The 144,179-nt window shown below is 38.3% G+C and overlaps 2 long non-coding RNA genes across 2 annotated transcripts; one reads left to right on the forward strand and one right to left on the reverse strand.

Moving 5' to 3' along the window:
• Positions 1–211: 211 nt before the first annotated feature.
• LOC135451073 (uncharacterized) lies at positions 212–5,915 on the reverse strand. Its single transcript, XR_010441208.1, has 4 exons — positions 5,696–5,915; positions 5,398–5,463; positions 2,401–2,499; positions 212–1,391 (listed from the first exon to the last, which is right to left on the reverse strand). It is a non-coding gene; the product is annotated as an uncharacterized LOC135451073 (long non-coding RNA).
• A 1,175-nt stretch (positions 5,916–7,090) lies between these two features.
• On the forward strand, positions 7,091–101,907 carry LOC135451152 (uncharacterized). The gene is made up of 3 exons (XR_010441234.1): positions 7,091–7,137; positions 22,308–22,387; positions 101,788–101,907. It is a non-coding gene; the product is annotated as an uncharacterized LOC135451152 (long non-coding RNA).
• The last annotated feature ends 42,272 nt before the right edge of the window (positions 101,908–144,179 follow it).

Genomic DNA, 144,179 nt, shown 5'->3' on the forward strand with positions numbered 1-144,179 from the left:
AATTAGAACAAGGATCATTAAGGTGGATTTGACAGCAATTTGGTTTGCTTTATTCACCTTATAGAACTTCCTGTAGCAGGTGGAAAATCCTAGTCTGTTTGACTGTAGTGGTATTTTCTATGTTAGGAAAGATGCAAAGTAAATATTTCAAATCAACAAAACTTTCCAACTGCCACCTTCCCTCAAAACAAAATGTGATAAATAGATGTAGAAAACACACTGACACATAAAGAAAACTTGAAATAAGGAGAGCTTAATTTGTAAACTCACACACTGTCTGAAAACTGCTTTAGTGCCTTCTGCTGTGAACTACTTGTTTCCAAACCACGAATGCAATGTTCACTTGATTCCCAGCTGTACAGCACCAACACTGACCGTCCCTCTTTTTGTTGTTGTTCTTGTTGTTGGTGGGTTTTTTGTTTTTTTCTACTTGAACTGAAATTTTAATTAGAATAATCTTGTTGGTAAGAATTGATGCTCACATGTTGAAGCACAAAATTAGTTTTGTAGAAACTATGTAGTGTATTTGACAGTGTTTTCAGAAGAACATTTTATGGAGTGTCCTTCATGAGGCAATTTGGCACACTATGCAGCACATGAAAATTCAGTGGATATTTTATAGTACACAGGACCCAAGTAAGAAAGGAAGCAGAGATTGTGAGATAGATGGAGCTGCAGAAATAAAAGGATTACTAGGAACTGTGGCAAAAGAAGGTCAAAGAACAAAGAAGGTCAGGTTTAGAGCAGAATTAATGGGTGAGAGAGGAGGTGGATCTGAGATCTGACTTACAGTGAAATGTATAACCAGCTGAACAAATTGAAGAAATTTGCAGAGCTCTGTGTGTCAGCAACCTCCTTTTGCAGATCTAAGGGCCATTCTTTTGTAAAAAACTCAGGTTAAATCCTCTGCTAGGCTAAATAGTGCATTTCCATTGATTGCAATGGGACTATTCCAATTCACACACTGATGATCTGACTTGCAGTTTTTCTTGGTGAAGGGATCACAGACCCCTTTATTCTATCCAAAATGCCCACAGCTTGTGTCCTCTCTCTTCCTCTCCATTTTGCCCTATCTTACATATACACAAACGATGATAAAACAGGTTGTTCTAATGAACACTTTTCTATTCAACTAATTTACTCTAAAAGATAAGGAGAATTGTCAGAAATCTGAAGTATGAGAAAAACAGAGCTAGCTAGCTCCTAGCTGGGTCATCTCTGGCTCTTGGAAACAGGGATAGACTCAGAGCAAGGGCAGCCTGGTCCAGCACCTTGTGCTTGTGATGGTGGTGACCATCCTCTTCAGGAGCACAGGGTAGACCAGAGGCCTGAGCAAGCACACTGCAGGGTGTCTTCTGAATGTTCTTCTACTTTCGAGTGATTTCTGAAAGCTAAAATTAAACTGTGTTAGATATGTCCTGAAGCAGACATCTTGGTCTTAGTGGGACTCATGGAATTTATTTTGTCATTTTGTCCATTGCTTTTCAACTCATGTTGTATTTTAGCTTCTGCTGACTTCTTTGGAAAGAAATTTGTAACTTAACTACTACATAGGTTGAATACATACTACATGAAGAAATATCTCCCCATTCTACACTGTGCAAAGATGTTTGATCCGATCCTAGCTCTACAGATTTATTTGATTTCTTCCCCTCTCTCTTCCTTCTTCCTTTGTACTGTGAGCAGCAGTGACCAATTAATGTCTATTCACTGTCTCCTCTCCAGTCATAAGCCTACAGGACTCCCTCTATTCAGCCTTCAGTTGTCTCTTTTTCACACAGAGAAATACCAATCTGCTCCGTTGCTCCTTTCACAGAAGCAGCCCCGTGCATCTGATTCGTGCAGCTTTCCCTGTGCCTTTTCCATCTCCACAGTGTCTCTTGAGAGAAAGCAGCCTCTGATTTATGCACTGCCATAACAGCATTGCTGTTCTAGTCTTCATTACTTTTCAATAATTTCTAACTTTAAGTTTGCTTTCTAGCCATTACTGAGCACTGAGCTGATGTTTTCATAGAGATAGTTGTTGTAACACGAAAATCTCATTCCTGTGTGACTGTCAGTTGAAAGACTATAACTCCATAGTAATATTGGGGTTGTTTTAATCCTGGCAGTATCATCTTCACTTACTTGCACTCAACTTTATCTGTGACTTTGTAACTAAGGAGCTTTCCTGCCCAGGGTCCTCTGCAGTTATTCAGGAGCACTGGCTGGACATCCATCCATTGTTAGACACAGTATGGCAACCTCACTCTAACAGAGGCTTGCACCATCCTCTGGGCATAAAAATTACTTAATGGCAGCTCCATTATGGGAATAAACACTACCTCCTGATTGCTTTTCTATGGAGACTTTTTTTTATTTGACTGAAAACCATTAATTTACAATGCATTGAATGCTTACCTGGATGCTCTGATCCAGAAGTGTGACCTTCATTCCAAAGGCAGTGAGGGAAATGTGCTTCTTCCAGGACTTCTTCCCTATGATTCTCTAGTCTAGTAGCTAAAGCAAGAGATGAGGAATTACAAAACCTGCAGTTGAATTCTGTAGTCCCTTGTTGTCGAGAGTGTGGATAAATAATTCTCTCATCCTCTGCTTTCTTCCTGTTTCTGGACACCTGATCATTTATCTATGACTTACTCTGAGGTCGTTAGAAAATCAAGCTTATCTTTTTTATTTATTTTACTATTTAATGAGTGCATTTTTATTATTCTGAAAATAAGGAGTGCTGCTGAAGCAGAAAAGTGCTTGTTTTATATATATAAATTTTTGTTTAAGAGGTGCATTCTCAACCCCCTTAAGACAGAAAAGATAGAACAAACAAAAAGCAGGATCAATAACTAGATCCCTCAAAAATAATACCAAAATACCTGAATAGTCTCAAATAGTTGCCCAAAACATTGTGGTTTTTTTTTTTTTTTTTATTCCAAGGTAAATTACAAATAGCAGTTAAAATAATGAATGTATTTGAAACCAAATTAAAAAATAAATATTGAGGTTTTTTTAAATAAAGACATTTAACTTGGACCTCACTAGTTCTGCTGTGACATGACTGCAAGTTTTGATTGTTCTATGGTGATTTTAATAGTACCACTTGAATTTGGCCTGATTTCCCAAGGAAATATGTTAGCCATCATCCTGTAAACTAATTTTGAATTTACTGTTAACTTTATATTTTGTAATGGATTAGTAATAATAAATTCTCATAAATTTTGCAAAATATCCTGGCAAATAATCTCTTTAAAGGAACATATGATGTTAAAATTCAATGTATGTTGTGCACCACAGAATTCACATTAAAGAAAAATTGAGGAAAGCCCAAATCTTGGATAGACCTTCATTTATGTTGCTATTTTTAAATTTAAATTTTATTCCCTCTATTGTCTCCACAATATTAAACCCACCCCCATAACATCCAGTAAATATGTTAATTTTTGTGTCATGTCAGGATCTCGTGTTGGTTAATGAGAGAGATCTTCACAAGACTTTCCTTAGTTACAGTCTCCTTATGAATCATAAAGTTAGTCTTATGCTCTGAAAAAATCTTTCTCCATTTGTTCCAATGTTTGTGGAACTGCTTGTTACTTTGTATATTTATTAAATATATAAAGGATGGGATGATTAAGTCAAAGTGAAGCATCTTTTACAAGTGTTTCTTTAGTTAGTCATGAATATGACAAATAAGCTGCTACCATGCTAAAAGGCACTGCAATAAAAATCTCTCCACCAGATATTTTCCAATCACATTCTGCAATAACTTTGGCAGTATTGGTTATCTCTGCCCAAACAGCACAATTCTGGGAAGAGCAAATACTCCCCTTGAGTGTCACCAGTGGCTGGGTTAAATGTGGAATAGAGAGACAGGAACCAAATTCTTCTTTGCCTCAGGAAGAGAGAGGGAGGGCTGCAGAAAATTGAAGATATGGAGGATATTGTTATTAAATACTCCTGAAACAAATTTTCCCTTGGAAGCACAAAAGGTGGCTACATGCTCCAGTGCAGTGGCTCAGATGCTGTGCTGCCTGTGACAACAGAGGAGGAAACATGGAAGCATCAAAATCTTACAGAAAAGACACCAAGATATCACTTGGATTTTCTCATTCAAGTTTTAGTAGTTACAAAGACCATGAGACCCATCAAGGTAACATAAGGAATCAAATGACACAGGTAGAATCAACTTCTCCAGATCTTAAGGTATCTGGAACACCAAAATTTTGTGTCAGATTTCATAAGCAGTGGTGTCATTTTCTAAGTGGTGACTTAGAAATGTGCACTGAGTTTTCTGCTTTTACTTTTTCAGTAGATAAAAATGAAACAAGTTTAGCCTTAACAGTTTGAATGAGGTCCCATGATAAATTTGCTTTGGGATACACAACTGATAGCAACAGTCAGTGATAAAATATCTTCCAGATTTAAAACTTGAAACTAAACAAAACAATCTTTAATGAAAGCTGTGTGACTCCTGTTCTTTTCCAGCTCCTTGCTTTGTTTACCATCCAGTCCCTAAAGGTTTATAGCCCTGATCATTAAGCAAAGGTCATGCTAATCCTCCCTACTCAGCTCCCAGCAAGCACAAGTGCAGTGCTGCAGCATGAGTGGTAGAAACACCCAGTTTGCCTCAGCAGGCTTTTCTTTAGCTTTCAAGATGCTAATCCAAAGTGGCATTCTATTGCCCCCACTGATTATGTCTCTGTTAAAACCAATGCACTCAGGTCTTGAGTCTTTGAAGTGTTTACACCTATCCTTTCTTCTCTCCAGCACTCAGGAGTGAGTGTCACTGTGCCAGTTACTGGGACAGTCAAAAGCAGTAATGAGCTGCAGAATTAAATTAATTCATTATTCTGAACGACATATGCCAGCAAATGTGTTGCATTTTGTGAAACACATGACAAAGACAGAGTTTAGAGAACTTGGTAGAGATGAAACCCATTAAAAATAGCTTAGAGCATTTAAAAAATGAGAACTGTTCACAAGAAAACATGTTTCTACCCTTCAGCCTCCATGGGGATCTCATTGTCCACTCTGCTTTCTTCAACCCAGTTGAAGGTTTTCTACAAACTTATTCTAAGTTTCCCTTTCTAAGCAAAACTTAAAATATTCCTTTGTTCCTGATCACTTGATTTTGTTTTCTTTTAAATAAATATTGACATTAAATAAGTTCCAGTAAATTTAATTTAGAGTGGCTGCCCTTCACAAGCCTCTGACAGCTTGAGTGCATTACTGTCCAGGTGAAGAATGGTCAAGAAGTTACTGGAGCATTTAGACACCACTAGTAAAGATTTTCAGTAAAATATAGACTGTCTGTTTTGACTGGGCATTCTTTTTTTTTTCCCTCCATATAGCAAAAGATGCTTTTCAAGGGTTTGGCAACAAAATACAACAACTGTAAAACCACTTTACCTTCTCATCTCCCATTAGGCAAGTTTGAGGCAGGAGCTCCCTTCAGGGACTTTCCAGCTGGACAACCTGATAGAAAAAACTAATATCACCTAAGAAATGCAGAGTTATGGTCAAGAAAAGGACTTGCTTTCACAAGAAGGGCATCTGAAGGAATTTAACTAGAACTTAAAATGTTTTCAGTTTCCTGCATGCCTTTTTTTTTCTTTGGCTCAGGACCCACAAGAGTTCTGAGTACACAATTTCATTTAAACAAACACCCATGATTAAATATCATGATCCATTGGTACACTGGTTTTACCTCTCAAAGTACTACAGGTATTTTCTTGCAGAAAATATGACTTTTTCACTTGGAAGTCTGCAGATCCTCTGTAGAATGATTATCTGGATGCACTGGCGTGTGCTTCTTACATGTGCTGAGTCTAGGGAGATCCTGACCTCTGAGATTCTGTCAGTGAATTATTTTGAAATCAGGAGCTGCGGATTATTTTAGGCTTTCTTGGCATGGCTAAAGAAAACATAAATTGGTGTCAACAGATGAGGTGAATTAATCCTTAATGTGCTGTCAGGGTGCAGGTGGTTACACACCCTCATAGGCTGGAGGGATCAGGTACTTCCTGATTTTTGTAGGTGGTTTTGTAGATGCTGTGAATTTCATTGCTTGTCTATGCCTTTCTCTAACTCGAGTTGAATTAAATCAGAGGAAGAGTTGATGATGTTTGAAAGTTATGGCCTCCTGCAGAAATCTTATTAATTTTTTTTCTAACTCATATGAGATTTTCCTTTGCACTACTCACTGGTTCCTTCATTCCTTGTGTCTTCTGAATCCAGTGTGCAGAAATATTGTTTTGGTTGTTCCATGACTACAAGATGTAGGTTCTGCCTGTGTACCTGCCATGGTAATTGTTAATAGTATGGTTAAAATGGATTAATGCCCTAGGATTTGACATGGACTGTTTTAAAAGTACTGCCAGCTTTGCACACATTTGAATTATCGTTCATTTAATTTTGAAAGAAAGAATTCCATCATTTTTGACAGAAATTACATATCTTTTTGTTTTGTGCTACTGTTATTACAGACCTGAATTTTTGACTCTTGTTGGGTTAAGAAATTGGCAGTTTCTTTAGCTGCTGAATCAGAACACAGAGTAACACCACCCTCACAAGGTGCCTCACCCTTGACCTGAAGGAATACATCTGGGGTGAAATAATCTGTCTACTCATTCATTTTTTTTGGAACTTCATTTGAAACAGCAGAAAAAGTTGCTAATTGGCACTAAGAGTGACTGTGCTTTTTTTTTGTCCTGGAATCCTCTCCTAATGAGATTTCCTTTCAACTTGCTACAGTGCAGTTGCTGCATTAAAGAGTTCAGTATATACAGCAGCTTTAAGCCTTCATTTTGAAAAGAAACTATTGAAGTGACAGCCCTCCCCCCAACCAAAAACTACAATTTTGAACACTCAGTGAAATATTAATGAGATTTAGCGTGGGCACACAATTGTGGTAATTGGGAGTGGGGCTGTGGTGCCACATCTCAATGGGCTACAGCTGTGCAGGACAGGTGAATGATATTGGGGGTAACGAGCCATGGAGAGCCCAGGGACCAGAGGGACACAGGTGCAGTGCATCAACAGGAGGGGATAAAAGGCTGGGCTGCAGAACAAGTGGGGCAGTTGCTTGCAGCCTTCTGAAGTGGCAGGATGTTACTCTGTGTGGGCAGACAATTGAAGCCTTCTCAAGAGGTAAGGTGTTACTGTGTATGGGCTGAAGCTCTCTGAAATTGTGTTATGATACTCTGTGCGTTGTGGCTGTCTCAACTGCAATATGCTCTGTAGCAAACACTGTGACAATTTAGGGCAAATTAGTTGATACAGTGAGCTTAAGAGCTTAATACCCCACTTACTTTGATGACTTTTATTAGTTTGTAAGGGAGGAGGGGTTGCCCTATTCCTTTTGTATGACAATTTCTGGGGCTTCTCTTTCGTACGTCACATATGTGCTGTTTGCTGTGATATCAATTATATAGGGGTGCTGCTGCCGGACATTTATTATCTGCAAAGGAAAATTGTCCCTAAAGGAGTTTTAGTTTTGTGACTAATGTGTTGCAATGCAGAGCCAACAGTTGAATGCTGGGGTGGAGGGGAGGAGGCAGAGGAGCAGAGAGCAGCCGGCCTGCCAGGATCAGCCCAGCACTCCAGCAGGATGAGCTGTGCATGGAAGGGACTGTGGCCTGTGTTTGTGCTGCTCTCTGCATGCAGTCCATGGTTCTGTGCCTGAGGAAGCCATGGAGGTTTGGGTTTGCAGTTCAGGTTCGCATATTTGTAGCTCTGGGTTACTGAATGGAGCTGGAAATGAAAGCAGAGTTAGAGTTTGTTAAAAGCAGAATCAGTGAGAGAAAACTGATATGATTCTTTCCTTCTAACTTTTCCTAGTTTTTGCAGCTTAGGAACTGACCTTGTCCTGTGTCAGTTTTCCTCAGCATTAAACACTAACATGATTTTGTAGTACTGATATAAAAGAACAAACCTCACCCATTTGGTTCTTTTAATGGAATTAAATTAAATCCTGTACGCTGATATGTTTCACACTTAAAAAGTTTTAATGTTTTTACCCAACCATTATGATCTTCAAAAGTGATGAAATAATTATAAAAACTAATAATGATATTGTAATTAAGGATATTAACTGGTTGTAGAACAGAACCTGAACTAGTGACCAGAATAAGAACTTCTTTAAAAATGAAATTGAATATATGCTTGTGTCTTGTGAAATGCATGTTCAAGGGGAGACAGATTTCAACAAGTATCCAAAAACGTGGTGAAAGTTGATAATAGGCCATTATGAAAGTAGTACTGTGTTTGAAATATGAACAGATTAAGAATATTGTTTATTGTTTCCTAATTTAAGAAATGTTTTTGTGGGTTTGTTGGAATTTTCATGTTAGATGTTTCAAATCTTCTTTTCAGTTGTTTGAAAAACAGTTCAACCATGAAAAGAGGCACAAAAGGGCATGACATATTGACATAGAAAGCTGTGGATCACTGAGTCCCATAAATTTCCACACCTTATGTCAGAAAATTCTCTTGAAAATAGTTTTTTCTCCAAATATCAGGACTTCAAACTCAGCTTAGATCCTTGCATTCAGACTGGGTTCTGTCTGTTGCATACAGCTCACCCCAAACAAGTACTAAATGATGGTCTCAGCTGCACCTGCACAACTTCACTTGGTACAGCTGGTGTCTGTAGTGACACCTGTGCATTTCCTGTAGCCTTTCAGTGCCACAGGTCACTGTCTCCAGGAGCAGCAGCTGAAGTGAATGTGGTGGATTTCTCTGCTGCACTGTAGAATGAAAGTTGCATGACAACATTTCTGAAGCTGGTAATTATGTGTTAGTTGGTAAGGGCTCATCTTAGTTGTCAGAGTCTGGTTACTTCTGTGGTACTCAAAGCTGAATGAAAACGTTGTTTATAAACAGCCAGATTCTGAAAGGTACACCCAATCTGGGCAGTATTTGTCTTACCTGAGTGAGGTGAGGTTCTGCTCAATGAAATAAAGTATTGGAAGGCAGCCCAAAGTGGATAGCAGTGATAGAAACCAGAGCTATGCAGTGCATGTGTCATTTCAAGAGTATTTGCTTCCAACAGACTACAGTTAGATGACATAAAGTCCTGTTAAAGTAATTTACCTGTGCTGCTATAACATACCTCCTTTTGGACACTTCCAACACAGAAAAGTAAAAGTTGTTAATGGAACAGTTTATTTCATGTAATGAACACAGCTAGAGAACAAGCTGTTCCTTGTTTTCATAACAAAGGAAACAAAACTATTGAAAGGAATGACACCCCTTCACAATAGCTGCAGACTTTATTTCCTGCTATGGGGGGAAAAGTAGGAATTACAGGAGCTGTATTCTCAAAAGGCAATTTCTCTGCAATTCAAGGCGAGGAGAGGATGCTTACTGCTGAGAAAATCAGGCCTTAAATGTAAAATTTGGAAAGCTTTGAGTCAGGAAAAGAAAGTTGAGGCTTATTCAAGCACTGCTTGCATCACAGTCTGGCTGTATTTGTGGATGAGCCTGTGGTAGTGCTGAGCTGAGTAGGCAATTTAGCATTCACTGACACAGCCCTGAAGGCTGTCATTGCTTTGACCTTCTCAACAGCCTCAACCTGATATGGATGCACCAGGCAATCATTTAAGAAGCCAGGAGAAAGGCAAATCAAGCATGATTTTGTGCTGCTGCAAAAAGGATAATCATATATACTAAAAATAAGCATTAAAGAGAAAAGATGAATGCAATGCCTAAAAAAGCAAATCTCTGAAAGGACAGAAACTGGGGTCATCACCCTTACATATCCATGGAACTGAAATCATGCTCTGTGGAACAGACAAATCATTTTTGTGGAGTGAGTGACAGTGATGGGAATCTCTGGCTGCTGGGATGAGCAAACTTCAACCACTCAGTTCAATCATTTTATGATTAAATAGTTGTGTGGAGAGCCCCTGTTTTAATTATATTTTATATTTGGAGAAATGCACACTGTGAGGTGTTTCTATGCACATAAAGCCTATCCTATACATGTTTCTATGTACATATAGCCTACACAAACCCCTGAGTCAGACATTAGCTGGGAGTGATGTGCCCAGGGAAACATATGTGTGTATCCTACATGCAGGAGGAAAATGAGAAATGTTCCCTTTTTAACTCCTTTACTGATCAAAAGTACACATTGGGAAGTAAAGACAATCCGAGACAGCAAGAGGAAAAAAGTGTGAATAGAAACATTTGTACTTTGCCAGTTTGGGACTGAATACTCCCAGTCTGGGCTGCAGAGTAGCTTTGTCTTCACAGCTTCCTCAGGAGGTAGTATTTGATATTCTTTGTGGAAAATCAGTCTTCTGACAGAATTTTTCAGGAGAATTTGCACCAGGGAAAAAGTCACAAGTACTCTGTTAATTTATACTCCAATAGTATATAGGTTATTGCATAAACATGAATGAAATTTATGCTAGAAAACACAGTATGTAAAACATAAAACAGAATATTGGCTCACATGTTTGACAGATTATCCCTAATGGTGGAAACAATCTGTCAAACCCTGGATTTAGACTCTGGAATTCTTTACCTTTTCTGTCAAGCCCTGGATTTAGACTCTGGAATTCTTTACCTTTGCTGTCAGCCTTTTTGGATAAATCAAATATCTTCACTTTGTCTTTCATTTTGCCCTGGAAAATAAAGGTAATTACACTGATTTATCAATGAGGAATGCTATAAAATGATAGTTATTTTAGCCAGCAGTGTTTTCATTCATTCATTGTAGTGGGATTTGGATCTCATTTGTTGCCAGAAGGAACAGAATAATAGCATTGAGTTAAACCAGAGCCCAAAAGAAACCAATCCAACAAATACAGGCAGAGTATTGCTGCAGGATAAGCTTCTGGTACTTCCTGTGTTATGAGATATATCTTATTTTCCAGCTGAGAAGGTCTTAGCCAAACCCATGGAAGTATAGATAATTCTTTTCTCTGTTTTCACTGAGCACTGGATCCAAAGTCACATTAAATAAGATGAATAGAAGGTTCCTGTTAGTGATGACTACTGGGGACTGATAATGGGAAAACCAGGCAACTGTATGGTCCTTGTGTGACAAGGGAGACAGAGGCCAACAATTTATTTGTGGCTGCAGTTTCTCTCCATGGAATATTGGAACATCCTTTCTAACACGCAGTCCTGAGGCTGTTTGTTACACACGCATGAGATCCTTTGCATTGCCTCCCATCCTGGGAACCTGAGGAGCACTCTGGCAATGGAGGGGAGTTCCCCTGGGGATTCTAACCCAGGCTCCAGTGCTGACAGAGCTGTTCCTGGGCAGGGGTCACTGCACTGCTCTGCTCCACAGCACAATTACACTTACAGCAGCAAGCAAACTGCAAGGCAGAGGAGAAACACTGAAAAGTTCAAAATTCTGAAGGAGCTGAGGAATGTAGATCAGTGTAAAACTCTGGAAGAGTCTCAAGGGTCACTGAAGGACTGACTTTGCACATCTTTGCAACTTAAGTAGATAAATCTGTTTGTGCAAACTAGGTAGAAAATTGATAATAGGAGCTGCCTGACTTGCAAACTTCCATGTCAAAAAATTAAGGAGCATAAAGGCAAAGTCAAAACCAACTGTATCAATACAACACTGAAGAAAAAGGAAAAAAATTTCACCAAATTAATTAATTAAACTTATTAAACAATTGGATAGTAAAAGAAATTTCATCATATTCTTTGCCAACTTGTGTGCTGATTTAAAAAGAAAACTGAACAATTCCACTCTCAATATTACAAAAATCATGGAAAGACATAGAAAACTTTCTTGCTGTCCCCCATTATTAAGCTGTAGAAATGTTGGGAAAAAAGCTGAAACCTTCAGCCTCCAAGGAGAAACACCTGGAATATAAATCAAGCCATCTCCTCTGAGCTAGTGTGACCCCAGCAACATCCGTAAAAATAAGTAGAACTTTATTGCTTTCCTTTTTTTTAATGTATGTTTAGTTATACACAGTCATATCTATAACCTTTTTTCTCTCATTTTTCATTGTTTGCCTTCTACTCACCCTGTAACCTACTGGTAACAGTTTTTTGGAGTGGTTTTTTAACATAGAAAATAGCATTTTTGTATGGGTGGCAGGAACTATATCTTATTATCCTGCTTTTTTAAAACAGGTGTCCTTCTGCCATTCTGTTCAAAAAAATTTAGAACAATTTATGAGCAGCTGATTCACGAAACCAGTGAGAATTAAGTGCCTCAGCAAGATTAAACCTCTGGAAAACATCCTCTGAAGTGCATCTGCTTTCTAATTTGCTCAATTCTGCCAGCTTCACGTGTGGCTCTTGTTATCCATGCGCTGTGCACAGTTCCAGTCAGGTTCAAAAAAGGCATTTTCCAGTTGTGCAGGTCCTGCAATTTATGGGGAAAAATAGGGTGACAAAAGGAGAGTTTTTCTGCCTCCAACAAAAAAAAAAAAAAGGAGGAGGAACAAGCACAGTGTTCTTGTCTGAGTGAGCACATAGCAACAATTAATGATCATCAGCTGTGCTGCTTACACAAATTAGCTGATTTACACCATGGGTGATCTAGCTCTGCCTGAGTAGGCACACACTCCACATATCTTTATTCATAATCTTTTATTGCATGTTCAAAATCTCAAGGATGCTGGCTGACATGACATCTTTAAGGACATTATTAACTTTTCTGGGTATCTTTTTGATTGCTGTATTGCTTTGATAGTACATCTAAGGAAAAAAAAAGCTTGACTGTCTTTAATTCAAAAGGTAGAAGGGAGGAACTGAAAACGTCTGGATTTACTCCTGGGCTTTTCAGCACTTTGAAGATCCTAGATTCTCCTTCATGATAGTATCAAGGTAAAAGAGAAGTTTTGAAAAAATGGATTCTCCTGGGTCTGTACCACATAGGTACTCTAAAGTACAGCTCAAGAATTTCTGAAGAGGAATTAGAGGACAATCTTTAAGTTCTGCATTTAAATAGAAAGAGGTAAACTATTTAAAAAGAACTGAACAAGTTTTAAACTGAGTGATCAAAAGAGGGAAATGCACATGGCACTAGTGCTGGGTCTGATAGTGTCAGATTGCTCATGCAGTGCTCATATTCATTCACTGCTTTTTCAATTGCTCCCAAAATCCCAAGCAATGTCTCTGAATAATTTAAAACATTTCTCTTTTCAGTCATCAGTCCTTTTGTTCTTGTGTATATCTATAACCTCACACCAGTCATTTTAATTTATCTATGGTTGTGATATAACTGCCTCAATGTCTAAAGCAGTGGGAGAGCAAAATGGAAAGGAAGTATTTATAACATTTTAAGGAAAAGGAAAAAAGAAGGCAGAAATCCTCTAGTCTGTCTAGAAAGTTACAAAGAACTCTGTGATGCAATGATTTCCTTTAAAATAAATCTATTCATTTGCCAGTCAGTGCCAACTAAAGAGGTCACCTAAAAAGGAATAAAAGTGAATATCTCTTTATTTAAGATGAACATATTTATGAGGCTTGAGTTTTTTGCCCTCATTTGATTTATATCAGACTTCTAAAATGCCCCATTTCCAGAGACTCACCCAATATGATTAGCATCATTATTTGTATTACAAAGTACCTCAGAAGCCAGGAGGGAAATCAGGAGGCTTTTGTACTAGACATTGCATGAACTGTCCTTACCTTGAAGAGCTTACCTAATAAAAAAGAAACTAAAAAGCAACTAAAGACAGCAGAAAAGAAATAATTCTGTAATAGGATGAGCAACAGAAAGGCTATTTTATAGTGCCCTGAAAAAGCCTTAAATGCACAGAGAAATTGAGCCACTTTCTGGGATCCAATTCTTTGCTTTGACCAGAAGATTCTTATTACTGAGGTAATTTATCAGTCAATTTACAGCCTGCAGTAATTTTAAAAAAACTTATTCTTTATTTTAAAACTGCTCTGTCATCCATCTCATAGTAATCACTTTTGTAAATTCAGAGCAAAAGATTTGGTGCCAGAAAAGTGAGAGACTGGAGGCACTACTGGAAGAAATCCTGTTTTGAGGCAGGTAGTCTCATAACCCAAGAAAGGCCAGGTCTCCTGGGTTCTAATCCTGACTATAAATATATTAAACACCAGGAAACCCTTTGCAGGAAATATTCCATGGTTTGTTTCCTTAATTCCATGTGAGTTATAACAGAGCCCTTCTCAGCTTCACACGCATCAGCTGAGGCACAGAGCCTCCTGCCTCTCATTTCAGCCTGTTTCAGAAGCCAGGACTCTGAGGAAATATGCAGGAATTTTCATGCATTGAAGTTGGGCATATGTTGAATTAGACCAGAAAATAGGAGAAGTGACGAAAGGGTAAGAGAAAATGATTGTGAATTTAGTCAAGTTAAGCTGAGATTTCAGAACAGACAGAAAGAATGAAGATCAAGGGAGGTGGTAATAAGTAAGAGAAGATGTTTCAATAAAAGCAGAAGGTTGTGTCTATCAGGCTGCTCAGGATGATCCACAGGAAGTTGCAAGGTTTACATCTGTGTAGTTTGGAAAGGATCTGGAATTTTGTATTTTGGGATCATGATGATATTTCTGATGCTGTTTACACATCTTTGATTTTACATACTGCATCTGAACACACAGAGAGGGCCAGGCATAATCTGCTCTTTGCAGGATGATTGTCCATGCAGAACATTACCCTCGGACACATTGAGGATCAAACAAGGAAATGATAGGGTAATTTTTGCATATATCTGTATTTTTATGTCTACCTTGATAGAGGAACTCTTTCTTTTAAGAAAGTGAAGGAGGATCTATTTTAATTTTTTTGGAAGCTTACTGCAGAACAGATGTATCTTGGAGACTGTCATCAACCCCCTGAGTAGCAATGATTTGAAACAGTTTGTCAGATGTACTTGATCCTGATTAAAATAAGAAATTAACAAGTTTCACCTCTCTTGATGGAGAACAGATAACTGTCATTCAGTGGCTCTTCCATCATGCAATAATTCTTTCCTTTATTTTATTTCCAAATAGGATTTTTATAAGTTTATTGATATTCTGCAGTAGGGTAAATGCAACCCCCTCGTCTGACACTTTGAGCTCTGTCTTGGCCACAGGGAGGGCCCAGGTGCTGCCCCAGAGTGCAGCTCCGATTAAACTCAAGGTGTGAGGGCTCCTCCTCTGCCCAAGGGCTGCCTGTGCCCCCTGCTCCTGCTGCTGGCTCTGAGCTGTGCCAGAGCTGCTGCTGCTCCTGGGGATGTCCTGCCCCACAGGAGCTCCCCCTGCCCTGATGGCCCTGGCCCTGTGGCTGAGTAATACACAGCTTTTGTTTGTCCCCTAAGGAAACCTCCCTCCTTCTGGTCAGATAGAATGAAATGAAAAGCTTCAAGGCTGTATATTTCTAAAGTGTCTGCATAGGAAGAAAGGCAGAGTCTTACATGATTTGTTGTCCAGGTAACAACACGGAACTTGTTTCTGGTTGATAGCTGGAACCCTCACAGGGTTGTTATTTTTAAAGGGTGGATTATTTGTTTAAGAATGGAACAAATATGTGTCGTGGCAAAAAGGGCAAGGGATGAGCCCTCCAGAGCAGTGGAGGTGTGTCCTCAGGGAATGAGGGCCAAGCTAAAGCTCCACCTGCAATGGTAGCTCACAAAGTCAGCCTCTGTTTGCCCCTCACACCCAGATACCAGTGAAAGTATTGTTTGGTTCCAGCATGCAATTACTGTGTGCTATGAAATGGGAAAATCTCTTTTTAAACATTTATGCTATTAATTAATTGCAACAGGAAGGCATAAATGTTTCTTTCTCACTTAGCCACCCACAAGATGGATTATGGCCTGTGTGGAGCCTGAAAGAGACTGAATAGAAATAGACTCATTTAAATATATGTTTTTTGTGAGAAATATGAAATTACACGTTTGCTAGAAGTAGAAGGTTTTTCTTCGTCCATCCTCCCTTTGGTAGTAGGTTCTCATCAGAAAAAATGTGACTTGGTGATGTGTAGTAGGAAAACACCTAGTTCTTGGTTTCTGCCAAGCTAATTTAGGCTTCAGATCATTAAAGAAACTATTTTGTATTAGAGGATATTTGTAGCCAATTGGATGACTTGGGTTAAAATAAGTGAATATTATAACTCTGGTAATATGAACTGAGTAAATGAACATAATGAAAATGCGGCTGCTCTTACTTTGTTCCCCAAGAAGTCTTGTTTAAGGTATCTTATTTTTAGGTATTGTCACACGTCTCTTAGTGGATGAGAAAAGGAACTTTCTGGAGATCAGAAGATGAGAAAGCAGTCTGTAAAATGCTTGAGTGTTAAATATACTCAGTCTTGTGGCTGCCTAGCTCTGCAAGAGGTTACTTATTTCCTGTGCTAAATTTGGATGACTGTTTTAAAAGACTATTCTCAAAAAAAAAAAACCAACCTATGAGAGGACTTATTGTGCAAGCACAGATATGAGAAGGAAAATATCCCAGGACGTTTCAAAGCATTTCTTTACTAGCACAAGCTACTGCAAACTGAAAAAAAATCAGGGCCCAATAATTTGTTATGAGATTTCATGATCTGTTGACCTTTCTAGCTTTCTCTCCAAAATCCAAACATGCTGTCAGTAAGTGTAAAATCCCTCTTTGTGCTGTTTTTGTATCCTAGGGACCCTGTTTCTAATATAGCTTGACTTTCTCTAAGGCCAGTAAAAATGCTTCCTGATCCCAGCATTTCCATTCATGTACAGGAGAGTTCTGTGAATGGGGAAGCCTGTGGCATTCTCTCATCTCCTTGAGCACATCAGTGTTGGGATGCTTTCAATTAAAAGCACTGTGGGGTTTGGGTTTTTTATTAGAAAAAAGATTGCTCCAGCAAGTATTAATCTTCCATATTTACCTCTTACGGCTACATGTGAGTTAAAATGTGTCTGGAATAATTACTTAAGGTGTGCTTGATAAGCGTAATCTAAAAGCACCATTGTGCAGTAACATTAATAAAATTTAGTAGCTGAAGGGGGGAAATATTTCTTTGTTGAAGTCTGGAAATTTAGAAGCTGAAAATGCTTAATGCACTTTAAGGAGAGGGAGTAAAAAAGCTACTTATTTATTTTAATATTAAGCAGTTGCATTTTCCTAGCAGCTAAGTTTAACACTGCTATAGTTAATCTCTTACCCCATCTGTGTATAACCAATTCACACTTGGGACAATATTTACCGACTTTTCTGGATGGATCACATTTGAGTAATAGCAAATCTATTGCAAAGGTAAGTCACAAAGCCTCTTACCACAGCCTCAGGAATCACCAGCATTTTCTGGACCACAATGCAGCACTCAGCAGTTTAGGTGTTTCAGGAAAAAAATTCCATGTGTGGTTTGTTGAATCCTACTCAGGAAGTGGTGCAAGCTGTTTATTCCTGACTTGTATTTCAGACTGTAGTGTGAAAATGGGACCAACCTTCCCCTGTCTCTCTCCACAAAGTTGGCCTTCCTTTGGCTGTGCATGTGCACTTTCATATTGAAAGATGTACTCTGTGTTGTTGAGATTTGTGCCATTAGACTTCTCCAAATTCCGATCTGGGTGTGTCCTGTGGGGTCCCAGAGGTGATGAGGGGTTTTCAACCTCCAGTGCCTCCATTCCAAACCCAGGGAGGAGCAGCCCTTGAGAGCAGCACAGCTCTGAGGGGACAGGAGAAGCAGTCACCCTCCTGTTTCCAAAAGCAAAGTAACCAGCTGTGACCCAGGGTGCTGCTCTGACTCTGAGCCCTGCAGGCTCCCTGGTTCACCTTACAACTCTTTTTTCTACTATTGTGAATTTAGGTTTTCACTTCTAGATCAATTGAACAGATTTGAAAGATTGGCTTTTTTATCCATAAATGTGTAAATCTCAGTGACATCTAATCTTAATCCTAATCTTTCCTTGAAAGCATTTAGAGAAATAAATAGTAAGTTTTCATATTTTTGGAATTTAAGTGATGCGTGAAGTAGACAAACATCCTATCTTCCCATGTGTAGAAAAAAAAATAGGGGCAATGGGTGGTTTGATTGCAATCACCATCCTATTTCTGAGTAACTGCATAATAAGATTTTGTTTGCCTTGTAGCCTTCTCTAATCCCAGGATGACTTTGGGTTTTTTTAACTTAGATAGAAATGAAATTTTAAGATATAGTTCCTCTTGGGTGGCATTTGCAATGCACTCTGATCTCCCTTCCCTGCACATGTCAATTCATATTTTATGGGGTCTTATCATAAAACTAGAGCTGGTGTTACTCTGAAGCGACCATCACACTCTTTTCAGCTATGGATAATTAAATCTGTTCAAAAACTTCCTTTTCCCCCCCTGCACAAGTAATTTAGGTGGTTTAATTATTAGTGTGATAGTTATAATACCAAGCCCTGATATTATTAAACCCTTGCATTAAGATGTTAAACAAAACCCAGCATCTTCCATAAGAAACCTGATCTTCAGCAAGGAATCTCATTAGTAATACAAAGCAGAATTGCTGTTTACTCACTGATAGACACCTCTCTTTAGCAGACTTGTTGGGAAAATTTAACTCTTCTGTAGCGTCCAGGACTTGAATTGATTTTGAAGACATTTTTTTCCTAAGCCTTTTCTCTTGCTTTGCAAGGTTTTGTAGTACTGGGAAGAAATATGAGAGATTTAAAAGCCATATATATGACACTTTTAGATTGAATTACGTCTGAGCTTCTTAGAGTGGAAAAGGCAAATGGAAAAGGAATAGGTTTTTTCCTTCCATATTTCTTTCTCTCTGCAATCTAACAGCTCACATTAGCCAGGTCTCTTTAATACAAATGCACTTTTAAGAAACTGATCTGTGACGGGATGTTAGTCAGGCAATGGCACTGCAAGACACACAGCTGAATTATAAAGCTGAATTATAAAGCTGGCTTTCAGGAGGGAAACTTCTGGTCTTATCTGGGGATCGTAGCAGGGTCTCAGGACTGCAGGACTTGAGGGGGTCTAGGAGAGCTGACTAATCAAGAACAGTTTCCTTGGAGGGCAGCAATGATCCATTACAATGTCCAGAAGGTTGATGAACAAACAGGGCATTCCTGAATCAGCTCAAATGTGAAAAAAGGGGCACAGAAGGAGGAAGCAGTGACAGGCTTCTTGGAGGAGCTTGGACATGATCCCTGAGTGGACAGAGATGGAGTCACTGAAGTAAAAGCTTACCTTGAGCTAAAACTATCAAGCGTTATGAAGAACCACAAGAAAACTTTATTTCACATTTGTTGACAGACAAAATCTGGGTCCCCCAGCATATGTATGCAGGAGACGTAGAGTCAAAAGACACGCTCAGAGTGGCAGATTGAAATTTGGTAAAAATTAAAAAAAAAAACCCATTGTTTTGTTGTTTTCAAGACTCATTTTCTTCATTGTCAAACTGATAAAGGAATATTTAATTTCAGATTGTCTTAGCCCAGAATTTTTTAACTGACTCAAAGCATTCAGGTCCATTCAAAATGGCACTATTGTTCTCTGGGTTGCCTTGCTCTCCTTGTTGCCCACTTATTCAAATCCTTCCCTGACTCCTCTGAATTGGTGACAGTGTTTTAGCAGAACCACTTCCACCTGTGTGCACCAGCAGATCACAAGGAATGCTGTCATACTAAAATTTTTATTATTTTTCTCATGAGATATTTAAGCCTGCATGTGTTGCAGTTGTGAATATACCTGCACAGATCCATTTCCCATTACCAGTAATGGGATTCCAATGCCAGCAACAGCTCCTACAAAAAATTAATTCCCTACCTTCACAATATTTTTTTTTAAATCTCCCTGTATGTTTCAAAAATCACAGAGTTCTGGAAAAGTGCTATTCTTCAAGAAGTTGCTGCATTGATAAATTTATGATGTTACCTCCCAGCAGTGCCATTGTTGAACTGCAAACCAGCAGCTTATATGCGTCTAATCAGAAAATGTCCATTTTGAGCTCTAGATTAGCAAATAATGTACAGAGCAGGTTTCTTCACTTTTCTCCTTAGGGACTCTCACAGAAGAACAAGGACTCTTGCCTTCTATTTTCAGTGAAGTCAGATCTCATTGCATTCCTTTGGGTCATGCAAGGAACTGCTGTGTCAATTCTTTTGAGACAACACTGGGAAATAATACAGTAGGATGACCTGACTAAAAATGGTAGTTTGCAGTAAGTGCTTCCAACACTGACTAAAGAAATGAATTAATCCTTTCTGCTCCCATTTGGTAACATGGGTCAGCTGCTCTGTTTAATTCATGCCCTACAAAGGCAGCTGTTTTGCTTTGATGGGCCAGGCTCTGGGGGGCTATAAAAGGCAGGGGGTTTCACCTCAGCAGTGCAGATGTGTTCCAATGGAGCTGGTGCTCACCTTATGGACTTGAGAGAGAGGTTTTTTCCAGCTGATCTCTCTTCCTGATATAAGTGACGCAAAAGGACTGCATTGGGTGTGCTGTGCAGCATGGTTTCAGTCAAATACTCTCTAGCTGCACCTGAAGGTTGCAGGTGTAGGGTACTGCTCACTGTCCCCAAAGCGTGGCTATTGCAGAGCTGGAGCACATCTTAGTGTCAGTGGGCAGAGCCTCTGTGTCCAGTTCAGCACCTTAGTCTGTCTGTGTAACACTGCAGAATTGGATAAAGCATGGTAGCTTTATCACAAAACAGCTCCTCTGCATTCCCTCTGTAATTCAGAGCAGGCTTCAGGGAGGTTTTTTAATTATGAAAGTACCTTTATGGTGTTTGGCTGTCTAGGCTGGAGGGGGTTGAATTATGGCACATGCTCCCTTTCTCACTTGCTCGACAGGTGTAGTGTGGATACTCATGGCTGGGATTCTGATCCTGAAATAAGGTTTTTAATCAAGTTAGTGTGAAATTCAAAGTTAGTCTCAAATGTGTATTTCTATGGCATAAGGTTAAGGAATAGAGTGATAATTTTGCATGGTAACAACTTCAAAATCACCTTTGAAGTAGAATGGGACACATGCTGAGTCTCATAGCTTTGCATATGGAAAGGGTAAAAACAGTTTTTATCACTTTTTACCTAAAATTTTAAAGATAGATTAGAATTTAAATGTGTTAGCACAAAACCTGTAGGTTGTTCTGGTGTGAAGAGGTTAAACTCCATGAATTTAAAAAAAGATTCATCTTCTTTAACAAGCAATCTTCAAATGTAGGCACTGTGGAGTAGTAGGTAGGAGCTTAGTACAGAGAAAATGGTGAGGGAAAAAAAAGTCCTCTTCAATTCCATCCACTTATCACTCCTCCCAGCTGTTGCTGTGATTTCCTATAGTCAAGTGACACTTTAAAAATATCCTTTGTCTTCATGATTGCTAACAAATTAGAAAATTCATGAAGTAGTGCAGGAAAAGAGATTTTTTCAGAGCCCAGAATCTGCCACTCTGTGTTCCAGTGAGATAGTGCCAGTCTGAAATGTTTAAAAGCTGCTTAGAGAGGGATATTTACTGGGCTGTGAGGCAGTGGGACAGATTGTCCAGAGAAGCTGTGGATGCTCCATCCCTGGGAGTGTTCAAGCCAGCCTGGATGGGGCTCTGAACAAGATGGGAGAGTAGAAGGGGGGTGGAATGAGATGAGCTATCAGGTCCCTTCCAACCCACATGATTCTGTCATTCCATGATATTCCTGCTTCACTGCTACAGTCCTCTGATGGAAAGGATTGAGGGAGGAGAGGGAAAGATGAGCTGCACCCCTCCTGGAGCAGGACATGGGTTACTGCAGGCACACAGTGTGTGGTGATTGTGAGTGGGCTGGCCCAGCCTCATCCCCAGTGGGTGCAGCTGTGAGCAGCAGGTGAGCAGCACTGACAGCAACGAGCCATGGAGTGCCCAGGGGCACTGAGCAGCCACCAAAGGGAACAGAGGGCACACAGGGGCAGGGCACCAACAGGAGGGGATAAAAGGCTGGGCTGGAGAACAAGAAGGGTGGATGCTCGCAGCCTTCTGAAGCGACAGGGTGTTACTCTGTGTGGGCTGAAGCTTTCTGAAATGGTGTGATAACTCTGTGCAGTGTGGCCATCTCAACTGCAACATGTGCTGTGACAGTTACCTTCCAATTGTACAACCACAATTATCAGTGGTTGTGCAATTCACTTTCATTATGGATGGTACTAGTCAGTCACATGGCACGGGACAGCCAACAGGTGATTGATATTGATTTCAGAACTGAAGAAAATGTGAACATTTTATAGCTTTTTTGAGCTCTAGGTACAATCATTGCAGTAATACTGGAGGAGCTTAAACAGAGAATTTTACCAGTGTTTGCAAATATGGGAAGATATACTGGTTTTTATTGAATGCTACTCTGTAACTCAAACTTATTTTAAAGGTTGAAAAGGCTTTTAAGTTTATTACTAGCTATGTGGGTTTTTAAAAGAATACTTTTTTTTTCCTAGGGCAAATGGATATCTGGTAACTGCTGAAACAGAAGGAAGAAATTGCAGAGGTGTCTGCTCTGTCTGGAAGGCTTCAAAAGGTGAGTAATTTTCTGTGTACGGTTTAATTTTTCTAAGCCTCTAGATTATATATTGCTCTGAAGAATGTCATTGTGAAAACTCCTTGTGACGTAAGAACATTTTAATGTGTGCTGTCTTTTTATGAAATGTATTTGAATGATGCACTTACTGAAGTAGTGCTGTGAAGCTGATTAAAGATACATTCTGGAAAGTTGTCACATGAAAATCGCGGAAGAGGATGAGGAAAAAGATCATGCTTTTTAAGGAGTGGTGATCAAGATTCATCTGAATCAAGAAATATTTGATGAAGGGTGAAATTTAAGCTCTCATCATCTGGGAAAATAGCTAAGTTGTTTTTGTGAATCTGGTTAAGTTCCAAAGTCCTAATGGTGATAGGAATAAGTAGGGGAACAAACTTTGTAAGGTACATGTGTGTCTTCTCACCTGTGGGTCTTTTTATGATCTCTTCATAAGCCCTGTATTTGAAGATGTTTTGGGAAATACTATCATCTTTGAGAACACATTCCTGTCTCTGATTTCAGCCTGAGTGTGAACTCATACCTCGTACATCTTCAGGCTCTAATTCCAACAGAATCTGTAGTCCCTTGCTCATATAATGAATAAATCACAGCCCTCCTTTCAAGTCCATGGAGATTTTTCCTAAGTCTTGTACTCCACAAGCTAATTTGTTGGCTTCCTCAGTTCTCTCACCTGAGTTGTGCTCCTTGAAAGACTTTTCTAACTTCCTATGACTGTGTCTGTTCTCACTTGCTTTCATGTGCTCTCAGCTGCATTCTACATGGAAATAAATCCTTTATATCATGCCCAGTAAAGTGCTTTTAAACACTCAAATAGGACTTTTTTTTATGACTGATTTTTACTGGTTTAGTCATATTGATTTGATTTGTGCCATTAGGACAGATGTGTAAATTTTGCACTGGCTCACGTAATGCAGGAGTTACAGACAAGAACATGTTCTGTACTCCATCAGGTAAATGTGTTGGCCATACCTTTGGCTGCTTGGCAGTTGCTGCTCTAGTGTGAAATTCTCTACAGATAATTTGGAGTTTAGCATCCTTTGCCTTGTGACTCACCATTAGAGGAAGTTTTGGAGAGTAAGGATGGGGGAAGTAATGTTGGTTAAGCAACTGCTTTGCCGTATAAGTGTCAATTTAAAAGTTTACCATAGAAGTCATATAGTGCATGACAGCCTGATGGGTAAACTTTTCAGAAGCTGTCATATGTTAGTGGATGGAAGAAACCCATATATTGACTCAAGAGGTATGTTCTTTATGATGTGTTCTGTGCTACTTGATGATTTTTCCCACTGCCCCTTAGCATGTTTTCCTAAGCAATGGAAAACCAGAAAGTTTCTGTTGTTACTGCTTTCTACCCTAACAACCAGCTCACAGGACTATGTGCCCTGATTGGAGAGGCAATTCAGTTCTGTCAGGTTATCTCTGCTGTTTATCTAATTTGTTATTGACACTGGATATCTGTCACTGCAGCCTTCTCCTGAGGTTTCTTTTTCTAGTGGTCTGTTGTGTTCTACACCTGCTGTCAATCTTCCCAGCAGTTTGCTAATGCCATTGGTTTTTACTTCCTTTAGGTTTATAGTTGACATACAGGTTCGTTATGTGCATCCTTACACACTGGGAAAAGTTACAGTTCTTTAAATGTTTAAATTCTTTGTTGCTAGGAGGACACTAGCAGGAAATAATACTCTTTGTGCTTCCAGTTATTTGCTAATTATTGTTAAAAGAAGCTGGGAAGATACAAAGCTTTGGGAATTTCTGCTATTAATTTCATTTTATTTGAATGCAGTTTGATCTGTGTTATTTGGTTCAGAATGCATTTATAGCATTAATTTTCTTAGAGATTCACTGGTTACTTGGAGCTCTGAGGTTAATTGAGTAATCATTAGTAGCATGTATTGTCTGGTAAAAATGAATTAAAATTGATTGGAATCCAAAAGAAAAGCACATTCTCTTTTCATCATATGAAAGGAACAGTGTGGTTCCTCTAGTAAAGGCATCTATCAAGTGACCATCTGGTTAGCCTGTATCAAGGAGCATGCAGCAATATTTCTCTGCATTTTGAAAAAAAGCTACACGTTGCATCTAACTATAATTTATTCAAACCTCTGCCTTATGGAGCCAATTTAGATTTTTGTCTGTTTGATGTCCATTTGAAGTCCATTGATCCTAATTTTCCTGCTAGTGTTTTTGTATGTTCTGGAAGATTTTGTATATATCACTAGGTATAATACAAAAATTTAATTACTGTAGAGCAGGTGGTAACATTTTTATCCAAGTTTGCTTTGGTAATACTATTAATTTTTTTTTAATGGCTGTTTTGTGAATGTTAATTGCACTGAAAACAGTAAGAAAACGATGAAACTTCATCACAACAAGAAAACATTTCTAATGTAGGTGGCCTATAGTATCACAGAATGGATAAGGTTGGAAGAGACCACTGGAGGCAGTGCAGTCCAACTCCCTGCTCCAAGCAGGATTCTCTGAGGTGGATTATTCAAGATTGTGCTTAGACAGTTTTCACATATCTCCACAACCTCTCTATATAGTTGTACTCCATGAAAATGTAATTACAATTTGAAAAATTATAAAGGTTATCCCTGCTGGATGCAATCAGAAATAATTTTTTAATTAGAATGGACCGGTCTAGGTTTGAAAGGGAATTAGTCAGAAAGTCAGCCTGGGTAGTGAATAATATCAGTTCTTAGGGTAGTTTTAAAAAAAATGTGAAAATCTTTGTAATAGAGGGGTAGGAAACAGGCAGTGCGCGCTGTCTGTCAATCATGACCATGGAACTGGGTGCAGAAGAGTCATTGCTTGGACACAAACCTCTGCACAGAAGCCTGTTTGCTCTTTCTGCTCTATTTTTCCTGAGAGATTTGATAGCTGAAATTTTAAGACAATCATATTTAATATTCTCACAGAAACTAACATGCCTTTTGTAGCAACTAACCAGGCAGCAACCTTTTAGCCATCACAGTGGCTAGCTAGAGAAAAATTGTTGTTAAATTTTGCATATGGCAAGAATGGAGAGAAACTGCTTTCTTCCAGAAAAAGAGAATGTTTAAACTAGACAATATAGAAACCAGGAGGAATGTCTTTCTTCAACCATGCTGTATTTATTACAATACATATTTTTATTGTGACCATTTTCTGGTCTTTGGTATAAACATACCTGAACAGTGTATGTGTCTACACATATATTCAAATGTAGTGCAAATACATGTTATTCCATTTTAATGTAAGTATTTTTCTATATATATGGACACAAATATAGTCTGCTATTCCTCCTTTTCCTTTCACTTTTATTAATGGAGAGTTATTTTGCATTAAAACCACTAGGTTAGATAGATGCTTGATGGGCTTCCATGAAATGTGGTTTTCTTTTCCTGTTAAAAATATTATTTATGGGCAAATGTAAGCTATAAATAGCTCTTGCTAAACCAGGTATGATTTGAATGAATAATCATAAAAGAGCACAGAATGGCTGCTTTAATTTGGAATGGTGGAAATGATGCAAATGCTACTGTGGTGTGCAAGTTGCTGATTTAAATCTGGGAGACAGCTTGATTTACTCTTGTCTGCAGGCTAGGAATAGCAGTGAGCTTATTTTGACTATAAATGGAAGAAGTACGACATAAAACTCACACAGTAAAACATTTTGCTTATATCCATTGGAACTTGTTTAGCTGCGTAACTCTGGCAGTTTCTTTGAATATATCGTTCCGTGTGTTTGCCATCTCTGCCCGGGTTCTGTGCCACTACATTTCATCTGCACACTTCTCTCATTTATCTTTTCCTTCTTCCCTTGACTAAACCAGAGCTCTCAATCTATCCTGACACTGTGTGGATGTAAAATTACAAGAAATGACCCACACTAGACAAGTTTATCACAGCTCTTTCTGACTGAGTCATGAGGAAGGTTCTTATTTTGATTCATCTGCTAGACCCTGTGTCTATTCATTGATCTATGTGTAGCAGGAATGTTAAGTTCCCCACAATGAAGTGTCTGATGCTTAGGTTTAAGTAAGGGAAAAGAGGAATACATTTTCCCGTTCTCTAGCTATAAGTTGTGTACTACTTCATTCTAGAACTCTCAAATGCATATTACAATTTTATGCTTTAGCAATCCTTGAGTAATTGCATTATGTAAAACAATTTATAAGATCCTGAATGAGGGGAAAATCTTGAGTCTCAACAGTGAGAAACAAAGCAGTTAAAGGTTGGGATAAGATTAAATGACCTGCATTAAAATTGCATTTAGCTACTAAAAAAGATGGGAAATTAAGGCATGCTTCCTAAAGTGGGACCTCAACTAATCACAGAAGCTTTTCCTCTGTCCTTTTGTTATATTTACAGAGGAGTAATTGTTAACTGCATTGTCAGGGACATCAATGAAAATAGTTTTTGACCTGAAGTTTGTCTTGTTTGCTATAGCCACAGTCAGTTTTTTCACCAGTTTGTTCAGGTGTTTTTCCACCAGTTTGTTACCTAAACCAGATAACTAGCTCTGGCTGGTGTGGTCTGCCATTCTGTAGGAAGAATCTGTTAGGATTCAGTCTTCTCCTGATTTCCACTGACTAGTTTGGAGATCATATAAGAGCTTCAGAGTATAATGTATGTAACATTCTAACATGGAGAGGTGCAGAGAGCTCCAAACTAGCCAGAGCTGGTGTTTGTTCCCAAACCTGACCTAGTAACCACAGCTAGAGCACACAGAATGTGTCCTGTGCCACGCTGGTGTTCCAGGTCACATGGGAAACTCTGCCAAGCACCTTCAATCCAGAGCCAAATGAAGCCAGGGAGGCATGTTCCTTTCTCAAGGCATTGACTCAGGTATAGACTTTGCCATGGCTCCCTCCTGGGAGGTGCTGGATTCCACTAAGAGCAATGAAAACCTCAATGGAGAGTTTTCATCTTCAGGATTTATACACTTGGAAGCAGCTTGAGCCCACAGGGCAACAGATTTAATGGAATATGTGTTTTACATGAGTACCTCTGTACAGAGGTGGCTTTCTTGTTCTGCCTTCTCACAGTGTGTGGGCTGCACTTATGCAGTCTGAATTGTATTATTGCAAAAAATTGTCATCCAGAGTGCTGTGTTGAAAATTGTCTTGTGCACTCCAGGACTAGGAAGATGGAGAATCATTTCCCTTGACCTGCTGGCCACAGGAACCTTTTGAGGTTTCTTTTATCCTGAGCTTTCCTGTGACCTCTTGATCACAGGATGTGTTTGTTGAAAATGAAAGTGCATCAGTGCGTGTGTGTAAGCTCAAGCTGGCATGTCCATGGTGACTTTATGGTAGATATTGCAGGTACCAATAGTAGTACCATTACCTTTAACAGCACCTGGCAATAAGGCAGTCTTGAAAGTATCTGTCCCTCATGAAGCCTTCAGTTTGGGCTAAAAATGTATTCTTTTTGTGTGCTACAGTTTCATTTTCATGTCCATAAGGTAGATGCTTTTCAGGTTTTGAAAATCCTGTCTTAACTTCTTGTCAGTACTTACATGAAAAACGATGTGATGTAATGTAACTTGTTCCAGGCTGTGCTCAGCACAGACAAGTGAATTCTAAAGCAGCACTCATTTTCCTAATGTAGTCTGGTATGCTGGAATAACAGTGGTCATGGTTTCTCGGTCGAAATAATTCCTGTGATTATGAATTGGTTTGAAGTTGACATCACATAATTAGTCTTTCAGGGGAGTGACAATCCCTTCAGGTGGATGGTACAGCATGAGTGTGGGTTTTATACATTGCTGCTGTTTCTGAGTTTTCTGCATTGCTGCTGCTTCTGCTGTTTACCTGGATGAAGCTTTTTGAGAAAATGGCACAGAAATATTACAGAGCACAGTGTGCTGGATTCAGCTGAGACAGGGCTAAGAGGCTCCCAGGGACTGAGCCTGTGAGTGCCTCCAGTGAAGAGCAGCACTTAGGGCTGGGAGCAGCCCAATTGATTGCTGTGAAGCAATGGAAATCGATGTGGTACTGCCAGCTGTAAAGCACTTCAGGCTGCATTCTGGGCTGTCTCCAACCACACACACCCACTTCCAGTTCGGGCAAAACCTTAGTAATGAGTGTTGGTGTGCAATGCACTTTCAAAAATCAACATTTTTGAAAGACTGATTTAATTTTTTAATTTATTTTGATATAGCATTTGTGGTTTAGAGGTTTTTTTTAACCACCTGCATTTTGTCCCATGGGTTTTCCACGACAAGCTGGAGCACATCATTGAAATCTCCTATGCAAAGGGCAAGATTCATGAAAAACTCCTAGAATTTTAGCAAATACTTCATTAGCATGCAGACATGATGTTCAAATTGCAAGCAAACTTCTATTTTTTATTCTTTGTTTCCTGAAGCCCATCAAAAGCCTTGTTTCTGAAGAATAACTAAACAATATTTCACATCAGCTTTCCAAACAAATTAACCTTTAAGTGGAGACCAGGCTTGGAAATACCCACCCCCAGAGGAGAGTTTTGTGCAGGTAATGAGCTCATGTGAAATTGGGTAAGCTGCAGTACTGATCAGTAATCTCGGCCAATGCACTCAGATGTAATAGCACTCTAAATCTTTTCATCCATGCCTGTCCACAAAATGCAGAGTGATTGTTTTACAAGAGACAACAGATAGGTGCATGTGTTCAGGACCATGTTATCACTGCCTCCTGTTCAGACACTTTGGCAGAAGCACAATTACAGCTATGCTTATCTCTTAAAAACCCCCAAAGTTTTACCAATTGCAATATGTTTCTCTAAAATTCAGATAGTGAGATTCTTTAAAATTGGAGAGCACTTCATAAATTTGACTTCAGTGAATGAGATAGTGATACATGCAGGAGTATATCAGATATGAGAGGCCTGCAGTTTGCTAACAGTCAGCCCCAGACTGTCTAATTCCCTGTATGCAGCACGGAGTGCACACAGGTTCATAACAGCCTCCCGGGAAATGTAATAACTGCAGCTCTAATGTGCTTTAACAGATCTGGTTTTTCATTTTCATGCGAGAAGGGGTGAAAGCACAGGCTGGAGGTTTGCTGGAGACTTTGCACTTAGAATAAAAATATCAGTTTCAGGAGTGAAGCATGAGGTTATTGATTGTAGAGCTAAAGGTTAAACCTGTAGCAATGACATGCTTGAATTAATGACATGTTGAAGAAAGCCACTTCTCAATTAGGGTATTTCATATATTTCCCACAAGAAATTCTTATAATGACACACAGAAGATCAGTGGTGGAATTTGTATTATCTTCTGATATTTCGTGTTGAACAAATATATGTTTGTTTTGTAAACTGCAAACCACACAGCTTGTTGGTGTCATATTCCAACTGGCAAATATAACTTTACATAGTCACAAGTGGTGACTTGTGAGCAATAATTGTGAATATTTTCAGAAATGAGAACCAATAGCAGCATTTAATTTGGATGGAAAACTGTCCAAATAGTTAAAAAAATAAGTTATAAAAAAATTGAAGATCAGTATAAAAGTTATATTTTTAAAATTTTTGTAAAACTTACATTCAACTTTTAACATAGGAAATTACGTGTTTGTGAGAGTTGTTAAATGCAAACGTTCTCAGTTTTAGGAGGCTGAAGGTAATTGCTCAATACAGATGTCAGCTTTTTGGAGTTGATGAGTTCTAGGTTTATGAATTGCGGTGAAAAGCAATACTTTCAAACCTGGAGGTGCAGTGTTTTTCATGGATATTAATCATGGATAGCTGTGATTCTACTTATGTTTATCTTGTTTCACAATGTCTTATTAAATGATAAACAATAAAAACTAAGCATGAGAGTTCTACCCTCGAATAACATAATTATTATCTATGGTAGATTTGAAGCACCAGTTTTGCTCTTTACCTCACATATTTAATTTTCCAGCTTTTGCTGTGGATTCACAGATACTGCTGTTAACTTGAGCTCCAGCTCCAGGATGTTGGAGCCAAGGAAAAACATCCGAAGACCAAAAAGAACTTGTGTCCAATAGTCATATTAAGGCCAAAGTCCACATTTTTATCTTTGTGTCAGGGCCTCTTGATGCACAAGTCTGGGGACTCTGGCTGGCTGGAGTGAGATCTGCTCCCCACAGCACAGGGTCTAAAAATTCCCCCCTGGCGATGTGGGGCAGGGAATGGAACACACAGCCCTCCAAACCTGTCGGACAATCTCTACACCATAACTAACAGCACAAGGGTTTATATTTAACAAGTTCTGCAAGAAATATTTTCTATTAAAAGTTAAGAAGATGGCGAACTGCTAAAAAAGCAAATGCAGAAATATTTTATATGGTGAACCTGTCACTAGGAAGACATTCATTTATGCTTCATGCGCATGCATTTATTGAAGGGAAAATAATATGCTTGCCACACTTGTCTTACAGAAAATAATGCGCTATATTGTTCATTAAAATCCAGTGTAGGTTTCTAGAAGCAGAGCTTTTATTAATAAAAATAAAAGACCCAAGCTTGAATGTTGCTTGAATTTAAGCAAGATTTAGTCACAATTGCTGTATGAATTTCCTTCCTGCTGTACTAAAGCAGAGAGTTAGAAAGAAATTCAGAAAGTTGTGCAAATGTACTTATCAGGACAGTTTTGTGATTGATCCAGCTATGACCTGTCATGTAATCATTGAAAGAAACTAATCCAAAATGGCATGAATCTGAAATTTCCCAAAGGGACTGAAATGTTGAATGAAGGGCTTCAAACAAAGGGTTTGTTTAAAATGGAACATTTCAGTGCTGGCGGCTGTTTTAAGTGAGTTTGGCTGGTTACTCAGATGAAGCAGAAAGTGCTGAAGAAAAGCTGTCATATAGAAATAGCGACTAGAATAAGAAATATCTCTCTTGCATTGAATGATCAACTTTTACCAAGAAAACAGAAAATATGTCAGGAAAAGAATTCTAAGCACCACAGTAGCTTCATGCTGCTAGTTTATGTCTTACAGCAACAACAACAAAAGTACATACTATTGAGATGAACAAAAATATTTGTATTTGTCTTTGTTTAGTGTTTTCTCAAGTACTTTCCACATTTCATAACAGTATTGAATAAACCGAACAACAGACAACAGTTGTGGGAGGAATAGAATTGATGTGTTATTTTGCAGGGAAATGTTGCAAAACAAAGGCAGGAAATGTTGTTGAATATAGCTCAGGTAAGGTTTGAGGTAGGAAGATTTATTTAGATGTAGGGAATAAATGCTGTTGAAGTAGTTGATGCAGTGACAATTTCAGACCACTAAAACCTGTTAAATTCAGAGCTGGCTGCTACAGGAAAACAAACACAGAGCTCAGTGAATGTGTGTTTGGCTTTCAGCCATCATGAGGGCAATCTTGCTCTGAGCTCCCTCCAAATTTGGCGTGGTCAGTTGATGATCACTGAAATAACACTAACACATCAAGCCAGTGTGTCCTTTCCTAATAAAAAAGCACCCAAATTGTGATCTTGTCACAACGTTACACTGAAAGTGTTGTTTTTGATTACCAGCAGAGAATGTACATATTAGTTTTCTATGCTGAACAAATCTGGGCTTTTGAACGGTTTCTAACAGATAAAATAGGAAATCACCTTGAAATTACAGTGCAGAAATTACAGTTCTAAATCAAAGCTGATGATGTGAGTAGGGCATTGGTTTAAATCCTTTTGCTTGAAAATATTGCCTTGACAAAATCCTCTCAGCAGACATTCAGAAGCACATTTGTGAATGTTTGCTGGACACTTGATTTAATACAAGTTGTGCACTCTATAGATTTCTGAGTTTATTTCTGCAGCAGTTACTGCTTTCAAAGGGCTATGATGTTGGAACAAATTGTTTTCAATTCTCAGCTAAATTTGAATCTTTTGCAAAGCAAATAAGCTCTGTTTTGATATTTCTGAGGGGTGTAATAGTACAAGGAATTTGTACATTTTCCTAACAGTCACACTGACATGATCTTTCCTGGAAAATCAGCACGGTGAGTCTGCAGCAACAAAAATCTGGTAATCTTTCTCAAGAAAGATTGAATTAGCTGATGGTCTAAATAATTAAGTGCTGCTGCTTGCAAAATGAAGATTAGAAACAAAGAAAAACCTGTCGCAGCTTTGCTCTGTGTTTTTGAATTTGAAAGAGTGGATGTTTTTAACACATCCTACATACTAACTGGGTGATACCACAAGCAGAGTGTGTATCCATTTAATTATTAATTTTCTTAATTTACACTTTCTGTTATTTTAATTAATTAACATTTGGGTGTCCATTTTTGTTGGGCTCAATATCTAAGGTCTTTTTTGAACCAGAAGAAATCCTTTAAATCCTGTTTCTAAGCTTCTAAAAATATTTTCCCTCTCCCACAGGTCTTGTTTTCTTTCTAAATTCTAGCAGCTACTTCATAGGCCATTTTAGACCGCAGATGTCCTTTGTTTACCTAATTCTCTTCTAGAGGTTTTATGTGTAGATCTATGGCAAATACAGTATTTTTCCCCGGCCTGCCAACTTTGGGTAAAAGTGAGTGCATCTGTCATCTCCCAGGCAGCTGGCACCAGCTTTTGACATTGTCATCCACACTGGCAATTTTCCTTTATTGCTCCTACTGCATTGCCTTTCAGCTCTTGACTTCTGCACCTACCACTGTGCCAGACATTCCACGTGCTTTATACTGCTGTGGGTGCTCTACCCAGGGCAGGAGCAGCCCTTATCCAGCAGCCCTTCTCTCCTGTTGGGCTGAGGCTCTCTGGGGGCAGCTCTCTCTCATGCCCTGCAGGAACCCATTTTGTTCTGGCACAAAGCACAAACAAAGGCTCCTAAAGATGGCATGTGAATCATACCTGCTTGATGAGGGTTTATCTTACAGGTCACTTGAGTTCCTCTGCTGCTGGAGAGTATCCTTGATGTTGGTTACTTGTCTTAAAATGAAACTGGTTTGTGAAAATTAGCTTTAGAATATGTTTTCCAGTTCCAGCAAGTGCAGGTCACTGGCAGGGCCACTCTTGAAATTATTCAGCTGCACTCTCCTGTCAAAAGCTGGTAGTAAATAAGAGCATCTGTTTAGGAACTGGTAGTGCTGCAAACACGTGGTATCTTCAAATAAATGATGGAGAATGATGCTCTGGATTTGAGCTGCTGGTTGGTGCTGAGTGCTTCCTCCATGTTGGTGCAGTGATTGGTTAAAATTACTTCATAGCCTTTGGGCAGCCTTCAGTACAGAAACTGTATCCACTGCTCTGGTCTGGAAATTAGAGAAAACTGCTTTTGAAAGAATCTGTTAACTGAGCAGAGCACAAGTGACTTGCAGAGGTTAAAAGGTCAGTTTTAAAATGAGCAGCTTTCCCTCTTGTATTTTACATTGTTGATTCTTAAGTCCTGCTAGGGTAAAATTTTGAAAATAATCTGGGATTGACTGAAATGAACTAATTTTCCCAGTCTAATGTAGGACTGTTTTCAAACAAATTGTACCCACATGTGAAACCAGCTTTCCCAAATTATATACTTCATATTCAATAAACTGGGAGTCTTGTGTAGTGCTGAACTGTAAATGCCTGGCATCCAGGGGCAGACACTGCATATCTTCCTACCCTGAGTTTTGATTAAAATGTCAGACAATGCTTTTAAGGTTGAGTTTCGGATCCAAATCTCATAAGTGGGTGTCTTTAGTGATCCAGAGTTGTCCTTTGTTTTATATAGCAATTTCATCTGACATTTACCCACCTGATAAGCAGATTTTCCTCCTCAGTGTTTACTTTGCTGGCCTAAATAAACAAAGCCCTCCAGCTCTTCTTATGAGATAGCTACTTCTCTGACCTGGTCCACGGTCCAGTCTGGATTCCTGGTCTTCTTTGAGATGTGTGATAGCCTGGATGAGCCTTTACCTGTGTTTTGCAAAGAAGTATTTTTATTTCTTCATGTCTGTGCTGTTTGCTGGAAAGGCTGTAAAAGGGTAAGGGTTGCAATTATTTTTCCATGCTCCGTTTTTTTGGGACTCTTTTGTGTATTGTGGCTGATATGTTTTTGTCTCACTCTTCCTCAACAATTCCTCTGAAATTGCTCAATGCTAACATTCTGGTTATTGGTCCTCAAGGGTATGACTTTGCAGTTTAATTTAGTTCCAGTTCTAATGCTGCTTTCCTTGAAGTCATGGGGATAGTCTGCCATCATCTTGTGATCCTTCTCTTCATTAGTCCCTCCCAAATCTGAGTCATCAAGAAATCTTCCACAAATTTTTGTAATGCTTTAATGACTGAATAAAAATTTTAGAAATTGAGTAAAACTGGGAAAGTCCCTCTAGTTAATCACATTGCCATGCCCCTTTAGAAAATTCCTTAATGAGGTCTTCTCCAGTGTATTATTTATGCTGCTTTATAAAGCCAGATTAGACTGGGTTGTATTTGTCTTTACACCTGGACTAGGCACAAATCTGCCCTGCCAAACTAATTTACTATCATTGGTAAGTGATTTCCCATAGATTTAATTATTCATTCAGCTAATATGGCTAATTATCCTTCAACATTTTATTTCAGTGAGAGTCTGTTGGACCTAAAGATCCCATTCTTGAAGAGTTGTGGCTGTTTTTCACCAATATGATACTGGTATTGACAAATTTGGTAAATCCTGAAACCATTCTCACTCGGTGTGTGACTGGGTACACAACACTATTTTACTGTACTTTCCACTTTGTCAGCCTTGGGTGCTATTTTTGTCTTACACTTAACCAATCTCTTCTACTGAAAACAGAAAAACAGAGATCCATTTGATTTGCTTCCAGATCAAACCTAGATTATCTTTCATCTCCAGTACACCCTCTTAGCAGCAAGCTGCAGCTTTCCCAGTTTTCAATTTTATTTTTTTTTTTTACATGTTGTGATTCATCTAGATTTTTTTCAGCTTTCAATTTATCCTATTTCTGGACTTAAGCATGAAGTTTTTTCTTTTTGTTGGTAAATATGTGTTGAAAGTTTATTTTTTTTTGTTTATACTGTTCATTCACTTAGGTCCCACTTTACTATTTGCTTAGTCTTTCCAGGCTAGATCCCATGGTTGAAAGAATACTTCGCTGTATTTTCCTATATCCCTAGACAGAAAAAGCCATGATTTTTTGCTAATTATTTGTAGCTGTTTTCCCATAGGGAACATCTTCTAGGTTGTTATTCCACTGACACTGAATCTTTTTTAAACCATTGATGAGGTTTCTTCCCGTGCTTTAGTCTATCATACAATGCCAAAGATAAAATTTCTCATTTAATCTTATTACTGGTGCCAGGGGATTAATGTCAGGTGGCACTTGTGGTGACAGTGAAAAGATTAAAAAATAATTCCATTAAACTTGTCTCCTGTATTTGATATTTGAACCATTAATATGAGGGATTACCTTCTTTATAGGCTGGGCAAAAATAAGCTCAGCATAATTGTCTTCCTAACCAAAGGCCTCCTTACTCCTAATGCAGGAAAGATTATATTTCATAAAGATCTCTGATTAAGACATTCACTGTGAGTTTAGTGATATTATGCTAACGGGAAAGATCACATAATAGTTCCTTCATTTTCTGATGTTGATCATTTTAGGTTTCCTGAAAGTGCATAAACATACTTAAAGCATACTGTCTTTTCAAATTCCTTGTTTCCTTATGGTTTGGAATATTTGATTTCTTCAGCACAATTTATCAGAAGGGAGAAGACAAAAAGATAACTGGATACAATAAGAAAAAATATTTACAGAAAGATTCCTATTTAATGTTTTCTTTAGTAATTAACCTATTTCCATTGCAAGGAAAAGTAGAGTTTTAAAGATCGTCCAGAAGCTCTCAGATATTAATACAGGTTGCCAGCAGGGAGTAATTTATTATCACTTTTGTATCTTGAAAATGAAGGAGGCCCCAGTATGTGTTTTCCTGACATCTATGCTTCTAAGAGAGAAGTAGAAAATTCTTTCTTTTTTGAAAGGTATGAGCAGTACAATAATATTCTGTATGTGCCCAGTTTCGATTACTTTGGCCCCTATTTTGCTGCATAACTCCATCAGACTTGTTTTGCTGGGTTTCCTTGAGTTGACAGAAGCCCAAGTGAGTAAAGGAGTTCTTGCACTTTTCTATTCTTATAATTAATCATAATCTGTGTATTCCAAAATAGATACTCTGGGCTACTATAGCAATGACCAGTAATAGTAAATACTATTTTTGAAAGTGTCTACATTTTTAAAAATCTTTTCTGTGATAGAATTTAGAAATGATTAACAAATGCTGAATTACAATTCTAAATATTTAGTGTCATATTGTATTTTTCCTGAAAATTCAAGCCATGATAGTTTTTCAATTCATCATTTGGATTTTGTTTTGAACCCTCATTGCCTGAGGAAGACTTAAATTCATAACAGTCAGCACAAGGTTAGCTGCCAGCCTTCTTCCTTTTTTGTTGCAAAGAAAATGTTATTTCATCGCTGCTTAGGAGACACTAATGAACTGGCACAGATATTAATTTTACATCTTTTCTAAAACTTTTATTGAGGAATGAGTAAGGAAAAAATTGGGGTTTTTTTAATGCAGTATAACACAGTAAAACTTCCAGCAAGTAACTTGAGACTATTTTTTTTTAATCCATTAGATTCTAGGCAGAGTTTCTAGATAAGCATTTCAGTTACATTTTATCTCTCCTTTACCAGAACATCTGTTTCTCAGTTCTCAGGTGTTTTGTTTACCATGCATTCTGGCCTAGGCAAGAGTCCCCTTCCCAAGGATTTACGTGCCTGAAACTTAGACTGATGTGGGAGTGAGAACAAATATCACAAACCTTTTACTGTTGGAGATTATTTGTTCCTGTTTTAAAACCAATGTGATTAATTTGCATTTGTAGCTGTCTTCCTGAGATAGGCAATATGTGAGTTTATTGGAAAGAATGTGTGAGGAAATATCAGAGAAGGGGGTAGAAACGCCTACCAGAAATTGAAACACTGAAGGCTGGGGGAGGATGTCAAGGAAGGCAATGGGAGCCATCCTTGTCTAGATAAAGGCAATGGATCCATGAGAGGCTGAAAAACCTGAATAGAGCAGGAAGGGCTCCTGAATACAGGATAAGAAGGGCCAAAATTATTTGCTCTCTGTTGGAAAATACTTTGCATTAGTAAATACTATTGGAAATGCAGTTCTAAAGTGTTTGCCTCTGTGAGCAGCAATACACCGGGTAGTTATTATGTTCAACTTTGTTATTTGAGATTTCATGGGCTTTCTAAAGCTAACAGCTTGTGCCTTTAGAAATTCAATAAGAGGGAATGCATAATGGATAAATTACTGGCTAATTCTGACTAGGGAAATGTGAAGGAAATCTGTTGTGCTGTACCTTACTTCGTGTTTGTGCTTCTAGTATTATGTGAAGGCAAGGGCAGGAACAAATTGTATGGGTTTGGTTGAAAACAACCTATGTAGAAAGAAAATAAAGTGAAAAAATTATCATTCTCTGTTTTTCTAATAAGTTGAAAATCTTGTCTTTGAGGAAGGATGCTGATGATCTTTCTGGTCATTGTTCATATAAACCTTTTCAGAAATTCAAACAGCTCTTACTTAAACTATTATTACTCTTAGAAAACTGTTCCAAAATTTTATACCTTCTTTAATTTTCCATGTCAGTGTTTCAATGACTGGTTTCTTATCCTTTGGTGGGGACACTGGCATTTACTTGTTCTAGCTGTTATTCCCTCCTTAGATTCATCCTTCTTGCTCACTTATTTTTATGGGTAATTTTAAATTGTCACAACATTAGTCTTGGTTTTGCCAGGCTCTGCAAGCCAAACTACTTTGATATAGTTTGTGAAGTAGATAATGCACTCCTATGCTCATAGCAATTGCTTTTCTTGGTATGTATTCCAACTTGAAACCATATTTTTGAGCACAGGAGACCCAAGCAATATTTCTGACATCCAGATGTGCTGTTTGAATGATGTCTCACCTCTGACTTATACAAGAGTATTGATCTTCTTTACCTCTTCTAGAAATATTTTGTCTGATAAACTCAATATCCTTTCCTAAAGCAGATTTAGACTGATGATTCATAGTCACACAGAAAAATATCAGTGATTTGCTGCAGATGGAAGCTGGCTTTTTTTTACAGCAACTTTCTCAGTCCTGAAATTCATAATAGTGTACTCTATATTAATGCTCTTTTAGTCCATTTTCTATATATTAGATAAAATTTTTCAATTCCAGTTGATTTTCAGATTCTCTGTATTGATAGCCCATTATCAAAACCAATTTTATTAGCACCCTTATCTTTGGGGCATTATTAATGCCCATTTTTAACACAGTTATATTCGCAATGACCCCTGAATAACCTGTTCAACAAGAACAAGCCAAGAAGCAGCTGTAAAGGGAAAAGTAGAAAAAGTAAGGAAGCAGCATGATGTTTTGCCCAAATATTCCACCATCAGACTAATTTTCCCTAATCCAACAGCAATCAATTTGTAGCCTTTTTTTGTTTTTTAGCTAAATTGAGGCTGTAGCCTCCCTTGAAACATTCTGACAGCATAAGCTTCTTACTTTCTCCTGTGACAACAACTGCTCTTGCAATTCAGGAATTGACATCAAATCTAAACAAGCTCATCTGTAAGGTATGGCAAAACTAAAAACAGCTGCAAGAGAAATTCAGCCTTGGCTCACATAATCCTGTTTGTATGGAGTTTCTTCAAGGTCTGATGTGGATCACCGCTGAGTGTTTTGTTGGGGAAGATCTACAGGGGATAAAAATCAAGGGAAGGCATGATGGAAATCTCATGCAGTGCAGGAAAATAGTTTTCCAAACTATTCATAAACTCCAGTAATTTCATGTTGTGAGGTCAAAACTAAGTGAAGATGGCAGCTGAGGTTTTACATATTGCCTTGATTCAAGCTCTCAGATCTTCAAATTAAAGACACGACAGCAATTCCTTCCCACTATTCCTGCCAAGAGTCTGAAACAGATTAATTTTCTTTTAATGTAAATGCTTTTCTATTTAGGAATAAGGATCTACAACACTGTGGCTAAAATTCTAAAAAGACAAATAATTTTAACTTAAGGAGCTAAATTCCTAGTGAACCACATAGCGTTTTAACCTTTGAAAGAAAGAGCTGGCTGATTTTTTGCAGTGCCCCAGCTTTGATATTATTTCTTTAAGGCCATCTGTATCCAAATGTTTTACTACTATTACTAATCATCATCATTATAACAACAATAATAAAAACATTTATTTGACATAATAATTTAGAATTTTTATTTAAAAGATACTTTTGAAATTATTGTTGTTTGACTCAGGTCAAATGCCAGGTACCCAAGACAGTCACTCACTTATCTTGTGCTAAAGCTGAGCAGAGGGGAGGGGGAAAAATTAACAAAGGGCTCATGAGTTAAGAATTGGGAGAAAACATTCCAAGGGCAAAACAGGTTCAAATTGAAAGGTATAAAGTAAGTTTATTCTGAACAGAGTCAGAGGAGGATAATGAGAAGTAAAATAAGCTTTAAAAACACCTTTTTTCTCCCCAGCCCTTCTTTGTTTCTCAGTGACAGTGCAGGGAGACATGGTGTGTGAGTTTTGGGCAGTTTGTCAGTCGAGATTTCCTTCTGTTCCCTCAGGGAAATGAGTATTTTCTTCTGCTATGCCGTGGGGTCCCTCCCACAGGCAAACAGGATTTCCCCATGTGCTGGAAACCATGACCAAGATCAATGTGGCTTTTCTGCATCTAAATTTATTGCCTTTCCATTCAGGGATTAGAAAAGGTTTTCTGCCTTGAAGTTGACTCATATTTAAAAATTAGAAAAATGTTCATGCCATAGGAACTCTAATTTCAGGCAGACAGGTGAAAGAGTTACATGACATGTCAGCCAACCCAGCTTCTTTTCCAAAGCCACATCCTAGGCAAAGATGAATATATTTTCTGCAACAGATTGAATAGAAGATGTTAGTTTTGGTTAACAAAATTCAGTGGTCTTGTTTTACTTAAATTTCTTAATGACCTACTCTTGACTTGAGAAAAAAAAAATCTGTACTGATTTAATCTTTGTGAAGACTGCCACATTGTTAAAGCTCAAATGCAGATCCTGTCACCCTCTTTTCAATAAAAGTCATGTTACAACCCCTAATTTAAAATATTTTAATTGCCAATATTAAAACCTGCCTATTTCTAAGTGATTTGGGCGATTTTTATATTTTTTCTTTTACTAAGAGCTGTTAAGATGATCCAGTGAGTACAGTGAAGAAATTAAAGAACACAGTGAAATTAAGCCTATGCAGAGAACAATTTATTTCTTGGTTTTGGTAAGAGCAAAATGAATTTTCAAACTAATCAAGGCTATGGGATCTGGGACTAGAAAAATGAGAGAAGGGATTTTCTTAAGCAATATACTTAGCAAAAGGTTAGGGATGAAGTAGTACTAGAAGGAAATTCCAGAGCTGAACAGCAATGACTTTTATGGTAGACCAACAAAAATTACTGTTAATTAAGAAGAGGAGAACTCCATGAAAACAACATTACTTTAATCTGTTTTCATATTCAGAGCTATTGTAGTGTATTATAAATTTTCATTACAGTTTTATTGCCTTGCCATTATACCTGTTCTTCAATTATCATTCCTTGCTGCTGTTTAGACATCCAACTTGGGCACTGCTGTGCTGCCTAGCTGCTGATCATGCTTCTGTTTTCCCATGTAGAAGAGAATTCTTTCTAATTAAAAATAAGGTTCTGAAATTGCTGTAAAAGTTAAACCATTCTTCTTTCACTGCCAGCGGTGCCTATACCTGAGGTCATGTGCATTTTAAACTGAGAGACCATGAATGGCACAATGAGTATTGCAGGAAGAAAAGTCCTTCAGATTTTCTGTCTTTAGATGATGTGTGTCCTGTGGAAGAGATGGCATTTGTGGTGTGCTCTTTGGCTGCCCTTTTCACGGTGAGGGTGAGAAAGGGGCCCTGGGAGTGTTTAAATAAGCTGTTGTGGTTTTATTGCACCATTTCCGAGCCAGAGGTGGCTGCAGCTGCCTCTCTCTTTGGATGGCTCCCTGGGACATTGCCTTCATTACCTGGGGAAGGGGGAACAAAAGGTGTGTTGAACTTTCTTTTTATTATTAGTGAGTGTGCTCAAACAGGGCTAGCTCAGCTAAAGAAGCCATCAAGGAGGTTGAGAGCAGTTTTATTTCTGGTCAAAGGCAGGGGAAGCAGAAAGTGAGGCTGTGGGCCCAGGGTGCAGTGTGGTGACAAGGGAAGATGGAGAACACCTCTGTGAGGGGTGAGCCAGCCCTATGCTCCTGCAGGTCTGCACCTTTCCTCCAGTGCAGCCCCAAGTGCCTCTTGCCTGCTTGGTCATTTCCCTCTCCCTTTTATTTTTTTTTCTATAATCCATGTTATGTTTTGATAACTTCCCATGGAAAACAAAACAAAAAGCACAAAATACTTCTCCATCCCATAACAAGTTGAATTTTTGTGTCTGAGTTGTTGTCAGGATAATTCAGCATTTTCTGTTACTGCTGCTCCCATCTGTTCTTTTATCTTCTTCAGCAAACTTCCAAAGGAAGCTGGATGCTTACATTCCTCAGAAAATGCTGATATTTGTGATCATCAAAAATATAGTTGTAACCTTATAAGAAGGGTTTAAAGTAGCTATAGTTTAGTGTTTAAAGTAGGTTTAATTTGTTGTAAATATTTGGACCTTACAAAAGTTAAGAAGTGTAAAAATATTTACTTGGTCATATTTAACAGGTAATTTATATTTTAATTCATTAAGTCTCAATTCTTGTGTTATTCATTATGATTATACAAATAAAATGAATGCTCAGGAAAATCTCTAGGCAGGTTTCTGCAGCTTGCTCAGTAATCGTGAGGCTACTTGGTTTGAAACACCCATGGCAGAGTCAAAAGCAGCTTTAACCTACCTGCAGGGTTAATTCCCTTAGGGAGACACCTGAGGCAGCTCCAGAACTGGGATGGTGCTCACCCTGCCCTGTGGAAGCCAGGGCTCTCTCCCTCTTCCACAACAAGGTTTTTAGAGAAACAGCTTTATGAGTATAAAGAGACCAGGGTTTCTTACTGATAATTACATTATGCTCACCAGTGCTAATTTTCTCTCTTGAGAATGTTATGCTCTATTCTAGTCGAGCTGAAATCAAATGAAGGAATGGTCCATTGGGGTACTTTGCCTGTTTTTATTCCAAAGAGCAAAGAGGGCAGTGCCATTCGCAGGGCTTTAATCTGGGACCTTGTCCATGGTTGTGCAGGCTTGGACTAGACTCTGATGTTATTTTACCTCAGCTGAGGTAACGTCTGTGGCACTCCAAGAGGGGAGGGGAAATGTGCAAGTCTGTCATCCATGGGACCTTGGAAGGATATATTTGATTCCTCTATAATTTTGAAAGTTTCCTTTCCACATGCACCCCTCCACTCTCCCCATTCCTGTGGTCTTTGTGTCTATCAAGCTTGGCTTTATTTTCCATGTCCCGTTTTTTTTTTCCCCTTTGTCCTGGGTATATTTGTTATACTGATGATTCTCACGTTTAATCTTGGCTAATTTTTTCTTTCAGAAAGCAGAAACCTGTCCTGTTCGTTAATTAATTACTTTAGTGTTATTTTTGTGGTCATGCAGAGATCTTGAGCTTCTGATGTACTGCGTTCTGCTGGAAGCTCAGCTGCAATATATTTTTCTGCTCCCCCACGTCTTGAACTGTGCTATGGTCATGCTGGCCTCAATGTCTGAGGGGCTGAGCAGCTGAAAATATTTCCTGAACAGTCGGGTTGTCAGCATCCCTGGGGAACTCCTTTCTGCATATTAGATTGGCAGGGACAGAAGTGTGTATTTCCTCCTGCCTAGTGAAATATTTGCAAATGAGATTTGCTGCCTTTTTTTTTTTTTCTTTCTTTAAGGGAGTCTGATTTTAGTCTCTAAATCTAATCCTGTGGGGTTTTTTAACCTGGAGTCAATATAAGCTTGCTTGTCCTCTTTCTTGCAAGACTATTTAAAGCTAAAGAAGGTCAATAATGTGGCTTGGGATGTGAGAATAGGTGTTTTAGTCTAAAAAAAAGGCAGCTCTCTAATTCAAATAGTGCCTGGGGATAGACTTCTCACAATGCATGTTACTCCAAAGAGAATGTACACCATTAGTGGTTTTAGTGGTTGAATTAGTAGACTGACTGTATTTCCTATGCAGGAGCTCAATAATGTGCTGGAATGGGCATCATGCTTTGAAAGCTAATTTGGTTCTACAGTAAAATAGTGGAAGACAGATATTTTTTGCATGCATCGGTTCTTTTTGTGTACTGCCAAGTTTCCTTTATTTTCTATTTTTGTTACCTAACCTGCATAATTTAGTCTATATAGTAAGTCTTTTCAAATAATGTGGAGATCATCTATGTGTTTTGAAGGAGGACTGAGGTTTTATCTTCAAAATACTCAGACATTTAACATCTATTTTCCCGTTTACTCTGTGGAGTTTAAGCTCCTGTTTATTGCCTTTTCTCAGGTAACTTGCCCTGGAGTATCTTTAGCAGGACAATGACATCTGTATCCATATATGATGATGTATATCTGTCACCTTTCTACTGCTTTTTCAGCAGAACTCCTAGGTGGAAACATGTTTCTACAAAACAATTAAGAAGTGTTATAAAGGACACAGCTCATCTATGTAGAGGTTGAATCCTGAATTTGTACTTGCATTTCATAGACTAATGGTTTCACTTTAAAGATTCGTGTTTTAGAAAGAAATTACATAGAAGTCTAAAAACCTGAGTCCCTCCAAAACTGCAAATGAATTAGGAAAGAGTTCAAGTGCATGTAACCATTTGCTGCGCAGATAGATATTCAGATCTAATCATGAAATATTAGCTTAATCCTGTGCAGATCAAATTTGGCAGTTAATTTCCCTAGTACAACATTAGAAAAAAATTACCCAGCAAATCCATACAAATCAGTTTTGTTTTAAGTAAAAAAAAAAAAAATCACTACTTGAGGTAAAATTCTATTAAATCCATTCTGAAATTTCATGTACCAGTGAGGCTAAGGGTATTTCACCTCTAAAGTTTGAATAGATTTGGTATCATTGGCCTTCACCTGGACCATGTAGGTGTGCAGCAATGTTCAAGGATTTTCCTTACTCTAGAGTCTCCCGTATTTTGGTGTAAAGGCTGCTTCTGGAAGTGCTGCATTGACCTGGCAGTGCCAAGTGTATGTATGGACTCAATAAACTTAGAGCTCCTTTCCAACCCAAACATTTTTATGATTCTATGATAAAAAGTATTGAAATATATAACATATTTTAATAGCTATTGTAGTGGTAGAAGGCAAAGCAGCCTAATTTTTTCATCCATGCCTGCTTTTCTTTTCTCCCAAATGAAAAAAGCAAGTCTGTGGAACTTTTCTTCTGGAAAAACAGCGACAGATTCTATAATACAGATAAAATGTTTACACAATATGACTTGCTTATCAAAAGCACAGGCATTTATGAAAAGCAAGAGTCTTAAGATCTGTGTTGCCTCTGGGTCTAAACCTTCTTAGTAATTTTCTTCAAGTTTTTCTCTTTTAGAAGCATGCCCTATGGCTATAAAGAACTATTTTCTTTTCTTGATTCTTAAGGAATATTCATCATGCCTTGCATATTTCTGTTTACTGCCATGCCAGACATTTTTCTCTTTTAGAGGATAGCCATATGTTTCTTATTTATGTAGCTCCTATGTAAATATCAGAAAAATGGTTAAAATGTTGCCTTCCATATTCTTACACCTTTGAATTAAGGTTTACATTAGCTCACTAAAAAATAAAGAGCTTAAGACATATTTTTTTTTTCCATGGATCTTCCCAGTATTATTTTGTTTTTTCTTCTGTGGTACAGGCTTAGTACAGTGGATATGGCTGACATCAGATTCCTGGTAAAACCTCTACATCAGGACATTCTTTATCATGATGGCAAGCAGAATTCTTAGTGATAGTCCCAGTGAGACGAGTATTAGTGAGTCACAGAAAAAAGTATTCATTTATAAAGAGGTCAGAATGTAACCTTTGCCAGAAAGATCCTTTTCTCAGTTAATTCCTGATGTAAAAGTCTGAGTTCTGTGAGGGACTTGCTTCCTGCAAGCAGCTGCTGCATCATCTGTTGCCCCAAAAATTAATGGGAGTTGTGTCCACTGTAGAAGGTCTATTAGAGTCTTCTATGTCAGGTGGAAGCCTGGTTACTTTGGATGAAGTTTTATAATTTAAAAAAAAATATTTTGAGACATATTTTATACACAAATTAGTTTCCTACAATGATTTGTATAAAATTCTGTTTACTTACTTCCTCTTCTTTCAAGTACTTTTGGAGAATTCCTCCCTGGCACCAGTGCTTTCCTGGTCAAGAGGAGTAAAAATATACTTGCATTCAAACACAAGGACTATTGCTTATTTTGTTGGAAATGTTCCAATCTGTACTCTGCTTTTCCCAAGCAGATGACAAAGGCCAATCTTTACAGGCCAAAGGGCTTTTCTTGCAAAGTTTAGTAGCTGCTGCAGTTGTGGGCATTTCCATGTGAGGATCATTTCCTGAAGAAGCCAGAATGAAGTGTCTGCACTGGAGGTAGAATTCCCCTTGTGCCACATGGTTGATCTCAGAGTCAGCAACGTTGGCTCTACAATAAAGAACAAATAGCTGCTGCATGCATTATTGCTGTCAAGGTCATCATTCTGGGAAAAACTGGAGACTTTTAAAAATAAACTACATCTATATCCCTACTGTCTATTTGGTTTTCAATTTCATTACAAGTATCCAATTTGTCAGTTTGGCATTTTGCTCAGAAAAGAGGCACAAAGAAGTACTTTATGTGCTTCCATTCTTTCCTTCCCCTCAGCCTCACTCTTCCATTGGTGGGGGTGGAATTATCCAACATGGAAGTTGGATCTTCCCCCAAAATATTATACTGAGTTTCGTGACCATCACACGAGGTCAAGTTTAGAAGTTCTTTTAAAACTTTGTTTGGCTTTTTTTTATTTTGAAAGGAATTACGTGCTCAGGTCCAGATAATCTAATTTACTGTGCACTAAAAATACTTCTGCAACTACATGAATCCAAAGACTGGGGCTGTGTGGGTGTAATGATTCCCAAATTATGATCAGGTCTTGCTTTCATGAGAACCTCACTTGGCAGTGGTTTTTGGTTTGTTTTGTTTCTAAAGATAGTTAATCCTGTAGTCTAATAAATAATTTACTGTGTGAAGCAGGAAAAATTCTGCTGAAGATTATTGGATTTTTACAGTAAAAGGTATTAAAGGAATTGAGTCCTGAAAGGTTGTTGCCCACAAATATTGCATACTGAAGCCATTCCAGCCCATCTGGCTGAGGATACAAAATGGTTTTGATTCTGAAATAAGTGATAGCACAAAAGGAAGCTAAAGCAAAATATACCAGCCAAGAAATCACTATAAAGAATAACACCTGAAGTTCATCTACATTCTTTTTTTTTTTTTTTCTTTCAGGTTTTTTTCTTTAATGAGTCAATCTCTGACTGCTTTTAATTTAGCAGACAAGTATGCTGGAGGAGAATATTTCAGAATGTAGCCTGTGGTCAGGCTTTTTAATTTTTCCTGTACCTTACAATATTTACCCTGTTTCAGCAGACATCAGAAAAGAGAAATTTCACCTTCTGACTGTACAACCTGACTTTTCTGCTGGTCATTAAAAGTTTCTTCTAATGTTGTTTGTTTGTCTTTATCTCTCTAAAGTCTTTATCTCTCCTACTTGCATGAGTCAACCATCACAAATTTTAACCAGAAATATTTCCACTAGCACTATCCAAGCTAATAGAACAACCCCTCTCCCTGCATTTATAGAGAAATTATTGATGATTTTTCCCTTCTAGGCAGATTTTTCCCTTCTAGGTCTTGGCAGGTAGGTAAATAAGTAGTCTGGTTGCATTAAAGATCCTTAGCAGTAGATTTTGTGCAAGTTTGTACTCTGTAAGCAAAGAACATGACTAAAAAGTTAGGTCGTGCCTTAGAATAGCTAAATAGAAGCAGCTGAGCTTCTTGGGCAGTTCCTTAAAATGTCATGTAATGTGTAGTTGAATGTTTTTTTCATGGAGGTACTGTCCTCTTCATAGATTCAAAGTGGCTTTGCAATCTCCCATGGCTGTTCTTGCGTGTTAGTGAGGTCAGGATTTCTAACATCTAGATGGGTAGTAGCTTTTGCTTTTTTTTGAATCAGAAATCTGCTTCTTTCTGTTATTCTTTTTACATTGTTCCATTAATTTAAGTGCTCACTTTAATCTGTGTGTAACTGTCTCACTTCCAACCTCAGCTGTTATTTTTACATGAGATCCAAAGAATGGAAGAGCGTTACTGATACCTCACCTGATTGTCACTGTAGATTTCATTTATGTTACTTTGTCAAAAAGAGTCTGAATTATTTCACAGGTATCCTCTAAAAAGCTTTAATTGGTGGCAGTGTCTGTTAAAATAGTTGAAGTCAGAACAGCACAGTGTTCCCTGCTCTATGACTTTATAAGACAGCAAGACTTACAGGAGCTATTTTTGTGACAATCATATACTTGCTGTCAACTCTTCACACATTTATCAGTGAGATGCTTTCAGCGAGGGATGGAATTTATCTATTGCAACTGATTGTACCTTTAAGAATAATTAGCAGATAAAATTTTCGCTGGTTTTCAGTAAGAATATTTATGTCCAGCTCTTGTGAGGTTTTGCATCTCTTACTGACCTAGAGTGATAGTGTGCAGGCTACTCCCTACAGAGATATGCTTATATTTCACAACTGTACTACTGATTTCTTATTTATGTGAAAATATAACTCTTGATGTCCTTGATCTGGGCATCAACCTCCTGTTCTGCTAAACAAGGACGTGCAGTCCAGCTCTTCTGATTTCTCAGAGTTTGCCTTAATTTCTGTGTTACTGTGAAGGAGGAACTATTGTTCCTGAAATAAGAAATAGAATGGGAAATAAGGTTACAGCCCCTTATGCTGCTCCAAATGCTGAATTTGTAAAATTCCTACCTCTCTGGGAGAGAATATAAACCCAAGATTTTAAGGGAAGTGCAGAGGGAAAAAAATATCTGTACCTGTAATTTTAGAATGTTCTGCTTACTTTAAACAATTTTTTATGTCTTCTACTGCTAATTACCTTGTCTGGTTCTCTCTGCCTGCTACGGCAAAGAAGATCAACATTTTCTGTCCACAGCTCTGAAGAATAGGAGGCAAACTCTTGAGTTTTGGTGTTTAGTTATTTTGCAATGAGTGGTACCGAGTGTGGACAGAAGTGGTAGTAGAATTTACCAGCACTTATAAGAGGAAGGGAATCTTGTACAGAAAGTACAGTACAATAAATATTTAATTTTTTTGTAAATAAGTTAGATTGCATGCGTTGTCTAATAGTAAGTACTTTCTGGTCAAGCAAAATTGAAAATTGTCCAGTCAAAAAACCCAAAAAATAGTCAAGCTTTTAAAAAATTCCCTAAGTTACAGAATTTGGTCAGGTCAAAAGGTAAAAGATTCAGGACTTTTCTTTAGGAATTACTTTATCATAGTGTCTTTAAAAAAACCTACCCAATCTGTGATTATTTTAAAACTATTCCCATACAAATAACATTACTCAGATCCACCTTTAAAATTAGGTTTTGTGTTAAACCGAGCTTTTACTTTATATATGTACATTATAGAATTTTTTCTATTGCAATAGGCTTTAGGATGTCAATATCCTACCCTCCAAAAATCAAGTTTGAATTGCTAGAATTTCCTTAAGGGCAGAAATACTGAGGTTTTAAGCAAGGTTTTCATATCACTATGTACATTTTTTCATGTAATATGTGATGGAGTAAAATGACAAAAATTGTAGGAAATTGTAGCTTTTGAGAAGAATCCTTCTAAAAGTCAGTTTTAAACATAAACATTTTGACTGTTGTGTTTTTTTCTGCATCTCTGGTTCAAATGTAAGTTATGATATTTCATAAACACATTTACAGCCCCTTATGACACACCTGACTTATTAGACCTTCATTGTTGTGTTTGTCAAACTGTTTCATTTTAACATTTCACTCTCAACATTCGCTAATTTAAAAATACTTAGATATGAAAATGCAAACGTCCCAGATGACTTTAAAATGCATTAGGAAAACCTTTAGCAGAAAATGTTTCATGATTTGTCTAGAAAATGACACTACTGTGGTAATAACACAACTTAATATACCTTTGGAAGCAGTCAGTCCTGTTGCTGGAGAGAGAACAAAAAACCCAGCAAATGTGAGCTGGTTTTGAAGAAAAAAGTCTTTTGATGAAAAATTCTGGTGGGTGCAGGATGATAAATGATTTCAGTCTCTCTCCTGATATGTGCTTATCTCAAGCTCTACAGAAAAATCTTGACTCTGGGAAGAAGCAGGGAGAGCTGAGTGTTTGAAGCCTGGGGAGGGACAGGAGCAGCTGAATGTTGATTTGCAGTGCTTGTTAAACCCTCCTGATACGCCTGCCCTAAGGCTAAAGCAAACTTGCACTGACACTAATGGTATTTGGTCAGCAGCAGGCTACAAGATAAAAGGTGCCAAGTACAGGACGTTGTTTGCTGTTATTTAAATTGGTTCCTGGTGTTGGACAGAGCTGGGACTTTAACGGGGCTCTTGTGCAAACACCATAATTACAGCCATTAACATCTCTCAGAGGTGGAAGGAACTAATTTTTCAGAAAATGTCAAATTGTAGTGGATGTATTTCACAACAAATGAGTTCTTTTTTCTTTAAATTGGATCTACAGCTTACGAGAGAGTGAGATGAAATTTCAGGAATACATTGTAAAATACAAAAAGAAAGAAAGAATCCTTGAGTTTTCCCTACATGGGAATAATTTGGATTTTTACAAATGTGTATCTCTGCATGCTCAGTGTTCAGTGTGTTTGACTCTAAGTGTGTTATAGACAGAATTGGTGTCTTTTCTTGCAGGAGAATTTTTTTCTTAAACTTGGTGCCATCCAGCTCAGGAACTTATTTCAGTGACAGCCAGTTGTTTTGCTCTTCTTGACTTTTCTTTTTTAATAAATGAATTTCATATTATCAGATATCTTCAAATGCAATTGATGGTACTTCAAGAATGTAGCCTTGTTACTTTTTGTCATAAATTTGGCTAGATCAAAAACTGTCTTTTGGGATTACTAGAGTATGAAACAACATTGAAATGTGAAGAGCAGAAAGATTGTCTCCTGTGCCAAGGAACAATATTGTTGTTGTTTTCTGATATGTATACAACTCCTGCAGCATTTTATTCTGTCAAGGCTTTTGAAAAGTACAACATTTTGAAAATACTTGTTCCCCAACAAATGAAAACATTTAGAATATTTGTTTATATAAACCCTGGAGGAAATGTTTGTTCCAAAGCAGCCCTGCTCCTTCTTGTTCTCTTCTGTGAAAAGAGCTGAGATACTCTTGAGATTTCTCTCTGGGAAACTAAAACCATCTTTCAAAAGCCCAGATGTATAATTGATATGCTTGAATAAGTAACTATCAATGTCCTCTTTGACAATAGAGTGATTGACAAAATGGTCACTGCTCCTTTAACTTGAAGTAAGCCAAGGAAGATGCCCAAGGGACTTTCAGAATTGCTGGTGACATGGGACAGAACCTCAGTAAACCTAATGAAAAGCATTTTCTGGAAGTAAGAGGCTGCTACCTGCTCAGATTTTTAGCAAGAGTTTTGAAGCATTGTTAACACTTTCATGTTTCCTTCCCATGCCTGTGGAGAATGACACTTGTGATTTGCATCCTTTTGTTTCAGTGCTGCTCACAGCTGCACCCTGAGCAGTCACCTTTGGGAGGTGTTCAAACTGCAGAGCTGCAGCCCCAGCCTGGCACTCAGACAGGAGGGAAGGGGGGTTGAGAATTGAACCCCAGCACATCAAGAGCACCTTCTTAAAGAGACTGATCTGAGTTAAAGGAGAAACCTCTGACATTTTGTCCTTGTTCATGGAGCTGCTCCTTTGCTGAGGAGTGCAACTGAATCTAACTTCCATTCCACAGTCTGTTAGATCCTCTTAATCCCTCCAAGTGTTATCTGGAGAATCACAGGGAAAGGCAGTGGTTTGGAAAGAGTACAGCTGTCAGTCAGAATCCTGTTCTCTGTTCAGTTCCATGATTAAGGGCTGAGCATGAGGGAGGGAAATGCAGCCAGTGCAGGGCTGGTGCTGAGCACTGGGAGCAGAATCCTGCTGCTGGGCAATCCCTTGGCACAAGGTCTGGAAGTCCACCCTGTGCAGTAGCCCACAAATCCTTAGAGGAGTCAAAGCAGGTTTCCAAAAACTTCTGCTTGGGCTGTAGCTAGTCCTACACAAAACATTTTGGCTTTGACAGAACTGCCTTTCCTGCAGGCAGCAGTATTGGTTCTGCACTTGGTCACCACTGACCAGCCCATGTAGTGCTCCAGGCTGGGCAGAGTGGCTGGAAAGCTGCCCAGTGGGAAAGGGCCTGGCAGGGCTGCTCAGCAGCAGCTGAACAAGGGCCAGTGGGCAAGCAGGCCAGGGAGGGTGTAGCCAGGTGGGGCTCAGCATCTCAGCCCAAGTATGAAATGTCAGGGTGAGAGGAAATCACAGTCTCAGGATGTGCCAGGGAGGTTTGCCATGGATATTGGGGGAAATTCCTTCACTGAAGGGGTTGCTGAGCACTGCAACAAGCTGTGCAGTGAAGTAGGTGGTTTGCCACCCTTGGAGGTATTTAAAGACATGTAGGTATGATGGTGAAGGACATGGTTTAGTGATGGATTTGGCAGTGTCAGGTCTATCCTTGGACTCGATGCACAACAAAGTCTTTTCTGACCTAAATTAATTCAATGATTCTGTCTGAGTTCTGAGTTCATGTTATCATTGGGTCAGATGAGAGTATTTTGGTTATTTCCAGTCCAGTAGCTGCTTTCATGGAAGACTTACTTTTGATTGTGCTAAAGAAACCTTCAGCAAACATTTGGGGAAGAGTTTTGCCAAACTTTAGTAGCATCTGGACACAGTAATTGCCATCTACAAAGTCTGTTTTTTTCTGTTCGCCAACTGGATTTTGTTCTTCTCTCCCGTTTTCTTTCTGTACACAGATTGTTCCACTTGTTTTGACCATTCTTTATTACTATTTCTCTCCCTCTCTGCCCAAACACTTCTTTTTCATAGCAGGCCAATATTTCCTGCTGCCTTTGCTTCTGCTTAGTGGAGGAATTCCCAGAGTGCTGCCCTGACATGAGATATTCCATCAATGAGCCTCTGAACCTAAAATATTCAAGTGTTTACAGCACTGTCTTCCCAGGCATGACACTAAGTATTTCCAGGTGAAAACTGAGTATACACAACCATGCTTCATCTCAGCTGGTGCAAGACAAGCACTCCAAATCAACCACCACTTCCCAAGCGTAAAAATATACAAAAGAAAAAAAGTGCACAGTCCAGCTCTCTTCTGTGATGGTGCACAGAGCATTGACACATCACTCTGCCTTTGGCTTTTCACTATCCACAGCAGATCCTTTCTTCTTCAAAGATTTTCAAGGGAAGAAAAATCTTTTAAACAGAGAAGATGTGTATTTCCTTTCCTTTCATATTCACTTCTCTAGGCACAGGCACTCTCCAGTTGTGTTGTGCAGCTCTGCCCCTGTGTCTACTTAATGCCACCAAACCTGTCTATTTCAGAACACCCTTAGAGCTGCTGTCCCTAAAAGCACTTGAATTAAAGCTCATCCTCTTTCTTCCTTCTGCTGTGTTCTGCTACCTCACTAGGTTTCATGAGCACTTACTACTGCTCACTACTGCTTTAAGTGGTGTTTTTGAATTTCGTTGTTTTCCTTCTCTGTGCCTTTGTGTTGTTTTTGTTGTCTTTCATGCTGAAGTGCTGCAGGATGGCATTGCCCTGTGAGTCAAGGTACAGAAAAGACTTGTTCTTTGATGTGAGGAAAATATTCTGTCCCATGCACTTGACTGGAATTACAGGACATATTGCTGATAGATGTTGATGCTGGAGCCGCCTGGGCAGTTGTATATTCTCAATATGGAAGCAAATATGGTTCTGTCTTAATAAGGTGGCTGGAATTTTCAGTACAGTCTTTCAGAACCCCCTGGAAACTTCTCAAGTAATTTAGCAATGGGAGCTTGGGGTTGAAAAAGAGAAGAGAGTTAAGAGAGTTACATTTTCTTGCTCTCCTGGGGATAGTGTCAAGTAGATGGTGTTAAAACAATTATCTGGTAATAAAAGGAAACATTACTAAAAAATAGAGGCCAATGAGTGCGCTTCCTGCACATTGAGGAAGTCTGTGCTACTCATCTTAGAAATTCTGCTTGATGAAGGCAAGGCTGTGTGGTGAGTAGTTACTCACTAGTTGCAATCAGTTTGTTTGTCAGATTTGAAATCTCTCTTTGTGGCTAAAAGTCTGTCCACATTTGTATTATAAATAATTTCCATTACTCAGCTGATTAGTGGCCTCTTTTTCTTTCAAAAATAAGGGTACAGATTTTCTCCCAGCATCTAAAGGACAGAGTTGATTTAAAGATGCTCATAGTGTTCAGTTGCTTTGACTGTGGGCCAAATTTTACAATACTCTTTTCCATCACTAATATTAGTTCTTAGCCATAAAACACTAGTTTGATTCATTTTATTTTTGTTTTGGTTTTGTTTGTTTTGTTATAAATGTTAAGAAAAGAAATTAAAACCTCTTTAATATTAGAAGCTTTTAATAAAAGTCTATCTTTACACATATAAAGACGTAAACCAGAAGCACTACTTCTGGTAAGTACATTATTTTTGTAGACTTTCTCCTGAGCTGCTTGGTGTTAACTGAAGTAACCCACTGAGGTTATATAAATTATCTATCACACCCTCATTTAAGCTGGTTCTTACCTGTGGGCTTCACATATCTATCCACAGCCTCCTGCTGTTTATTCTACTGCTTCTAACCCCAGAAGATGTTGTTCTTTCAGTTTAACTCTGCCTCCAAAATATGATTGAGCTTGAAACCCGAACAAATTCAGACATTCAGTTTTGAAAGTCTTTCTTAAAGGAAGCAAAACCTCTGCAAATTATTTCAGATTTCTATTGGGAGTTAAACTGTCTAGACTTGTGTATCTGAAGAATGTTACTATTCTGTAAAGCCCCAAATGCTTCTAGAAATTGGGAAGGTTTTCACCTTGAACTCTCCCTCTTCCCTCAAAAACGAAAGTTCTCTCCAGTTTTGTACATTCCTAATTCTGAGGTTAGGACTTGAGGAAGATTGGAAAAAAATATGGAGGTTACTCCTGGTTTTGATACAAGCAGACATTGACTGTGACTTCTGATGTCTTCAATGAATATATTTTTTTACTGCTGCCCATTTTGCAGGGTAAGGTCTCGGGGCTGGTTTCCAAATTCTACACTGGGATATGAATGAGACAGGCAGTGGGTAGGCAGCTAAGGAAAATCTGGTTTTGGTATTAAATAAGTTGTCAGCTGAAAAATAGAGTCATGTGGGCTGCTGGATTGTGCTCAGTGCACAGCTGCCAGGTTTGTTTGGCAGTCTTACTCATCCACAGCAGAATAGGTGTCACCTTAATCAGATGAGCACAGGATTCTGTCTGCCACAAAGGGGAAGCCTGCTGAGTTTCCTCCTTCATCAGGTTTAAAGCCCAGAGATAAAGAAAATCTAAGAGAGAAATCCAAGCAAGATTGTCAAGTCTATGTTCTCCAGCAGTAAAACCTGCTGCTGTGCCAGAAGAGAAATGATGTTTACTTCAGCAGTCTACAATATTCAAGAGTGGAGAAAGGGAAGACATCAAAGTTGCATGTAGCTGGCTGTTTCACATGCTGCTTTCTCAGTATTTCTCACTGAAATTATTTGTGTGTGCTGCTGGTTTAGACAGAATGTAAAAGAAGTGAGTTTTGAGGGCTTCATATTGTCAGATGTGCTTTTCAGGTTACTGACTGGAGGAAACAAATTTTTGGCTAACCGTGTATGAGTTTCTTATCCTTTTGGAATACTATTTTTTTATACCTACTGTGCTATCCCCCTCTGACAACATGATTTAACTTTGCAGAAGGCAAAATAAATATTGGTTAATCCCTTTTTACCTCTTAGCTAACATAGAACCAGTTTTTTTGTCTACTGTACAGGTAGGGGAAGGAGACGCCTTCTTTAACAATTCAAGGCACTTGGGCAAAGCCTTGTGCTGCCTTGGCAGCAGTTTCCAGAGCAGAATCAGGACACCCCCTCTGCAGCTGGAGGCTTGCCCAGGGCTGGTGAGGGCAGCATGGCTTACCCTCTGCCTCTGCTGCTTTCTCCCAAAAACCTGAGGGTTAGTCCCAGCTGGATGCAAGCCTTGGCCAAAGCCAGGAGTGGAACAAAGGCTGTGTGCTGAGCAAGGCTGGAGTGGGAGCAGGAGGCAGCAGGGCTCACTTTGCTATTGAGGGAAAGGATTTCTGGGTCTCACATGAAGAAGGGACTCAAGACTCTTGAGCTAAGGTGAAACAGGACTTGCAGCTTCTGTGGGAGTGAGGGAAAGGTGCCTTGCAGGCAGATTGTAGCATGTGGGTCATGAACCATCTGCGTGTTAAATAACTAATTCACCCAGGCTGAGTCACCAGCTCTGCTTCCATTCCTGACTCTTCTGCACTGCTTAGATTGCCTTTGTCCTGCTTTATTTCTCTTGTCAATAGGGGGGAAAACACTCTTCTGTTTCCTAAGCTTGGGGATTCCGCTCTGTTGAATGAAAATGATAGTTTTGTAAGGATTTAATTGTCCCAGTAAAAAAATGCTGCTGGACAATTTACCGGACTAACACCAAGAACAGGAGCATTCACGTGTTCACAGCTCCTGCCTTGCACGACTCATGCTTTTTAAAGCTTTTGCATTTTTGGGACTCCTTTGGTCCTTTTATCCCGTTGACCATCAATGTGAGTAAAGGAAAAATTCTAGTTATTACCAATTGTGTTGATTTAAGCTGGCAGCCTGGCCAGTAAGGCTCTGTTTGGTGTCTTGATAATAAATATGACATTCTGTCCTAAGTAGTGCTAAAGGTTTTCTGTTTGCTTTGACTTTTATAGAAAACAGGGACCTTCAGAGAAAATACAGAATGTTATATGGTTTTTTAAATTAGCTCCATTCTGAATGAAATTTATTTACAGTGTAGTCTTCATTTCCAGGTATTAATGGAATATGTGCCCAATACATGGCATATCCCGTTTTCACTTTAGTGAAAGAATTTGACACAAAATAAACAGTTTTTTGTTTCAGTCAGAGAGCCTGGCTAACAGAAATAAGGGCAGCTAAAATGCAGAAAAATTATCATGTCTGTAAGAGAAAGTTTTACAGAGGAAAAGAAATTGGTATCAAACTTGTGAGAGTCTCTGATTGAAAATGGAGATAGTTTATTACTAAATAGCTAATAAATAGTTATGTTAACATACTTCATATAAGAAATGCTTTCGAAATTTAAGACTAATTTCTAATAGTGATAGTGCAAAAGCAATATCAAAGTTACAATACTTAACATGAAACATAAAATCCTTTCTGAACTACTTTTATTTGAGCTTTTCACTTCAGCAACTATTAAAGAGGTATGGAAGTAACTTGGTCAGCTGCTGACCCACCATAGACAAGGGGAATTTTCATGCAGTATTAATAGAGACAAAATTTGTAATAGGACTCTGCTTCTTCATGTGCAGTATATTTTCCTCTGTAAAGTGATAGGACTGGTCAAAATTCTGAGCTATGGCTCTCAGGAGGAATGCTGCTGTCACTGGAGGACAAATGTATATTGAAAAGTGACAGATGTCAGCTGGTAATAATTATGGAAGCTTAAATAGTTATAAATTTTTGTTATTGTAAAAATGTGTTTTTTCATATTGAAGATTGTGATATTAGGAATTATATTCCTAATTAATTGCAGACTTTTTTTTATTGCTTAAGGCTGTGTGTTGTAACTTACAGATTTGGATTTAGTAAAAGTTTAGATTTAGAATTTGGATTTAGAAAAGTTGTGGTTTTGCTGTCTCGATTAATTTCAAGGATTACAAAACTATAGGAAGTTAAAATCTTATTTGAGGTTCAGGAACACACATGAAATATTTCCTCTACAAATGTACATTTATATTTTTTTGTTCTCAGTCTTTTACAACTTTCTTTGCAATAACTTTACAACATTAAAGTGGGAAAGCAATGTATAGTTTTGCAGTGACTTACAGCTGCAGTTTTTCCTCCATTATTTGGCTCTTTAACTTCTTTTTGACTTATATTCAATGCTCTGAGTGTATGGGGAAGGAGCAGCCCTATGGAAAATATTGTCAAATCCAGCAAGAGAGGGCTGAGACTGAGGGTGTGCCAGTGTGGAACAACACAGGGAAGGGTTTACCTTGAGTCCTGCTCACACCCAGCACTGCCTGGTTAAAAGTGGGACAAAATCTGGTGTGCAGAAGGCACCCCAGCCTTCAGTAAGATGCCAGAGGGCTGCAGCCTCCTCCTCCTCGTTCTTGCTGAGGAACAATGGGAGCTAAATAATTGAGTGTAGTTCCAGCAGCAGCCGGGGGCACAGCCCCTGCCAAGCGCTGCCTGCGTGGTTTGGGGAGGTGATTCCATCGGTGCTGGGGAGGTGACAGGGATGGCAGGGGCTGCAAGATGAATCCCTCCCTCTGCTGGGGTGAACGCTGCTGGTGAGGATCTTCCAGCTTCAGGTGTGAACTCCCAAATAGAGGATGGCTTGTGTTAAATGCTGCTTATTAGGCTAAAAGGCCCCTTAAAAAGAACTGGGATGTAGCTGTTTAAATTTGGTACAGCCTGGCACTAAAAAAATCACTTGTCACCAAAGATAGCTTAGTTCAAACCCAGTGTTTGTATTTCTTCCCACAAATAAATCTAAAAACCTTGATTCAAAACATTGGAGTTTTTTACTGTCTCCTTCAATTCTGATGTTGGGTCCTTAATTTCAGGCAGCTAAAATAACTCTATGATGCTGTGTACTCAGAGTGCATTAGAGACATGAATACATGAAAGATAAATCTTAGTAATATTCTCAAAATAGAAGACTAAACTGATTTTACTGTTTTCATTTAAAATTTTTAACTTTTTTAAAAATTTGAAAGAGGGGAGGTAGCAGAAAATGAAGCTATGTAAAAAGTTTGTGGAGAGCATACAGTTATGGGTTTCTGGATTTTGCACAGTGATGGACAGCTGCTTTTATTTCTATCATGTGGGCAGAGATCAATGAGTGAGCTTGGAAATATTTCCTCTCTGGAAAAGATTTCCTCTATTTCACATGTAATAACAAATTTTCTCATAGTTAATATGAGAACAAGGAAATTAAGACTCTGTGTTAGGGAGATTTTAACAAAATAAGGGAGTTTACCAAAGTTATTTTAAAATATTTTAGTTGAGTTGTGATTTTCTCCAGACATCCTTATGTCTCCTAAGCTAAATAATTGCCCCCTCAGAGATGTGGGGGATTTTTGCTTCCTACCTCAGTCTGTTACCCAAATAAAATGAGTATAAAATAACCCACACCAATAAATGTTACTGTACTGCTCTGTAGTACTGCAGCACCTTGTCAGTGCCACAGAGATCAAAACTTGTTGAGCTTGGTCCTTTGTGAACAAACAACATGAGGCTGCCCCAGTACAGCTTTAAAATAAAATCTTGCAGGATAGACTGGGGAAAACAGCTGCATTGATTTGCTGCAGGTAAAGGTCATGGCAAGAATTAGAAGACAGAGTTACAGGAATACCTGAAATGAGATTTCCTGCCTGCAAGCTCATTGTGCTTTAGTGGACCACGGCGCTCTTGAGCAGCTGTTTTATCTTTCCAATTATCCCTCAAGGCAAAAAACAACATGGGAATTGTATTTATGAATAAGGCAGTTATTCCCATGTACTGCCATAAATTGCCATCTTAATGTTATTTCATGTTTAACATCATTACATTCTTTTCCAGCTGTTTCATTTTTTGTTCATTTTCTGAAAAAAGAGATGCGGAGTAAAGACAAGTGAGTGTGGGTAAAATAATTAGTGATCTGAAGAATGAATCTAGTGAATGTAAGAGGGAAATGTAAATCTAAATCAGAGTTTTACAGGTAAACAGTTTTGTGATATATTTCATGTCACAGCCTTAGGCTTCAGCAGTAAACTCTTGTTCTTTTAATTCTTTGGGATTTTTTTTCTTTCCCCTCTGGCTCCCAAACTAATTTTCCACAGAACAGGAGTTGTTCAGCCTTGCTCAGATGATAGAAATCACAACTAACACAGGGGAGAAATTCTCCCAGGTTTCATAATTCTGGATTTTAAACACTTAAAAATAATTAGCATTCCAAAATGAAGTTGATATTTTTCCAAGCCTGATGTACCTTGTCCTTATCTCTGAGACAACACTGGTGAATACCTTGTGTTTTTTACTCCAAAGCCTATGTCTGGATACTTTTCTTCTATGTTTTTTGTGTCCTTTGTAAACATTTGATGAAGCAGTTATCTTCTCTCCTAGGAGACTTTTAAAATATAAATAAATGGAATCCACAGATGCCCCTACTCCCCACCACCACCCCTCTATTATGTTGAGCATGGACAAATTCTGCTTGCAGGGGAGTCTTTAATGAAGTCTATCTAAGCTATTCCTGCTAGTGAAGGGTAAAGGGCAGAATTATGTCACACTTCTGGCTTGTCTCCACCTTCTAGGGCAAAGCAGAAATTAGGCTGTGTATGGTTAATAACATTTGGAATGTTATGAGGAGGATAATTCAGAAGTTATTAAATAAGAACTTTGTAGTTGCCAATTCATGCCTACAGTTCCAAACAAGGAAATATTTTGGTCTACCAAAAAATCTTAAATAGAGGTACTGCACTAATTGTATAATTAATTTAATTCTTTTCACTGAAGAAAGTTTTCCTGTTTTGTGTGGAAATCTTTATTTCTTGTAAATGAATATTTTAGATATGTCTGTTGAAAATACTCATACTAAATCCACCCTGAAGCTGTTTGGGGTTTTTTAATTCTCACCCTTACCGCATCTCCAAAATATGAGGAATTAGGAAATGCTTCTTTTCCTCTATCAAAGCCTTTTTTGTAACACTAGAACGAATTCTGTAATAAGATCTGAGTACCAGGAGAATCCTACTGTAGAACAAATTTAAAGTCTATTTCAGGTCAAAATCTGAGCAAATTTTTTTTATGTACTCATTCTAGTTTTGATGTAAGAGGTGATCCTGTAGATGTTTATGCACTGCAGTCCATTAGCTTCCCTCCTTCGTTGTCACTGATAATTTGACAGCAGAAAATCCCTGGCCGTGGCACACTAAAGGATATAAATGCCTGTTGTGTCAGCAGCATGGCAATCCTCAGGCCACACACACCTCCCTCTGCCCTCAGCTGCTAAGACCTCATTTTCTGCCTGTTCATGGAGGTGTTAAATTTGTTCCTCCTTAAACATACAGAAAAATGAGATTGTGACACATTTATGTGGTGGGGAATGAACAGGTCAGACAAGCTCAAGAGCTGATGGAGTGCAAATAGAGGCAGTCAGGGAAGCAGCTCTGAATTTGTTTTGGGGAGGTGAAGAAGAATATGTCACTAAAAAACCCATTCTGTAGCTGGAAATGTTTAGCATGAAAAATATGCTGCTCTAAAAGTGGAGAACTCAAAGAATGAGGGTGAGCACTTCTTGAGCCTTTTTCTGAGATACTGATAATACTTGAGGTGATGTGAAAGGCTGTAACTGCAATTTTTGTTTGCTTCTCAATTAAGGAAGCACATTTTGCTTGCAGCAGCTTGAATGGACAGTTAATCATATACCTTTTTAGTAGAATGCAGAAGACTACTCAGCAGTCTTTTTAACTAGAACATGTTGTAAAAGTTTATGTCAAAACCTCTTGGTTTTTGTTGGTATGGTTACAAATTGGGGTGCCAATTTTGTTGGGATATTTTCATTGGAATTACAGCTGCACTGATGAAATCCCTCCAGTCCAGTAAAGTTATGTAAAATCTATGCCCTTAAACATATGGAAAATCCAATCCACAGTATATTTTCTGTTTTGATACAAATTCTGTATCAAGAATTTGTATGGCAAAGTTATTACTCTGGCTTATTCCTGTCCCCCCCACCCTGGGACAGCGGTAAGAAAATGGAGAAAAGGAAAAAAAACCCAAAATAGGCAATCATGACACTGAGATTTAGTATCAGCCCTTCTGCTTCTGCAATAATAATCCAGTGTCTTTAGCATTATTCCAGTGCAATACCAGCCCAAAGTAAATTTTCAAGTGTTCTGTTTTATGGTAAGGCAAATTAGATCTAACCCTGAGAATTTCAATCCATCAGCCTACCAAGGCAAAACAGACACTCAGACAAATATCCCAACCCCCCAAAATTCATGGCACTTGTATTTATTACTTAAACTCAATTTTAGCTGAAGGGAAGATGTAAGTGATGCTCACTGATGAATGTTACTGCACTATAGGAAGCTACAGAATTATCAACTCTAGTATTTATAGCTATTTAAAGAACATGCAGCTCTAAATGCTTTAGCATATGCTGTGTGTACACATGAGTGTATACATACAGTTATCAGGAATTTGTTTAGGAAAAATATAACCGATCAACAATTTGGTAATGCTCCATGTCTGTCTTCCTCTTTAATAAGTTTTTCTTATTTTTAATGTGTGTTCTCTTTCTTTTTTTTTTTCTTTTTTTTTTCCCTCTAAGTTTTTTGGTATGCACAGCCTTTCCTAATTTCTAGATCTTAAAGGAAAAATTCTTCTGGTGCCTCACAACATCTTATTCAGTAAAATTATTTTGCAGTGTATGACAACAGCTTCCATAAATAAGTTGATAAATAGGAAAATGAAGCACAAGCCATCTGATCCAACACAGCAATTACAAGGATAATGCTTGTCTTGATGTGGAGTAGCAGAATACTGAATCATTTAATAAAATGAAATTTGGAATTTATTAGTTAGCTATATTCAAGTTGCTATAAACATGTTAAACTTATGTCATACCAGATTTTTTTTCAGCGATATCTCAGTAAGAAGGATTGCTGCTGCCTGTGTGTAAGCAGAATTCCTTTTCTTTTGATCTGATCCTGATTTGCTTTTGATACATTTTACTGTTAAATATCATCGTTTTTATGTTAAAAAAGTTCATGTTTCTTGAGATCCAATGGGCACAACCTGCTGCGTTGTTCTCCAACACAGTCTCCTCCAAAGGAGGAGTAAGAGGAACCAATCTGGGCATTTTCTATAGGATAAAAAAGGAATTGTTTGCTCAGAAACAGTAATAGAAACTTCTATCCATTGTTGCTCAAGTATCCTCAAAAGTATTTATCAAAAAAAAAAAAGACAATTGTTTTCTTGTTTGCTTTGCTCAGGTCAAGCTACCCACAGCAGTTCTAGCAGAAGTAGTGAATCAATGTCTGTCTGCCCTGTCACTCACAGCCAGGTAAATACTGCTGTGTTTGTCTTCCCTCATCATGAACTGCTGTGAGAACTCACTTGATGTGGCACATTGAGCAGAACTGAAACCCCCTTATGGTATTGGGCAGCTCCTGAGGTGGAGGCTGCGCACAACCTTTTGGAGTCGGTTTAGCTGCCTGCTGTACTCCTCTCCTGAGCTCTGCAGACCCTGCCATGTGATGTAAGCACATGACAGGCAAGTCTGCCTCTGTGTGTGACACACAGCTCTGCCTCCAGGTGAGCAACCAGATCCTCGCAGGCTGCCCTGTGCAGCCATCCCAGGCAGGCAGCACTGCCCTCCCCGTGCCAGGCAGGCAGCATTTGTGTGTGTGAGCACTCTCTGCACCTCCCAGGCATCCATCACAGCCCTTAACACTGCTCACACACCTGATGGGCAACTGCAGGGAGCAGGGACCACACATCCAGGGCAGATCCTGGGAAATCAGGGTTCCTGTAGGCAGAACTCACTGCTTATGGCTTAAACCAAACCTGTTTAAAAGCCAAAATGGGGAACCTGACTCAATCCACTGAAGGGCTCCAACATAATTGATTTGACTGGGATTTAAGAAAAATCCAAATTGGCATCAATTATTCAAAGTTTGTGTTGCCGCTGTCATCTTCTACATAATACAAAGGGAGAAGATGAAATTCTATATGTATGGATTTGGTTCTTCTGCTCATATCTTACATTTAAAAAGGTGTGTATCTAATATAACCATAATCATATATACTATACAATATAACAGGTTTATCCTATAATCCAATAAAAGTTTCTTATTTCGGATACACTTCTCTGGCAGTATCAATATAGTGGGCTTCGTCCTGGGGTGTGTTTTTCTGATGATTCTGGATAGCACTGGATAAAAGGGGAGAATGAGGGAGACTTCCCTATGTGATACCCATGTATTTTTAATTTTTTTCATAAAGGATAATTCATAAAATTATCTTTTATTTCATAAAGGATAATTCATGAATTATCCAGAAATGTAGCTAGCTTTAAGGAAAAGGCATCAGGAAAGAAATTATTACTTTGATATTCCTGAACATCCTCTATCAATAGTATTTTTCTCATTTTTATACGAGCTCTCAGAACCTATGTTCTTTAAAGAGAAATGTGGATGCCAGTTTTTAGTGGCACCAAATTATTTCAGCCAGCAGCTGTATGTAAGGAAGCCACTGTTTGGAGAATTACAGCTCTGACAAAGCAGCACTGGGTTGTGCTCTGCCTGTGGAATTGGCAGAATTTTGAGGTCCAGGCATGATAAGCAGAACTTTGGTACAATCAGCTGGTTTCCTTTGGTGGCTGTGATTGCTGGGAGTGTGTTATCATATGGCCAGATATAGATATGATAGATATTCTATATATCATATGGCCAGGGAGGCTGGGAGCTTCTGGCTCATCAGGCAAGAATGCAAGCATTTCGTGGAGCTTTGCATTGTTGCTTGTGAGCTGTTACCTTTGTGTGCAACCAAGGTATGAGGATGTAAAACCTCTTCTGGTTTTCTATATATTGAGTAGGCACAATGAGCAGATAATGTATGGCATATATAGGATTGAGAGGACCCTGATGTTGTGGCTATCATTTATTTAATCACTTGGATCAATCACTTCAGTCTGTCCAAAAAAAAAAAAAAAGCTTTTCTTGAACAGAATCTGTTGAATGTAATTTTCATTGTGGGTTCTCAGTTACGAGATTTTTTTCTCATACATTTACCCCTATGGGGTTTTTTCAACATGTATGAGGAGATGGCATTTTCTCTTATAGGAAGTTTTATGCCAAGTCTTTATAAAGACTCACATTTTTATGTGAAAAATAGCTCTGGATAAAAATCTGTTGTTGATTTATTCCCATGTTTTGGTTTTTGGCTCCTACCTCTGACTAGAGCAATAGGCTTGTTCAGTGCAGTTTTCTAAAACATACAGACAACTAGTGCTGGTATTCTCTGATTTTAATTCTGCTTTGTAATTTTGGGTTGATTATGACCAAGATATAAATTGGTCATAATTGTTTTGACTCAATTAAGCTTTTATTTCAATTTTTTTAAAAACTCATGGAAAGAAGTCATAATAACTGAATTTTAAACTCTGTAGGGAGTTTAATTAGTTTGGTTGTTTCCTGTAATTTATTCACCAGTTGGAGTCTTTTCTGTCAAGAATCTTAATTGAAATACTGCCTAGTTTCCTAACTGGAATTCAGAAAATGAAATATATACCAGGGAAGAGCAAGAACAACAAAAAAGATTGATTTTAGGAAAACACTTTCCAAGTAATGTGATCAAAGGACACCTACTGGAATTTTGATTCTTCCATCAGCCTTAGTTTTATGTGTGGCAGGATACAGAGGAATGAGAGGGCAAACAGAGCTTCCCAGATTTGCTGGATATATTTAAGCAGCTTCCCTCACTTGTTTTGCTCCGTAGGTGTCACCTGCAAGCCTCAGGGGGTGCCGTGTTGTAGCCATGCCTTTCTCCAGGTTACAGGGGAAGAGATAAAGGTATAAAATGGGAGAAACCTGAGCCCAGTGGTCCTGCTCTTGTTACCACCATCCAGGTGGAGCAGGAGCCACTGAATCTCCCTCCCTCTAAACCCAATTTCCTGCCAGCTTTGTAGCTGTGTGGCTGCCCAGCCAGGCTCATTTAAACACAGGGGTGCTGGGGCAGTAGCACTGAAAGCCTCACTACATTTGGGATAAATGATGCTCACTGCTCTCTGCAGCTACAAAAATTCACTCATTTCAGCATAAAAGGAAACCAGATTGGTCAGGCATGACTTTCCGTTTTCAGGTCCACTCCAGTCCCCAGTCATCACACTGGCTGTGGGCCCAGGGGGACAGAAATCAAACTTGTTAACAGTTCTGGCTTGACTTTCATAAATGGTTCCCAAATCTCAGGTAACTCAGTCCTCAGTAACTGAAAGTGAAACATATCAACAAATACACCTATTGATGTTTTGGTGTTAATAAGGGGATATTAAAAAGATCTCTTGATGCAATCTTTTTTACCATCTCCTTCATAAAATGATGCTGTTTTAAATACACTGTACAGGATAATATAGAATAATCTTGAGGGTGATTGGAAATTCTCTCTCCATTACATTTGCCTGTGGGACCAGGTGCTTTTATTTGGAGAGGCATTCATTATAAACATACACAATACTTTTGTATTTATTCATTCTGCTGTGCTTTTCCTTCGTTCATTAGCCTGGCAAATAATAACTTTCATGTAATATCCTGATCTCAGAGGAAGGTGTCAGCTCTGCAGTAGCTGTTCCTCAAGCAATTGGATTTGTTAGAATTTTCAGAAGCAAATACTTTTAATGAGAAAAGTGAATTGATTCTGTGTCCTGTTTCTGATACACGTATTTTCTTAACTTTTATTGCTGTAGCTGTATTCTCACTGAAATATTTTCAGTCAGTGATTGAACCAAGGTCTTTAAAAGGTAATCTGGCGAAGGTTTAATTTATTTCTCAGCAGTTTTAATGAATTTATGCAAATCTGAGTTAAAATAAAAGGCTTTTACATATCAGTGTTTGCTTACAAAAAGCTTCCTTCTGGTATTTAAAATGCAATCAATTTCTTGTTGCTGACAGAAGTTCAAGCTCTGTATCAAGGGGATGACAAATGGACTGAGACATGTTCTTAGCATTCATTTCTGCCATGTTGGTCAAGCTGTGAACCAGTTTCTGAGGAGTTGAGGGATGTCTCAGCATTTTCTATTTCAAGTATCTCGTTTTCTACATCCAAGCATTGTGTTTATGACTTGAGATAATGATGAGGAAGGTGGCAAACTTTAAAAATAAATGAATGTCTTTAACATCTCATCCTGGAAGCTGCTCTGGTTGTACGGATGCAGCGTGATCTAAATAAGAGCACAGGTTCTTTTGTCTGAGCTTTATTACCTCGGTGTCCTTGGGAGGAGTGAGCCTTAGGCTGTAGGATGCTCACAGTAGATGATCCAGTTCAGTCCAGTAATCTAAGGAGTTATTTGTGCTCTCACAAACAGCACTTTGTGACAGTCTGAATTCCTACAGATCTGTTGCAGAAAAGCTACAACCTTACACTCCATATTTCAAGTAGCAAATAACTTTATTTCAACTCTTCTTAGGTCAGTGAGTCTTATGATCTGCTTTTTAAACAATTCTTCCTGAGTTTTCAGTGCCATATGGTGCAGTAATGTTTTTTGACCTGATCTTACCAGAAATCAGCCTGAATATGTCAGTGATGGTGAAAAAATTCAGGAAGGGAATGCTAGGGCTTAAATGCTTCTGATTTTTAATGTCTTGAGCAGAAGCTCAAGACATTAAAAATTCTCAAGAATTTAACTCCCTTGTGCAAAATTAATTAAAACTGTTATTTCTGATTTATCTTAAAGAATAAATCTCTGTTATAGCAGAGTAATGAATATTTGTGTGGCTGGTATAGGGCACAAGATATTGTGATCTGAAACATTTCAAGGCAAAAACCCAGTGTGTCATGATAATGCTTTTGTGAGGATTTTGTGTCAAACTCTGGGTCCTGTTGCCAAAACTGTCTCAGGCATGAATGATCAAATTTCAGTAAAGTTATGTTGCTATAAATTAGTATCAATTCTTTAATGCAACCCGGTATACAAATATTATTCATCTAGAATGCTACTTGGGCAGCAAATTCAATGCTTTGTCCTTCATATTCTCTTCATGTTTGGATAAGGGGGAAATCTAGAAACACATTTGCTAAAGGTCACAATCTGACCTCAGTTATTTTGGTGTAAAACTGGGATAGATCTTGTTTGTACAAATGGAATTACTGGAAGTTGAATTTTACCCTGTCTCTGAACAATTCTTGCTAAAGATTGAAAAGCATTAAATAAGTAGGTCACACAAGTGAGATGATACTGCCCCTTATCTTTAAACAATATTCTAATTTGACTCTAGTGCAATGAAAAGAAATGAATACTATATGTGCTCCCATGCGAGCTGTCAGAAAGATAAAACTGAATATTCTCTAAATCAGCTTTTCCATGGACAACTGCTTCATCATCATTAGTATGTATATTCTTATTAATATCTAGGCCACCCAGTTATGGGATCCTAGACTGCAGCTTTTCATAATTTACAGCTACAGTGATTTTCAGCAGGATTGTATGCATGACCTATCACAGAATGAACACTTGATATATCTCTGTGTCTTCTCAAAGTGCTATTTTGAAATAAGGGCTAAGAATAAATGCATGCATCTGTTGAGGAAGTTGCATTTGTGCACAGTGTGCTGATCCTCGCCAACTGCTCTGCTGTGTGTGAGAGGACTGGTCACTGGAGGTGTCTGACAATTTGCAATTAAGACAGTTTGGCAGATGAGGGCAGACACAGGAGCCTTCTACAGCGATATCTAAGAGTTGGAATTGGAGTATAAATAAATAAAAATTTCTGTAATTCCCCAGGGGTATGAATGAGAGATGGAGCTGGACTAGAGACGGCTGTAGCCAGGCTTGCAGGCTGAGCCTGGGGAACCACTAAGTAGGTGGCCTGGTGTAAAAACCAGGGACTTAGGAAAAGAAAAATATAGAAATACATAAAATACAGAGTGGGCCCTGCTGGTCTGAGTGATCGACTGCAGTGGCAACCACTGTGAATGGGGTAAGCTCATTGTTCAATGACAGATGGAGTTTGAGATGGAAATTGGTGAAATAAGAGGAATCACTTGGCATTTTGAACATAATGAAAATTGCAACAGTCAATCCCATCCCAGAAATTTCTATCATGCATTTTCCAGAGTAATAAGGATTGCTATTTGTTGGCCTTAATAATTCCATTATTATCTGTTACTGTCAAGGAAAGCAGCAGGTAGGGTGGGGGTAGATGAAAACCAGCCAAGCAGTAACAGTAAATGCGGCTTGTTAAGAAACACTTTCTCCAGTGGCATCTCTGGAGACATCTTCATGAAGTTTTGCGGTGAGAGAACTCTTCTGTAAGTGAAATAAAACCAAATTATGCTGTTGGCCAAAGCAGCAGCATATCCCACGTGTGTGTAACTGGGCTTGCTTGTTGATAAAGCTGTGTAATGTAGCTAAGAAAAGGTGAAACCTCCTTTCAGTATTGTTGGCTGGCATAAAATGTATGATTAAAAAAAAATAGATTATCCTAACCAGGTTTTTGGAAAAAAATTATAAAGTTATTTTCTGGAATGTCAGGTGAGTCAAGCCACTAGTCTGGAGAAAGGCATGTCAAATTTGAAACTGAAATGAAATCTTCCAGCTCTCTGTTTTTCACCATTTAGCCAATTTTTACTTTCTAGGCTAAACTGTTGAAAACATGATGGGAATATTTTATGGGTTATTAAAGTTGTAAAAGGCTTTTTAAAAAGTCAGGTTGCATGCAGATGATTATTTCAAACTCTTACATTCCTCAAATTTCTTGATACAACCTGCTTGAAGGTCTCTTGATGCCTTTTCTGGTTAGGTGCCATCATCCTGCGCTAAACAGCTTGTTCTAAAGCACAACCATCCTTAAATAAACATATTGAGTTTCATGTGATGAGTCAAATACACCCTTGAGACAGAATGTTCTGTTACTGAATCACAGCTGAGGAGGGCATGAGGATGGTTAATACAAAAATCTTAATTGTTAGAATTCCACAAAAAATGAAATAAAGAAGCTGTGATGTTGATTTGAGAAATAATTCTGTTTTTACCACAGCCTCAACTGCAAATGCTGTCCAGGTTGTGGGATGGGGATGTTCCTTTGGAGCCATCACTTTTATTTAGGACACAAAACTCCTTGTTTCAATCTGAAAGTGACCAGGATCTGTCAGTTCTATAATTTTTACGGTATTTTGCTCTATAATGATTTTTTTTCATTGATGGATATGTTTATGTAATTACTTTACAGATCTTCAGCCTCAGTATTCCACTTCTGTGCACTTTTCCACTGATTTGGTCTCTCCTGGCTGCTGCTGGTTTTAATATTTACACAAAAGTGAATCCATAATTTTTTCTCTCTTTTTTTGTTTGTTTGTTTTGTTTGCTTTTTTTTGTGGTGGCTGTAATTCTCTCATCTGCAGGTGGTGTTTGCAATGTTCCCACAAGTCAGGAATACTTTTCTTGGCTGCAGTAAGGTGTGTGCATGCAGCTTGTGAACCAAACACCAAACAAAACTCTTAGTGTAAGAGCTACAGCAATGCTGGATGTTGTTCTAGGTGTGTTCCACAATTTAACAGCTTTGTCAGGAGTGTGAGCCAGATCTGGCTGGCCTGGGATTCCTGGTACCTTGGCAGCTGATCTCAGAAAGGTTATAGGAAGAGCTATGGGGAAACAGAATATTTTACAGCAAGGACAACAGCTATGCTGTTCCTAGCAAGCTCTTCCACCTTCCATAGCATCCTGAGCAATTTCAAAATCATTGCAATCTCTTGAAAAGCCATAATTTTCTTCCTGTGTAAACATTTAGCAATAAAAGACTGACGGGTTATTTTTAAAGATACCATCATGATTTTAATTATATGTATTGTATCTTAGATAGTCAGACACTACAGCCTCTGAGTTTTCAATCTATTTACAAACTCTGATTTTCTGTGACATATTTTCCCCTGCAAGATTTGTCTGCTGCAGTAATTTCTTTCCCTAATCATTAAACTAATTGTATTTTCACAGAAAGCAATTGCAGAATGTGTCAGAAAGAAAATAAAGAGCAAAATTGTTACAGAAACATCTACCAAGTAAACCAAGCTCAAATGCATTGAATCATCAGTAATATCAAACCAAAATAGTTATGAGACATGGAACTAACATAATTATTGGGTTTGCACCTTAATGAAGTGCAGTCTGCCTAATTCCCTATGTTTTTCCCAAGAAATGAGCATTTCCTTAGGAGTGCACAAGGTAAATAGTGTTCATTACTGGCTAGAGCTGAGCCACATCAGCACTGGCAGGTGCTTTTCTAGCACTAGGAGGCATTTCCTGCACCAGGAGCCTGTTCCATTTCCGTAGGAGCTTTATCTGCTTGCTACCTTGCAAGATGCATTTAAAAGATGGTTTCCATCTGGGAGACGGAAGTGTTCATGAACTGTGTGTGACTCCTCAGTCAGTGTGTACAGAGCTGGCAGGAGCTGAGAGAGGAAAATAGCCTCTCTGCATGGAGATAACTGAGGGCTGGAAAGTGTGGGTGTGCAGGGATGGGATTTGTCCTCCCAGTTCTGCTCCCTTCTAGGGAAATGCAGGGAGGGTGGAAGGGTGTGGGAAATCAATGTGCTGGTGAAGAGTGGATTCATCCTCTTGCTGGGAACTCACTGCTATGATACCTTTTTTAAAAGGCTGATACCTTCAGCTGAGACTGAAACTGCAAACAGGCTCTTTTCAATTATGCCCCTGAGGCAGGGGAGGGCTGAATCTCAATTCAATTACTGCTTCTTCAGCCAGGAGCCCTTTCTTATTCTGAGCAGTCCCTCTGGCTTCAGAGAAGTTATTGGTGTTGTGATACAGTAGAAAGGTTTGGTTTGTTTTGCATGAGCTTAACATCACAATGAAAGATTTAGCAGCAGCAGAACTATAGAATTTAGTGCAAAATATAGCTATTTAGTGTAAAATACCTATTTTGTGACTGCTTTGTCCAGTGACATCTGAGAGTTTTAGAACTGTTACTTTCACTCAAATTTTCCTCTTCATAGTTCATGTAATGGTAAATGTAGTGAACATAAAGACTTTATATGTGATTATTATGTTTTGAGTTATGAAATTTACTCCTACTACATTTTAAAGGCATTTTACAATGTAATATTGTCTAACTTTTACAGAAGCTAACCAAAGGGAAGTGAGTTCTCACAAAATCAATGGTGCTCCTTTCTCTGATCTGCTTTTTTGGGATTACAAATGTTATGGGTGGTTTTCTTTTTAAAGAAAATGGACATCTATTACCTACATGAGTTTTGTTTTAACTTAAAAGTTTGTTTGCAAAGACAATCATCTATTCTACAAATCAACAGCATGAACATCTTGCAGTGAAGGAGCAGTGAGACTGTGCTGTTGGGAAGCTGGAGCTGCAATTTGCATTTGCAAGACCATTTAAACTAGGAAATGGTATCACAGCTCTCTTTGCATTATCCAAATGATTTTGCAGAGTACCCCACACATTTCCTGGTGGATTTTTGAAGCTCTCAGGATTCCTTCAGGACCATTCAAACCTTTTAACCTGCCTTTCTCTTTCGCTGATGTTGATTAAAACTTACCTGTCACTCAACAGCTTTTAAAGTTCCCATTAGATAGAGTTTAAATGCCTGTAACTCAGGGTTTACAACCCCCAGTAATCTCAGGATCAGGTGGGAAGGAAGAAATATGACTTGACCAAGCAAAAGTGAAAGAGTTTGCCAAGAACACAACATCAGCACAAATGCATGCAGCTTTACTGAAGCTGTTTTCAGAGCAGCAAGCTGTGTCCTTCTCTTTTATCCTGATGATCTCCCTGTATGCAGATTCTGTTCTGCAAAACTCCAGAACTTAAACATTAAGGATAGTTTTTTGGAAGCAACAATTAAGTATGACTGTTAGGATTTAGATTTTTTTTTTCAAGGAACATAAAATTTGGGTTGTTTTTTGTCTACTTACCCGTCTAGTTAGGGCATGCAGTGCATGTGAGAACAGAAAAATGCTGGCATTTATTTGCTATTTCTCCATCACACTGAATTTCCTAGCAGTGGTACGGATTAATGTTTTCAGGGTCTGTAGAGATATGTTAGAATACCTGAATTACTTGCAACCACTGAAAATTTGATGTGGACTCAAGACCAAGAGTTAAGCTGGTCCTTAGCCCTCAAAGCAGATATAAAAACATTAGGAAATCATGCATGGAGATGGTGCCTTGGTTGTAGCCAAAAGGAATATACTATTAAAAAATAGAAAAGCTAGTAAAGTTACAGTCAAATAATGTGCAGAGATGACTGCTTTCAATTAAAACTTAATGCAGCCTAGAATATTAACTTAATGCAGAAAAGCTACTGAAAGAGCTTAAAAAGCACCCAAACCTCCTTATAACTTGGGGCTAGAGACTTGAAATGACCAATGGCTTTGGGTTTTGAAATGTTATGAGATACAGTTTCCTCTTACAGATGGAGACAGTAAATTTGGGATCTTATTGCAAAAAATTGAGGCTGTTTGCTTCAAAGATATGCAAAATTTAGTTTTCACAGTGGAAAACGACTTTTAGGAAGGTAATACAATAATATTACCATTTTAATATAAACTCCAAATTTTTTGGAAATATTTCCTGCACCTCAAAGTCCTCCTCTAAGCAGATCTGTATTGTGGAGCTGTGCAGACCTTTGCTAAGAGAGTGCATTTGGTTTATGGATCCCACTGTCCAGGCATGGAACCATGTATAGCATTGAGATAACACCTCGAATTTAAATTAGCATCTCCAGCAAAATCAGGGCAGAGCTTTGGCCACCTGTAGGCAGACAGCAAATCTGATTACCTGTCCTAGAAGAAAATAAAATTTGTTCTGCTTGAAATCATGATAAACCACTGCTGTCTCAGACCTGCTACGAGGTAAAACTGTTGCTGTTGCTTTGGTTAATTTAATACTATTGTTTAAATGATCATGTCTCTAAATTACCACCACCTTTTGAAAGCACAGTCAGGATTTCCTTTTTAATAGTTTGAAAATATCTTGTGTTCCTTTGATCGAAAATAGGGATAGCAGAATTCATTGAGCAAAACCACTGAATTTACATGAGAATGTAAATAATTTTTCATTTTCCAGCATGATAATCTGATTCTTACATGAATAATTATCTGTCCTTTGCCTTTATCATTTAGCACAGCTAGGGAACTGGATTATTGATGAGGAAAGATAAGATAATGTAGTTGCCCTTAAAACACAATCAAATCCTTTAGGACATATTCAGTAAGTGAGACTACATAATGAGTAGTTTTGAGAATGGAATTTGAGACTTTTTGCATTAAATTTACTATGTAGCAGCACATCTTGTGTGGTAGAGCATATTATTAACAAAAACTCCTAGATGGATTGCATTTAACAATTTCATTAGTAGTGTGATATATTCTGAATGGCCTACGGTCTTTTCTTTGCAATGAGCAGTGATGATTAGAATGGATTTTGCATAATTTTCAGCTAGTCCCTAATGGTTTCACTTGATATCCTTTTACAATCAAAAAATCAAATTTATATGGCTGAACAAATGTCCTATTAGTTTTTATAGACTTACAAGGGCTTGTGGAGAGACTCAGACAATAGGCGTCCAAGTGTTAATTGCTAACAAACTTTCAACATAGGAGATCCTCAGCTCTTCATGTAAGTTTTTTAATAATAAAATGTTGCTGAGGGAAGCAAATACTTGAGATTCAAGGTGTTTATGTAAAGATTACAGAGGTAACTCTGATTTTGAGAGTATGTCTTAACTAGTGTGACAGCAGAGTATTCTCTGTAGAGGAAAGCTCACCAGGTAATCAGTTATAGTGGTCTAATAAAAATCACCTTGTACTGTTAAACTATACCATTAATCCTTACAATTTCCTCACAAATCAAATGTAACCAGGAATTATAGAAACCCTGTCAGACCAACGACAGCCCTAGCAAGGCTGGAGCAGCCCTGGCTTGGCAGCATCTGCAGAGAGCCAAGCAGGAAAAGTCATTTTCCAAAGCAGGATGTCCCTCTCGGTGTCACAGGGTGCACATGTACAACGTGCTGTGCACAGTTTGTGTGAGGGAATCAAAATAAATTGTCTGGTGAGAACCCTGCATCCCTCATTGATCCATATGAACTGAACCAAGTCTCTTAAGCCACTTCAATCAGTTGGGTGAGTTAGAGAAAAGGGAGAGAGATTTCAGCCCTGGGAAAAATTTAAGGGCTTGTTTTTCATTGTTCCTCTTCTTGCTAAGCTCTCATTTCATATTTTTCTTGGTTTATATTCATTCTTTTAAAGTTTTTTACATTCATTTTTGATATCATTTTTGTCTCGCAATCAGTCACCCATAATTCCCAGTAAATGATCCTCTGTTCTCTGCTGACTGCCATGTTTTGCTGCTGATTTGTGGGCAGAAGGTACACCTTGATAATTTGTAATTCACACAAGTTAATGATATTTGGTTTAGTCTTATTTTCTTTATCTTATTTCTAAAATCATGGAACTGATTTTTTTCTACTGTTTTAAATATGCATTTTAATTTTCTCCAAATGTTTAAATTAAAAAAAAAGGTTTTATAGAATGTTCTATAGAAAATTAAGATTCCCTCATACACAGAACCCAAGTACATTTTGTTTTTCCAAGGCATAAAATTAAATGAGAATTTTATATGGAAGTAAATTGACATATCAAACCTGCTAATTTACTGCTGCTTTGATACAAATTAAAAACATGTTTGGATATTTATTTTAGGGGGATTGGAAAAATCTCTGAATAACCAATCTGTCTTGACAAAGAATCTCAAAGAGTAGGTTTGTTATAAATTAAAGAAAACCTCCATTTACCTTGCAAAATTCTCTAACTCATGTTTTGGGACTCAGCCTAATGTTTTCACAAATTGAAATGATGGATTTTATTGAGGGGAAGTAAAAAGGTTAATTGTAATGTGCATTCCTGTTTCTTCTTTTATAACCAATTTATTAGAGGGGTACGTCTGTCAGAACTGATTCTTGAATGTCTTGATATTAGTCTTTGAAAAACTGCAGTCATTGATAAGTCCTACTGTTCATTACAAAAATGAAGAGTTTTTAATTTGAAAAATTGCAAAGCGACTTCCTAGCAGTTCTGAAATTAATCTTAAAGCTCTAATTGTGGGAATCAGCAGCATTGCTTTTGATGCATCTCATTAATAACAAAAAGCCTCATTCTGGTTATTAAAATACCTTGCACATTCTGTACTGATCATTTTTTAACTTTTTACAGTTTGTTGCTTGCATTACTCCCCAGTGACATTATATGTGTAGATTTTTCTCCAACTATGTACAACTGAATAATAATATTAAAAACTAATAGCTTCCTTTGAGTGCACTGCAGAATTAAGAAAGGAAAACAGTTTTAAGCCTTTAATATAATGAAAAATTATAGTGGGGATTTCATGTTGTTTTGCTTATGCTTCAGTTATTGCTTTCATTAAAGTTTTAATTTCCAGAGATATTGCTTAGATAAAATTACATCTTTGGTTAGTATCTGTGTTCAGCTGAAAATTATGGGCCTTTTCTTTCATTTATTGCCATCTATTTTTCTGGTTTAATTACTTTTCCTAATGCATACAAATAATAGCGCAAAATTGAATTAAAACACTTCATCTATATAATCAATGAAAAATTTGTGAGAGCTGAGATTATAATCTTCAAACTGAAGCACTACAGTAAAAGAAGATCTGGTAAGGTCTTGATTTTTTCATAATAGTGCTCTGTTTTTCCATTATATAATGAGAGCAAATATCAAAATACTTTTGATGGGGAGAATACTATTAGAGTTTTTACTGTACTTATAAAGAAGCATCTAATTTATCAATTACAATGGTTCTGTAAGATAGTTGTGGATTATTATTTTAAGTGATGCAGATGAGATCCCTGAAACCAGGGGAGAATAGAACAAAACCTCAATTTGGTGAAGTACTGGAGACACAGAATAATTGAAACAAAAGGTGGTGCTGACCATTACATGTGTCATGAATGAGATGGGAAGAGTTCAGCCCATCTCAAACCTCAGTGAAAGATTTCTTTGAATTGTGTGGTGTTACTTAAAAAGAATCATGCATTGGACATCCTGTTTTTGAAGGTACAAGGATACAGCATGTGGGGAAAAATGTAATTGGCTCTTTTGGTCAGTTGTTACAAGCATGATTGATTTAGTTGATCATTTTTTGACATAAACCTCCTGCTATAATATTTCTCCTGAGAAATGAAACAGCATTTCTGCAGGCACCTGTATGAACTTCTCTTCAGGGCATGTTGAGTTGCAGGAACCCTCAATGCTGGGCTGTTTCTGTGCCTGTTTTTATGTGAGTGCACTTATGGCATTGACCAATCCTATATTTGAGCTGGCTGATGTTTACAGCAGTGTACCTTACAGAAATCTTACCATCCCTCAATTGCTTCTTAATGAGCATTAACACTGCATCAGATACCTGCAAGTACAGGTGAAGGAGTGAAATAGAGAAGGCACTTGGTGTTTGTGAAGGATGAGTAGAGAAAACTTAATCTGGTAAACTTGTTGCAAAACAGATATGATTTTTTTTTTCACCACTTGTGTTCCCAGTAAATTATGGTGTATTAAAACTTAGCACTTACTCTAGTTTTCTTTTTTAAATTCTCACTTTAAGTTTCATGAGCACACCTGTTCTTTTTTGCACAAAGTAGGGCTGGCTTTAATGAGCTGGAAAAAAAGACTAATTCTGGGAAGGAAAGAAAGTGAATTGATCCTTACTGGTTTTGTGGCTTAAAGACAAAGATTTCATTGCAGTCACAAAAGTGAGGGGAATATTATCTTGTATGGATTCCCATACTTCATGACTTTGGATAGCAGCAGCTAAATGAAAGTGAAACAGGCAGATTTAAGCTGGTTATCATGCACGAAGTGCATAGTCAGAGTGTTTGTGAGAGGAGTGCTTTGGGAAATCTCTTGCAATCAGGGCTGAATATGCCAATGTCACTGAAAATTCCAATTCTGTCTGTTGTGATGGTGCTGACCCTTGCTGCTGTTTCTAACTTAGGTGAGACCAGATGTGCCCTGCTGAGGTTCCCTGCAGCACTCAGGCTCTGTCTGCCCATAGCAGCTGCACTGGTGCCATGAGCAGCAGAAGCTGATCTTCCTCTGAGCGTGTTTAATCTAAAATCTCCATCTCTTTGTCTTCATTAGCAACATCCACTTGATCCTGTAGTTATGGTAACAGTGTTGTATTAAATGTAGGAAGTAATTTGATTTGGAAAAACATTCACACCAGTTTATATCACGTTGAAAGATCCAGTACATGATAAATCACCCTATATTAAAAATTTCTCCTCTTATCAAAAAGAGAAAAACAGCACAAGCTGTATGGAAGAGTGCTTTCAAAAAAATGATTTCAAGGGGGATGATATTCAAGAGAAATTGAATGTTTGAGTGCTGTGCCTTTGGGATGAATAGAAACTGCTTCATGTGTTGGCTGCTTTATAGAGGAAAGACTCAGATTTCCAAAGGATTCCAAGAGATCAGGACTCTATCTTCCATTTCTAGCTTTTATACTTTTGAAAATTAGGTCAAAGTGCTTACTGCTATTACTGCATTTAAAAGGGATTTGCTTCAATATTCATCCCAGTGATCTTTGGAGGAATTTCATCCTGTTCATTGCAGCAGGGATTCAGATTTAGGACTTGCTGTTTTTACATCACTGACTGTAAAAACTGAGGATGGTGGTAGGTGATGATTCCATCCAACATGCAGAGCACTACAAAAGGGAGTCTCAGTCCAGTTGTGAGGTTTGTTGAGCCATTGACATTGGGGATAGTTTGCAGGGAAACAACACATGGAATATTTAGCAATATCCTGTTAAAGCAATGCAATTTCTGCAGTCCACATTACCTGGTTGAGGCTATGAACAAAGGTGGTTTTATACTGTTCTTGCCTGTATTTACTGTCCTTTAGAAGTCTAGGAGAGCTGCTGGAGGAAAATGTACAGATTTCCCTTACTGTATCTGAGATCATGGGGTTGGGAGGGTGTTACCTCAGCCAGGAGCAGAAGTCAGTGTCAAATGGAGCAGAGAAAGCTCCAATTTGTGGGTGTAGAAGAAGGGATTGCAAGTGACCTCACCCCTGAGAGGTCACAGCTGTACTAATTACCAAACAGGAACTGCCTTGCCCTTAATGGGTCACAGCTGTGACTGATAAAGGTGTGATAAAAGGGGTGGGCTGGCTGCTCAGGGAGAGCCCTGAGGAAGAGGACCTAGAAGAAGAAGAAGACCTTGAGGAGGTAGAGGAGTCCTGAGGCAGAAGCAATGATCCAGAGAGACCCATAAAAGAATGAATCAAGGAAGAGAGTTGGAAGATCTGCCCTGAGGTCAGTCTGGGTGTGATGGAGTTAGAGCTGCTGTTGGAGCCTGCAGTCGCTGCTGAGGCAGGTAAAATCCTGTGCTCAGAGGCAGCAGGGAAATCCTTGCAGTGATATTCCAGCAGCAATAACCAGCAGTCAGAGTCTCCCAGAGAAGCCAGCAGCAGGAGCTTGCTGCAGCCGGAGTCAGGATTGCTAAGGTGCAAAGGAGCATAAACTGGGACCCTTTTCATGTTGGTAAATGAGGGTTTGTGTCTGGGCTCATTTCTAGCCCTAATGAGAGCTCTGCTGCAGCACCTGAGACTGAGAGAGGACATCTGAAGGCAGCCCATAAAGAAGGAATAACCTACCTGTTATCTGGGCTGCAGCACAGGGGAGAAGGAGAGCAAAGGCCACCTCCTGCCTACAAACTGGAGAGGTAATGAGCACTCCCTTACCTGCATCTAATGGTTTACAGGCACCAGAGTAATTCATGATATAGCCCACCTTGAACTGGGAATTGATGGGATAATGATCTGCTTGATCATCTTCTTGAAAGAACCATAAATGAAGCTGATCAAGGAGGAAGATCCTTCTTTGGTGAAGAGGGTGAAGCACTTGACCAGGAAGCTGGCACTGGTGACCACAAGAATGAGATGCTGGCAGCCTGACCAGAGGCAGAACTCCAGGTAGCCAAAATCATTGTCCCTGCAACGCCAATTATTGTCCCAAATGGAGCTAAAGAGGTATTTAATTAAAATTTTACACTGTTACCTGTTCAGGTTAAGCCTTTGAACATGTAGATGTTGAAATAACATCTAACAATTATATACACATTTCTGAGGAGGAGCCATTTGCTAAACAGGCCTCAGGGGTCTTTGGAAATCTCTGTTTTAACATAGAAGCTCTGCAAACAGATTTTTTGTCCTCTGGGGTGATCTTATGATGTTCTTGCAGATGCAATGGTAAATCTGTTTCAAATCTGAGGGCGTTATTCATGGCCATGTCAAGTATTTTGTAAGTTTTAGAGTAGGGTCAAGTTTTATTTCTCTGTATTATAGGACTTTGTATTAAATTTTCTGACTGATAAACACAATTTTCCATTTTGTGCAACAAGTAGTAATGGTTTTAATATTGCATCAACTAGTTGAGCTTCACATGATGTTTTTTATTGTAAACAACTGGCTATAGCATGAGACAGTTTATTTCAGCTATATTAGCAACATCCTCTGGATATTTTCAAATACTTTTGCTATGGATAAAACAGAGTTAATTTTGTTTAGTACCTGTTCAGTACAAAAAATGGATAGAATTCTTAATTTCTTGGTGTTTAAAAATTTTGGCAAAAAGAAAGGATAACTTCAGTGTAAAAGCATGAAACTTCAGCTGGTTGCTCAGCACTTTGTGCATCTGTTGCATTTGTTTAATCTAAGGGAAATGATACTGCATGGTGCTGGTAATCTAATCTGATTGATTAGAATCTAATTGATTCTGCAGTAAGAAAAGAGCGGAGTGATGTTCTTATCAATGTAAATGGATACTTGTAGGGAGAATGCAAGGAAGATGGACTGGGGCTGTTTGTTTTGGTGCCCAGTGACAGTTTTTGTTCCCCTAATACAGCGAAATCAAGGAGAAATGAAGTGAGCTGAGGAGTTCAGCAGAGCCACTGAAGTTTTCAGGGCAGGAGCTGTGAGCCTGTGGTGAGGAATTGAGGGAACAGCAGGTCTTACCTGGGGAAGGGATCTCTTCCCCTGAGGGCAGCCCCTCTGTTTCTGCAGGTTTACCAGCAATGCAGCCTTACAGGGCTTATTCTGCGCTAGCAGACAAATTTTCAGACATCTCAGTACGGTTCAAGAGTTAAATTTAGTGCTCTCTAATTGTCTTTTATTTCGAAGCAGCAGCTGAGAGAAGTTTTTGGCAGAGCCAACCATTACTTCCTATTTGAGCCCTATTTTTAAAAGGTGCTCAAATGTTCTATTGAAGAGAAGAGTGAAAGTAAACAATAAGTTTCAAACAGAACCTTCTGTGTGGTCTGGTTAAGCACCTCTTATTCCCTGATGTCTCGTTTGTTTACAAAATAGCTTGGATGAAAATGGCATTCCAAAAGCAAGGGTTTATTATGAATGGAAGGGTAGAATTGTGCTTTTGTCCTGTAACTAAGGGTGCTTCTGGTACACGGTCAACATATGCTCCTGAAGACTATTTTTTTATGGTAAATAATCTCCATGTGTGCCCCAGGTTTTATCTTTATGGACTCGCTGCTCACAGAGACCTTGTGAGACAGGAACACAAGGCCAACAGATGGACAGGAAAAGGATAAGTTGTGTCTTCTGACTATTGCATTAATCAGTCATTTTCACAGATGATTTTTTTTTCTATTTGAAAGACACTTCAATCAGTAATTAACTTCAGAGTATTCTTAAAAGATGGTAAGATTTTGATACAATTTCTCTAGTACCCTATTTTTAAAAGTATATAATCTCCTCTCTATGTAGTGACAGAATTCTGTACTCAGTAAACAAGAATAATTAGCTGAGCCCTTCAAACTTTTGAGATATGAAATCTTGATTTCATTACCTTCTGTTTTGTATAGGTCAAATGGACTTTTGGATAGAACAAGGGAATAAGTTTAAAGGCATAAGAAATTAAAATTTTATGAGTGTCTTCCCACCAGGGTTGATGAATCAGACTGACTTCAAAGGGAAATGAGGTTTTCATGTCATCTGCTGTTTTGAGCTTTTCTAATGTTTAAAGGGGAGGGAGCTTTCATCTATCTCTCACTCTCTCTCTCTCATAGGCCAGATCTGATTCAGAGTCCATCAAAGTCTCTTAGTTAATTTCAGCAGGTCTTCGGTAGATGCTAAAATCAGTTTTACTAATTGCCAGGAGGGAAAATAGGAGCTGAGAAGAGTAATTTCTGTCAAGGTCTTATGGAGATCAACACTGAGCTGTGCAGTTGTGCCTCACTTCCACAATAGCCAGCAGAGTGAGTGGCTGGTGAAGGGAGACAGATGCAGAATGGGTAAATGAGTTACACACTGCTGTTACCTGGGTTGTCTAAGGCCACTTTCTGACAGAATCTGTAGCTGTACAACTGAAGAGTGGCTCAGTTTTCTTGGCAAAAAAAAAAAAAAATAATCTAGTTTTACATCTTTTAACAATGTATGAAACCCCTTTCTCCTGTACTAAGTATGCCATTTGGTTTCTTTGCTGTTTGAGTCCACACACCACATGAATTTTAGGTTAGCTCATGACAAATGTGACTGTATGAACTACAGAAAGCAGAGAGGTCAAGATATAGAGTTCAGGTTTATAAAAGCTTGTCATCATGGCAGGAATGAAGTCTTGCAGTTGAAAATGCAGTTGTGACTCCCTTCAGCAGGAGTGACCCCTGCAGCCTGGCTCTGCTTGTTGGAGGAGCAGTCTCTGTTTTGCCCAGGGGACAGGCATGGTGTGTGTGTTCTAACAGCTGATCCGATGAACAACACAAGGCATTGCAAGAAGAGGAAAGAATTTTCTTTGTAGTGATGGATTAAAAAGTTGATCTAGAAAAAAATCAGTTATTAAAAAATATTTTGATGGACATTGGTATAAAAGGAAGAAGAATACATCCATGTACTGTGTTTTCAGCCATTTGACTGTTACTTTCAAATACTACTGAATTTACAGCATAACTCATTATGTCCTTTAACTGTGACTAAGAGGAAATCATGTTTATTCAGGACCTCTGTGGCCTCTGTCCAAAGGGATAATAAATGTACCACCTGTGAGAGTAATTGGTATGATGTATACACATATGTCCAGGGAACTGTAAGTATAATAATAAGCATGGTTTTTGCATAGATTTGAGAATATGCCTTTGATGGCAGGGTGACTCTTAGCTGCTGTCAAGTTGAAGTGGAGACAAGCCCGATGTCTGGATGACTCTGGGCTGTTAACACTTCCCTGAGGTACTGGAACCTGTTCTGGTCTGGAATTTGGAGCAGTTCACAGATGGCTCTATTAGTTTGATGTTAATAATTTCCAGACCCAGGTCTGAATAGGGAGATTTAGATAGATTTGAGATGGTTGTGATTTGAAACAGGTGGAAGGAAGTGCTCCTGAATGACACCTACAGAGTGTTTTTCATGGTTTTGAGTTACTTGTGTCTGTTTCATTGGATAGCAATTTTTTTCTCTAATAAAAGATGAGTATAGCTCCTTCCACTTGAAAATATCACACTGTCACACCTTTAAAAAAATGATGTGTAAATATGCAGTATATCAATGTTTCAGAGCACAGGTGAAATATCAAAGTAGAATACAAAAGAAAGTGTGCAGTAGGGATATAGAAATGGAAAATAATATATTTAAGGAAATTATTTTTGTTGTTTGGGGTTTGGCTTTTTTATTGGGTTGCTTTTAGAGAAAGGACTGTTACTATTAAACACACAGTCAATGTGAAAGTCTGTGGGGTAATAAGCCCAAGTTACCTGAGGGTTTCTTTGCTTTTAGAACAATAAGGTTTGTTGTATATATGAAAAAATGAGTCAGAAATTACCAAAGCAATACTGATGTCAACAGTGTGTTCATAAAATCAGGTTATTTCCTTACTGTTCATCTTAGAGCAAGACTAGAGATGGAGAAGTATGGGCATTTTTAACAGTTTGAAACATGTGATTTGGATTCTCTTGCTTGATTGCAAGTTCTGTGCTTCTAACTGAACAAATCTAAAAATATCTGCATCTTCTTTCCAGGCAGATTTCTGTCTTCTGCCACAGCCTGACTGTCAATGTCTTTAGTGAGGATCTGAGACTCAGCAGAATTCCTGTGCTGCCAATGCCCAGTTCCAGGGCACTCTGGGGCAGTGGGAGCCCCTGCTTCCAGCAGCACCCACAGCCCCCCTCCATGGGCTCGCCACCCCCACGTCGTTCCTCACATTTTTGTGGTTGTTTTTCTGCCACATTTATGGGTGGTCTGTGTGATCCGTGTGACTTTTCTTGTCCTAGTAGCATAGAACAAAAGTTTTGGTGTAATCTTGGTTTATAAAACTGAGCAAGACAAAAAACCTCTTACCTATCCAGCCTGTAGAACTACTGTACTACTCACTGCTGAGCAATTGCTGGCCTTGCTTCAGCCCAGGGGGAGCTGGCAGGAGAACCCCTGAGATGCCTGAGAAATTCAGGTCTGGCCCTCTCAGAAGCTTCCCTTTTTCCACAGGAAAGTGTTGTTTAAGATTAACTATACCACTTCAGCGGCTGATTTTCTAGCACCAAAAAATAAAATAGGTGTTTTTATAATGAGTTGTCCAAATTTGGATTAGGCTGGAAACATTTACAGCCAGTGTTATTGATGCTGATAAAAATGCAGCTGCTCAGTACCTGAAAAACCTGGATTATGGTATGTAGTGCCTTGCTGTTTGTGCCTGAGCATGGAAACAGGACATTATGGGATCACATTCCATGAAACTTTACCAAGTTATAGAGAGAATCAGGGTCAGTCCCAGAGTCCCCAAAGTCATTTCTCTGGTTTGTGTACTCCTGCTTTTCACATGACTGATGGTCCACTCGTGGCTGGAAGTCTGAGTGCTACAGAGTAGCTGAGGACTCTCTCTGGAAATGGTTACTGGGGGTGCCACACATGAGACCCCAGAAAACCCTCCCCACCCTCCTCAACAACACCACCCCAAAACTGAACCCAAGAGACGATTCAAAAATCACTGCATTTAGGGTGGTAATTCTTGTGCATTTTAGTGAGACAGAAATAGTGTCTCACACATTGAAATAGTGACAGGCTTATCCATTCACAAAGATTCTTAAAAAAAAAAAACAGTGAAAGAAATTTTCTAGAGGAAAAATTTTGCTTCCTTTTCAGGCCAAATAGCAATGTTTTTCCTGTGATGTTTTGTTGCATGCTGAGCAAACAGCATTTGATTATATTGTCTAAGCAGAGAGATGAAAACATTGCTAGTCTTAAAAAAAATAATCCATCTGAAATCCTCCTTTAGGCTAATGCTGCTACTCACATGCAGAATTCCTAATCTACATAGTTGTAATTAGAGAGATTATTGTTTTGGTGAGAATAGACAGGCACAGAAGACCCAGTGTTTACACAGGGAATATTTGCCACATGAGCCACTCAGCGTTGCACAATGGCTTGGTGGGACAGTAATATTAAAAGAAAATGCATCCTCAGTGACATTTTAGAAGTACCATATGATTTTTCATACATGCATCCCAATTCATTCTACTAAATCCAATTTTTATCCCTCAGTTTCTGATGACAGTGGTCTCCTGTTTTGAAAATTACAACTGCAAGGAATGCTTTTGTGTCTTCTGCTGAATGGGAAATAAGTCACTGAACAGAAATCAGGGTTTTGTTACAGTCGTGCTGAGGGCTGCTCTGTGCATCCCAGCCAGTGTGGCAGTGCCCAGCTGTGCTCACTGCCAGTGCTCCTCAGGCTGATATTCTCCCTTCACTAATCAGCTGCAGCAGGAACTCAGCTTTGGTGTTGAGATTGTGTTCAGACCGGTTTGTCTTCAGGGTCCTTTCCAACCTCAATGATTCTGTGATTCTGAGAGCCCAGCTGGTGTCATCCACCCCACTCCCTTTCCTGAACATCACCTTCACACACATGCAAGTCTTCTGAGGTGTCTTGATGTCACTTAAGTGGTTTCATCAAGTACCAGAGCAAGCATGAGAGTCCTCCCTTAGGAAATGTGACAGTTTGGATTTGTGGCACTCTGTGATAAAATGTGATAGCTGCTTTTCCAGTGGTCTGTTGTTTGTTCATAAGTAATATACTTATAAATGATGTAAAGAAAACTTGAGGCTAACTTAAAGCTTTTGGAGCTGACGGGGGGCTGACCCCAACCAGCGTGGAGCTGAGATTGCTAAAGAAACATTTGTTTAGAATTCTCTAAGTGCTGATGGCTTTGAAATACACAATCAAAGTCAGCCCAGCTCTTGCCCAGCTCTTTTGTCTTGTTAGGCTGAAATGATACAAGAACACTTTCGAAAAAAAACATTCAGAAAGGTATTTTATATGTTTCTTGTTGAGTAGGTGTCTTTAGTTATCTACATCAAAACAGTTGATAGACAGCAACTTTAGAAGAAAATAAATAAAAGTCTTTTTTATTCACTTTTCTCTAATTATATATGAACTGAATTACGATGTATCAACCATATGACATTCTTACTTGATCATCAAAATGTTTTATCTTTGTCATAATTAGTTTTAAAATCTGTGCTCCTTGTTCTAAAGAAATATTTTAAGTGCCAAAGCTACTTCTCTGAAACTATCAGGATTGCTCCTTCACATCTGTGACCTTGTCCTCTTGAGATTTTTCTTAATAATTTTCCTCTTCCATCAGGCAGTCAAATGCGTAAGTATCTGATTTTGTGTATTTCATCAATACATCGTTCTCCCAAGTGCTTGCTGTCTTTCAGAATAGATGGAAAAGTACTAAAATCTAAATACCAGAGAGATAGGCACTAGGCACTGTTTGTTCTTTGCTTACCCCAAACACTGTAGTGGAATTTTTGCAAACAATTTTCATTTGATTTTTGTGTGAATTGAATCTTTGCAATTTTACCATGTTGAATATTAATCTGTGTTAGAGCATCTTGTTAGCACTGTTGTAGTTACAGACAGGTTTTACTTTAATTTTTGAGTTTGGTGTCTCATGTTTTCTAGAAAATTTACTTTGCAGATGGAATTTCTTTCTCTAAATATTCAGGGCTGAAATGAAATTGGTTTTATGTTTCTTTTTATTTACTGTGCTGTCCTTAAGGAGCAAAGTTTTGGAGACAGTAGACCTGACCTTGTCTTTGTACTCTGATAATCAGGAAACCTTATTTAAAACTGGTCATGAACTTTGGTCTCTGGCTATTAGAATCTTCCACATTTGTGAAGTTCGTTTTAGAGCAATTAAATTCATAAGGAGTTTTCTGAACATATGATGGAATTGCAGCTTTACTTTTTGGGTTGTACTTTGAATATGAACCCTTCTTAGCTCCAGGTTTACATCAGGGAGATTGGAATGGTGTTGTTGCCTGTGGTACCTTAACTCACTGTAATGGGGTCAGTAGACAGGCAGGGAAGGGGGACAGCATGAGGCAGGGGAGGAATTCAACAGGAAAGGGGAGGGAGAAGAAGCAAAAGAGCAAAGAGACTTGGTGGAGAACTGCACTGAAGGTGATAATAAAAATGGCAATTTGTTCTCTCCCTCATGCCTCCAACTCACTCTTTACACACAAAATTACAGAATCAACTAGGCTAGAAAAGACCTTGGAGATCAGCAAGTCCAATCTACAACCCACAACCATGTTATCAACCAAACCATGGCACTGAGTGCCACATCTAGTCTTTTTTAAAACACTTCCAGGCATGGTGATTCCCCTGCCTCCCTGAGCTCCCCATTCCAATGCCCAACCACTCTTTCTGTAAAGAATTTTTCCCTGATGTCCAGCCTAAACTTCCCCAGGCGCAGCTCAAGGCTGTGTCCTCTTGTGCTGTTGCTGCTTGCCTGGGTGGAGACCGATCCGGCAGTCTGGGCAGGGGCAGGACCTGGTGCCCATCACTGCCCTGCCTTGCTGGGCTCCTGCAGGGTCACCCCTTTGTGTTGAGTGCACAACCCTCCTGCTTGTTGTGACCCTGGCTCCTGCCTCACTTTCCCTTACAACCCAGCCTGCCTTTAGAGCTCCTTGAGATTGTTTTCCTTTTTGTAGGTGTCTGTATCTAAGGTGCAAAACCAGCAAACCAAACCCCACATCAAATGCATGTACTGCAAAGTGTATTTTTTCTTTCTCTGTTTAGTTATTACCTTTTGTTGTGATGCAGAGGATTCTAAATTTCAGTTCTCTTTGTTTTTGCCTTCTTGCATTGTTTTGCTTCCCCTGCTTTTTTTTTTTTTTGAGATAGATGTTGTCTCTGTGTCTGTCTCTTCACTGCCAGCCTGCAAAGCTTTTGAGCAGTCTGAAAAACAGACTGAGATTTTAAAGTTCTATGAATGGTTTACTCCTTTATCATTTTTTGGTCCTGCTAATTTAACAACATTGAGGAATGTAATTGGCAATCAACAGATCATTAAACCAGATCAGATGTGGGTTAGATTTCATTTGTGTGCCTGTGGTTTATGCTCCCTATGTTATGGAAACAGAGGTTGGAGTGAAAAAGGAGTGTATGATTTTGTAGTATCAGATGAACTTAGTAATCTTACATTCAGTTCCTAAAGAAAATCCTTTTAAAATCTTGTTTGAATTTTGGATTCTGTGTTAGTGAGAAAAGCAGCATCTCATATGGAAAAAAGAAAAGGTGGCTGAAGACAGCTTCCTCTGCAAAGAAACTGGGGCACTCTAATATGCATGCACTAGTTTTCCTACATGAGGAATGTATAAAGGATTTTCCACTTTGTGAACTGTCAGATCCACACTGAAACATTTTGGCAGTCGCTTCCTGTGCTCTTCGTCAGATGTCTCCTTGATGATTTCTCACTCTGTGGAGGAAGGGGGTGTGTGAGGAGGAACTAACAAATGATAATCTAAAAAAAAGGTCTGTGTATGTAATTTAGAAATGTCACATACACCTTGCAAAGAGTATGAGATCTTTTAAGTAAAGATCCTGCAAGGCAGTGTAGGTGGCAGTGGAGATTCTGCCACTGCTATCTAAGTGTACTTGCCAGGCAGGATATGTATTGATTGTAATCATTCTCAGAAAAGGAAAAAAAAAAAAAAAAGCTTTTGAGACTGAATATGATTAACAGGAATGCCAGTCTGTTGATGCTTAAGTCATACCCCTGAAGGATAAAATAAATAGAAAGCTGCCAGGAAAGGACATCACTGAAGTGGCTGCAGTTGGCAAAGCTGCTCTTCCCCTGTGAAACTCTGTCAGGGACACCAGCACGTATTTGCAGAGTGGTTCCTGTCAGTGTTACTGTGTGCCCCGAATCAAGTTACTTACTGATTGACTAATTTGTAGAGAAAACTTAAGTTCCCTAGAAGATCTCATCGTTATTTCCATTTTTTATAGACTAATGCACTTATCAAGTGATGGTCACAGAATAGGTCAGAACCACTTAAAACTTGTGGCTTCTTGTGTTAATAAATACAAATCTAATACATTAGTTGGGCTATTATTTTTTATACTACTGCAGAGAATTTGCAATGAGTATGAAGCTGACACAGCAAATAACTGGTTCAAGATGCATCAAAACTTTTTATTTTTGATAAGTGCGTATGCTGGAGAAAAAAGGTGCCACAGCACAACTGAAGGGCTTCTCTCTGCAAAGAGTCTTCAGAGATCACATAAATATCTTTTAAAAATGAAGAGTGTCTAGATTTCATAGTAATGCTTCCAATCTGCTAATTTTAAACTGCTTCTAAAATGAGGGTGGTTTTTTCCCCTTGAGGGATATCAGAACTTCAGAGCTCACTATTACACTATTGAACAAAATTTTATTGTGCTCAGACTGAAATGCTGGAAGACTGAGACCAAAAAGTGTCAAAACCTAGTATGAAAGTTTTAGAACAAAGTGAGGAAAGGGCAGCTTCAGTCCTGCTTTTGTCTTACTGGTGGTTAGTCAAAAGAATAACTCTGAGCTGCAGTTTTATAATGTCAGCGGCTTAACAAATACCTCCCTTTGTCATGCATCCTGTCGAGATAATAAAGATTTAAACTCCAGGAACGCTCACTCAGTGTATGAGAAACAAATTTAACAGAGCTACAATTTCCGTTCTTTCAAGCCATTCTGTCTGCAGTTCAGTATGGATCTTTAGGGATTATATTATTTCAAGTGTAGTTTTACTCAGCACCTCTGAGACCAACTGCTGTGAAATCAAGTACCTGTATGAAGAAATCGGTCTCCTAATAACGTTTTTCTTGCCTCTGTTATCTTTGCAGTTCCTTCCTCGAAGAAGGATCTTCATCTGCTGTGAAGCCACGTCCTGCAGCTCCCACAGCCCTCCCTGTTGAGTTGTGTTATTTTAGCAGTGCCCTGGTACCTCCAAAGGCCCATTGAAATCTATTGCCTGTTGGGCTGTGCTCGGCAGCAAGGCTCAGAACAGGAAGGTGACAGAGAGGCCTTGGACATCCCTCCCACATTCTGAAGGAATTGCAATATTTTAAGATGAAGGTTTGTGCAGCCAAAAGTGAAGGATGGCAGAAAGCTTGCATCCAACTTATCCTGTGAGCTTTAATGCATATATATGTATATCTATATTCTCAGCAGAATGTCTCAAAACTAAATAGTGTTTCAGTATTTTTTTCTCTTAAATGGACATTGTGGACTTATCCCCATTTTGAGATAAATCTTGGGCTAAACATGCTGGTAGTGAAAACTTCTTTCTGACTTAACTTCCTCTTGAAATTTTGCAATTTCTCACATGACTTTCCACAAAAGTAGGTTTTGTGATTTGTAACCTGCCATGTTAATTCTGCATTTTATCTTTGTCTTCTCAGCATTACTCTTCAGGTGAATATATCTTTCAGTAGCAGGGAGAACAAATTACATAGTACTTTTGAAGAAAATCAAATGTTCTAATTCTCTCAGGTAGAATTGAGATATTTTGTAGCTCATAAATTGTAGGCTTGCATCCTATGTCTAAAATTCATGGGATTCTTTTTATTACTTTTGTTATTTTTAATTCAAACAGAATTGAAATTTTATAATTCTGGTAAACTCCAAGGACAGATTTTTGTGTGGTTGTTTCAATATTAGACATTTTCAGAGAATCACAGAATATTCTGAGCTGGAAGGGACCCCCGAGGACCATCAAGTCCATCTCTTAAATGAATGGCCCATACAGAGATGCTGCCAGCACCGTGCTCAAAAAACCAACACTGAAAACACTGTTTTGCCCAGATTTTCTGTTCTTCTGATTCTCAGGAACATAAACAAAAAATTGCACACAAAAACTGCAAAAGAAAGTTGTTTCAACTGACAAAATCCATATTCAAGGTTTTTGGATTTTTAATAGAAATAGCACCATTTCAAACTTAACAGATTTCTAGTGTTGTTTGGCTAGTTGTGTGAATGTCCATAAGCAGCATGTGAACAGTAATATAAACTTTCACAGAAGTAACTTTTTAAATTTAAGAAGTGGGAGCATTTCTTATTATCCATGTTGAGACCCTGAGCTTGCTCTTTTAAGCTAACTTGTTGCATATTTCTTATTTTAATTTATTTTTTTCTTTGTGTGTGCTTCATTGTTGCAGCAGTGTTAATTAGAAGTGAATCAACCATGGTGGGCAGGCAGTTGATCCCGATTTAATTATATTGTCTTTAAGGAACAGAAATAGGCAGATGTCCTGCAGGATTCTGTGAGATCTCCATGAGGGGCACACACCCAGAGCACTCAGTGTTATTTTGAAGTGATCCTCACTAAGTTAGTGTCTAGTAAAACCTTTTGTGGGGTGAGGTATTTGTTCCCTCACTTTTCCTTCCCTCAGTGATAATTACAATGAGAGTTTTAAGGCTGTTAGTTTTCATTCATAATTACTTTATTTCACAGTGAATTTGGTCCAATGCCCAAGGTGTAACTTGTGTGAAAGTCACTTTAATTTCCTGCCTGCCCTGTGTTACTCATGGGGGGCTTACCTTGCTTCTCATTGCTAAAGATGAGATGCCCTCAGATTCAGCAAGGGTGACCCTTGATATTTTTCCCAGACTGGAAATCAGAATTGTATGCATGTTCTGGATGCAGGCTCAGACATTAATGTTAATGAGATGGCACTGGATTTTTAACATTCCAGGGTGTTTGCTGCTGTTTTCAGGTGTCCAAAGGAGATGACCTGGGCTTTAGGACTGAAGCATTTCTCTGTGATCAGACACAGAGTTCACAGAGCAATTCAAACCAGAGAACTGGCAGGCAGCTAGCATGAATGCCAGCTCTCACATTCCTGGTTTTTACTGCTTTATCCCAACCAAAAAAGTTTGAATGACTTTCATGTTACTACATTAGAAATGAATAATTAATTTTTTGTATTGAAAGGAACTTTGTTTAATAATGCCTTTTCATTTGTGTGATTAATTCTTCCAAACCCGGAATATTTTGATGTACAATAATGAGGCCTTGGAGAGTTGGGAAGGTTTTCCTTTTGTTGGCAGGTGATATTTCAAGAGGAATTTAATTTCAGATGAACCAGTAGCCGAATGTTTTGCATTAACTTGAACACATGTGGCAATTAATTGGTACCAGTTGAGGCTCCTGTGCCTTATGGCTGCCCAGCTGCTCTGGGCAGGGTGAGGTTAGGAAACAGAACTTCCTCTTCTAGGGTTTGAGCAAGCACAGCTGCCCAAGCAAGCTGCTGAGAGAAACAAAAAGGGGATCTGATTCAATGGAAACACTTAAAGGCAGGTTAAGTCCTGCTGTCCTGACCAAAGCTGTCAGGTGTTCCCTTTGTAGAGCTGCTTTAGCCTTGTGTTTATTTCTGTGGGGCAGGAAGAGCAGTGCATGGTTTTGAACAAGCAATTTCTATTTGTAACTGTCAGTACATTAGCCATCAGGAGAATGAGCACCTTCTGTGATATTCTTGAGAAAGGTCGAGATTTTGGTGTTAATGATGGGCATGGTTATACTGTTCCTTTTTGGTAACAATTTTATAGCTCAGTGTCCTTGACAGCTTTTAAAATTGTAGTTTAAGTGCAAGAGCCCTTTGTCTTGAAAGAGTGTCAAGGCAGTATCAAGGATACATTTGTTTTTTTGATTGCATAATTTCTTACTGCACTAGTCCATGACATTAATCCAATTTAGCTGTGTACTTTGTCAGGATTTTCATTATCTCTCCTGCTTTTTGGATAAAGCTGATATATCCATGAAATAAAACCCCAGAGTTAGAAAACTCCTGTGTATTTATGATCACCTCACAGCTTTTACCCCAGGAGAATAAAGAATGTTTTTAGCAGAGTTAAATGGATTTAGGCGAGTGTATATCCTGCTTCCAAAAGGATTGCCAGAAAGATTTAAACCAGGAAGAGTGCTTAGGATGCTGATAATATTTGTGCTTTACTACAGAGTCATTGTTCAACAAGACATTTGGCTCTATCTGTGTGCTGGTCCTCAAATAATTGCAGGAATTATCCCAGAAAAAGAAGCATTGAATATTTAAACTAGGAACATGATCATATTAAAGGCCTCTAATAGTCCATTTTAAGTAGACTTGATCAGGATTAATTTGGGATCTCTCCTAATGTTCTCATCTGTTCTTTGCTGATTCCTCCAGTCCCCTGTACCATGTATTTCTGTATGGTGATTTTTCAGTGCTTGGTTTTTGAATGTCCTGTGGTAAGAAAATGCTGGGGCACAGGTGAGCAGGACTCACTTGCACTCACAAATTCTGAGTGTTGGTATCAGCTCTGGTGGGACTGCAGCCTGAAATGCAGAGCTGCTGGCTTCCAGAAACAATTCCACAACAGCTCTGTGTGTATCTGTGCATTATGCATAAATACAACTCATGAGATGGGGGTGGGCTGCATTTATAACAGTGTAGAAAGATCAGAGGTTTTAGCACTTCAGCTGATTTTTGTTTTAATTAATGAAAGCATTAATTAATTAATGTTTCTCTTTACAGAGTTTTAGGGCTCTTTTTCTAGTTCAGCTTCTTTCTGTGATGTTTTATATATGCTCAGATTTTGGAGTGTCTAATTATTATTTCAGGTTCTTTTGTGTCCTTTAGAAAAATTTTGGTTTGTTTTGGCTTCTAACCACTAAGCACTTTGCCATCCAAGTGCTTTAATGCTTTACAGATTCTTACTTTCACTTCTGTTTTGATGTTCTGCAAGTCCTACAAAAAAGTTGTAGAATAAATACTTACCTGAATCAATTTGATAATAATTTGTTTCTGCACTTTAAAATAGCAACACATATATAATAAGAGTTTGTCAGTATTCTAAGAATATTAACCAAAGTTCTCACTTTCTTTGAGAATACTCCCCTTTACCCTGAAGTGTTTTATTCTGATAAAACCATAACCAGAACCTCATCCATGAACTCATTTGGAAACCCTTCATGAGAATAAACCAGACAAAGCCAAACTGCTTTGTGACTTTGGGGAGATTCTCCTCAGATCTCTGTGGCGGAACACAATTCAAGATGTATGAAGGGCTGGATACAGAAGAAATCTAAACACATGCCTTAAATGCAGCTCCTCACAGCAGCTCACCAACCAAGAAAGAAATTTTTGACTTGCTTATGGTAGATTATTAATAATTTGCTCAAGCTTTTAAGGTTAACTATATAATTAGCAATTAAAGGAACAGAAGCTATTTCTCAACATATATAAGCTTATGTTGATTATTTTGAGTGTTTTCTCACTGAAGAGGGGGAACAGACATTTACTTTTAAGATACTCAGCTCCCTTGCAGTTTCTGATGTACTAATTACTGTGTTTTATACTTACCATTTATGACCTCCTTATCATTTTCTATTAGTCATCATTTGAATGTTACATTCGGGTTTTAATTATGTTGTGTGGTTTGATTTATCCAAGCTGCACACTTCCTGCCATATCATAAAAGAAATACGATATATTAGCATATTTTTAATTTGCTTCTCTTTCATGTGCTGCTCCTCAGCATATTCATAACTTTCAAAGAGAGAAAGGTAGGCAATAAAAGTTTTCTCTTTGATTTTTAAACTTGTTGATGTTCTTGTCACCTGGCAAAAGCTGATTTGCCTTTCCAAGATTGGATGAACCTCATTCAAGTAGAAATTGAAATGAAAATGATTCCTTTAAAGAAAATAGTATGAAAGTTTCAGATTAGGCAATGCTTGACATAAGCACAATTTGACAAAAGCTTTGCCTTTAAGTTTTGTTTAAAAAATCCAGCACAACCCACATCCACACACAGTGATCACCTTCAAAGATTTGTGCTTTTCACATCTGTCACGACTCCTACCCTGTGGAAAACACGGGAGAGCATTTGTGACTCTGTGTCTTTCACCTGTCCTAACTCTGATTTTACCCTCATTGCACTTCTCCCCTGCAGCAAGAGCAAGGAAATCCCTTCTTTCTGCTACATGAGGTTTTGTATAGAGAGCTTGGAAAGACAGTTTGTACTGCATGGAAACCTCCCCCAAAAATTTTTTAGAAGTTGGGGTTGTTCAACCTGGAGAAAAAAAAGGTGAGAACTGAAACCCCTTCTAGTACTGAAATGAGCTGCATGAGAGCTGAAAAGGGTCTTCTGACAAAGGCTTGAAGCAGAAGGGCTTTCCAATGACAAAAGGGAGGTTTAGAGCAGATGTTATAACTAAATTGTTCCCTGAGAGGGTGGTGATGCCCTGGCACAGGGTGCCCAGAGCAGCTGGGGCTGCCCCTGGATCCCTGAAGAGTCCAAGGCCAGGTTGGATGGGCTTGGAGCACCCTGGGACAGTGGAAGGTGTCCCTGCCAAGGCAGGGGTTTGGAGCTGGATGAGCTTTAAGGTCCCTTCCAACCCAAACCATTCTCTGGTTCCCTGCAAATGAGATGTGGAACCCACACCTTCACCTGGATAACACATACATTCCCATGTATATAAAAAATATTTTTGTCTGGAAAATTTTTTTAAAAGTTGCCATTTTTTAATGGGGAAATGAATTTGGGAGATCTTTGGGGATCTCCCAAATCTCTCAGATCTTCTGAGACTTTCCTGAAGTTTCATTAATATTACCAGGCTAATTTATACAATTTAATAGCTATGTTGCCCATGGTGATTTCATTAATGGGATTGTTTTGTATGTTAGTAAGAATATAGGGACTGGAAATATTTCACACGTACCATGTGAATTGATTTTGCATGAGGGGAAAAACTGAAGCTCGATTGTCTTGAATAAAGCAATGAGTAATGGTACTTAAAATTTTGAAGTTTATATCAATCAAATATATAAACTTGAAGTTTCGTCTGATTTGCTACTTAGATGCAGGACTTAATATCTCACATGATTTTATGTTTTAACAAACAAGAACTATTATTTTTAAAATAGTTTTTACACTTTTCAGACTGTCAAAATCTTTTATTGTAAAATTTTATTAAGTATGATACTGCATGCTTTGGACAGGTACAAGTTTAGCCTACCTAAGGAATAGAAACAAATTCTTATTATTTCCATGCTATTAATTCTTTGACTGCAATTACAGCTTCTTTAATGTAAAACAAAAGTATGAAATTATGAGCTTTAGTTATTGTCTTTCATATATCCATATCTTCAAGGTCCATCATTCCAAAATTAATTTTGTGTTGAAGATATGCACTGTGAATCTGGGGACAGCTTTAGGCAAAAGTCCTTCTTGGGGCCCTGGTGATGCTCTCTCATGTGTGGTAGCTGTAAGACAATATTTCTCCTTCTGCCATTAGTTTAATCCCTGCCTGAGGACTCAAGGAATTTTCAGCTAAAACTTGCTGACTTTTAAAATGGGGAATACCTTCTGACTCACTGGGAGATAGAAGGCTCTGATTTGTTTGAAAAGACTCTTCTGTTTCTCTGCAATCCCTTGAGAAGGCCAAATAGGCCTGCAGACCCAAGTGAAACACCTTGCAGTATCTGTAGCTCTGTTTGCTCAGGAGGGCTGTGTGCTCTGAGCCAGAACTGTTCACCCAACAGCTCAGCACTCACAGGTTTCTCTCTGTCACATAACCTGGTGGCAGATCAGAACCCAAACAGGTCACCATCTCTCTCAGTAAACTGCTGAGGGGTGACAAAAGAAGAGGAAAGGTCTTTTTCTCCATAAATCTCTCAGTGACTTAGAATAACTCTGTAGACAGATATAAAAGGAGTTGTGTTTGGTGTAACAGTCTTCCACAGCTGCTGAGGGCTGACCACAATGTGCAGCAGGAATTGCCCAGTTTTACCCAGTTTCAGCAGCTGCTGGGCTCCCTGCTCTTGAGGCTGGGTGACAGAACACAGCTGAGGAAGGCAATTAGAACACAGAGGTGTCTGAGGTGCAGGTACCTAGTGCAAGTGTTTGGGTCATGAGAGTAAAATCACGGGACAGACAAATGAGAGATCACTGCTGTGTAAGTTGCATCATTTGGGGTTTAATTTGAAATGAAGGATGCCATACTTTGCCTAGAAAGATGTAATTTGTTTCATTCTCTTGAAATTAAAATGTGCTGACTCTTGTGAAGTAAGGCAGTTCCTGGCCTTCCTAAGTCATTGATGGCTTTTCCAAGTCCATGATTCTCTTCAACTTTTTATTATACTGACCGTGTACAAAAGGAAGGAGTAAAGCAAACAGAAAAGAAGTTGTGTAACAAAGGAGAAGATTATAGACAGACAGAATACACTTAGATCTTGTGATAGAATACACTACCAAAGAGACTATTTTCCAGTGATAGGGTATATTAGGACTCTTAAATGGCTAAATGTTTATTATCCATTAAAAATTATAAAGATTTAATGGGCTTAATTACAAAGCACACAGGAAAGGATTTACCTACAGAAAGAAAATCATAATTCTAAGCCCAAGATGCTTTCTGAACTGTGGTAACCCAAAATGATTTGTCGCTCTTTCCTTTCACTGGACACTTGCAGTTCCGTTTCATCTTGTTCTTGGGAGTAGCAATTTAAAGAAGATACTAGAGATGAAATCCTCCTTGTTTCTTGCCCATGTTCTCTCTCCTAGGTGGTCTTTTGTGCATTTTGGGGTTGCAAGAAAACAGTTTTTGTATCTATAGATTTAAATATGCAGTCGGTATCTAAGAGGTTGCAGTCTCCCAGCCCACCTCAGCCAGGCATGGAGGGTCTGAGGTTACTCTGAATTCCCTGCTGGAGGCTGTGAGGTGAGGAGAACTTGCCTTCAAGGAGTTCTGTTCCACTGTGGGGACAGGGAGCCACAGGAGACTGAGGCTGCCACAGACTGGAAAACCTACACACTGCTCTGGGCACTGATTATCCCACTGAGCTCAGACTGGAGGGAAAAATGCTTTGTGGTAATAGCAGAGTAAACATTTACAATATAGTTGGTAATCTAGTTTTACAGCCAAGAAATTGATGTGGTATTAGTTTGTTATATCCCTGTGCTAGATTTCTGGGGGTTTAGTCACTGGTTTTCTATTTTTTAATCTCTTTATTTTAGGACTTCCTCTTTTTTAAGTGAATTGATTATTTTTGACCCTTTTAAAAATTGTAAACCAATTAATACTAAGATTGTGTTGTAATATGAATCCAGATAATGACTAGTCTTTGAGATATTTATTCCTGATAATTTTCATAAGAAGTAAGTAGTAGAAGGTAACACTCTGTTTAGCACAAGCATTTTTATACTTGAAAGGAGAAATGAATTTTTCAGATCCTACCGTTTACCAAAATAAACATCTCTTGATTATTAATTCTTTGGAGGTGTCCAAGAAGGGAAAGACTGATAATATGCATGCCAGTATTCTAATATCAAGTGGTTTAGATTTTTTCTTCATTTTTGACTTGATAAGGCACTGATAAGGTACCTTATGCTAAAATCACCATATGGTGAGATAGTTTTGATCTCTCTCTGTATACATGCACAGATCTTCATCAATTATGCTATAAAGACAGGAGAAAATAATCCCCTCATGTGTTCCTCTGGAGTGTGCCAACACAGCCATTACACGTATTAGTTTCACCAGCAGTGGTGTGGGCTGGATAAGCAGTAGCAGCTTTTAAATTATGCAAGCAGCTTATGAATCAGAGAGATGTTTTGTCAAATGACTCACTCCCTTGGATAGTTAGGCTGGGACAGATCTTGGGGTTTTAAAAGTCTCAATGGATTTTGGAAACTTAAGGCTTTTGGGGAAAAAAGGGTTCATCAGCTGCATACCAGGTTTTATTTATTTATGTCAGACTCTTGAGTTTACTACAGAGACCCAGGTAAACTGCTGAGCTTCATTATAATCATTTGAATGAGCAGCCCAGCAACACTTGGTTGAGCTGATTTTACAGAATGTTATGCTTCAAAACCTATTCTGACATTCAGCTCTTGCTTGAAAAAGAAATCTGGTTGCATATTATTTTACAATTCACTAGTTGTTCAGCTCTTTGGATCTGTTGTGACAGAATACTTTCTCTTCAAGTGGTAAGGAACTTAATGAAGTATCCAGTTACTGAATTGTTTTCATCTGCTCTCCATGGGCCCCACACTCATCTTTGGTTATCCCAGGGGACCAGTGTTCACTGTCATACTCAGGAATGAGCAAAAATCACCGGCAGTAGTATTTACACAATATTACAGAGAGTAACTTTGCAAAAATAAAGCTCTTCAGTGTGTCATCAGTCATGCAAGAAGTTCCAGACACATGCAAATGAATGCAAAATCTCTTGCTAACTTTTGCTAGTAAAACAATTTGGAACAGTATTCTCTGTGTGGGAAGATGCCAGTCTGTGAAATACTGTGAGGAACTAGAATTGATCGAGTTATTCCATAAGGAACCCAACAATAGAGAAAATGATTCAAGATGTGATAAATAATGTTGAAGTTTAATTACTTCCTTAGGATATGTCACTCTCAGTACTTCCAAACTGCTATTTTTCTCTTTTAAACTCAGTCTATTAGATACTTTTAATTGTATATGATATGGCTTAGAAATCAGATGGAACTTGGAGGCACAGAGTTAAAAGTTCTTCATCTCCTTCCCAAAGGTTTCAGGAGAAGCCCCTCACTGCTGTGCTCTGTGGCTGCAGCATCTGCAGCTCAAGGGCTTCTCTTTCCAGACAGCAATCAAGGACAAGCTGCTTCCATTTCCCAGGCACTTTCCAAGGGTCCAGATTTATTTCTATTTTCTCTCCTTTAAAAAGCACATTGATATTTTAGTTACATTGCCCTTCTTTTAGTGGCTTTTAACAGGTACTTCAGTGAATCCTATCTGCTGTTGCTCTTGCAATTCTCTCTGCCAGTCTTCCTATTAATTTATGGATTAATGGGAATATGGATAATCAGTGGTGTGACAATGCTTAGACCTTTGAAACAGAGTAGTGATTGTTTTTTCTTGCTGCCTTTTGTTTTGCTTGACACCTCTAGTTCTGTTGCTTTCCCTGCCTCTTTTGTTTTTAATAGTATATTTTGTGTGGGTGGGAGTTTGGGTTTTGTTTTGGTAAGTACAGGGTTTATTCCTACACCTTTTCCATTATGTCAGATAGATCTTTGGAGGAGTATTGCTTTCACTGATGTATTTTTGCCTGAAAATAAGAAACAGCTTGCCTCTTTGCTATCTAAAAAGGAGGCCCTCTAAGTACCTTCATTCTTTTGAATAATTACCTCTTTACTTTCCAGAAGGCAACCTTTTAAATTGGACTCCTTGTTTGAGGGACTTTCTGAATTCAGGCCAGTGACAGCAGTTGAATTGCAAGACACTGAAAAATGAGTCTGATAATCTGGACTCTTCAAACTTATACCATCAAAAATTCTTAATTTTAGTTGTGATATACCCATAAATATTAAAGGATCTCTGCACGTTTGTAGAGAAATAGTTTTTCGATACTCCTGGAATAATGTGGAAGACTCTTTGTAATTAAAGTAATAAATTCTCAGATGTGAAGAACTTATTCAAGCAGTGATAAAACAATAAGGCTTTTTTTGCCTCTAAATGAGCTGCTGAAGTGGTGATATTAGCAGTACTGGAAATGTTTTATTCCCAACAGCATTATAACTATTGATGAGTTGACACAGTGAGGATGGCAATGGTTTCAGGGGTGGATTGCTGATTTAACATTGGGATATGCTTTTAAGGCAGTATTTTCCTTCAAACACCAGAAATGTCTTATCTGATTAAGAATTTTATTGTTGTGCTTTATAAGCTCATACATAAAATATTATGCAAAACTGATGCTACAACAATCCTTTATTAACATGATTTGAAAGGAAGATTTTCTGATAGGAATTCAATTGGCTTCAGTACTGTACAATGCAACAGCCTTATTTTATTGCCTTGCCATTTCAATTGAGGCAACTAAAATCCATATGGTGTATGTGGATGGACAGTGATTTTTGTTTATTGACTCATTTATTTTAGAGAACTGAACTTTGTTTATTTTTCTGTTTTGTCTGTGTTTTGAAGTGGTGGAACATTATGACCTTAAAATACAACATTAAAACAAAGGTGTGAGCTGTGGATCTGCACCCAGCACTCTGGAGGTGGCAGAAATGCATGTTTTGGTGATGCCAGTTTGGGTGAAAGATGCTGTAAAGCCAGTTCCCTCCAATGGCAGCTTTTCCCCCTGGGCAGTTCCTGACACTGTTTTTGGTCTCCTCTGTCTTTAGGGCACATGGGGGAGTTTCATGTTTCCTTCCTTTGTCCCATGGGAGCCAGGAGGAGCTGTGGGCACACTCCAGGAGGGCAGCTTTCCCTACATTTTACTTTATCTCTGCTGCAGTACTGTCAGTGACCCTTACTGGCACCAGAAATGCCATTTCTGGGGCTCCATCATCATCAGAAATATGTGCAGGTGAAATGGTAATTGCTACACCGTGATGTTTCTCAGAATACCATATACATAAAAAATGGAGGAGTCATTGCTGTGTTTCTAAACTGGAATTCATAACTAGTGTGTGGGGTATTTGGTGATCTTTGGATCTCTGCTTTAATCACCTCAGTGTGGCAGGAACTCTGGTACATCTGGTCATTTCTTGGTGTTGCTCAGTGACCTATTAAGAAAATCTTTCAGCATCAGGAAAAAGTTTTGACCTGTTACCCAGGAACCACGTGCTGCTCAGAAAAATGGTGGGAAGTTTCCAGTTACAACTTTTCCCCCAGTTTAAAGACATGCCAAGTCATTTACTTATCAAAGGGACCAAAATTTGGAGTCTCTTTCAGGAGCATACTTAACCCTGAATATCAGCCTGAGAGAAGTGGAGAAGAAGAATAAATGGCATTTGTCAGTTTTTTTAGAGATTTCCCATAGTGTATAGATAAGAGGGAAGTTTATAACTTATTGTCACATGGAAGAAGAATGAGACTTTGAAGAATAACTGTAGCAGTTGTGGGTAAAAATATTTCAATCTTATCAAAGAGTCTCCTTTTGTTCACAGCCTTTATACATGGTAAATGTAGGAATGTCAGTGTGCAGCAGTCAAACAGTCACATTAAAAAAACCCCATCTTTTCCTGTGCATAAATATTCATTTTTATTGTGTTTTATGTTTTCTTAAAGGTTATTTTGATGAACTTACTGCTTTCCAGAGCAGTGCTTTTCCAAGCAAGCACCAGTTCTGGAGTCATGGCCTTTGAATAATTCTCCCATTCCTGCAACAGCCACTCCTGAAGTTGCTCTAGGAGGGGACAGATCAAGAGAATTAGATGTGCTTCCTAACAAGTGCTCCAGTAGGTAAGTTAAGTCCATTTTGTTCTATAGGTGTAATATTTCCATAACTCCTTCAAAAATTAAGTGCTTATTGCCCAATAAGTTTTGCTGTGAGTTGTAACGCCTAGTTAAAACCCATTTTTCCTAATTCTTATGGATAGAGTGAAAATCAGAACTCCTCATGGAAACACTAGGGGAAAAAATGTCTGTCACACGGAACTTATTCCTGGCAAAGATTTCTAAATCCTCTGCAAGTATTTTTTGTGTTTTAGAACAATTACTTTCTGTTCAAGTGGTTGGAAGTGTTGGTGACGTTGTCTTGTTTTACTGGTCAGGTTGGGCAAATAGAACATTTAAAAAAGGAAAGTTTGGGCTCAGGTATGTCTGGATTAGGTCCCAAAAGCCTTTTCAGTGTTCACCTCACCTGGAATCCCCAGCTGGCTCCTCTAAGTACCTGTCCTTGCAGCAGGCAATTCCCTTGGAATTCTGTTGCTATTTATACAAATGCATGAGGAGTTTAAGTGGTACATAGTGTCTGAGTTTTAGCTCTTACAGTTAAATTTAGAAATTGGAGTTATCTTTTTATTCTGTAAATTCTGTCATTTTCCATCCTTCCTGTCATTTGCACACTGAAGGTAGTGATTTTTTTAAAAGGCCCCAATTTAATGTGTGTGTGCTAGCTGTCTGTGAATATTTGTAGAAATCCAGAGGAGGATGCCTTATGTAGAATGTGCTTTTATGTTATGCAAAGCCACCACAAAATGTCAGTGTATTCACTCAACAGCAAAATTTGTTACCTTACATCTGCCATTAGAATATGCTACCCAAGTGCAAGTACCTTAATCTATTTATTAGTAATTTCTACAAGTACAAAATGATATTTTAATATCTAAACCAAGTGGACATAAATTTTAGGCTATATTTCTGGGAAAATTGTGTTTTGATCCTCTACTGAAGTAATCTTTTATGAGACATGTGGGACAAAAAAAGCTAAGTTTAAACTATTCATGAATTTTTGAGTGGTTTACAGACCTGTCTTTCCCCTTGATCTATTTTAAGAATCAGATGTTTCTTAGGTAGGCACATCCTATCTACTCACTAAATGTCTATATTTCTAAATGATGATGAATAAACTCATGAGTATCCATGGCTATGGTAGGCTGAGAAGAATCAGCAGTTTCTTGCAATTGTAAAGTTTGTCTCATTCCTTTTAATCTTTGTATATTTTACGAAAAGAGAGCTGGAGAGTTAGAAGTATAAGTTAGAAGTATAATCTGGATAGCTTGGATCAATTCAGACAACAGATTTTTTTCTTGTTCTGAAATGTTGGTCACTGGCTGAGTTTTGCAAGTGTTATAGGAGTTCATTTTCCACCTTTAAATATGTGGTTATTATGTTTGATTGCATGTTAGACCTGCTTTATTGTGCCTTTATTGCACTCTGAAAAGATTTGATTTGTATTTTAAAGATACTTAAATGTACTTTAGAAGATATTAAAAGAGGAAAGATTGTTTGTAAGGTATTGAATTAGCTGAAAATAACGTGGGTGGTAACTCAAGTAGTGTATTCAGTACATACATAAAGACTAAATTAGAGCTCTGTGTATCCCATTTATCCAGAGCCAAATGTACTTGAAAATGATATTAGCAAAGGCTCCAAGCCCTGAATGCACATGACATTTTTTTCAGGCTGCATTTCCACAGCTCAGTTCCTAAGCAGAGGAAGCCAGAATTCTCCTGCCTCTCCCCTTCTCTGTGTTTTCCATTAGGAGTCTTATTTACCTAAGTGTAAAAGTACCCACATATGCACAGCCAGCCTTTGTAACACAATCTGATACACTCACTTAATCTGCTTTGCCAGAGCAGGACAGAAAAGCAGCAGGTTTTGTACCTTCCCCTCCTGCCCCGGGGCAGTCCTTGCTGCTCCAGTGGGGAACAGCTGTGTGCCTCCCTGAGAGATGGGAGCAGAAGCCAGCTCAGATGTGTTTTCTAGGATACTTTCTATATGGCAAATGATGGAATGTGTTGATGTCTTTCTTGTGCTTTCAGTTAGACTTAGAAAGTGGAAGAGGAGTACAGCCCAACCCAGAGAACCCCATGAGCTTTGTCCTTCACTCCTTTAGCGGGCATTTGGTCTCACTTGAGTCCATCTGCAGCCTCAGAGCTCTTGGAGGATCTGCTTCAAGGATTTATCTGCCCTTTCTAGGTCTTCTGTACCTTAATGGCTAACCAGAAACCTTTAGGTTTCCTCAAGATGGCCATACATCTCTCTCTGAACTGTTAATCATGAACATCTGTGTGCAGGTATTTAGGTGGATAATTGTGGTTGATGAGATCCATTTATTAAGCACTATGAGGGGTTTAACTACTCTCTCCATGTTAATGTGCTGTTCTCCAAGCAAAAATAGAACATTCATGCTTGATTGATGGTTAAATAATTTCATTATCAAGGAGAACAATAGGATGGACATTGACAGCTTGAGAGAAAGCCAATGCTGATTAGAATTACAAATTTGTTAAAAGGAATTATTACACTCTTTGTAATCTACATAACATGCCTCACTGAAACAGCTTGAATAACTGCAACATTGCCCTTTAAATTCTGTGTTTATAAGGAGAGGGAAATAATCTGTCCTTTTTAGAATTGAGTTAAATAGGAATATTATCCTAAACCAACCTTTTTTCTAATAGGGTTCTTGTAATGTGTGTAAGAATTTTAAGTGGAGAAAATTCTATTTTAAAAAGCTGTTTTACTTTCTTTGTTAAGGAATTTACTATTTTATTACTTATCTGTTTCTAAGTTAAAATGAAGTAGGAGTAGCACAGACTTACAGCTCTATCTATACTTCCCAGAATTGCCCCTAAAACTCTGGTATTAAGTGCTTACACAGTTCCTTCAAAATCTCTCCTAGCTAAATTCTATAATTGAGTGGAAAGGAAGATACCACTAGTCTTTAGCATTTGCTCTCTAGGGAGCTGTTTGGAATGTTCTTAAACTCTTCTTTAATGCTTCTAGTCCTAAAAGGAACTGAGAAAGGATGAGTGCCTGAAACTTCCTCTTCCCATCTGAAGACAGCATCAGAAAATGGAACACTTTGCAATAAAATTGTTCAACTTCAACATGTGCATCTTTAGGGGAATGCACAATGACACTGATTTCAGTGTGACTGCTGAGCTGTGTCAGAATGTGCAAAGCAGACAAAAAAGGGCTGATTCTTAAAGACTTGTAAAAATTTGTGTGCTTGTGGAGGAAGTAAGTGTATGGCAAAGAAATCCAGACCAGTTCGTGTATCAACAAATACTACTTTGCTTTTGTAGGGATGATTAATGGTAGGGGCAAGGTTCAGGTATGCTGACAGTGGTCAAAATGAGTTGCAGCTCTTCCTCCTACACCCAAATTTTGAATTTTAAATAGACAACCCTGTCACATCCAAAAATTTAGTTAAGTCTACTCTAGAGACACAGGCCCTGATTCAGTTCTGCCATGAATATCTCCTGGTATTCTGTATCTGGATGAGGATGCAATGTTCAGCAGTGAAAATTACTAAGTTTCAAATTAGCAAGGAGTGAAAAGTGGCATTCCATGATTCCAGGATTCTCCTGGACAAATCTGGCATTGTTTCAACAAGGGTCTGGCCAAGAGTCCAGCTGAGTCCAAACCAGTAACGCAGCTCTTGCATGGCCTGGTCACAGAAATCCTCTGCACTTTGCAGCCAGGGCTGAGCTTTATCCTTTTCTGCCTTTCCATAGTGCATTGCTGTATGGGACAACACATATATTCCATTTTCCTTACTCCCATTTCGTCTGAGTTTCTGCTTCAGCCCCTATTGCCCAGATTTGGTGGCTCCAAGAATGGAGTAGCTTTGTGTTCTGTCATCACCCCTGCAAATCATGAACATCAGTAGAGGGCTGACTTGTGCACCATCACTGTGTCTGTGACATACCCAGACTCTGCTCTTGATGACTGGATTCATGTTTTCAAATGGATATTTTTTTTTTTGTCCCCTGTGAATTTAAAATTCTGATTGCAGTAAGGAGGACAGTAAAAGACAATGAGAGGGAAGAAGCAAACACAGAATACTCTACTGGAGTGTATCTTGATCAAAGGCTTCTGAATAGATACAAAGCAATATTCATTATTTATAGTAAAAGAAGCCAATTTCACATTAGTTTCATTTTCCTAACCATTCCAATGTAAACAAGATTTTTACTGATCTACTGCTCCAGAAGAGACATGAGAGGGCTGATGTTACCTTAAAGTTTCATTATTTCTTTGGTGAATAATTTGAATTAACTGTTTGTGTAATTTTCCCTTTGCCTTTACCACTAAGCCTATCTTCTGCCATGACTGAGAGGATGTTTTACAGTAGCCACAAAAACAGGAGTTGAGCTAATGACTCCCCCTATAAGAGTGCAAGGCAACACAGCAATTAATTTTTTTGAGAGTCAATCAGATACTTTGGGAACCTCCTGATGTTTCACAAGGATGATCTTTCAGCTGGGAGTATTGATAGTTTTTGCAGAAATGCCAAAGAATTCCTGCAAAGAATTTAAATCTGTAGCCTCGCTCTTCTAAAACAAAATCAGCTGAAGGGAACAATCAAGCAGCATTTGTAAGTAAAAAGAACTCTGTACTAAGTCTTACACTGCCAGCTCTTCACAGAATACTTGGGAAATAAATGATTCTACTGCATCCTTGAATTCCTGATGCAGTTAAATTTATCATTATTCCTCTTTACTAAATTTTTCTATCCTTTTACAAAACAAGGGATATATTCTTTCCTCAGCTCCAGAAGCTTCAGTGAAGCTTAAAATTGGTTCAGCTCCATTTATCCCAATAAAATTACACCTATTTACCTTAGCAGGCTTCAACGAGTATGGCTGAGACACACTTTTACCCAGCATAGATCAGTGCTTTCCTTCATTTTTTGTCATTAATGTATTTAAAAGAAAATAAATATCTGGAGAGGAATGGGATTTCAATAACACAAAGTAGTTAAATATTTTGCTTAACACTGTTTATTCTTGAATATGTACACAAAGGAAATGGCACAGAGGATAGTTGTCAGAAGCAATAGTCAGTGTCATGCACAAACTTCATTACTTGCAGTGAAGGTATTTTTCCTGTGAACTGCACATTTACCTCTTTTTTTATTCCCTCCTAAACTAAGCCATTATTTTGCCTTGTGTCTTTGCTCACGCTTAGGGTGAAACACACCTTCTCTTAGTGCTAGCTATGTGTCAAAAATGCACGTGAAGTTACTCTACCAGAGTTGGTAATGCTGCCTCTCCAATTTCATTTTTTTCCCTGTTGCTAAATAACCCATCTGCATTCTGCAAATCATCAGCTCAAACAGCTGCCACAGTGATATAGTCAATTAGCTGTTTTTCAAATGAGAAATCACTCAAAGAAAGTTTATGCTATAATGAGGATTTTATTTATTATGTCTTTACTGCTTCTGTTTTATAAATGCAGCAAAATATTCAGGTCAGCATTCTATCTTTAATGGAAAGTATTTGCTTATGTCATAGAAAGGGAAAGAGAAGCATCTGTTCCACCACCTTGTAAATTATCTGTTAAAGGACCACCTAGAAAGCTGTGCCAGCCAGGGGTACAGAAGAATGTCAAGGGTAAAGAGTGATGGGTGAGATGTTAATTGGTGTTTGAGCATCCACAGAATGTACAGGGGTGGTAACTGGGGGAGAGCCTGAGCTTGGTGGGAGCTGTGACCTGAAACATTGTGGTGCAGACACAGCCCTTTATTTCCCTCTCTTCTCACACTCATTTAGTCCTTGTTCTGACATCCCTTCCTTTAATAATTGTATTGATGTGTGCATTTTATCCTTCACTTATAAGTCTTAGATATCTTCCACTGTAAGTAAGTTAATCTCTACACATAAAAAAAATCATTTTATAACTCACCAGAAATCATTTGCAAGACTAATATAAAAAAAGAGTAAATGAGGATGCACACATGCACAAAGTGTTCCACAAAAAATAATTTGTTTCTCCACTTCCAAGCCTATAAAATCCTCTTTGACTTTGCAGCCAGTTTTTGTGGGTTGCAGGCAAAACACTTAAGCAAAATATAAGTAGATTTTGGTTTTGTGCTTTACAATTTGTGTTTGCTGGGAAAAACAGGGGAAGCGATTCAAACGGTTCAGCTCCTTAACTGAAAAGAAGATTATTTTCTTTTCCCAGCAAAAAGGCTTGAGAAGTGAAAACCTTTGCTCCAGTTGGTGGAGAACAAGCAGTTAACCCTGTTGGGAGGGAACAGGGACAGAGACTGAGCCCTTTGTAGAGGAAAGAAAATTTCCCCAGTATGGAGAAAGGGATTTTGGGGACCAAATGTTATAATACTGATCCTGCTCAGCCACAGAAGAGAAATTGTTTGTTTTGCTAAAAAGTTTTGTAATTTAGTTCATTATTAATATATTGTATTAATATATTCTCTGAGCGTCAGGGTATAGAATAAAGGTAATTCTGTCATGGTTGTAAAGGTTGAAGGTTTAAATCACCTTCATTTATCACTGATCACATTCACAAAAATGCGTTTTTGAGGATGCTGTTAAAACTCTGTTTTATTCCTCTATCATTTTGGACCACCAAATAGTACTGAAAGTTCTCGTTTGGAAAGATAATAGGCAAGGAGAAGGAGCTATGCATATGGTAGGATCTGGCAGAATCACGTCTCTTTCTATGCAAGACTTGTCTACATGGATTGGTTTATTTTTTTTTTTTTGTACACTAATACTCTTTTTTGGAGATTTTTTTAATTTAAAGATCTGTTAAATGCAGATTCTTTCAGATTAATATTCTGCAGTGACTGCAAATGAAAGGATTTTGAGCCTGGTCTTGAATAAACTGCAGTGAAGTCAGACGAACCCACTAAATGTTTCTGACATAAAATACCCTTGGATTCCGATACCAGTTTTTGAAGAAAACTTCTTAGCCTTGTCTTTCATCAAAGGCTCAGTAAAAAAGGCTGAGATTTGCTGTATAAATATCAGGGGTTTTGAGATCTGATCAATTTAAGGTGTTCATCTTTTGAAAAGTTCAGCATGCTGTCTCGTAGGGAGAGAGAGAGCAACACCTGGGAAGCTTCTTGTAGCTGAAGAATCACAATTATTTCTCCTTAAGTGGAAATTTAGTCAACATGCAACGTCAGCTTGAAATATGTGATGTATAATCAATTATCATTTCACTGATAGGGTGACTTGTACTGTGTAAGCTACAACGCAGAGTCTTTGTCCTGGAAAGTGGATAAAGTCTGTCCTACAATTTGTGTATTTAATTGTAACAATAGCTTTAATTATGCACATCTCCAATATCTATCTGTACATTGCCTTTAACTAACCTGCTTGCAGTCTTTAGTTTGACAGAGTATTGTGTTCCTCTCCACCCCTCCATTTCCACTGATTTTCTGTGAAGATCTGGTTCTGCTCAAAATTCAGCACTGATATAAGACAATGCCACTGTACCTAAAACCATGGTGATACCTCAGACACAGTACTGTCCCCACAGCTTTGTGGCTGCCAGGGCTCCCCTACTGGAGGAACACTTTGCACACCCTTTATTTTAGTGCAGGGCAAGGCAGGAATCTCCAGCCACTGAGACAAGCCCTGGGATGTAAATCACACCTCACCAGAGCCTCTGGCTGGAAAAGAGAGAATTCACATGTACTATTACAGCAGGGGGTTTCTAATTATGCTTTAGCAAATTATTGGTTTTTATGAAATGATGGTATTTCTCTCAAAAAGTAAATAGTTTCTCAGAGAAAATAATTATGCTGTTGAAAGTATAATTTTCTTTTAAGATACTTAGAATAACTTGTAAGTGAAAATGTTTTCAAGCAGCCATTAAGAGTCATTAGAGTAAAGATGGGTGTGATGTTGTATCCCAGCAGCTGAATTCAGTGGTAACACCTTCTATTGCTGACAATAAGTTACAAGACAATTACATAATTGATATTCTCAAAATCACCAGCAAAGTGCTAGGAAGAACAGAGCTGTTTCTATGGTTCCAAAACAAAGGGTAAGATTTCACAGAAATTTATGCTTATCCTGCTCAGTCTCATGTATAATATTTATTACCATAAAAATAGACTATAGTGACTTATGGTTATTGAGGATACAATCACACAGATATCAACAAAATACCTGTGATCCTCACGGAATTACTTTAATTTAATAGCAAGTTGTAAACATCACAAGGTATTTATAGTGACAAACAGACACTTATCATTGTTCACTCCCTGCTTGCTCTTTCTAGAAAAGAATATTTCTGAGGATGCTAAGGAGTAATTTAGCACATTTCCCTTGGAATACCTGATGCAGCATATGGGAATGTTGTAAAGGAATTATCAGTGGTAAATTTTATTTGAGATCTCTTGGGTGAGTGGAATGACCTTTCAGCTAGAGGAAATAACATACTGTAAAAGAACACATTTTTCTTATTATTCTAAAAAAATCACTGTTGCTTATTTGACAGTCCTACTTACAGCACCCAGTTCCAGCTTCTAAACTTCTGAATTCTTAATGACTAAAAGTCCAGAAAATCTCTATGGAATTCCCTCAGATTTCTATAAATTAACTTTATATATTTTGGGTCCAGTCCACAAGTATGAATCAGCCATTCATACTTGGCTGATAATAAGAATTATTGAAGAAATAATTGGGAAAACTTCAGTGAAAGACTGAATTTGGACCCCAGCAGCAGCTATATTAGCACTTTATTTTACCAAATATAGTTGTTTTTGAAACAAAACCAGTCAAATCTTTGTTACACATTTAGACAATTTCATATTCTCTTTTCCTGTTGAAAGATTGTTTACAAACATTTATTAAATACAAGTAGCAAAAAAATGTGGATGTGGTACATTGCTGCTGAGAGTGGGAACTTAACCCAAGAGAATATTCCAGCACCAAGCAATAACACTTAAGAACATTGAGGATACCATTAAATAGAACCAGGCAGCACCTGCTAATTTGTGTTAAGGGAAAGAAAGCAGGGCCCTGGGCTGCATGTCATTTTCTTCACTCTTTAGAGTTACTATCTTTATTATCAAAGCATCCTGTGGTTCACCTAAGGGCAGTATAGAACTAGAAGCATCACTTCCTAATAATTTTTTTTAATGTAACAAAGCACTAAGATAAAAATACTTTCCCATGCAAAAGGCTAGCATTATACTGCCTTTCTGTGGGACAATTTTTTAAAGGGCATTTTGTACCTTGGGCAAATAATTTTGCTTATTCAGCCATCATTTATATTTTCAAATTCTTACAGCCTGATGTGTTATGAAAACAACCTAAGGCAGTGAATGTTCCCCCTTTATGCTTGCATGGTAGTGGGTGCAATGTGATATCCCATGGCCCTGGGGGACTGAAATGCAATTGAAATTGTAATAAACTCCCCCCCACCTAGGCTGAATGCAGGTCTGCATTGGATATGAATCTCTCTGAATAGCCTGGATATGAAATCTGTACTCACCTCTCCTAAAGGATGATCAACATTTAAAATCTGATTGGTTGGAAAGAACAAACTTAAATTACTTCAGTTTCCATTTCTCTCTCTGAGTCACCTGAGCAGTTATTTGTAATGATAGCAAGATTATCTTAAAGCTGTTGCTCCATGAATGTCACTTAGGCAGGAGAAGTTCTACCCCTGCTTCCTCTTGGAGAAATTCCAAGCACTGACTTTCAAAAACAGCAAACTGCAGTTTGGGAAGGCAAGGTGAACTTTAAGGGGGCCTCCAAACTCAGTTTTGCACTTTTCTTCATTGATTTCTTATCTAGCTACTCCTGGTTATGAGTTGTTGCATGTTAAGTCTCAGCAGTGTGTTTACAAAATGAAAGTACTGAGTATACATCTGGGGTGGATAAAATATAAATTGAAAGATGTAATAAGTGATAACTTTCCTGTTCTGAAATTTAATCAAATTGCTTCCTGAATATTAAAAATATAGAGGTATCTTCTCAAAAGCTTCATGTGTTAATAAAAGTTAGGATAAATCAGAAAAGAGTGAGTGGATGATGTACATTTCATAGGCCCTCTCTTGTTTATTTTTGTTTTCTGTGGAAATAAATTAGATTTTTCTTACTACAGAGGAATTTTAAAATGGAACTGAAAAATTCTGCTTTTGAAAGTGGTATGAGTGATTTTATAGAGAAAGGAAGTGCTATTACAGAAAGTTTAGGTCATTACTTTAGAACATTGCTAATGTATTACAACTTTTCTCCATATCACCTTTTTGCTTTTAATATTTCCTCTCATAATGTGTCGTGTGGTCATGTGTTCTTCATATATAAAAAGCAGTTGGTTTATCAATGAGAAACTTTTTGAGTTTCTGGTTGATGTCTTGGGGATGGGGCTGTGCACCATCATTTGAATACAAGGGGAATTTGATGTATTTCAGTTTGGTCAGCAAGAAAGATTCTCTCCCTGCCCCCCTTCTTTTGCCCTCATTTATTTATTTATTTATTTTTTTTAAACCATAATCTATTTGAAGTGTTTGGTTTTTACCTTAGCAAAATTGCCTTTTTATCTTACCTTTTGATGTTGCTGGGTACTGAGTGGTGGGGCATGGTCTGGGCTTTGCAGTTGGTATCTCAGGTCCATCAGCTGTGCAGCTCTCCAGATGCCCCTGCAGCTGGCATTGCAGGAGGAGCACAAGGAGAGAGCAAGAACCTTGCTTGTAGTTGTTTTTCAGATTTCCTTACCTGTCCTATGCAAACACAGAGATTTTTACTGAGGACATAATTTATTTAGTGCTCTCTAATGTAAAACAATAACAGGGTTTGCAAGAACCAATCTTTTTTCGAAGTTCTTTTATCATAAGCATAAAGTTCTAGTTTTTCACTCAGTCCTTTGGGTCTGAGGACATACTTGGGCATTGTTGAGGGAAGGTGACACAGCAGTCACTGTGTCACATCCAGGTGTTCCCACTCCAGATGAAGATGTCTATATATAGTGTGCCACGTGAATTCAATAAATAGAAATCCAGCAAACTGGGAAATGCACGGGCTCTGATTGGAGTGAGAGCAGCGCTGGGCTCCACGAGAGTGCTGCTCCAAACTGATGGTGCCTCAGTGTTTTCTTATTATAACTGATATCTTAGGCAATAATCAAGTTCTTAAAGGCAAGTCAAATATTCTTTGAGGTATCAGAGAAAATCACCTGTAAAAGCTGTTGAGACTTAAAACTGTCAGTTGGCAGTGTAATAACTTTCTATATTTGAATATATGAATTTCTATATTTCTACTACTGCTGGATCACACTCTTCCTGCTGTCTACCTGAATTACAGTTTCAGTCTTATTCTGGAATTGTGCTACTATTTTGGGCTAATCCAAAAGTCTCAGAGTTGTGTGGAATTGCTGTTTTTCCTTTAGTAGTATGTATGTTATAAACGTATTTCAGTTTTCAAATGTATTTAATTGCTCCTTTAAGTAGTCCTTGAACAAAAATTTAGCTTATAAAATATGACATTGATAAGTACTGCATGAGGTAAATTAGGTAAATCAGTCACTCTTTCATATCTTGTCTTAAGGTCTCTGAGATCCATCCCAGTCTTATTTTTGGGAAATGGAGAAACTTGACACAACCCCCCCTCACTATATCCATACTTTTTGTGAATTTGGTAATTCTGCACATTATTTTATGTTAATGGAAAACACCTTGATGTATCTCACACTGAGGTATTAATACACCTAACTGTGGAAAGTAAGGAGACAGTCTGAGTTGTAGTGACTTGAATTTGCTGTGGCCTGAGGGCTTGCACTTGGGCTGTGCTTTGGGAAGCCTGGATAAGCAGGTTAAGCCATGATATTTGGTCCCCGAGAGATGAGCAGGCACTGCAGCAGTCAGATCTTGTGTCTTAAACTGCTACAGCTCTGCCCTCACTTTCTCAAGGTAGATTCAATTTATTGTCCAAAGTCTTTGTTTATTTAACATATTATTAATGTAGTATTAACATATTATTAACATATTGCTTATGTCTATGGTTACTAAGGATTAACTGAAAATGTGCTTGGAACAGCTACAATTTGGGGCAGTTTTAGGTGTGGCCTTCTAATCATACATGTGTTATTTATACATTTGACATCTCAGCATGCAGTCAGGTTTAAAGCAAGAGTATTTTTTCTCTTTGGCTGACTTATCTAAAATTGATAGCATTAATTAGGCAGAGGGAGGTGTGATTCATGCAGCCTTTTATTTTATGTGACATTACAAAAGCCCTGTGCACCCAGGAGCCATTGCTAACACCGAGAATGGGCTGCTGAGGAGCATTCTCAAAAGCTGCCTATGTGTCTGTCTAAAAGGAGTGTGAGCCTGATCTCCAGCAGCTGCTGCATTCCAAGAATATCCAGAGCATCCACCAGTTTCATATTTAATTTATGAGCATAATGCAGAAATCTATATCATCCTATGGAGTTAAGACATTTTCTGTGACTTTTCTGAGGAGAAATATTTCAATTAGAAATGAAGTTGTTCATGTCTAAGGAAAATGAAGACAACCAAGGAGGTCAGGGTGGATGGATCCTGACCCAGTGAGTGGCACCTCTGCCCATGGCAGGGGGGTGGAACTTGACCAGCTTTGAGTTCCCTTCCAACCCAGGATTCTCTCATTCTGTGGAAGCAGCTGGGTTGTGCTGTTGTCATTCCACACAAGAAACTTGAAATATGTTTTCATTAAAAAATCAAAGGCAAAATACAAATCTTGGACTTATAAAACATGGAAATTAATGATTGCATTGAATAATTTTTGGGAAGAAAATGAATTTCATAAAAAGCATGATGTCCTACCTGGATTCTATTTAACCCATTAGAAGAATGGAGAGAAGCTTTTCTGAGTTTCTGAGGTTTTATTTCTTAATCAGAGAGTTAATCCAAATCTCTGTGCAGGGTTTTTTTGATATATTCAGGATCTTGATATTTTTTGGGGTTTTTTTTAATGTTGTTCCAGACAGTAATGACATAAGCATGTCTAGAGAGTCTGTTGCATTATTTACTCTCCCAACTTATTGCAGAGATGCACCTCACTGTTAATGAGGGTGATTTATCTGCTCAGGATAATCACTGCATGAACAGTACTTTCCACCATGGGTTACTATAGTAACACTTCTGTAGTTTTATGCTCATATCCCAGTATATCTTATTTTTCAAATGCTCTCTGTGAAAATTTTTAAATTAGCTTATCACTTGAAAACATTTGTGAAGGACTTTTTTACCTCAATATTATTTAATATGGTTGTTATGGCAACCATATATTTCTCTTGCTATTTTACCTATGAAAAGATAGTGCCTGTACCTCTAGCAAATGAGGAAAAAATCATTTACTTTCATTCCTACACATGTGGCACCCTATAAAAACAGGGCATGAAGCATAAAAAGGGTTTGGGCTGTGCTTTCCTCCTCTTAGACTTTACACTGACACACACAAAATCTTGATTGATCAGATTGATTAAAATACATGATACTGCTGTTTTTGCAGGCTTTGTGGTGAGAAAATTACCTTAAATGAGGTACTTTGAGTCAAAAGCTTGAGAAATGGGTCCAGTCAAACCTAAATGAGGTTCCACAGGCCCAAGTGCAAGGTGCTGCTCCTGGGCTGGGGCAATCCCAAACTCAAAGAGCAGCCCTGAAGAGGAGCACTGGATTTTGTAGGCAGACAAGTCTCCCTTATTTTAATTAGGAAGTAAATCTTAAATGTCTGTCTAGCACCCTGAAATTGTTCATATTAAAACTCTGTTCTGAAGGAAATGAGAGAAATTACTCTTCAAAGCAAATTCTTAAATCCTTGGTGCATTTTATCTGTTTATCAGGCAACACTATGTGTATATACACAATCCTCCACTCAGGTGATTAAAAATATTTAGATCATGGGATTAAAATTAATAATTTCTGTTTGAGAAATAAGCCTGTCTTTACAGATACAAATCTCTTGCCCTCAGATGCATGCAGTTATGGAACTGCATTGTTGGCATTGAAATTTAGCTCCTACTTTTTAGATAAGAGCTGTTTCAAATAATTTCATAACTGATACTTATGTTATCAACTGCAAATGCATATTTCAAATTAAAATTGCCATTGCAGTGAAAATATCAATCAGTGGCCCTTCATGGTTTAAGAAGCAGTGCTACAGCCAAGGCTCATACAAAGCATCATTTAGTTTGCTTGTTCTGGGTAATGACAAGGCATTTTCTGTTTATCAGCAGGTGCATGCTCTCATTAAAATGAACAGAACAGCAGTGTTAATGACAACCTAGGACTTCTCAGACTGAGAAGTATGAGCAAATGTTGCAATAACTATTTCTAATGTGTAGCAGGGTGTCACAAACTAAGCTTCTGTGTTCCTTACCCTGACTATTAATCACTACTAGTTAATTGAATTTGTGATCTGACAAAGCCCTATCTTCACCATTAGTTTCTAAACCAATACTGACATTCAGCTAAAATTTAACCTCTTACACCAGTCAGTGGCACAAGAGTCTGTTCTTTCTATCTCTGCTGAGCGAAGTGGTTATTGAAACCTGATAATTTGAGTTTTATAAGACTGTACCAAGAATGTTTTTACTGAAAGGAAGCATATAGCTGAGAGAGGAAATTTTATATAAAACTTGAATGGAGTCTAGGAAATAGAATTAGTAACACAGCTTTCTCTCTAAGACAAGGTAAAAGTTGTTTACTGCAAATCTGTTATGGGTTTGTCTTGTTCCTTAATGGGCTCTGAAGTAAGTATTTGCCTCTTTGGAAAATAAATTCAAAATAGAATAATACAGAAAGCATAATAATTCAGGACAAATCATTCATGGACAGATCTAGAATCAGCAGGAATTTGTGCCCTGCTGTGATGTCACTCAAGGAGCAGCCACATCAATCTTTGGTAATTGGATAAGCTTGCAGGTGTTCCTGAAACCTCTACTTTGGGGCTTCAGTAGTGGCTGATTTTGTGCCAACCTTGCCCCAGTTTGGGTGCCCTGAGAGAAAATGATGAAGTATTGGAATTATTTTTGGGAAATGGATTAGCACTGTTTATGAACAAACTATGTACCCTAAGATACCCTTCTAATTTATGGTTTTTTAAGGATGTGTATGGTTTTCTGGTAATGAGATACATCCATTGGAAAGCTGCCTGTGCCAATCCAGTAGGCAGGAGAGGTTTTAAAGAAAATGGAAAACATCTAGGGCTCCCTTCTGCATGATGCTCTCTTGTTTGTCCATAGAACAGGGCCTTTAATTGTATTCCTGCATCAGGGAGTGCGCTGGCCTCTTCCATCCAGCACAGGGATCTTGGAGAAGTCGTGGTGGTGCTTTAGTGGGACTACATGGACTACACTACACCCATGTGTTATCTGGATGCTGCCTCTGACATTGCAAGGTTATCAGGATGCCAATCTCTGCCTCTCTCCATATTTAACAGCACTCAGCAAAGCACACAAACACTTCAGTTGTACCCTCTTCTTTACTAGTTGAAGCTTCTGCTTTATTTTGAAAGAATAATAAGCAAATAAAAAACCATGTTGATTATTTTCTGACTTTGCTGAGCAAATAAGCTTTTTGCTTCTGGGAGTTTGGGGTTTGCTGTTTATTCTCTTTCTTTTTTCCCTTTGTATTGTAACACTTACGTCAAACTGGGGTCACTCTGAGGGTCCCAGGCTACAGCAGAGTCCATTCCATTCAATGTCAGTGAGTCAGAGCCAAGAGGTCACTTGCAGATCCTTCTGGAATCCCCATCTCTTCTAAACTCAAACCACTCATCTGATTCATTGCAGGAAAAGAATAGGAAATAGTGCAGTTTACCATGAGCTGGTTTCCTGTCTGAACTAGAAGATGTAACTTTGGTTTGTCTGAATTACTTCCTGAGTCTTGACTGCTGTGAAGTCCAAAGCCTGTTACACTGCTCTGTTCCAGCTGGTTTTTCAGGCCAGTTTAGCACCCAGGTTGAACATTTCTCTCATGGGCAGGGGCTACTGAAATCAGAATATCTGTATAGGCCTCCCAGGGTTTAAGTGAGCCAAGATTTGATGCTTTGATCCTGCTGAAAATATGATTCTGTCAGGTGTGACTTTCATTATATTTCAGTAAATGTTTAACTTCTGATTGTGTGTTCTAATATACATTCACTTTTGATATTCTGAGGAAAAAATTTGCTTTTTCATGGGGAGAATGTAAACGTTTAAAGTGCAGCATAATTAGCATTTGTATGGCAAACCTTTTTCACGGGGATTTGTCATACCAAATATTTAATTAAATTGAGGTGAAATAGTGTTATTCATGCAAACCGGTTTTGTTAGAATAATTAAATTGCTTCAAAAAGATTTTCCTGGCCTTTCTTTCCACATCAAGCACAGGTTTATTTGGGAACCCTTCAGCCAAGAGTGGGTTCAATTTCTAGAGGTCATTAATGAACACTGGTCTATGTGCCCTACTTGATAGCTTGATATAATAATTTATAATGTGTATGCGCTCAGTGAATGACAATTACTGATAAATGTTTTGTTTAAAGAGAAGAAAAAACAAAGGAATACCTTGGGAAACTAACTCTGCTTTCCTAAATACAAAAGCAGTGTCAAGTCTTTGACTTCATATTGAGAGACTGCTAAACAAGTGGCTGCTTGCTGGCCCTGCAGGAAAAATTCACTTCCGGAGAAGCCCTTGCAGCTCCCAGGCTGTGGCACATCTTTACTGGGTAGGAGAGCTCCTGGAAGCTGAGGCTGTGTGTGAACTGCTGGCATTGCAGCAGCCCTGCTTGGTCTGCAGAGGTTCCTGCTCTTCAGCAGCAGCACTGCACCCACCCCTGCTGCCCAAGGAGGGCACGATGTCCTGCCCTGTGTGATGTGACAGGTTCTCAACAGCAGTGGGACAAAATAACCTCCAGGTTACCCTCTCAGCTCCTCTGCTTTCCTGACTCGTGGCTTCACATTCTCTGAAAAATCCCTTCACCCAGGATTTGTCTCCTGGGAAGCTGAGAAGCCTCAGAGAAAAAGGAAAACAATTATTAACTCACTTGCTTTTCCTGAGTTGTGCTCAGATGTGGAATGTGTTTGTTTGGAGATTGTTTACCCACAGGTGATTGCTTCATTGGATTCTGCTGTGAGTTGTTTTCACTCATTAAGCAATCAGGGCCAAGCTGTGTGGAGACTCTGGAAAGAGTCACGAGTTTTCATTATCATCTTTTTAGCATTGTGTAAGTATCCTTTCTGTATTCTTTAGTATAGTATAATATTCTTTAATATAATATAGTATAATAAAATAATAAGTTAGCCTTCTGAGAACATGGGGTCAAATTCATCATTGCTCCCTGGCATGGGAGTCCCTGCAAATACAACACTGACTCTCTCTTGGAGCACCTGGAGAGAGGTGGGCAGATCTTCCTGTGTCTGAGGGAAGCACCAGTTTGTACATGGTGGGTAAAATTAATCCCACACCATTGTCTGAAAGAGAAAGTCAAGTGATTTAGAGAGATGACTTTACTGGAGATTAATCTAGATGTACTCTTCACTATAAAGGAAAAACCTTTTGTTCATGTGAAAATGGCATCCAGCAGTGGGCAGAAGTACATTTTGTGGATCTGGAAACTGCTTCAGAAAAAATAAATCTCAGTATCACCAGATCATTTCTCAATCAAATTAGTGCAGTAACCTCGCTGGTTATTTCCAAAGACAACAGGTAAATTTGTCTTTGCATGTCAGAATAAGATGTGAGATGTCTTTGGGCTTTAGATAATTTAAACATTACATGCATGCACAGCAGAAAAAAACTGGTGCCTTGAATTGACTGAAAAACCAAAAATGTGTCATGCTGTCATGGTTCCTGCCTATAATGGCTGTGCCAGTGATCTCCAGCCTGATCTCCAGCCCCAGCTCCCCCTTCCCCTTGGGCACAGGGCCATTAAATCACTGCTGCTCTGAATGGCATCTGGAGGGGGTTACAGCTGCTCATTGAGGACTGTCTGCAATTACACTGGATTTAATTTAGTGGGAAGGGACGCTCTTGGTCTGTGCTACAGCAATGTATTCAGCCTCAAGGAGGAGATTAATTTGCTTGGTGATGCAATAAATTAAGTTTACAGGGTCTGATCTCCAGGTAAAAATTAAGGTCATTATTCCGGTTTCAGGTGTTAGCTGCAAGTTTAACTGAATTTGGGTGCATTTAGCTTGTGGGAGATAAACACAAAACCTTCCCAGAGAACTTGATACTGTCAAATTGTCACAGCACTGACTTTTGCTGGGACAATATTGAGATAGGAGAAAAAATATCTCATATATGGAAAACTGAGCTCTGTGTTCAGTGTTCTGTGCAGAACTGATGTATAGTATCAGCTAGTGGAGCTCCAAAGGCAAGCAAAGAAGGAAAGCACTTTAAAAAAATATTGTGTTGTTTATCTGGAATCAGTATGGATCTTTCTATCATTCCTCTACTTTTCAAAAAAGTTCTGACCTGCTGCTGTAGCAGGTGGAGTTGGTGAATGCTGCAGTAAAGCAGATGGAACTCAGTTTCCTCATGCAGGAAAAGCCCATTCTTTATTCACATGGCTCATTTTTACACAGTTTTTACACACCCCTGTTTAACTCCAATTGGCTATAGTAGTTTTCTTGCCACTCAATGCATGGGTTAGTAAATGGCATTTTACTTGTCTATCAAATCTCTCTATTCTTGGATTGCTTACATATTTTGTTCACTGATTCTCATGGGACAGAGTTCTTGTTTTTTACAGGTGCAGATTGTTTTTCTCTACAAGCAGTACAGCTTGTTGTACTGTTTCTCATTCCTTTGATTCTCTCTTATAAGAATTTACAGGCTTAGCTGGTAATTCAGCAGAGCAAGGCCTTTATTTTATAATATCTCTAGCTGTATGTAACAGGTGAAAACACAACTGCTTCCATGTTTGTGTTTATGACTGTATTACATTGGAAAATTATTTCCCTGAGAAACCATGTGTTGGTCAGCTGTGAGAGAAACTATTACATAAATCTTGAAAATATTTTGGTTTTAAACCAAAATATTCATAAGAGGTAATTAAAACTAGGAAAAAAAAGTGCCAAAATCTATAAAGAGCATGGAACATTCTGGACTCAGCACTTATTGGCAGTTTAAGAGTGAAAAAATGCACATCCAAAAATGCACATGCAGAGGGCCCTTGTCTGTCTGTCTGTAATGGAGGTATTTTTCAAATTGGTATGTAAGTCCTAAATGAACACGTTTTTAGTACCTTTGCTTGTGGTCAGAAGAGAAAATAATACAGGATCGGCTCTAAAAAGTATGATTCAGAAGCAGAGAGGCATCGCAGGGGTGTAAATCCAGTGCAGCGGTAAAATAAATTAGGTTTTTTTCCCCTTTAACTGTTTTTCTGCAGGTTTTTTTCCCTCACAAGTTAGTTGTGTCACTTTTCCCATGCTTGTTGCTGCAGCAGGGAAGAGAGCAGCGAGGCAGCTCTGGAGTTGCTTCACCATCTGTCTCTGAGCTCCTTGCTCCAAAGCGCTGATCAGAAACTCTGAGCCCATGCTGTCTTCCTTCCCAGGTGAGGTTATTGGGGCCTTTCCTGCTGTGGCAGTATTGCTTTACTTCTTACATGTTTGCCATTTTTGTCTGTGAATTATTCCTCAGTAGAAACAGCAATTTGTCAGCACAAACTGCATAAGAAACAACAAGGGTTGCTTGAAGACTGAGCAAAAATCAAGTTTATGTATATTTGTTAGAAGTTTCTACTAAGGTCAGTTATATCATATTTTATGTTTAATGGAAGAAAAGAGCTTGGACTTGTTGAATACATTATCTGTATTTAACCAGTTTCTGACCAATCAAAAAGTTATGACAGACTTGCTGACAAATAAAAATGGTAAAACTTCATATTTTAATATAATGTAGCAACTTTGCCTTTGGTTTTTTCCTTACATTTTTAGAAATTTGTTTAGAATTTCTTTAATGTCTTCAGGCTTTTTCTTTTCACAGTTTAGAATAATCCTTTGTGTGTAACAGAAGATGAGAGCCAAATTATTGTTTGGTGTATGAGGAAAATATGCCTGGTAAAATCATGACTTTCTCATTTGGTATTAGTTCAACACAGAAAATCAGAATTTGCTGATTCCAGCCCACAGCTTATTTTTTATTCAGTTCAAGGTAGGATGTATTCCATGGGTTGATCTTCATGTTTTGTAACAGTTGTGTTGTGCCGTGCTACATAGGCTTAGAACTTGTGCTAAAGATATTTTACAAGTATTAGTTGGGTTGTACAAGGCTGTCCATAAAGGAATGCATGAGCTCAGGGGGCTGATGGAGCAGCTCCAAACACGCAGATGAAAGTAAACAGAATTAGAATTAGTCATGGTTGGATAGTCTGGAGCAGAATGGAAGTGTTCAGAGGCACAGGTGATGAGAAACTGTAGAGGTTCTTTCCCAGCTCCTGTGCATTAGATATGGGATGATTTTATGGAAAAAAAATATTTGCAATAATCTGTTTCAGAGGTTTAATACCTTTGTAACACTGATTATTCAAACAAGGCAGGTGTAGGTAGCAGGCACTTGAAAAGGGTTAGAGAGATCCTTTTGTGCACAATACTCATGATTTTAAAAGATATGTTCTTTTTTTCAGTAAGATGATTTCTGCTTACAAACCCACATTGAATCAGTAATGATGAAATGTAGGAGATAGATCTGTTCCATCTTGCTTTATTTTCACTTGAGTCTAAGTTATGTTTATTGTATTCTTATCCTGTGTCTTGAGAACCAAGGAATAAATTGAGCTGACTGTATTATCCTTCAAAGTGCTGTGAAAGGAAATGCAAAATAAATGCAGGTATCATTGGCAGAGCAAGAGGTATTAGAGATGAAAAGCTGGCACCTTTTGTACAGTGCTGAATGCCATGGAAATAATCAGTTTCCTGATAAAGTTTATAAGCAAGAAAGGAAATTAAACACAAAACCTTTTCAATGTGATGGACCTTTCTTAAAATCACAGCTTCTGCATAAGTTGGAAGGAGATATTTAGTAAAATAAAGTAGTAAACAAGTAGCAGAGAAGTCTAAAGGCTACTGAGGGTGTATATGTTCTGTTTTGGGTGAGAAGAAGAATCTCAGGCAGACAGATAGAATGATGAATGTTGCCTTGAGCCATTTAATTCAGTCCTGCTGTGGTGAGGCGGGTTCCCTTTGCTGTTATTAGCATATGCCAGTTATTTCATTAACTGACCTTGCTAAATGCCTAGAGACATCCTGTGGCACTTAATGAAGTCAAACATGGCAAACCTCTCTTATGGCTGCATAAAGCAAGTGTAGTTAAGAAAGATATTTGCATACTGTAATTGTTGGACAATATTGGAACAGAGCCTTTGAAAGCACAGACCCTACTGGTTATTGGTCTGGAGATGTTAATGGCAGCTCTGAAGCTGAAGGATTGTGTAGCTTTATGAAAAATTAGGGAAAAAATAAATGTAGTTGGTTTCTATTCTTCTGCGTATATAACATTCAGCTTTGTTTAATGCTAATATTTTTCAGCTGCCCTGTGTGGATTTAGTTGACTGGGTTCTGTGAATATAAGTGGATTATGCATTGAAATTGACTGAAAAATCTAAGCTTTTATTTGCTCTTCAGCTGTTTAGATTAAAGTCCAGAAAGAACACGAGGGTCACACCCAGATTTAGTTGTTTCAACCTTCCATCATTCCAAGGTAGCTGAAATTGTTCACATCTGCACATTTCTTCTGACAAATATGCTTCTTGTGATTGAATTGTTGAGCGTTTCTTAGGTCATTTCTGTGTCATGCCACCTTTAAATTCACTGCCAAAGTGGCTCATTTCCCCTTGCATTCCCATTTCCTACATATTTTCTGCCCTGCTCCCTTATGGTTGGCTGCTTATCTGCTATGACTGAATCTTGTACTGTTTCTCAGCAATCCTCAGTTCTCTCCCAGGCTCCCATTCTTCAAGAAAGTTCATACCAATACTGAATAGAATTATGTCAACTTTGGTCATGCTCTTTCTTTCATGCTACTCTTTTTATTTTTGTCCTCTGATCCTTTTATGGATTGCTTTCATGAGATCTATTTTAAAAAACCCTAATACCTTTTCTAGTCTCGTTTTCTCATTTTTGACTAACAGTAAACGTTTTGTGGTTTACTGATATATTTTCTAAGGCAGGAGAATTTGAATACAATAAAACTTGAGCTATTTGTTGCATTCTCCTGCCATCTCCCATCATGCACAATGTTACTTTGCTACTCCTTCACTTCTCACTTCTTTATTCCCTGCAATCTGCCTGTATTCACATATCTGCATTGTAAAGATAGTTTCTGCATTCAGATCCTGCCCTTTTGTACACAGCCTTTCAGAATGAAATATTAGTTTTTACCTGCACTGCTAAATATTTCTGTGCAAGTAATGGTTTACTTTTTTTTTTTTAACCTGTAACCACATCTCTGATAATCAGGTTTTATATTCTGCAAATGATAAATATAAATTCATCCTCCTGGTTTGTCATCCTACCATGTCTCTTGCTCTCTCTCTGTAGTTACTCTTTGAGGTTACTTCCTTCATGCCAGGTTTTCATCCTCTGTTATCCCCCAGCACAGTCCTGCAGCTCCTCCTTAGTGCCTCCCTCCACATGCAATGCACTTGCTGACCTCAATCAGAGTTGTTGCAGCTGATCTCAGCTCAGTGCTTGGCATCCAAAAAGGCCTTCTGAGTTTTGTTTGGAATCTGAGGCAAAATTTAAAGTAAACCTGTCCTTATGTTTAATATTTTCTTGACATTATTTGTTGCTAGCCTTTTTTTGGAAGTTACATAGCAGATAAACTTCAATTTGCCAAATGTCACTTCTGTCCATTGTGATTGAACCCTGGCAAATATTTGCTCAATTTGCAGCTTTGCTTCTGCCAGAGATTGATGGAACTTTTCTGGAGCAGAGATGAAACTTCTGGTATGCTCATATGTTCTCAGACAAGTTACAGGTTGTCAGCTGAGGCATGTTAATCTACCCTATACTCACACTACCTGCTCAGTGCCAAGACAAAATAAATTTCATTTTCTGAAAGCATCAGGAAAAGGCTGTGGTAATGAATCTGAGCACTTTCACCAGCAGCAGCTTTGAAGGTAACCCTGCTTTGAGGAGGGACTGCACCTGCAGATCTCCAAGCCTGGGGTGGTGATCTTGCTGTTTGCCTTCCTTCCTCAGTGTCTTGAACCCAGAAGTCCCATGGCCTCTTTGGCAGCATCTCCTCCAGCCAACAATGCCAAATGTGTCCTGACACTTGGCCATAACCAGACAAGTAACCTCAAAGGGGTATTTTATAGCCACCCTCCAACTGATCTGTCTCTATTTTATGTGGATAGTAGTGTGCTTTGGCTGTGGCTCAGGTGGTGCATCTGGAAAGAGGCACAGACTTTATCTGAACTCAAATAATTCTATGAATTTTTATTTGTTTAAAGTGGCTTCTATCTCAACATTTTTCTGCACACTGTTCACATCTGAATCCCTCAATATATTGAGTTTTAGCAGGAATCCCTCTGGAGTAGTGCTTGTTGGTGTTTTTGGCAGTTGTTCATGAAGACAGTCCCCTGATTCAATGAATTCATATTAATGGAGCACAAAAATGTGCATTACAATTAGAAAACCCTCACCTTGCAGAGAACTTCATTAGTGCTCTTTGTCAGCAGTGGGTGTGTTATTGTCAGACAATTCCAATATTACACTGGAGATATTGCAGCAGCTGGCAGCTACTGGGGCTGGAAGTTGTTACCAGAGGGCTGCATTTCTGTGTGTCTGTATTCAAATATATCATATTTTGAAGCCTGAACTATTACTGCCCTTGAGCAAAGATATATGTATGATTAGCCTGTGCTAATAAAGCCTTACTTATCACAAACCCACAGCTTGAAGGATGAAGGAGAGGTTACTGAAATGCACAAAAACAGAATGAAAGCAGAGGTCCTGAAAGTACAGACACAGCATGGTACTGCAGGTATCAGAGGTATAAATAACTCATCAATGGTCATTAAATTAGTGTGACCTTGTGAGACGTTAAAATCAGTTTTAGGGATAGCAGAGGCAACATTAAAATACAGAACTCTGTACAGAAAATTCACACATAATATGGAATTGTGAACCCATGGCAAGGGAGGCAGTAGGTACTGTGTTAAAAATAATGCTAAAACTGACCCCATGCAGACCCAAGAGGAGCAAGGTGGAATAAATGATGAACATCCTTCTCCTGACAAAGGACATGGGATGCTGATAAATGGTTGTCCCTCTTTCTCCTTGAAGTGAGCCAACCCCATAAAATGTGAACTCAGGAGAGCTCAGAAAGGAAAGCAAAGACAGGGTTGTAGAGACCTAGAGTGAACAGAGAACTACCAGAGAAAAAGAGATCTATAGTAGAAAGTTTGTAAATGTCAAGTTTAACTGTCTTTATTGGAAACAAGTTGGGTGACTAATAACGATCATCAGTTCAACTAACAGGACTTTAATTAGACTATGAACAGATTCCTACCTTCACTCAGAAACATGTTCCTTTAGCTTATGTAAATGACATGGATTGTTTGCCATGACCCCACATGCCCCTGAGGCTTGGGGGTTAAATCTGGAAGCAGCAGTGCATGATAAATATGTCAGGAGTCGCAGTGGTCCTTTAGCCCAAGTTCTGTTAAAGTTTTTAGATGATTCTTTCCAAGAGCACCTCTGAGAGCTGGCTCTCTTTCATAGTAATTTTCCCCAGGGTGAGCAAAGGAAGGAGTGAAGAATTTATTTTCAGTCTTTTGTACTGAAGGATGGGATCTTGTCATGGCAATCCCTCACTGGGGAGAGCATGAGTCTGTTAGACTTTGCTCATTAAAGCAAGGCAATCAGTTTGGTTGTGATGCTGCACCCCCAGGAGAATTTCTTCAAGTAGGTTGGATTAGGTCTTGATAAACAGATATGACTGAGTTTTCAACTGGATTGCATTCACAATAAATAAACTAATTCCTGTTAGGCTCCTGTGGTGACAGATACCATTTTGACAAGCGTAGTACTAGCAAATAAAAAGCTATAGAAAGATCCATAAAAATTGCAGTTTCAGGGGGACACTGTTATTGACAGACAATTGGCATTCAGGATTTTGTTCTAAAATATTATTTAGGAGGGATGTTCTAATCAGAAATGAGGAGTGCTCAATTAGGATTAGCTGAAATCCTTCCAGCCCACAGTGATTACCTGATGGAGGATTCTGTGCTGGGGGAGGAAAGGCAAGCAGTTGGTAGATAATAAAATGTCTGCCTACAAAGGTGCAAAATCCAGGCTACTCCTTCAGTCAAGTGGTGAAGTTTGGATATGGCTTTTAAATAGTAGAAACTTATAGCTCTACCTGGCTTCTAAGTTGGTGTGATTCAGGTAACTTCCTAGGTAACTATTTTAAAAGAGGATGAATCACTGCACAATGATTTATTCATCATCTCTTCTAACCCTGCTCAGCACAGGGCACACTTCAAACCTGGCAGTTTTCTCAGCCCCTCACCTTTAAGTGAGTCTTTAAGCATCTCCAAACACAGCCATTTCCCAGCCTGACAGAAATCCAGGTTCTGTCTGGTGGCCTTGCTGTGGATTTCCTGCAGCATTTCAATGTCTGCCTCGTTCCAGGGAGCCCTGGGTGGCCTTATTTCCACACACGAGGTTTTGTGAGTGCAGCAGAGCCAAAGGAACTCTTGCTCAGCCTACTGCTTTGTTCAGCAGCCTTATTAATGCAAGCCAGTGTGCAGGTGACCTTCATTGTCTCAAGGACACAATTCTGAGGCGCTTTTAACTCGGCCACCATGGCAGAATTTCATGTCAGTAATACAATCTCACTGCTGATGTATTTTTACACTTCGTTATCTCAATGACCATTTTTTCTCTGGCAAAAAGAAATAATTCATTGAGCTAGGGAATTAAAAGGCAGAGACATTGAATTTTATTTACTTCAGAAAGGAGAGTTTCCATCAGAATGGCCTTTATCAGGTGCTTGAACAGCAGTTTTTCCATTACTTACAAACTAATTCATAAAATTGTCATATCCTGTAAATGGTGTAATGCAAACATAACTAAAATCACTGAAGGTTTTCAAAATAGTTTTGATGTTGGATACATAAAAATGCAAGTTCAGTAATTTTTGCAGGAGGAGATCTATTTCTCAAATTACAATCCATGTTGCAATATGAAATAATTGAACAGGGGATGAGAAATACTTTAAAAGAAAACCCTTTTACCTTTTCTTCCCCTTTCCATTTTGATTTTTATGATCATCTAGGTAGTAGACTGATGCCATATAAAAACAACATTTTGCTGGGAAGAAGATGCTTTTGATTTTTTAAATATTATGCAGTAGAGACAATAAATTTTATGTTTCAGGGTGTTATTATGGGTGACAATTAAGTGTTTAGTTGTACGAAATCTTAGCTACACATTGGGCAGATCATCTATGTGGTGTGACCATGACTTCCTTTGGAATAGAAAAAGGTGTGGCTTGAGATGGAGAGCTAGAAAAAACAGCATAAATTACTCAGCATATTTCTATAAATGTGGATTTTATTCAAAACTAGAAGCCAAAATCTTGATTTTTGTTTTTAAAAGTGGAAACTATCTTTCACATTAGTTTATAAAAATCCATACTTTGTCTGTAGCCTTAGCAGCATGTAAGTTAAGGACAAATGCTTTTATAAGTGGCTGAGGATTAATTTTTTTCTTCAGTGTTAACCTGGAAAGGTTCTGTGTATTTTTTTGTTTAATTTATGTTTCAAATAAAGGCTTTAGCTGAAATGCTATTTCTGTTCCTTAAGCAAACACCCAGGTTTAATTTGGGAGGATAACCACTTGCTTGATAAAGTTTGTGCTGTATGGTTTTCCTAGCCCATAATTTCTCAGCACATTTAAGCATGAAAAATACTTTCCAAGAATTGATGTGATTAAATTTGTACCAGCCTGGAAAGAAACACAAATTGTATGCAAATGAAGTCTCTGCTTTCCATCTTCATCAGTCAATCCCATTATGTACATAATGCCTAAATAAGGAGAAACCTGTAATGTTCAATAATTCTGTGGTAGGATTGAACCATTTCTGCCCCTTTTGTCATCTGCACAATGCATGTATTTGAATTCAGGGAGCTGTGCTGGTAAAAGAGATTTACTGTGTTTCAGTGTCAGCTGGAAAACTTTGGGGTAGTGGAACTATGGTGTGAAAGACAAATACAAATTGACTAAAGGAGAAGAAAGATGGAAAAATTGATTTAAAAATCTCCAGGACCCTACAAAACTAAGAAAGTAGGGAAAAATAAGCATATTTTTTTCCTCAGGTGCTGTATCTTTCTGCTGTTTTGATTTTTCATATGTGCAGTTCTTGGAGTTTACTTTACCCTTGGTGATTCTTCCAGAGATTCTTGTTACTGGAATAGAGCCCTATAAAGTTTGGTCATTAAAGCAAAACTGCAACAGGCCATGTAGCATTTCTCTCTTAGGAGAACTGCACTGATAAATCAGAGAAGGGCAAAATAAGCATGTAAAATGCAAAAATAAGTAATGAAGCAGTCCTCAGAAAATACATAACAATTTTCTGTTCATTTCTTTAATCTTTGCAGTTTTTGAATGATGCCTGTAAGGCCCAATGATGATTAAAATTCAGGCCCATTTCTGACATTTGTTATGATTTGAATAGTAATTTGTGTAACTTGGTCTCATGGAAAATCTTTGGAAGAAAGATCAATCATAAATAAAATTTTCTGGAATAAATGTTGGACTTTTTGGAACAGGCTGGCTCTGTCCCTGAAGATCATAGCAAAAGAAATCCATGAAGACAAATTGCTGGGAGAGTTGATAGATGCAGCATCACTGGGAAAGACAGAACATGTTTCTGCCAGGCATGTTGGGGAATAGGGACTTGAATATTTTCATTAATCTTGTCATAGCTTATTGCTGCTAACTTCCACAACAAAGATAGATTTTCCTTTGTAGCAGTGAATAAATATGCTTCCTGAAGAAGGCTCTGACAATTTACCTTTTTCCCATTCAGTTGATATTTTTACACCTCTCATTCTTGCTGGAATTAAGAATCATTACATAATAGAATTGGAATAACTTTTAAAAAATGCTGCACCATTATATCTCAAAACCAAATCACTCTTAATCACATCAGATTGTTTTCTCTTTCAAATGCAGAAATGTATCCCCATCCAAGGCTCAGATTATTCAGTAATGAAGCCCACAGGCACGGTGGTGACTTGTGCTGGATTATTAAGGTCAAAATGCCAGTTCTTCAGAACTGAGAAATCTCTGGTGAAATCTCCTTCTCATTTCAGATTTTAGGAGCTCTGTCTCTCTCTGTGCACTTTGTATTTACATCTTTGAAAACTGGAATGAGCTATTAACTGCTAGCACCATTCTGGTGGGGAAAGAAAAACGAAGAGACAAGGTTTGAGATTGATCAAGAGATTGATACAATCATTCTGAAAGTTTGACAGTACTGAGATTCAGAAAAAATGCTTCCTAACCACAGAGAGCTGCAGCAGGAGAGCCAGGAGTGAAGTCTCTTTTCAAAGACACATCAGGCTGCAGCTTGGGGTTCACGGTTCCAAGAACAGGTCACCAGCTGGGTGCTCTCAGAAATGTTCCTTTCATATGACTGGGTTTGCGTCGTATCTGCTTTACACTGAGCAGCACAAATTGACACTTTAAAAGCCCATCTTTAGTTCTTATTTTGTGAGCATGGCATCCATTTATTTCTCTGTGAGCAAATATTCATAGCTGTGAACAAACTCTTTTCATAATCAAGGGAAAAAAGACTCTTGAGACTCTTCAGCACCAGGAAGAAAAATGTTTTCAAAATAGCAATAAACAGGAGTTGCAAGTGTCTTCAGCTGTTCATGCCCTGTTGCTTTGCAGCCAGCTTTTCATCACTGTCTGTGAGCCTGGGCTGTGGATGTTTCTGCAGGGACTCTCCTTTCCTCATCACTTCTCAGCAGTCCAGGATTAAACATATCTGATTGCTTAATATGTATCCATCAAGCCAGTAATGAGTAATTGCTGCGCTGGTTTCCTTCAGTGACGGAGAGGCTGACATTTTTCTGATGTCTTTCCTTTAGAGAGCTGAAGTTAATTGAACCGTAAATGAAGAGCTTCATTCTCAATCTCTGAAGCTGGTGGTGGTTTTGTCATGACCTCGGGGGAAAAGGCACAAGGCCCCATGGGCACAATTTGGGAATTCCTTATCTGCCTGTCTGACACTCCTGAGGCACCATTGTGAATGGGATTAACAATCTGAACAGAATTGCAGTCACAAAATCAATGCTGCACCCTCTGCAGCTGAGAGTCATTCTCTGAACAATGGGAGTTGTTTTATGCTACAAAAGGGTTAAGGATCTCTGCCTGAAGGGAAATGAGTAATAAGAGCTGAAAAAATGGGCCCAGATCTGTTCACAGCCTCAGTCCCCAGAAAGTCTCCTCATTATATTTCCAAGTGTACACATTGGGATGCAATAATTTCATGCATACATTTAATGCAGTGGAATTAATGTAACCACTTCAGAGTTTAGGTGGAGTAGGGGCTTGGTAGTGCAGAGTCAGAACAGGAGAGCAAAGGGAGAAGGAAGAGGCAGATGTGCAGCAAAGTGCAACCCGGTTATTTCCACTGCAGACATGTACTTTCTAACAGACAGTGAGCAGGATTTTGCTAAAAGAATTCACCAAGATTTTACATTGGCTGTCCTAGATTAAATTAAATACAAAGGAGAGGAGTTAATGTAGGTTATTAAAGAGGTATACCAATAACTGATGACTTTCTTCACCAGCACAATTCATTAAAAATTCCAACTTGAATTACACCACAATTTCAAATTATCATTTTTCCTGCCTACATTTTCATTCCTAAATTGAAGAAACTTAAGCTTCATAATCCTAAATGTGTAAGACATGCTCCTAATTAAATTTTTAGTAAGCATTGAAGACATAAATGTAAACAAAAATGATTATTTGAACAGCTTCATTTTGAAAATGTAAGGTGTATATATCCTAAAATAAATGCCCATAGTATTTTAGTTTTTCTTCTTGCATATTAAATAATCTTCAGAACAAACCCTCTGAGGTCCTTTGATGGTTTGTTTTAGCAAATGGTGTATGGGGAAGGAATTTTACCATGTTACACATTAATACACTTTGGGATGGGAGGTTGTTCAGAAGTTCTGGGATGGTTATAAATTTAGTTTTCTCTTGAATCATTGGCCACTGTGAGAAAGGAAAAATTAACTTCTGGTTCTCCTGTAAAAAAGAAGTTCACTTCCACTTGGTACTGACTGTAGTTGTAGGATTGGTTTTATTTTCCCCAAATCAGTTCATGTTTGTAAGTCAATTCATATTTGTAGATCACTGTGCTGCTTCTGGTGTTGAAAATAACATTATATGTTATTTTGTGCTATAGTGCCAGTGCTTATCTTTCATTTGGCAGTGTGTCAGTGGGAGCTGTGCTAGGGTAAAACCACAACTTGATATAAATTATGTGCAAAGTGTTGGTGCTTCACTGCTTTACTGAGTGACATTTTGAAACACAGAAGTTTTACAGGGAAATAAAAATATCACCCTGCTTACTCAGCCCAAATCCTCTTACTGGTACTGAATTCTTCCTTCCTTTGCTCTTTGATCATCCTCAGAACATTTGATCTGACATTGCCATTAGCCCAGGACTACTCTGGGATGTTGCCTCCCCCAGTGCTGGCTGAGGTGTGGGAAGGAGATCTGGGATGGATCCATTGGCTGCTGCTTGTGCTGCCCAAGCCCCTGGAGTGGGCATGGCCTGTGCTGAGGTCACTCTTGGCTTCTGGGTGAGCTTCCATCAGGGAACATCTGAGCCTTTATTAGAAACTACTTATTTGTAATCTGAGTGAAGGGGTTCAGGGCTTCACAGAGCTCCAAGATGAATGAATGCTCAGCACTGTAATATTGTCTTTGCTCAGTTTATGAACAAAAATCAAATTGAGTTACTAATGGATGACAATGATGGACATATCTTCTAGTATTTATAAGGTTACAAACTTCCATACTTGAACAATTAGGTATTTTAATAATAGCCAACATAAAGACTCCTGACTATTGGAGGTGGGCTGTCACCACTCTCATCATATGCAGATATCTCTACACATCTTATGTCCAGAATGCCCATGTAAGCAAAAAATTCTAGTTCAGAATGATTGTAGGAAATTCTATTTAGTGAAATTACCATCTCAAGCTAAATCTTTGATTATTAAAACTTCCTTTTACATTTGACTGTTCAGGCTTGCATTAAAAGAAATATCTGTAATGTTTGGACAAAAAAAATAATTTAGCCTGGTATATAATTTTAGAAAGCCTGGGATATAATTTTATAATTTTAGAAAATAATGTAGCCTGGGATTTAATATTAGAGAAAATAATGTAGCCTGGGATATAATTTAGCCTATGTTTTAGAAAGTTGGGAAGCTAATATGTTGAAATAGAAAGTTAAGAGTGAGAAGGCATCGAAGTATTGAAAAGTATTGACAAGGCAGACTGTTAGTGAGAAGAGAGAGCATTTTAACAGATCATTGAAAGAGCGATGCAAAACTGAAGGAATGTGAAATTAATTGTAGGTTACTTTATTCCATATGTCTGAAAAGCCTGAATTGGCTTAATTCCTTCATGTTCCATGGTTCCATTGAGGAGCTGGTGTATGTCTGTCACAGACATCACAGTTCTGTCTCAAGTAGGGAAAATGGTCCTGTTCTAAATGTCAGTTTGCTGTAGCTTACCACATCGTGACTATTGCCTAGTGAGCAATGTCTCATGATTGCCTCTCCCTCTTCAGAGGCTGGACTGTGACTGACTCCCATAGAAACCACCACCGCACAGATAAATGTTTAATTATTATTTGGGATTGTTAAGAATCCCCAGATGAAAGGCGTGGGAAGTGGAGAGTGGCAACGCGCTGCAGAACGCCATTAATTTACAGTAATTGACAGATACAGAGCAATCACTGGATTTTATGAAGCAGTCAATAAGGAGCAGATCGTGCTTATTTGCAGTCACAAGGCTTAGACTGGCTCTCTTGTTGCAGCAGCTGTGATGCCTTTCCTCTGCACAGGGAGCAGGATGTGGTTTCCTGGGACAGGCACAGGGTCAGGCAGTGTCACAGTGCCTTTTTCACAAGGGCTTACGTGAGGAGCATCAGAAGGATGCAGAGCATTGCCTCTGAGACTTCTCTTTGATTGCTTCATATTTTCTTGCTTGTATTTGGAGAAGGCATTATCTAATTTAATGCAGTGGAGTAAAATGGACTGTTAGAAGGCTGAGGAAGGTGGTGGTCAGCTTGTGTTCCTGTCTCTTGGCACTGAACTGTCCCCACAAATATTGTAGTGGAAAACCTGACCCCAGTCTGTGACCCCAGGGACCCCAGTCGGAAGTGGGGCATACAGAGGACTAGAGGCATTTCTTCCTTTTGCAAATCTGCTCTGATAAAAAGCATTTGCTTCTATGATTTTCCATAGGTAGCTGCTTAGGTATATATCTCCTTTTTACTGTAGAACCCAGAGGTTTCCTCTGGATCCTAGAAGTAATTGTTGATTCCATTTCTGTTTGGAAGACCTTCCAGTATCTTACTCTCTGATCATAATAAAGCTGATGTATAAGCTCTTCTTAATTATGAAATAAATCCCAGACAGCAATAGAGACTAATAGTTCAGTACTCTGAGTTGATAAATTGCTCCTTACAATCTTTATATCAACTATTTTCTATTGCAGCCTGGGGTTTTATGAGCAGAGCTGTGCACATGAGAACATCTCTAACATGGTTTATTTAAACCGAGCAACGAAAACACACCCCAGCCTGGATTAGTCAATCTGGTGTAAATGAACAGTACATCACTATTAAGGTTCATAATGGGTTTTGTGAACTCAGTAGCTTCACATCTAAATGAGGTTTTATGGGATTTATGTGTCTTTAATGTTAACTGTTCAAGATTTGTAGATGTTAAAATCAAATTAAAGTGCCGGGCTCAAATGATTTCAGATGTTACAGTGTTGTTATAGGGTCTTCCCATATGTCATCCAAAGAGTAATAAATACCTCATGTTTTACAATATGCAAATAGTTAGAAAAGCAGAGATTTCAACTTTTCTGTTTTTCAAATGGTGTAATTATTTCAGATGGTTTGATAACTCAGGTTATCATGAATACAAAAACAAAATAATGCAGAGATTTGTGAAACGAGGAGGGAATAACTACAGTAAATGGTGAAAGTACTTGCTCTGTCATCTCATCTGAAATATTACATTCAAACACTGACAGGAGTCCTTTGCTGCACTAAACACTGTTGAATCAAAGTGTATTTGTCTGGTTAATTAGCACATAGCAGTACCTGAGCAATCCAAGAATCTTTATCCCAGGAGCTGTTCTGGTGCTGGGGCAGTGAGCCCTTCATCCCAAGCTCCACCTCATGCACCAGCACTGCAACACCCTGAGAAAGGCCAGGGGGCTCTGGGCAGCCCCTGGGTCAAACTTTGTGCCAGCAGTGCCCACCATAGCCCAAAAACAGAATTCTGCAGTGCAGGGCCCTTAGAGGACTGTGGGAGGGGTCATTGGGGGCCATGATTTGGTCTGTGAATGCTGAATATTATTTTTATATAACTGAAATGTTTGCAATCCTGTCCTGAGTGTCAGGGCACCAGACAGTTGGGACAGCCTCAGACTTTCCATGTGCTGCTGGCTCTGGGCCCTCAGAGAGCCAAGGTGCTCTGAAGGGATCAGCTCATAAATGGCTGTGCTGCCTGCAGGACCAGAATCATAACAGAGGGATGAAAAATCAATGTGTTAATAATTTTTTTTAAAAGCATAACTTAAAAAAATGCACTGAATGAAACAGTCATTAGTACCTATCAATGGTGAGCTGTGCTGCTGCATCATGAGGATTAAGTGCCGTATAAGAGAGTGCCAAGTCTCTACTGTGAATATTATTTGAGGAAATTTTTCCCGAATCATTCAAGTCAATCAGCTTTTATGGATAACTTGAATGCAGTCTGATCAAGCCACAGAATAGATTTATTGTTAGGAGTAAACTGCTGGTTTGTGATTGAGATTAGGCATTTAGAGCTTTCAGTCTGTGTTATTTATTTAGCTAAAGCCAAAATGCGAACCAAAGCTACTCACTCTTGTGGGTCACAGCCTTTCTTCTCCTTAATACTACTGAAATGATAACTTGAGAGTACTTGCAGTTAATGAGGTAATTACAGCACTCTGGCTTTGACCTTGAAGCTTATTGCTCATTTAACAAGAAATGAGAAGCTGAGATATGTCTTTGTTGCTGGACGGATCTTGAAAATTTTGAACTTAAGAGCCAATCAAAGCAAAAAGATTATGGTGGTGAACTGGACTCTGCACATTTGCATATTAATAATGCTGCTGAGAAAATCCTGCACAGCTCTGGCTAAGAGTGGCTGTCTGTCACTGCAGCACAGGGATCCACAGGCTGCATTTCACTCACAAGTCTTGACAGAGCAGATTTGCAAGCAGCAAAAGCCATTGGTAGTGCAAGGAAAGGCTAAGAAAACTTTGGTACATAATGTATTTTCATTTGCTCAGTAGGTCCTGGGATATAATTAAAATTCCTCCTCCCTTTTAATCACAGCAACTTTAAACAAACAAATTTAACAAAAAGCCCAGCTTTTCTTGTGAAATAAAAGTTTTCCATTTATTCTCTTTTCTTTGAAAAAAACATGCTTTGAATTCAAGGGCAAACATCTTTTGCTGTTATAAAACTGGCTATTTAAAAATATAATTAAAATAATATCCTAATAATAGATAAAAAAGGAATTAAGGTTTAATAATTAACTATAAGAACATTGAGGCAGAGTTTCTTCTTGGATGGCATATGTAGGAACAGTTATTATGGCTATTTGGTTTGGGTTTTTCTGTGGAGAATAAGAAGTTTGTATTCTCTGAAACTCCAGGGAATACAAGGAACAGGTGGAACCAGCAGCCAAATTTGGCTTCAGGAAAAGAAAAATTAATCACACTCTTTTATCACTTCTAGTTGTGATGTGATGTAAAATATTCTGATATACTTTTCTGTAAATTTATTGAAAATATTACACTTGTGCTTTAAACACCCATCTGTTTAATTAAGTAGATATATTGGTTTGCACTCTCTTCAGTAGAGAGATTTTCTGTAATTAATGCCATGGTGAGTTTTTCTGCTTGTTTAAATCAACTGTGTTAGAATGAACCACAGTGTTAGAATCTGGTGAATATGTTATCTGAGATACTATGAGTCAGGAAATTTAGAGTTTGCAATATTTTATGGAACACATTTGTGTTGGAATCTTTTATGGAACACATTTATGTTTTGCACTATAGCTCCCTTTTAAGCATAGATATCCTATTCTTTGCAGGAGATTGTATTTGTAGGTTTGGGGGCAAGAAAAAAAGGTATTTATTTAGTCTAACACACTTGTTAGCTCAATTTGCCCTGTTATTAATTCTGTTATTGGGAGCTTGTTGCCCTAGGCCTCCTAGCACAACATCTCTCTCTCAAATTCATCTGCTTCCTGAATTTATCTGCTATGCATATTTTATAAATTGTGGTCCTGTTCACCATTCAGTCACCCCTTTTTTTTTTTTTTGTATTTTGTCACCTTTACTGACCATTTTTCTAGTTATTTGCAGTAAATGTTCCTCTTTATAGAGATAATGTAAACCTGGCAAAATGTCCCTGGCTCACAGCTGTGCCTATTCGAATCTATATTCAGATCTAAATTCTAAATTATTCTGCAGATCCTGAGTCAATACCTGAGCAGAAACCAAGTTATGATAACTGCATTTCTTAGTGATTTCATGAAACCCAGGAGTTCCATTAAGTGGTAAAAAACAGTGAACAGCAGCAAGAAAATCCAGTAGAAAATGGTTGTGTGCTTTAATATTGCAGTCTCTGCCTTTAGTGAAGACACAGAGTGTATTTAGCAATTCTTGTGGGATTTTAGTCATCCCTGATTCAGTTAAACCATTTTGACAAAAAATAATTAAGCTTCAGTGAATTAAGTACTGTTTTTCCAGTGCTCTGCAGAAGTTCTTTAATATTATGATCTTGTTCAGCAGCTTGACAGCAAATAAATATTTCATATATTCTAATATAATTACATATACTTAAGAATCAAAGATTTCAGCATGACAGGACTTTTGATTTTCATCATGTAGCAATTGTTGCGAGTGACTGTAGGGATGGAAATAAAAAGACAGAGAAATAGAATTCCTGCTCCTGTACTTTGACTGGAGTAGATTTTGGAGTTTGTAATTGAAGAATTGTTTGTAATTGTCATGCCTTGTAGCTTTTGCTTGGATGTATTTTTTTCCTGAAATCTATATACAGCATTCATTGGGAACAGTGAATGATAGTGTTTCCTGAGGATATGGATAGAGGAAGAAATGTTTTCTAATGACCTGAAAATCAAAAAAATTTCATCATCAGCTGTTCTAGTAATAGAGCAGATCATGCAAACATTTACACAAATATGTATCTTTTATTGTCTCCAATGCTTATTCTGCTGAAAATGTGACTCTGTTTTCCTTGAGGGATAATCACAACAGTAAACAAAAACTTGTCAATAAAATTTTCTAACAGCTGTCGCTATAAAAGAAGCAAAATGTGCCATGAGAAATTATAAATACACAAGGACCAGGATACCTGCTCTCCACAGAAGACAGAATAGCTCAGTGGAGGTTTTTTAGTGTGACTTATCACGTATAAGAAATTATTCAGATGTGATGCAGCTGATGGAGCCAGCTCAGCATGGCAGAGAATGCAGGTTCCTGTGCTTCACCCACACACACTGTAATGACTTGGAGTTAATAGCAGTGAGTACTCCAGCCTCAAAGTACTGAAATTTGTGCCATAATTTGTGTTGTAAAATGTTATTGACAGAAAACATCAACTCAGATGTGTTTGGTTTGTCAATGACACTGAGTTTTTATTCCCATTTTCATCAGCTAAGTAGGTTTTGGATCCAAGTGGAGTTCTTTCCTAGATCAAACAAAGGCATCATCAGTTTCAATCCAGCTAGAAGGAAGATACTTTGAGTTAAAGAACAATGTGATAGCTGGGGATTTAATATTTGCAATGTGAATTTCAGATCCTTGGCTGCTCTAGAGCCTCAGGTGGCCAAAGCAGCATTTGAGATTTCCAGAATCATCTCAGTGCTTTTGCAGGGTTTGTATTGGGGAGCTGGACTGATTATATTCAGAGATAAATTGCAAGCCTGATGAATAGCAAAACAGATTTCTTGGCTGTTTAAACAAATTTGATAGAATCAATGGGCCCATAGGATCAAGTCTGTTAATTTTGATCTCTCACTTAGGAAGTCTTCAGCTGAAAAGGTTCAGACTCAGAAGACTTTTTTCAGATTCAAAAGGCTTTGACTCACACACCAAATCTTGGCTGCCTATGTGTTATATGAAATTAGTATCAAGATGTACTTTTGATTGTTTTTTAATTTTTTTTTAATTTAAAAATCTGTTCTTAGTTGGATAATCTTTCTTATAATAATATCTGAAATGTGGAAGATTTTTTTAAAGTTTAATTTTACTTTGTTCCTTACACCCTTTTTGTTGGCCTGTACACCATTTTGGGAATGATTTTAAAGTTGTGTGTAAATGTAAAATGTATTGTTGTGCTTCAGAAATTAGTTGAGAAAGCCTACTGCTGATATCAATATCACTAATTGACAACCTTGCAATTAAGTCAGCACAAGTTTATCATGGAAATGATGTATCTCAGAGGAAATCTCTGTCTCTGGTATTGACTGGCGTTTGCATGCTGGCAGCTGGGAACCAGGCACAGAACAGGTTCTTGTTCATTACTCCATGAAATACAAGCATAATGATAAATGCTTTTTGAAGCATTAATTTTCCTGTAACATCCAACGTGTTGGACAGAATTTTGTGCTAACTGCCTAATAAGGATTTTCTTTCAACCACATCCATATATAGTTGGAAGAATTTTATAGGTAATATTCCTAGTCTGCTGGATAATTCTGTATATAATAAAAAGTTAGCTTTTACAATACAAAATAAACATACAAACCATTTTCATATAAAATCCTGAAAGACAGTGGCGAGGATTAGGCTATTGACATATCCAAAATGCCTCCAGTGATCTGGAAGCTAAAGAGAGAGTGGAAGTTGTGCTTCAATACTCTTGTTTCAGTGTATTCTCATGTATTTCATGTTATAATTCTTTATACAAATTACTGGCTTTAAGGAGAAGTGGTATGGTAAGGAAAATATTATATTCTGTCATTGCTTTCTCCATCTAAGCCTAGTTTCCAGTATTCTGATTTTATTCCATATTCATTAGATGGTCTATGAGAGGTACAATTAAGTTCCTGGTTTTTGTTTTTTGGTTTGTTTCAGTCTTTTAACTTTTGCTTTTAACTTTACCAAAGCATTTTGTTTAGCCAGCCAGCTTGCCCCTGGCAAGGCAGATAATGGGCTTGTGAGCAGAGTGGCTCCTGCTGTTGGATTTGTGCTGCTGAGAATGTGATGTGTCCTTTTCACTTCAGCTAATCTTATTTCTTGGGCCATTCTTGCTCTCTTGCTGCTCACTAGGGCAAACCTGCCCTGTTCCTCATGATAAAGAAGTGTTATCTTTTGGTATTCCTGGCCATCTCTGAAATACAGTAAATTCCAAATAAAGAGCCAGCAGAAAACTGAAGACATCCTTTATACACTAATGATTGGCATCCTGACTTACAGTCTGTCATTCTGGAATGACAAATGTTTCCTTTACCAGCACACACTTCCACTGCAGCCTAGACCCAAAGTCCTCAGTTCAACCGAATGTGCTTCTCACACAGGGCATGTCCCCAAAGCAAACAAATTATTGCAAATTTTGCATTTTTATGATCCACTCAGATTTCCTTGTTTGCTTTGTAAAATTGCTGCATAAGGTGGGACTTCATTTGTCTCTGTGCTTCAGCAACATACTTTCTTCAAACCTGGAGTAAAGGAGATAGTCCACAGAACAGAAAATCAAGGCGTTTAGTACCATAGGATTTCACCTAAATTCTTTACATGCTGTTTCTGGAAGTTTTAATATCTGCAACTTGCCATTCTTCCATTGTTCACCCTGAAAGTCCACAGCAAGCCAAGTATCTGAAGGCTAAAATGATGCAAATATTTTCTGGGGTGAGAAGAAGAGGGAAAATAGAGTGTCAATTTGATTTTCCGGTTGCTTGTTCCTTCAGGTTTTTTTTAAAATGTGTGCATTTTTGTCAGTTTCCAGCAGGTGTGTACCTGGAGCAGGTCCATCCATTCCGCTCATCTCTACTTGGCTTTAGAATCCCATTACAACAGAATCAAGCCTCTGCTGTGAATAAGAAGATAAACATTTCTGACATATAATTTTAATTTATTTATCCCCACCAAAACAGGAGGTTATAGGCAATTTTATTCAGTCAACATAGGTTTCCACATAAATTGCTAGTGAAAAAGAACAGGTTAGAAACAACTGAGATTTTGTTCATAGATATTCCATCTATCTTATTATTTGCTCCTGTCTTTCAGAAGAGCTAACTTATTTCAAGTGCTGTTATGGTTTTACTGACTAAATTGTAGAAAAGGATGTATCATCTATACTTTTTGTTGATGCTACTATGCTTTTATCATTTTCCACAAACACTGAAGAGAATGCAGTGAAAATAATTGCTAAGTTTTAAAATTAGCTGGATTCTATTTTTTTAGATAAAGCATTTTCCCTCATTGTGTAGGTTTTGGGAAAAATTCAGGTCAACAATGTGTATGTTTAAATATGAATTTGGGCACACATTATTAGACAGTTATTTGGAAAATGTTGTTTCTTCTAATGAATAATTCCATTAGCAGCCAAAAAAAATTTATGGAGAAAGACTCAAAATGTGAATAGATCATGTAATAGGGTGGAATAGAAAATTACCAGAGATGCACTTATAAAAGTACCTTGCTTGAAGAGAGGAAATTAACCACTGACCTAGGAGGGCAGCTAAGGTTGAAACTACAGCAATGTTTTCACAGAGAAAAATGCTTTTCATTTTTCATGATACATGCTCTGAGTCAAAGATTTTGCAGTAAAATAAAAAAGAAACAGAATAGACAGGCAGGAAAGGCACATGTGCAATGACACTAGACACAGTTCCTAATGGATTGGGGACTAAAATTATCCATAAACCCTTCCCTGCAAAACTCATACATGTAAGTGCCCTTCTGTTAAAGCTGATGTCTTTCTTCACTTGGGTGATGACAGACATCATAAGACTGAGGAGGTGTTTTGCCAAAACTGGGGGCAGAAAGGTGCTGGTGCAAAGTAACTGGCCCAGAGAACAGAGTGTGCCAGCAGTGGAATTGGGATGGCAGTGCTGAGACACAGAGATGTTAGGAGCAGGCAAACACATGTAACCAGGGATGTTAAGGAAAACAAGCAATCCATAAGGACTGGTTTTAGTAGACTTTATCAAGGTCTGAATCAGAGTCCTCTCAAGAGTTGCCCTGGAAAAGGAGCAGAGAGGAGCTGCAGACATTGTTCCCACTTGATGTTGGAGATAAGACTGGCAGACACAATCTCTCTCCCTGTATGAGCTCATTTCCCTCTATTAGTCACTGAGAACACAAACACATGGTCAAATTTAGCAGGGATTTTTTGCAAGTGCGTTCCCGCTTGTTAAACTTGAGAATTGTTTTTCCCTTATATACATAATGACTTTTCCGAGGGCTAAAGTACAAATCCAAATTGGATGCACTCCGTAAACTCATCAAGAAATTTTGGCAAGAAGCCACCTGGGAGTTGTCCACAGTTACTGGAGTTTCTTCATTTCAGATTCCACATTAATGCTCCCTGGGTATGGCTCATCTCTGGAAGCCCACACTGCAGGAGAACACGCACAGTTTTGACAGAAACACATTTTGCTTTCCATCTCAAGGAATTATTTGCAGAATTTCTCTGTCCCCTGTGTGGCATCTCATAATATCATGATTATTTTCTTTGAGTGCTTTTCCAGAATTGTAGTGAAAAAGGAGTCTAATTAACAAAGTGTCAAGGAGAGAATATTGAGGTACCCTTAATATTCTTGGGCTTATTTATGATAACTTGATTGGGCTTTAGGATTAATTCAATTTTATTTTGTAACTTGACTACACTCCAATAACATAATATAGTTATATAATGGTTTGCTAGTGTTCATATATAGTGACTGCTCCTTTTAATTAATTGCATATATATATATTTATTTTCTTGAGCTTGTGATACTATACTTCATTTTATTCTGTGTTTAAATGGGATCTGATATCTGACTGCTGCAGAGGATAACATGCAGTTTATTTACTGTTTGGAATCTGCTATGATTCCAAATCCAGGCCTTTAAACAATAACTGAGTCCAGCTTCAGACTGTTAATGGCTGCTGATATTTGTTTGTAATTTTTGAGTTTGTTTTTGTGCTGCAGTGTGGGTGTGTGTATGTGAGTGGAGGGTAAGTTTCTGGCAGTCCATATCTAGCATTATTCATTTATTCTGTCCTTTTCTGTGGCTTGTGGGCACCCTCAACCCCCCCCTCCCCCTGTTTTTTATTAATGAACAGGTTTTTTTCTTCACTTTCACCTTCTAGTATCAACTTCTCTCACTGGCAGAAGAAAAGGGAGTTATTGAAGCCCTTTCTCTTCAGAGGAAATGCTCATTCCAGGGCGTTTTCTCCTGAAATGTGTCTCCAAAACTGAGACACTGTTGTAGGCCAATTTTAAGGGAAATAATATGAAGGCTGTTATTAATTTAGGTAAGAAAATAATTTCCAAGAGAAATAACTAGCTTAGAGGGGAAACATGTTGGATGTTTCAGATTTAAGTGAGTAAACACTTCAAGAACGGATGAAATAGGGGAACCTAAGTATGTCCAAAATCACAGCAGCTCCATTTTTGGTAAAGCAGGTGCACTTTTTCTGAAATGGCTCCAGAGCAGCAGCAATCAGTGCTAAAAGCAAACACAGGAGTTCAGCTCTGCTCTGCTAATTCCAGGAAAGAAGCCTGCTGTGCTAAAACCAGCTTCAGGTGAAGAACATATTTCTCACCCAAGGCACCAAATGTCTTCTGGGCAATTTGAACAAGGGAAATCTGATTGTCTTTCCAGAGTGTGTGTGCCAAATAAATGAGTGCTGTCAGCCTTTGCACCACCAGCCTTCCTTCACAAGCCCTGCCTTATAAATTCTGCTTTTTGTTCAGTTGGGTTGCTATGGCACTA

This window comes from Zonotrichia leucophrys, chromosome 8 (assembly GCF_028769735.1).
Source record: "Zonotrichia leucophrys gambelii isolate GWCS_2022_RI chromosome 8, RI_Zleu_2.0, whole genome shotgun sequence".
NCBI lineage: Eukaryota > Metazoa > Chordata > Aves > Passeriformes > Passerellidae > Zonotrichia > Zonotrichia leucophrys.